At 33.6% G+C, this 144,179-nt stretch overlaps 6 protein-coding genes across 8 annotated transcripts in view; 3 read left to right on the top strand and 3 right to left on the bottom strand.

Annotated features, from left to right (window-relative positions):
- Positions 1 to 47,907: 47,907 nt before the first annotated feature.
- LOC138338886 (uncharacterized) lies at positions 47,908 to 51,359 on the bottom strand. The gene is made up of 5 exons (XM_069289970.1): positions 50,075 to 51,359; positions 49,418 to 49,494; positions 48,646 to 49,293; positions 48,435 to 48,549; positions 47,908 to 48,281 (listed from the first exon to the last, which is right to left on the bottom strand). Exons 1-5 carry the CDS (start codon positions 51,357 to 51,359, stop codon positions 47,908 to 47,910), a joined length of 2,499 nt encoding a protein of 832 aa, XP_069146071.1.
- Positions 51,360 to 55,172: 3,813 nt separating this feature from the next.
- LOC138338885 (uncharacterized) lies at positions 55,173 to 56,027 on the bottom strand. Its single transcript, XM_069289969.1, has 2 exons — positions 55,958 to 56,027; positions 55,173 to 55,663 (listed from the first exon to the last, which is right to left on the bottom strand). The coding sequence occupies exons 1-2, from the start codon at positions 56,025 to 56,027 to the stop codon at positions 55,173 to 55,175; spliced, it is 561 nt and encodes a 186-aa protein (XP_069146070.1).
- A 34,458-nt stretch (positions 56,028 to 90,485) lies between these two features.
- Positions 90,486 to 92,658, top strand: LOC112940075 (uncharacterized). The gene is made up of 4 exons (XM_069289968.1): positions 90,486 to 90,573; positions 90,684 to 91,651; positions 91,742 to 91,820; positions 92,600 to 92,658. The coding sequence occupies exons 1-4, from the start codon at positions 90,486 to 90,488 to the stop codon at positions 92,656 to 92,658; spliced, it is 1,194 nt and encodes a 397-aa protein (XP_069146069.1).
- A 6,020-nt stretch (positions 92,659 to 98,678) lies between these two features.
- Positions 98,679 to 102,520, top strand: LOC101247671 (uncharacterized). The gene is made up of 6 exons (XM_004248690.5): positions 98,679 to 98,990; positions 99,727 to 99,959; positions 100,036 to 100,294; positions 101,537 to 101,716; positions 101,801 to 101,956; positions 102,042 to 102,520. Exons 1-6 carry the CDS (start codon positions 98,961 to 98,963, stop codon positions 102,213 to 102,215), a joined length of 1,032 nt encoding a protein of 343 aa, XP_004248738.1. The 5' UTR covers positions 98,679 to 98,960; the 3' UTR covers positions 102,216 to 102,520.
- A 1,733-nt stretch (positions 102,521 to 104,253) lies between these two features.
- On the bottom strand, positions 104,254 to 105,769 carry LOC138339182 (uncharacterized mitochondrial protein AtMg00810-like). Its single transcript, XM_069290665.1, has 3 exons — positions 105,586 to 105,769; positions 104,731 to 105,237; positions 104,254 to 104,592 (listed from the first exon to the last, which is right to left on the bottom strand). Exons 1-3 carry the CDS (start codon positions 105,767 to 105,769, stop codon positions 104,414 to 104,416), a joined length of 870 nt encoding a protein of 289 aa, XP_069146766.1. The 3' UTR covers positions 104,254 to 104,413.
- A 34,386-nt stretch (positions 105,770 to 140,155) lies between these two features.
- The window catches only part of LOC543919 (DNA-binding protein), a 7,949-nt gene continuing 3,925 nt past the window's right edge, over positions 140,156 to 144,179 (top strand). For 2 of the 3 annotated variants that reach the window (NM_001314012.1, NM_001247558.2), the window contains exons 1-2: positions 140,203 to 140,602; positions 144,098 to 144,179. The exon at positions 144,098 to 144,179 is cut by the window's right edge and continues 414 nt beyond it. In NM_001314012.1, the coding sequence (NP_001300941.1) occupies positions 140,291 to 140,602; positions 144,098 to 144,179 (394 nt within the window). In that variant the 5' untranslated portion in view covers positions 140,203 to 140,290. Of the gene's footprint in view, positions 140,603 to 144,097 lie in introns of all 3 variants that reach the window. The other variant, XM_010329088.4, reaches the window with a different exon arrangement.

Raw genomic sequence — 144,179 nt, 5'->3', positions numbered from 1 at the left:
ATTCACCCAAGCTCGATTCTTTTTCTTAAGTTACTTTTAGATACAGATACCCAAAAAGTGTATCTGAGAACCTAACCTGAAATGAAGATTGAACACGACGTAATAGATTCAAAACTTCCCAATTTAGGCTAATTCGATAACAACACATGAATTCAAGAATGGATATCAAGATATCAATATTCTAATGCTTTTAGGACGAATACAAACTGAAATTAACATCCTTGACACGTGGGAGAACGATTCCAACGTTAAGAGAGCCTCACATACTTGGTTGGGATCACCCCCGACGAAATCCATGACATGATCAAACTAGAACAAGCTTGGCAAATCTTTATTGTTCTCCTTTCCTCTTATTATTTTCACTTCTCTCAAAATCCTAACCTTTTTGGTAAAAGTGTAAACTAACTAAGATAGACCCCAATTAATTACCCAAAAATAAAATTAAACAGTTGGGTAAGAAAAAGACCAAACTACCCTTTCAAAATTCTGATTTTGGACATTTCCTTAATCCAATAGTCCAACTTCCAAAGATCATAAATTACTCATACGAACTCGAAATTGCACAAACTTGGCAGCGTTGCAACGATCGTTCCAAGAGATTTCTAACCATATCTGGAAGTACCTCTAACTCATTCTGAGCAAGAAGTTATGGTCATTCGAAAATAACCAAATACTCACATTCCTAACTTAAATAAATTTCCAAATTTCCTTACACTTTCCAAATTGACTATTTTAACTTCTAAGCTTCTTCCTAGCTATTTCGCTTTGCGAGATGTTACAATGCATTAATAGTACCATGAATTGTCATGTATTAGTAATACTCATCTGAATACACAATCAAGAACGAAACAACTATTTTAGTAACCTAAAGTCAAAAATAAATTATAGAACTTAAAGTTGTGTATTTTTTTAGAGTTTACTCCTTCAGTTTTTTTTTATAGATGCAGAGTTGTTAATATAATTGAATTATTTTTGACATACAATGTCCTTTTTTTTTAATGAAATGGTTTACTTTTCTATAAATAGTAGAACATTTGTATCAACCATTTGTCAAATTTTTTACTTAGACATGAAATTTAAAAAATAAAAAAATTCAAACCTTATATGATTTTAAAAGAATGTGTAATACATCGATTTTTTTAAATGTTGTGATCGTAAATATATTATATAAAAAGTTAGAATTAAAAAGTTGGCAAAAAAAGAAAGAACTATTTTTTGACACAACCAAAAAAAAAAATAAAAACAAATGAAAATGATGTAGTCCTAACTTAAACAAATTTCCACATTTCCTTACACTTTCCAAATTGACTATTTTGACTTCTAAACTTCTTCCTAGCTATTTTGCTTTGCGAGATGTTACAATGCATTAATAATACCATGAATTGTCATGTATTAGTAATACTCATCTGAATACACAATCAAGAACGATTCAACTATATTAGTAACCTAAAGTCAAAAATAAATTATAAAACTTAAAGTTGTGTATTTTTTCAGAGTTTACTCCTTCAATTTTTTTTTTATAGATGTAGAGTTGTTAATATAATTGAATTATTTTTGACATACAATGTCCTTTTTTTTTAATGAAATGATTTACTTTTCTATAAATATTACAACATTTGTTTCAATCATTTGTCAAATTTTTTACTTATACATGAAATTTAAAAAATAAAAAAATTCAAACCTTATGATTTTAAAAGAATGTGTAATACATCGATTTTTTTAAATCTTGAGATCGTGAATATATTATATAAAAAGTTAAAATTAAAAAGTTGGCGAAAAAAGAAAGAATTATTTTTTGACACAACAAAAAAAAAATACAAACAAATGAAAATGATGTAGTACTACATTTTTTCCCCTTAAAAACCTATATAATTCTATTATTATTAAAACATGGAAAGGGGAAGGGGAGCTCAAATTTGGGCCTTAAACGGATTCGCGTATCAGAGCCTCTACAATTTTGTCAGAAAATTATATAGCTTTTGTTGATGACGACGAAGCTAACCAATGTGTGTTTCCCTTTTGACAAATGATATATTAACATAAAAATTAATTATGTTAAGAAAATGGTAGGTGATAAATGTTGCAATTTAAATAGGAAATAAAAGAAAAATTTTCTATAGAAATTGAAATAAAAAAAGTGGGGAAAATATTTGAAAATTAATTATAAGTGAATCAACGAAATTGAAGGTTGACAAAGTGTATCAATAAGATTGAAATGTTGGACAGTAAGTGCTTCAATAATTTTTATAAATCAAAGACATCAAATTTATAAGTGCTGACTGAAAAGGAATACCAGACTTAGAAAGTATCGTTGATGTTTCTTGGATGACAGAATAGAAAGTGACTCACATTTGTGAGGTGTTTATAAGAAGTCTATCCCCGTGAAGATTTGGTACCAATAGTTGTCGATTTATTAGTTAACAACTTTAGCGTTGCTTCAAGAGAAAGAGAAGAATCAAAAGATTAATCTAAAAGTTTTAGAATCAGCTTGTGGCTTTACTCAACACAATTAATTGGACATTTCTTTTTTTTTTTTAAGAATAGAGGGATTTTATTTATTTAATAAAAAGGTTTATCCATATAAAAGTGAAACTAGCCTATGAACATCTCTTTCGAGAGCATTTGTTACAAGAGAAGGAAATGTTGCAAAACTAAAAGGCTGATTGTATATCATATGTGGATATATCCTTCATTCTCCTTCCACATTTAGCTAGCAAGTCTGTTATTGCATTTGCCTTCCTCAGAATGAGCTTCAAAGATGATCCTTCCAGGTGTAGTAGCAGATCCGCGTATAAATGTGAGTACATGAGGCAGTTGGTATTAAAAGTGTTAAGTAGTACCTGAGAATCCGTTTCCACCAACAAATTTTAAAAGTCAATATTCTTTTTGCTATATTTAGTCCATGTAATAATGTCAATACTTTTGCATGAAGGGCATTTTGTGCTTTGATTTTTCTAGCAAATTAAAACCACAATGCATGTGCTTATTAGTTGATTTCTAATGACTCCTCCAGTTTCGCGATTTGTGGTTTTAAGTTCAAAAGAACTATCAATATTCAATTTAAATTTATCTTCAGGAGGTTTATGCCAAAATATGGGAACCATATGTCTAGATAATTTTTTTATAGTTGTTTGAGCAATGTAGCAGTATTTGGTGGCTTGGAAAGAGATATTATATGTCGTGCTAGGATCTTTACTAATATTCATTTTTTAAAGACTTCGTTATTCCATTGGAGTTGGAATAGCGATGAACACCAAATGGTGATTGTGGTGTTGACGAAAGACGTTGGATGTGCGCAATTGTTTAATGCTAGCTTGAATATCAATGGAGATATTATATTTCCCCATATATATTTAGCATCTTGGCAGTCAAAGAAAATATTCTCAATGTTTTCTTCTATGTTAGGACAAGAGGGGCAATTTTTAAAGCTAGTAATAAATCTATTTATTGAGACTGGTATACCTTAAGCATGTATCAAATAGTTAATTAGAATGTTAATTGTTAGTTAGTTAACAACTTGATTAAGTCAATTAGATGAGCTAACAATTAGTTAGCAATTATATTCCTTTTGTACTCAATTGTGTAAAGTGTATATAAATGATAGTGAGAAGTATATTTGTAACACAATTTTTCATCTTCCTCAATACAACAGTAAATTTCACAATCTCTTTTCCATGTTTACTTAGATTTCATGAGAGTTATCCATGGCCTCCATAGCTTAGCTTCATGATTTTATCATGGTATCAGAGCCATTAGTCTTTTAGTTTAGTCTCGGTCCTATTTGGACATTCAATCAAGGATTTATAGTGATTTAGGAATGGCGCTTGACAATGAGTTGCCAAAGAAGTTGATGAGTCACAATCATCATCTTTTTCTGCATTCAACTGATAATTTTAGTGTAATCTTGATTTCCCTATAATTAACGGGATCCGAGAATTGCTTTGTCTGGAGTAGTAGTATAAGAATTACAGTTTTAGGTTGGAATAAATTGAGATTTATAGATGGATCATGTAAGGAAGCTAGTTTTGGTACTAATCTAGAAGATCTATGGGAACGTTGAATGTCATTGTTTTATCATGGCATATGAATTGTGTGTCCAAGGATTTGCTTAACGGAATCGTATATGCCTCTAATGTAGTAGTTGTGTGGAGTGATCTGAAAGAGTGTTTTGACAAGGTTGATTGCTCTAGGATTTTCCAAATCCACAGAGAAATAGAAACTGCAACTCAAGGTACTAATTCCATTACTGCTTATTTTTCAAAATTGCGAGTTCATTGGTCTGGGTTTGATTCTCTGGCACCTGTTCCTGAATGTTCTTGTGTGAAATCTCGAAATTTCGTTGAATTTATGCAAACGCCAAAAGCTTTTACAATTTTTGATTGGATTTAATGAAACTTACTAGAAAGCACGAGCTCGCTCAAATTATGATGATGACTCCTGTTCAAGGCATATTCGATGCTAGTTGAAAGAGAAAGTCAGCGATCACTTGCTACTCCTGCTATTTCTACTGAGATTACTAGCATGACTGCCTTCATGAATGATGCAGCTACATCATCTTCAAAGCCTGAAAAGAATTGGAATTTGCAGTGTGATTTTTTAAGAAGAAAGGACATTCCAAGGCAGAGTGCTATAAAATTGTAGGTTATCCTGCTAACTTCAATTTCAAGTTCAAAAGGAAGGTAGATCCAGCAGTTACTCACAATGTTGGTGCTTCCATGACTGGTGATTAGATGCTAGAGTAAGGTGATATGGCTCGTGAACAAGGGATAAACAAAGATATAGGTTCATCTGCAGGTGTACCTGCATAGATGCCTCACTTCACTCGCTCATTATGATAGACTCCTGAAGTTGTTGGAGAAGGATTCAACACCTGAATGCTCATCCAATATAACAAGTATTGTACATGATTTTTCTCAAAATGTTGGTGCTTCCATGTCTGGTGATTGGATGCTAGAGTTAGGTGATATGGCTCGTGAACAAGGGATAAAAAATGATACAGGTTCATCTGCAGGTCTACCGGCACATATATTATGATAGACTACTGAAGTTGTTGGAGAAGGATTCAACACATGAATGCTCAGCCAATATAGAAGGTATTGTACATGATTGTTCAGTTCATGGTAATGCTCATGAATGGATTGTGGATACAAGGGCTACAAACCACATGTTTTCTGATCTGAGTTTAGTAGAAAATCAAATTGCATTACCAAACAATTTGCCTAGAATAGTTCATCTTCCAAATGGGAACATGACAGAGGTATCACATATTGACACTTATGAAATTGCACTTGATGGTGTCATAAAAATGTTCTCTGTATTGCAGATTTCAACTGCAATTTGTTATTAGTTTCTAATCTCACCACGCAGTTGCATTGCTCTGTGCAATTCCTGCCTAATTTTTGTGTATTCCAGGACCTGTAAACTGAATAGGTCAAGGGAATTGGTAGATAAAACGATGATTTGTACATGATGTATTATGGCTCTTCTACAGAATCATTATCCTCAAGCAAATGGTTACATACAAAAACTAATAATGTAGATGTTAGCCTATGGCATAGAAGGATAGGTTATGCACCTGAAAGAAGAATCAGACAGTTGTTTGGGTTATCTCCACTTGATAATTTGCATATGCTTGATAATTGTTCTATTTGCCCCTTGGATAAGCATATTAGGTTGCCTTTTTCCTAAGAGTACTACTAGTGCTACAACTATTTTTAATTTACTACATCTTGATGTATGGGGTCCCTATCATGTACCAACCTTTGATGGCAATAAAATATTTCTTACTGTTGTTGATGATCATTCCAGAATCACTTGGTTATTTCTGCTCAAGTTGAAATCTGATAATGTAGTTGTATTGAGGCAGTTTTTCACAACGGTTCGTATTCAACTTAATACTAAAGTCAAGCTGATCAGGTAAGATAATTGGGAGTGAATTTGTTAAAGTTGAGTGTTCCAGTCTCTTTCATTCTTTTGGTATTATTCACCAAAGAACATGCGTCTTCACTCCTCAACAGAATGATATAGCTGAGAGGAAGTATAGACACAATCTAGAAATACTAGAGGTTTGAGATATCAAGGAAGCATTACAATCAATATTGGGGTCATTGTGTTCTTGGTGTTGTATACCTTATTAATTGACTGCCTTCTGTGATATTAAATGGTAAAAGTCCCTATGATTTGTTCTATGGGAGGAAGCCCACCCTAGATCATATCAGGACCACATGTTGTCTTTGTTATGCGAAGAAGATGTCAGTCCATGATAAGTTTGATGCTAGAGCCATTGAAGCTGTGATGATGGGTTATTTTGACACTTATAAAGGTCACATATTGTTGAACCTTACTACATCTACCTTTTTTTGTCAACAGGGATATGCTTTTCAAAGAATCCATAATTCCTTTTCAAACACACTCTACTACAAGAGAACCTCTTTTTCAGCATATTGCTACACCTAATTCTTTTAAGTTGGCTTCCCCTTCAGTTCAACCACCTCCCATCCTTCCTAATGTTCCACCATCACTTCCTCCACCACTTGTTGTGGAGTTAAGGCACTCAACTAGAGTTAGGACTCAACCAGCCTTGATGACAGACTTCATCACTGCATCTTCCTCTCTTTCTCCTTCCACTCCTCATCCTATTAGTTCTTCTTTAACATGTTCCTCTTTGCATGCATCCTACAGATCATCCATTGCTTCTTTACCTCTATAGTAGAACCTAAGACATTTCAGGAGGCTTCAACTGATCCTCTTGGGATTAAGGCCATGCAATATGAGATCACAGTTCTTCAGGATAATTAGACTTGGAAAGTGGTTCCTTTGCCTGTAGGGAAGGTTCCCATTGGCTGAAAATGGGTTTTTAAAGTGAAGTATCATGCCAATGGTGAGGTAGAAAGGTATAATTCCAGGTTGGTGGCCAAGGGCTATACACAACTTGAAGGACTAGACTACCATGAGACATTTTCTCTAGTGGTTAAAATTGTGACTGTTAGAGTTGTTATGTCTATAGCTGCTACTGCAAGATGTTTCATTGAGCAAAAGGATGTCCATAATTCTTTTCTATAGGGTGATCTCCATGATGAGGTCTACATGCACTTGCCTCAAGGCTTAGCAAGCCAGGGGAAGAAACCTAGTATGGTATGTAGGCTTACAAAATCCTTATATGGTCTGAAACAAGCAAGTAGACAATGGAATAAGAAGTTGACCCTTGAACTGGTTCAACTTGGTTTTACTTAGAGCTACTTGGGCTATTCTTATTCACAAAAAGGTAGAAGGTGACATTTTGTGATCTTAGTCTATATGGATGACATGCTGGTAACATGAAACAATAGGGCACTGCTTCAATCAACTAAAGAGAGTCTTTAACATATATTTAAGATGAAAGATCTTGGAGAATAGAAGTTTTTTTTGGGAATAGAATTCTCAAGGTCTCATAAAAGGAATTTTAATGAACCAAAGAAAATATGTCATGGAGATGATAGGAGACTTGGGCTTAAGTGGTTCAGAACCAGCCTGGACACCTTTGGAGTTCAACCAGAAATTCACAACAAACAAACTAAATGACCTCACAGGAATCGGTGATGATGAACTCTTAGAGGATAAGGGAAAATATCAGAAACTGATTGGGAAGCTCTTATACTTGACACCGACTAGGTTGGATATATCATTTGCAGTTTAGACTCTTAGCCAGTTCATGCAATGACAAAAAAGTCTTATTGGGAAGCAACCTTAAGGGTAGGCAGTAACCTGGAGTGAGAATATTTATAAGCAGCAATGGAGACAACACATTGACTGTATTCTTTGATGCTGATTGGGCATCATGCCCTAATATCAGAAACTATGTGACGGGTTTCTTGGTAAAATATAGTGTCACTTATTTCTTGGAAGTCAAAAAAATAAAATATTGTCTCAAGGAGTTCTGTTGAATTAGAGTACAGGAGCATGGCTTCAACATGTTCAGAGTTTGTGTGGCTGATTGGATTGTTTGAAGAATTGGGAGTAGATATAAAGAAGCCTATTGAATTGTATTGTGATAGTCAAGCAGCCTTGCAAATAGCAGCAAACCCAGTGTATCATAAAATGACAAAGCACATAGAAATAGACTGTCATTTCATAAGGAAAAAAATTCAACAGAGGTTGATAAAGACACAACATGTCAGCTCTAAGGAGCAACAGACAGACATCCTAACCAACGCATTAGTGAGGACACAACATGAATATCTTATTTCCAAATTGGGAGTGTTGAACATTTTTGCACCACTACCAGTTTGAGGGGGAGTATTGAGACTGGCATAACATGAGCATGTATCAAATAGTTAGTTAGGATGTTAACTCTTAGTTAGTTAACAACTTGATTAAGTCGGTTAGATGAGTTGACAGTTAGCTAGCAATTAGGTTCCTTTAGTACTCAATTATGTAAAGTGTATATAAATGATAGTGAGAAGTATATCTATAGTACAATTTTTCATCTTCATCAATACAACAGAAAATTCCACAATCTCTCTTCCATGTTTACTTAGAGTTCATGAGAGTTATCCATTGCCTCCATAGCTTAGCTTCATGATTTTATCACTATTATATAAGGCTCTTAAAGTTGACAGTTTATATGAGAGAAGAAGCCATAGAAAGAATTTTATCTTGTTAATAGTATTAGTTTTTCAAATTCAGACATTTTTGTAATTTGTATTTAGAGTAGGCTCGGAAATTGTTTGGACATTCCATATAATATTAAGATCGATACTATTTCCAAGTGAATAATCAGAAAATGTGATGTTCTTTGCATGCCCATGTGTGACATGACATGATGCAAATACTTGTACTTGTTTTCAAATGTACATCAAGGTTAGTGTCTTATTGATTTAACATATTTAAAACTTTGAACTTTGATCTTAATTTGAACATTCACTTTTTAAACCATTTAAGGTAAATTTTATATAACTAAAAACTGCATAAAAAGTTTAAGAAGTACTTGTACTGCTACTTATAAATTATAGTTTTGTAAGTTTCTAATATTTTTTTTGAAAAAAAGATACATAAGAGCTAATTTCAACCAGAACATATGCAAATAAATTGAAAATGGAGAACATAATAAACTATTCCTTTGTTGTTTGCCTTCATTTTTCATGTAATCGAAACAAAAATATATGTGAAAAACAAAGCACGTCTATTTTATTTTCATATTTGCTTTGCAATTTGGATGAAATGGTAGCAAGGTGTGGTATTGTTTTAGTTTCAAAATATAGATAATTCTCTCATCCTCAACAAATAAACAGCAAAGCTCTACAACTTTGAAGTTTTGATGATCTTAACAAACAATGGGTCCTAGTCCCCTGAATATTGCATGTTCCTGGACAAATGGTTGGTGCACGAGAAAAAGAGGATAGAGCTCTCAGCCGATGGGATCACACTAGGTTGTTTCATTCAAAGGATAATAGACTTTGTTGACAAGAAACTACCTATTTCTTACATCCAAGGTATTCAAGCAAAATGTGTCTTTTGTATCTTCTAAGAGAACAACAAGCTTTCTAAGGGACCTTATAGAGTTATCACGTGTGCCTTGGGTTGTTCATCAGAAAGTTTGTATCTTTAAGAGTGTGTTTAGTATGAAGGAAAACATTTTTTGGAAAATGTTTTTCAATTTTTCATATTTGGTTGGGCCAAAAGTTTTGGAAAATATTTTTCAAATCAACTCATTTTCCTCAAAATTAAGGAAAATGACTTCCCTTTACAAAATTAAGGAAAACATTTTTCAAAACTCTCCTCCAATTTCAAACTACATTTTTTTTCAAAAAAAATCAATTTTAAAAAAAATATTTTCGATTTTAAAATTTTAATTTTTTTACCCGATCCTCGACTCTCACCCACCCACCACCGGCCAGCCCCCCAAACCCTGCCCCTCCCTATAAACTTAATTTTACTTTTCAAAAATATTTTCAACTTCAAATTTTTATTTTAAACTCTTACACCCCCACCCCACCTGGTCAGCCCCCTTACCCACCCCAACCCCCCCAAAAATTAACTTCATTCATAAATCAAACACACGAAAAATATTTTCTACTCACCAATCAAAAATTAGAAAATAAGTATAAAATCTACTTGTTTTTTAGTAAACCATTTTCTTTCGTACCAAACACACCCTAGGTCTTAATTTGTAAGATCCATTCTTAATCGAGGAATAAATCATACGTGTCTTTATCATTTCAGCCGACAATGAGCATAGTTTCAGTAAACAGTGTAGTATGTGATTGAAGTCTATATTAATTAGATTTAGTAGATATAGTAGGCAATATAGCTATTGCTTTGACTCATTCTGTAATAGGGTTGTTACAGGTTGAAGGATTAAGAGTTTAAACCTTGTATAAACTATTGGAGTCTGCAATCACTTGTTGCTTGAAGTTAGCGAAGAACAATTGAAAGTCCTATAGAACAGGTCGTGGCTTTTCATTCCTTGAGTAAGGAGGTTTTCACGTAAATAAAAATATTTGACACTACCTTTTGTTTTCTATAAATTGAGGGATTTCCTCTCATTTTAATAAAGAATCAATTTTTGGACTTCTTCTACTACTACTAAATCTAGTATTCTAAGTGTACTTTACTGTCATTGAGTGACTCGCTGACACCAGTGTATTGGATATCAATGCACTGTGATTGAGATCATTCTATCCTGGGAGGACATATTTCAAGTCAAACCTCGGATACTAGAGGGGGATAATTGTTAGGATAAAAAATAAGCAGGTGTGATGCGGAAGCTAGCAAAGCAAATCTCGAAAAACCATGAGTAAGAGGACAAACGATATACCGAAAGACACAAAGATTTAACGTGGTTCGGTCAATCGACCTACGCTCACAAAGGAGATAAGAAATCCACTATAAATATGAGAGTACAAAATACAGAGAGAAACAACCTCTACCAATTCACTCGGAATACATGGGAGGTTCACACAAGTGATAACGTATCAAACTTGTGACCCACAATTTCTCCTCCTAACCAAAACTATCAAAGCTTTTAAGACTACATTGTGAATGTTGATTAAGTTAGAAGGAACATGCATCTATTTATAGAGTCTAAACTTTTTCCTACCAGAAAAAGAATTAGTCAATCTAAAACTTTTTCCTAAAAAGGAAAATATATTTATGGTAAGAAATCAGGGCAAATAAAACCCAACAAATCTCCCCCTTGGCCTGAGTTTCTGACAAAATAAATTTGTCCACCTTCTTCATTTAATATAATCTCCTTTGCAAAATTTTTTCTTAACACAGAGAATCTCTCTGAAACGATTTCTCCAACAAAATCTTCAATACTGTAAAAAAAGTTGCGGCTAGAATTACACTTGTCAAGATGATCACCTCCTTCTAACCTAGTTCAATCATCGTTTATCGAACCACTAAACCTGACTCCGTCATTGAACCTAGCTCTAATACAACTTGTTAGGATCGAAAATAAGCAGGTATGATGCGTAAGCTAGAAAACCAAACCTTGAAAGACCATGAGTAAGAAGACAAACGATATACTAAAAGACACAAAGATTTAACGTGGTTTGGTCAATCGACCTACGTCCACAAAGGAGATGAGCAATCCACTATAAATATGAGAGTATAAAATACAGAGAGAAACAACCTCTATCAATTCACTCGGAATACATGGGAGGTTCACACATGTGATAACGTATTAAACTTGTGACCCACAATTTCTCCCCCTAACCAAAACTCTCAAAGCTTTTAAGACTATATTGTGAATATTGATTAAGTTAGAAGGAACATGCCTCTATTTATAGTGTCCTAAACCTTTTCCTACCAGAAAAAGGATTAGTCAATCTAAAACCTTTTTCTAAAAAGAAAAACCTATTTATGGTAAGAAATCAGGGCAAATAAAACCCAACAATAATTTCCTTAAGGGGACACTGTGTATTCAGTGGGCTTGATCTTCTTTCTGTTTTTTCAGATTTTGCTATGTGTTACAAATTTTAGATTTGTGAATTAATTTCTTTTCTTCTATTCTTTACTGGTTCATTAAACTTTGGTTACTTCGTGTTTCTGTAAAGTTTATTGGAATCATTAAGATTCTTTAAATATAGATTGACAACAATTCTTCTTTAATAAAAATAATTCATATATTTTTTCTAATCTGTTTTTCATTCTAGTTTCTCTACTAGTTTTAATTTTCTAGTTGTGAAACTGTTCTTAAACTTTGTTGTGTCTTATCAAGTTCTTTAAAGTTTCATTCTAATTATCTTAGGAATACAAGATGAAAGAACAATTTGTAAGTCCATTAGGAACAATTTGCAGGATTTAATCTATGTGCAAAGGCTAGACTAATTAAGAATGAGATTTTTGATAGTGATTTGGTGAGTGGGAGGTTTGGACTTTCTAAAGAAACTCAAGACTCAGAATATTTAAATGATTTTTTTATAATGAAATGATATTTGTGCTTATAAGTCTCTAAGAAACATTTTAGAAGAGTGGATTAGCCCTTTCTTAAGCAAATCAACATAATCACATAAAGCAGTTATAGCACATAGCACACATACAATTATACTGTGTGTCCTATATCAATATGTGATTTTTTGTGTCAAGGATAGATGTAGCAATTTGAAAGACATATGTGTCATATTTACACCATTCCATTGCCCTAAAATACAAACTTCACATATCATAAGAGAAACCCATTCCAATCCATTGCCCTAAATTAAATTCTCATACAAACTTCATAATCATTCAAGAAACTCATTCCATTCCATTGCCCTAAATTAAATTCTCATACAAACTTCATAATCATTCAAGAAACTCATTCCATTCCATTGCCCTAAATTAAATTTTATTTATTTTACATTCTTCTTTATGTTTCTATGGTGAAAATCTTAAAAATGAAGTATTTTTTTAAAAAAAGTACAAGTTATTGAGTGAAATGGTGGAGAAGCGAACAATGTTCAACTTATACTGAAGATAAAAAAATTATTTAATAAGAATGACCAATTGAAAGTAGAGTTAGTTTTCATCTAGCCTCATATGTTAGAGTTTTAAATTCTATATAGTGATAAGTGAAAAATGTGTGTTACTTATTTTGTAATTAGGTCAAACACATAAATAGATTTTTAAATTCGTTGGATTTTTTCTTCAGGTATCTTAACTGTGATATTTTCTTATGAATAATTGAACCCTCCATAATTTGTTCCCTTTAAAACCGTTGACTGATGTAGAACCAAATTTTGTGAGGGGTATTGATAGAGGGATACATATGTTGTTCCAGAACTGATGAGTTTAATTGTAGTAAAACTATTCTAGAATAATTGTGTTTTACTTTAAGTCATTTGAACACATTAGAAAACAAATGAGACTGACGCACTGTTTGTCTTCATTCCTTCAATCAAAATCATTATCATACTAACACAATTGAAGGCATTTACAATAGAAAAGCCGATCAAAATCAGTCATCTGTGTTTAATGGGAACAAATTATGGGAGGTTCAATGATTTAATAGGAAAATAACATAGTTAAGGTACCTGAGGAAAAAAACTCAAACAAGTTTAGAAATCTGCTTATGTATTCAGCCTTATATTTAAACTAATATTCTCTATAAAAGAAAACGTGAATTGACAATCTAATAAAATGATAACTAACATACAAAAGCATAAAAAGTTATTTTCACTGTATAAGCAAGTCACATAAATTGTATAGATTATTGACTTTATTTTCACTGACTTTTTGTGGAATGAAAAGGTATTATTTGATTAATATTGAGAAATTACACCACGAAGAATAAAAAATTTAACCTAAAAATATTCAACTGTTTATTGTAGGAAGGAGATATAAGTTGGATATTTTTAAAATAAAAATGAATTAATTGTAACTTCTCTTGAGCGCAAATTTGGTTATTACACCTGATTATCTTGAAATCCAGCGATATTGAAATAATTATTATCAGATTTCTCTTATCTTGTCTTTATTGAAATCTATTATTGTTTTCTTTTATTTAGAAAATGTATTATAAAGTTACATAAAAGTATGAAATTTAAATAAATAAACAAAACTCTCACTTGAAATTTATTGCGGGCTTTAATAAACCAACAAAATGAAGATATTGAGTAAGAATATCTTCATTTACTTGTTCTGTTAACGCCAACAATAATTCAAGATGAAATTTTTGTTTATTCGATATTTCAAATATTTATATAACTACATAAGACATATTTTAAGTAAATAAACAAACTATATAAATTTCAACAAAGGCAAGGTAAGAAACACATGATAACAATTAAATTAGAAAAGAAGTATTTCAAAATCACTAAATTTCAAAATAGTCAGGCAACAATAAATAAAGGTGTTCCTCAAGAGAAAGAGAGTTACAAATCTATTTTATTTTTATTTTAGCAATATCTAACTTATTTTTCCTTCACTACAGCAAACTTGTGTGAAATCATAGAATGAGGAAAAGGCATGACCAGAAGAATTGTGTGAAATAAGTGAATTTATCCAGTTGAGGCATTCTTGATTGATTGAGACAAAAAGATAATGTTCTAGGTCAAACTTTACTCTTCTTTATATAATTTCTTACTAAAATTGAAAAAATTCAAGTATTTTTCATCCTACGGGAGAATTTTTTTATTTATGTTAATATTTGATTCTACAAATAATTTTATATGTTATAACATATTAGTAATCATTCTATTAAATTATCAATTCTTGATTTTCAAGAAATTTGGTTATGATTATAATTTAATAAATGACATGATTATATAAATATGTATATATATTTTTACATGCATTTGAATTTAAAACTTTAATATATGTGATCAAATGAAAATAAAAATTTTATTTCCATAGATCAACCTCCTTAGACAACTTTTGGAATTCAGTGAAAGTTGTTAGCAAGTAGAGTGCCTTGTTTTCTTTCAGGATTTCTCCAAGAATTTATAAGTAAAACATTGTAACAACCTGTTTAGTCGGTTAGAACAGTAGAACTATTTTTGATGAAAACTGATAGGGTTGACGGATCACGCGACGGACCGTGATGGACTCCGTCGTCCCATACTTGTGTAATTTCTTCTGCTGCTCTCCTCATTACCCTCGACGACAGGTAGGACGAACTGTCATAGGCACGACGGTCCTTCGAGGGTCTTCGTTCCAAAATACTTCAACTCTAAAATCTGGTTACTGGGATCGACTCTCTGAACTTCATAACGAAACTGCAGCACGGACCGTCGTAGATACGACGGACCGTCACAAGTTGCGTAACCTCACTAATGAATTTAACTCTCTGAACTTTGTGATGGACCTGCAGGACTGACCGTCATAGATACGACGAACCGTCACAAGCTGCGTAACTCCACCCTGGGTCGGATTTCCGCTAAAATTTAAATGGGTGTTTTGGACTATTCATGATTATAATTATGAAATTAGTGGGGTAAGTTCAATAATTTATTTACTTGGGGGTTAAAGAAGATAATAGGGAAATAAATAGTGGGTTACTTTTATCATAATGGATTATATGATAATTGGGGTAAAAGAAAAAGAATCTGCAGAAGAAAAATAAAAAGAACAGAAAGAGAGAACGAGCAAGAGAGAGAGAACGAAGAAGAAAGCAAGTGACTTAGACTTCAGATTGAAAAGGTTCAAAGGCATTGGGGAGGTAGCTTGCTTGATCACGATTCTTCGGTGGAGGTAGGTTATGGTTTATTTATATATGATAGATAAACTCTAATTAGCGATCGATATGCCTTGAATGATATTGTGAAGTTCTCTATGTACTTGACTGTGTGATTGTGTGATTTGGTTGTATGGTTTGTGATTGGTCTGAAATCCTGAGACCGTAGAATTTATATTCTCTAATCCTATCTATCGAAGTGATGCCTTGACATAAAGAAGACTTGATGAAATAAAATAATGAGATAAATGGATCGGAGTGTCACGTTCCGACACGGTAATATTGGATCGGAGTGTCACGTTTTGACATGTATTAGGGGATCGAAGTGTCACGTTCCGACACGGTATATGGGATCGGAGTGTCACGTTCTAACACGATAATAATAAAGAGAAGGAATCTTGAATTAGGTTAATATACTCAAATTTGAAGAACCTAATTCACAAATGAGTATGGTGTGGAGGCTTGAGTCCTTATAGGTGTGCTTGGTGTTGTTGCCAATGGTTCTTGTACTTGTTGCTTGTCACCTGTTAAGTATTGTGGTTGATTTTATATTATTATTCAGTATATATTGCTTTCTATTTTGAGTTGGCCGATGATACCTACTCAGTACGTGTTCCTTGTACTGACCCCTACTTGTATTTTCTTCTTGTTGTTTTGTGGAGTGCAGCAAGTGCACCATAACCTTCAACTCGCCCTCAACTCTACCCAGTCTCCAACGCATCAGATTTCAGGGTGAGCTATTATTCCTAGCTCGGACTGGATTCTCTCTCTCACGTCTTGATGTCTTTGAAGTTCGGACATGGACCATTTTTTTTTACTTATTTTAGCTTCTTAAATACTCTTAGATTTAGAAATTTGATGATAGATGTTCTTGATGTGATGACTTCCAGATTGTGGGATTAATAAATATTAAACTTTAGAAGTTTATTTAATTGATTACGTTAATAAGTTTTGGATCTTCCGCAGTATTTTTACTACTCATAATTGATTTACTGGTAAATGTTGGGGTTTAGATTTGTTGGTTCGCTCACCTAGGAGGATAAGTGTGGGTGCCACTTGCGGCTCGTTTTGGGTCGTGACAAACTTGGTATCAGAGCTTTAGGTTCGTTGGTCTCATCACACAAGAACGAGTCTAGTAGAGTCTTGAGGAACGGTAGGGGGGCACCCTTACTTTTCTTTGAAAGGCTATAGGACCTTAGGAAAACTCCATTCTTTCTTTCTTTCGTGCTATTACTTGGGTCCAATTGGTATCTAGGTGATACAAATTAGTATCTGACATCCTTACTCTATTTCGTAGATGGTTAGAACTAGAGCAACAACTATGCCAACACCAACACCGTCAAGACAGGGTGCGTCTGAGCCAACCATTGGGGCTGTAGCTAGAGGAGCAGTGGCAAGAGACCGTGGTAGAGGTCACAGGAGAACGCCCTCTAGGGGTAGAGGACAAACACCTGGTCTAGCTAGTAATATGACGGTGACTCCTCCGCCGACTGATGAGGCAGTGAGAGAGGGTGAAGAAGGGGAAAACGAGCAGGTTCAAGATGAGGAATTACCACCCCAGCCTACCCCAGAGATGATTAACCAAGTTCTTACTTATCTTAGCGGGTTATCTGATCAGGGCCAGACACCTCCAGTGTTTTCTGCACCAGCACCTTAGGTTCTGGGAGTACAACATGCAGCTGTTGTGGCTCCCCGCATGGATGCCTCATTGGAAGTAGGCACGTTTCCTCGATTGACTACAGGGTCTACAATGACGAGTGATCAGCATGAACTTTTCACTAAATTCTTAAAGTTGAAACCTCCAGTCTTCAAGGGTGTTGAATCTGAGGATGCCTATGATTTTCTGGTTGATTGTCATGAGCTGCTACATAAGATGGACATAGTAGAACGATTCGGTGTTGAGTTTCTGACCTACCAGTTTCAGGGTAATGCCAAAATGTGGTGGCTGTCGTATGTTGAGTGTCAACCAGCACAGACACCACCTATGACTTGGGAATCATTCTCTAGCTTATTTATGGAGAAGTATATACCCTGGACTTTGAGAGATAGGAGGAGAGATGAGTTCCTGAGCCTAGAGCAAGGAAGGATGTCTGTTGCTACTTATGAGGCTAAATTTTGTGCACTATCCAGGTATGCCACTCAGCTCTGCTTCAGTCCACAAGAGTGGATTCATCGCTTTGTGAAAGGATTGAGGTCGGATTTGCAGATTTCAGCCTTACAGGTAGCTGCTGCAGCAAAATCCTTTCAGGAAGTGGTTGATTTTGTGATAGAGGTAGAGGGGGTGAAGCCAAACGACTTCACCACAACATAGACATTTAAGAAGTTCCGTAAGGGAGGTGAGTTTAGTGGTTCTTACTCCAGAGGATAGAGTTCAAGAGGTTACCCAGCCCGTCCTATTCAGTCTTCAGTACAGGCAATAGCTGAGGGTCCATCGCAGACCAGTCAGTATTTTTCTGAGTTTGGAGGTTATCCCCAGACTTCGTCATTCTCACAGAGACCTATGCTTGACTCCAGAAATTGTTATGGATGTGGAGAGACTGGACATATTAGGAAATATTGTCCAAAACAGAGTTACAGACCCCCAATAGCTAGAGGTAGAGGTGGTCATAGTAGGGGCCGCCATTCTGGAGGACGTGGTGGCCAAGGTAATGGTGGTCATCAAATCAGTAGGGGTGGCGAGCAAGTTCGAACTACTGCAGCGCAACATGGTAGGGGCAACGGGCAGACAGGTGATAGGGCCCATTGTTATGCTTTCCCCGGGAGGTCTGAAGCAGAGACATCTGATGTTGTTATCACAGGTAATCTTTTGGTCTGTGATTGCATGGCTTCTGTATTATTTGATCCTGGATCCACATTTTCATATGTATCTTCCTCATTTGCTACTGGTCTTGATTTATATTGTGATTTGCTTGACATGCCTATTCGTGTCTCTACTCCTGTGGGTGAGTCTGTGATAGTTGAGAAGGTATATAGGTCTTGTCTTGTGATTTTTGTGGGGAGCAATACTCATGTAGATTTGATTATTCTAGAGACGGTTGATTTCGATATAATTTTGGGTATGACTTGGCTTTCTCCAAATTTTGCAATCTTAGATTGTAATGCTAAAACTGTGACATTGGCCAAGCCTGGGACAGATCTGCTAGTGTGGGAGGGTGACTATATTTCCACTCTAGTTCATATCATCTCTTTTCTTCGTGCTAAGAGAATGGTTACTAAGGGTTGTTTAGCTTTCTTGGCACATCTCAGGGATGATACTTCCCAAGTACCTTCGATAGAGTCTATCTCGATAGTCCGTGAGTTTCTGGATGTGTTTCCTGCAGACCTTCCTGGTATGCCACCAGATAGGGATATTGATTTTTGTATTGATCTGGAGCCGGGTACTCGCCCCATTTCCATACCCCCTTATAGAATGGCTCCAGCTGAGTTAAGGGAGTTAAAGGCCCAACTTCAGGAGTTGTTAGGTAAAGGTTTTATTAGACCAAGTGCATCCCCTTGGGGTGCTCCCTTTTTATTTGTGAAGAAGAAGGATGGAAGTTTTCGGATGTGTATAGACTACAGGCAACTGAATAAGGTAACTATTAAGAACAAGTATCCTATTCCTCGCATTGATGATTTGTTCGATCAGTTACAAGGTGCTTGTACCTTCTCAAAAATTGATTTGAGATCTGGTTATCATCAATTGAAAATACGGGCAGCAGATGTGCCAAAGACTGCTTTTCAAACCAGGTATGGGCATTATTAATTCTTAGTAATGTCTTTTGGGCTTACGAATGTCCTTGCTGCTTTCATGATCCTGATGAACGGGATTTTTAAGCCATATCTGGATCTCTTTGTTATTGTATTTATTGATGATATACTGATATACTCAAAGAGCAGGAAAGAACATGAGGAGCATTTGAAAATGGTATTGGAATTGTTGAGGGAGAAAAGGCTTTATGCCAAATTCTCCAAGTGTGAGTTTTGTCTAGATTCAGTGTCCTTCTTGGGGCACGTGGTTTCTAAGGATGGAGTGATGGTGGATCATTCTAAGATTGAAGCAGTGAAAAGTTGGGTAAGACCTACTAATGTTACAGAGGTAAAGAGCTTTGTTGGTTTAGCTAGCTACTACCGTCGATTTGTCAAGGGATTTTCTTCTGTTGCTTCCCAATTGAAAAATTTGACTAAGCAGAATGTTCCATTTGTATGGTCGTACGAATGTGAAGAAAGCTTCCAGAACCTCAAGACCTTGTTGACTACTGCACCAATTCTTACCTTGCCAGTGGAAGGTAAAAATTTCATTGTTTACTATGATGCATCTTATTCTGGTTTGGGTGCAGTGCTAATGCTGGAGAGGAATGTAATTGCTTATTCTTCGAGGCAATTAAAAGTGCATAAACGTAACTATCCGACCCATGATTTGGAGTTGGCTTCAATTGTGTTTGCATTAAAGCAATGGAGACATTATCTACATGGGGTTAAGTGTGAAGTCTATATAGATCATCGTAGTTTACAATATGTCTTTACTCAGAATGATTTGAACTTGAGACAGAGGAAGTGGATGGAACTACTGAAGGACTATGATATTACTATTTTGTATCACCCAGGAAAAGCTAATGTTGTGGCAAATGCTTTAAGTAGAAAAGCAGGGAGCATGGGAAGTCTAGCCCACTTACAGGTTTCTAGACGCCCATTGGCTAGAGAGGTTCAGTCTCTGGCTAATGACTTTATGAGGCTGGAAGTACTAAAGAAGGGAGGATTTTTGGCCTGTGTGGAGGCAAGATCTTCTTTTATTGACAAGATTAAGGGAAAACAGTTTACTGATGAGAAGCTGAGCCGAATTCGAGATATGATATTATGAGGAGAGGCTAAAGAGGCAATAATTGATGAGGAAAGCATTTTGAGAATTAAGGGAAGGGTATGTGTGCCCCGTGTTGATAATTTGATTCACAATATTCTTACAGAGGCTCATAGTTCAAGGTATTCTATACATCCTGGTGCAACCAAGATTTATCGTGACCTAAAGCAACATTTTTGGTGGAGTAGAATGAAGCGTGACATTGTTGATTTTGTTGCCCAATGCCCAAATGGTCTGCAGGTAAAGTATGAACACCAGAGGCCCGGAGGAACACTTCAAAAAATGCCCATTCCTGAATGGAAATGGGAAAGAATTGTAATGGATTTTGTGGTTGGTCTTCCAAAGACATTGGGTAAGTTTTGATTCTATTTGGGTAATTGTTGAAAGATTAACTAAGTCTGCTCACTTCATTCCGGTCAAGGTGACTTACAATGCAGAGAAGTTAGCCAAACTCTATATCTCAGAAATTGTTCGATTGCATGGAGTTCCACTTTCCATCATATCAGATAGAGGTACGCAATTTACTTCTAAGTTTTGGAGAACATTGCATGCTGAATTAGGTACTAGGTTGGATCTTGGTACTGCATTTCACCCTCAGACCGATGGTCAGTCTGAGCGAACAATTCAGGTGTTGGAGGATATGCTTCGTGCATGTGTGATAGAATTTGGTGGTCATTGGGATAACTTCTTACCCTTAGCAGAGTTTTCATACAATAATAGGTATCACTCAAGTATTGATATGACCCCATTTGAGGCACTGTATGGGAGGAGATGTAGGTCTCCCATTGGTTGGTTTGATGCATTTGAGGTGAGATCATGGGGTACCGATCTTTTGAGGGAATCGTTAGATAAAGTAAAATTCATTCAGGAGAAGCTTCTAGCAGCTCAGAAAAGGCAGAAAGAATATGCAGATCGAAAGGTTAGGGACTTGGATTTTACGGAAGGTGAACAAGTCTTGCTGAAGGTTTCACCCATGAAAGGGGTGATGCGGTTTGGGAAGCGAGGTAAGCTTAGTCCGAGGTATATTGGTCCATTTGAAGTTCTGAAGCGCGTGGGGGAGGTGGCTTATGAATTGTCATTGCCTCCAGGACTCTCAGGAGTGCACCCGGTATTTCATGTGTCTATGCTGAAAAAATACCATGGGGATGGAAACTACATTATTCGTTGGGATTCAGTTCTTCTTGATGAGAATTTGTCTTATGAGGAGGAGCCTGTTGCTATTTTAGATAGAGAGGTCCGCAAGTTGAGATCAAAGGAGATTGCATCTAAAAAGGTTCAGTGGAAGAATCGGTCAGTTGAAGAGTCCACTTGGGAGAATGAGGCTGATATGCAAGAAAGATATCCACATCTTTTTACAGATTCAGGTACTCTTTCTCGCCCTTGATTTTCTTCCTATGATCGTTCGAGGACGAACGATGGGTAAATTGGTATCTATTGTAATAACCTTTTTAGTCGGTTCGAGCAGTAGAACTATTTTTGATAAAAACTGACAGGGTTGATGGATCACGCGACGGACCGTCATGGTCACGACGGACCGTGATGGACTCCGTCGTCCCATACTTGTGTAATTTCTTCTGCTGCTCTCCTCATTACCCTCGACGACATGTAGGACGAACTGTCATAGGCACGACGGTCCTTCGAGGGTCTTCGTTCCAAAACACTTCAACTCTAAAATTTGGATACTGGGATCGACTCTCTGAACTTCATGACGAAACTGCAGCACGGACCGTTGTAGATACGACGGAGCGTCACAAGTTGCGTAACCTCACTAATGAATTTAATTCTCTGAACTTTGTGATGGACCTGCAGGACGGACCGTCATAGATACGACGGACTGTCACAAGCTGCGTAACTCCACCCTGGGTCGGATTTTCGTTAAAATTTAAATGGGTGTTTTGGACTATTCATGATTATAATTATGAAATTAGTGGGGTAAGTTCAATAATTTATTTACTTGGGGGTTAAAGAAGATAATAGGGAAATAAATAGTGGGTTACTTTTATCATAATGGATTATATGATAATTAGGGTAAATGAAAAAGAATCTGTATAAGAAAAATAAAAAGAACAAAAAGGGAGAACGAGCGAGAGAGAGAGAACGAAGAAGAAAGCAAGTGACTTAGACTTCAGATTGAAAAGGTTCAAAGGCATTGGGGAGGTAGTTTGCTTGATCACGATTCTTCGGTGGAGGTAGGTTATGGTTTATTTCTATATGATAGATAAACTCTAAATAGCGATCGATATGCCTTGAATGATATTGTGAAGTTCTCTATGTACTTGACTGTGTGATTGTGTGATTTGGTTGTGTGGTTTGTGATTGGTCTGAAATTCTGAGACCGTAGAATTTATATTCTCTAATCCTATCTATCGAAGTGATGCCTTGACATAAATAAGACTTGATGAAATAAAATAATGAGATAAATGGATCGGAGTGTCACGTTCCGACACGATAATATTGGATCGGAGTGTCACGTTCCGACATGTATTAGGAGATCAGAGTGTCACGTTTTGACACGGTATATGGGATCGGAGTGTCACATTCCGACACGATAATAATAAAGAGAAGGAATCTTGAATTAGGTTAATATACTCAAATTTGAAGAACCTAATCCCCAAATGAGTATGGTGTGGAGGCTTGAGTCCTCATAGGTGTGCTTGGTGCTGTTGCCAATGGTTCTTGTACTTGTTGCTTGTCACCTGTTAAGTATTGTGATTGATTTTATATTATTATTCAGTATATATTGCTTTCTATTTTGTGTTGGCCGATGATACCTACTCAGTACGTGTTCCTTGTACTGACCCCTACTTGTATTTTCTTCTTGTTGTTTTGTGGAGTGCAGCAAGTGCACCATCGACTTTGACTCGCCCTCAACTCTACCCAGTCTCCAACACATCAGATTTCAGGGTGAGCTATTATTCCTAGCTCGGACTGGATTCTCTCCCTCACGTCTTGATGTCTTTGAAGTTCGGACGTGGACCATTTTTTTTACTTATTTTAGCTTCTTAGATACTCTTAGATTTAAAAATTTGAGGATAGATGTTCTTGATGTGATGACTTCCAGATTTTGGGATTAATAAATATTAAACTTTAGAAGTTTATTTAATTGATTACGTTAATAAGTTTTGGATCTTCCGCAGTATTTTTACTACTCATAATTGATTTAGTGGTAAATATTGGGGTTTAGATTTGTTGGTTCGCTCACCTAGGAGGATAAGTGTGGATGCCACTCGCGGCTCATTTTGGGTCGTGACAAACATAATGAATGATATAAAAATAAATATATTTTAATTTTTATATACACCAAAAATATAATAAATACGTTACACTATCAAGTATCCAAATATATCTACAAATAGTCCTTCTTCAAAAGCGAAATTGATAATCAGGATATAAATCAAATTAAATATTATAACGAGTAAGGTTAATCTTCCAATGTAAAGTGTATTTACATTGTCAATCATACAAAAAAAAGAAAAAAAAAAGAAACTTACTTTATAAGTTTTTTGTTCGAACTAGAATCCTTTTCTCAGAATTCACTGATTTATCATAAAAAAGAGCAAAGTGAGAACAAAGACATTTTTAATTTAGTTTTCTATGTGACTTGCTTCTTCTAAGAGGATAATCTCTTTACCAAAAAATATATGGAAGTATAAGATATTGGTTAGATTTGGAGATTTAAAAATGGAAAGAAAATGATTTTAGTGCTCAATTTCATGAGAGTATTGTAATTACCCTCATAATTATTTGATCTTTTTGTGTGTTTTGTCTATTTTGACCCTTTTAGTAACTTTTGTATGTCATATATGACTTGGGTTGAGTGTCACGATTCCAAGGTTTTCAAGTCGTGGTATTCAGATTTTTATAAATTCAGTTATTGTTATTATTATTATTATCATTATTATTATTCCTACTTTTAGATAAATTGGTGAGATGATTTGTTTTTGTTTAAATCAATGTGATGCTCTTCTTTTATAAAGCTTCGCATAGGTTGTGCAATCAGTGTAGTAGTGATTACATGCGACGAGAACAATAGCAAATAATTAAAATAAAAAATTGGCAATCACAATCACAATTATTATCGCAATAATCTCTAGATTATATTTTATTTTTTTAGATAGTGCTAATCTAAAAAAGATCTACCGAATTACTAAATTATTGTTATTGTAAATTAAATCATTACGGTATGTATTGAATTGTATTTCATCTTTTATTTAAATTATTATCTTATTTGTATTGTACTTTTATCTTGTATGTAAATTATCATGTTATTTATTGCATTTTTAAGTTGAAATTTTCATCATGTCATTTTCATTTTGTATATGCTTTATAGTGAAAATTAATAATAAAATTAAATTATATTGTTGAAGAATTTTTTTTAAAAAAATTACTATTAATTCGGGATGAAAGTAAAATATATTAAATAATCTATCTTTAAAAAATATTATATTTCATTTAAAAGAATCATGAGTATTAGATATTTCATTAATGATATAATATGTAGAAAAACATGTTAATTAGAAAATAAAATAAATAATAATAAAATATTAAAAAGTGAAATAGAGAGTGTGAATGGTAGTTCTCCAAATTTGTAGAAGTACTATTCAAACTCTCTAAATATGAAGAATAAAGAAAAACATGAAAGAGAGTTGGAGCACCTGTTCTCTATTTTACTCTCTAAATATAGAAAATGGAAGAAAATAGAGGTGGGTCGAAGATGGTCTTAATATGTGTATTCCTCATACTTAATATATCAAAGTACTAAATGCATAGCTTCTACCTATATTGTTTGAAAATATATGTTTTGACGTTCATTATCCAGTCAACAGTTAGTAAAACTTCTATTAACATTGGAGCAACTTTGTTGAATTCTCATTTTCAATAAAGACATCTCTATCATTGATTTCGGTATTTCTATTTCAGTTTTCAGGCAATTAAAGTGATATAGGGGTTTATCTTAACTCCTAGTCACTCATGTTAGTAAAGGCTTTTCATAATACCTCGAAAAATGCTAGGTTAAACTAGAGTCTATATGTTTGTTTAAAAATCATCAAAATGACTCACTGAGTGTTAGTATATCTTTTAAGGTGAAACGAGTCTAAACCTAAGGGCAAGTGCCATGGCAAAGGGGCAAATCCAAGGATGTCCTTAGCCACAAGCACGATGTCCCTAGCCACAAGCACACTACCCACCTTCACGAGAGGGACCACGAGTCATGGTTCTCACCACGGTTCGTGAAAGGGGCGTGGTCTTGCCTTGGCCATGGCCAAATGACCAAGCTAGCTACTGCCTCCCTATTCATGGGCAGGATCACGATCAGTGATCTCCTTCATGGGCTGTGAAGGTGCCCGTGAAGATGACTTGGCCATGAAAATTGGAGCTCCAAGTTGGGGGCTCACTGCCTCAACTTCCATGGTAAGGACCACGGTCCGTGGTCCTCTCCATGGGCATGGAGTTGGGAATGGTCCCTCACAAGGGGCCATTTAAAAAGTGACTTTTTGGTCTTTAGTTTTTAGTCCAATTAAGTGAGGGGTGCTCTAGGTATTTTGGGGGTGAACTATATATTGATATTAAGTCATTTTTCACCCATTCCCATATCAAAAACACAAACACCTAATTATTCTACCAATTCCGTCAAATATTTTTCTCTACAAGGTTCCTTCATTGAAGAACACCAATCTCCAAGATAGGGTTCAAGCTTTAAGGTTTTCAGTCAATTTCGTGGCAAAGCTTCAATTATGTAGGGTTACTCTTCACTATTGGGATCTTTTCCCCAAGAAGCCCTTTCAAAGTTGGATTTCAAAGTTCCCTAAATTTCTAGGTTTTCAATCAAATACATGTGTCTCTTTCTAAAATCGTTTCTAATGATTTATAATGGTTATTTATGATTATACATGAAGGTTTCTGGATGAATTCATTTATTAATTATGTTTTTTGAACAATTTTCCACAAGACTCATGATTTACCCTTCTTTCTCAAATCTAAACCCTAGTATGCTTTGATTGATGAATGAAGGATTAGAATCCAGTATGTTTCTATTTAATTCATAATTCTATGTTGATGTTACCCTATATTATGTGTGAATATCAAGAAAATAGGGTTGATTCTTGAAAGAAACCTTGAAGGCTATGAATGAAAGTTTTCAATTTGACTATATCCTTATATTGAATTTTTGATCGACTTATGGTAGAGGTGGTTAATTAATTTATAGTCTTATATTAAATTGTTGATCCACTTATGGTGGAGGTGATTACTTGATTTATGATGTGGTGTTGAGTCATGATTCCTCTTTCCCACAACCCCAATTATGATCAAGTATGTTATGATATGAACATGTATGATACGCTATGATATAAGTATGAATGTTATTCTATGATTATGATAGTGTTGGTATGTTGAATGAATGGTAATTTTCATTAAAACTATATGACTATGATATGAAGGGCATGTTCACATGTTCTTGGTTCAAAGGCTAAAAGGCTCTTCTCACCTAATGAACCCTTGAGCTAATGCAATGTAGTTCGGAATGTATGCCTAAGTGTATTCTCCTATGAACACTAAACATAAAGTAAACGCTCAATGTTACTTAAAAGGAATTATGCATAGCATTAACTGAACATGAATATGAGATGGAAGCTTCACGTTTAGCAAGTTTGACTTTCTATACAGGTTCTTTTTACGTTTAGAAAGTTCGGGTTCCCAATAAAGTATGTTGTCTTATGAGATAAAAACCTTTTACGTTTAGCAAGTTCGGGTTTCTAGTAGCAATCTCCTTGTTCCTTAACTATGTACCAACATAGGTTTTAGCTAGTGGATCTTCTAGGTGGTAATATGACTAGTTTCACCTTAGGCAAGTGAAACACTTTCTTTTCAGTGTGGAGGTACAACACTGAATTTCATGTAGCTCATGTGGTCTATGTCGATTCGGTCGCATTACACGTCTAGATTCCATTTATGAATTACATTGCAATTTATTTAAATCCTTGCACCTAAATCTAGCAATTACCTCTCGCATAGTTCAAACATTTAGGCTAGCATGTTGCACATATCAAAATCTAGACAAGAGATACAATACACATAGTCATGTCATCGCCTTTAAGAAAACACACCTTTCACCCTTACACTTAATTCAGACAATAATAAACACACATTCACATTTAATTTATTAGTTAATTTGCTTCATGGGTGATCATCCATGCATTTGCACAATCCCTGGGGCCAGATACCAATTGAAACCTTCTCAATTCCAATTAATCTTGCTTTGGCCCCTCTTTAGCCGTGACCACGTTGTTCAGTTAATTATGTTGAGATACCAATTAGGATCGGAAGATACCAATTGGACTCAACCCATACCATAAGTGACAACTCGCATGAAATGAGAGCAGAGGAATACTTTCTAGAATGCTTCATATATTCCTGAAGACTAGTTGTGGACGTCAACACATTAATTCGCAAGAGTCTATTCTACATGTTTATTTTGTACTGAGATACTGATAACGTAGATTATGATACCAATTTATCACGACTCAACCCACCGTATTGTGCTAGCACCAACTTTCAACACCAAAGTAGGAGAACTCTCAAATCCCCAACGTTTTAGAAATGCAGAAAATTGAGACAACTAAGAATAATTTAAAAATCATAACATTTTCATAAAATAAGAGTTTTGACAACTACATGAGTAAAGACTTGTAAAGTAATTAACTCTCCGGGGATCTAGTCTAAATAAGGTACAAGAGCTAATAATTATACAAGGTATAACAAAATTGTAAATAGTGCAACTCCCACCATACGAAAAGAAGAGTAAAAGTTGTTAGAGATTATCTTCATCTTCGCCTATGAAACATCACTGACACTACAATCAGGCTATGCCAAAAGACATAGTAAGAGTAGTAATAGTACAATCACACGTACTGATAGGAATCATCAGTCAATCACACGTACTGATAGGAATCATCGGTCAACCAATGCCCATCATATAATATAAGAAATCTATTAGTAAGAATCATGCAATAAGACTATTAATTCCTCCAGCGTTATAATTCTCAAATGCTTTAAAGGTTCCAAACCTTACTCGCTCTCTTAGTGATCATGCTTGCTCATTCCATCCCTTAGAGGAAATTTCTGAAATAACCACTACAAATTTGGTCAATACTCACGACACTCCTTTACTCATTCCCTTACCAAGTGTAGCACCTAACTACTTAGCACTTACAACCTATCACTACTCCATATACTTAACAGTCACTAACACAGAACGTCTCCCTAAGTGATAGTCCCACTTACCATATCTTATTCAGTTTTGGGTCTAGTCATTCGTTTTCATTCAATAACAAGATATCCAACAAGCAGGCACACCACATTAGTACTGTTATACATAATCACGATTCAGTCAAACAGTTTTAGAAGTAATGTATGATTTTTACATTCTCAATATCATATAATTATGCATATACAAGTCAAAGGTCCTCGCATGGAATTCATACTCAAACTATTAGTGTATCGGAATATAGTATCCAATCCAAGTTAGTGTATAATACGTAACACCCAATCCTATATACGCGCTAGAAGTCTAGAACGTGGCACTCGATCCGATTTACTGTGTCAAAATGTGACACCTGATCAAAGTTAGTATGTCGAACATCGCACCCAATCACATATATGCACCGGAACATGGCACCTGATCCAAGTTAGTGTGTTGGAATATCACACCCAATTCAAATTAGTGTGCCGAACGTGACACCCGATCTCATATATAGTGTGTCGCAATGTGTGTTTTATTCATAAAAAATATTTTTATAAGTTTTTGAATTTTTTAAAGCCGCCTCTTAATTTTTAAAGAAATAAAAAGACTTGTTTTCAAAAGACTCAAAACAGAAAATCGATTGAAAACTTAAAGGGGGTTCGAAGATTCTTATTTATAAGATTTTTACGACACCTAAAATATTCGCTAACTCACAATTATCCAACAACTAACTTATTTGGCTTCAACAAAAATTCCGACTTAATCTTGAATTGATAGATTTATTTAGAATTCAAAATATTAACCTATTATCTACGTGAAAAATAATTAACTTTGTAAAAATTTATTATTTTAAAGTTTATATAAAAATGATCAATTTGGTTATATTGTTAAAACGAAATGAAGCGTCTTTCTGGGATTTGAAGTTTTCTGATCTTAAATCTAACAACAAATATCAATCAACAAATAGAAGGTAAAGTAAAAAGGAGAGATAGAGAGGAGGGTCCAAATCCGATTTCTGTCCGCCTATACTGGTAGTTGGACCCATTTTATCTTGGGTTTTTGGCCCATTTCCACATGTCCTAAAATTCTAACAATACAATAATGATGAAAGATACAAGAGCTATAAACAACATAAAATTTAAGAAAACAAAGAGTGTGCCTTTGGTCCATTCTTTCAATTCTCTGATCTTCTTCGATTCTTTCAACTTTGGAAATTGTTCGTCAATTTCGGAACTTATTCTTCGGTGAGAAGGCTAACTCGAATGATTGGAGCCTTCGCGGTCCATTCGAAATGCAAGGAGGGGTCCACAAAGACTTGAAATGAACCAGTTCATACCCAGAACGAAATAACAAAAAAAGAAAAATAAATAAATATCGAACCATGTTTTCAATCTTATATAATAAAACTAAAACACATAAGAGGAAATAGAACAAGGCAAACGTATGGCCAGTTCACATTTCCACAAGTATTGCAAGGTTGACATAAGAATGCACATAATACTTAAATAGTTTGCATTAAAATTTAAACTGCCTATCACATAACAGAACACTACATGGTGGCAGTAAATAAACAAATGGACTAGCAGTGACCAAATGAATTGGGACAAGGATAAACAAGCAACTACCAATAAAAAAAAAAAGCAAACTATTGAAGTTATCCTCTATTTAGTCATTAAAACAAATGAAACTGTAAGAAGGCAAAACACAACATATAATTAAGATCATTTAGGCTATTGTCTTAAAGTGAAACAAGTAGGCTACTATCCCTACTTTTTCATTAATTATTAAAAATTCTATTTTTTAGTGTTTTTTGGATATATAATATTGGAGACAGATATTTTAATTAATAACAATCTGATACTTAAGTTATTTAATTGTTGTAATCATTTCAAGCGTTAAATAAGTAATTAAAATAGAAATTAATTAATTTCCACAAATTACGCGTACATTTCTTCCTCCAGTCAATTAATCATAAACCTCTAATTGAATTATAATTTTAAATTTCAAATTGTGAAACTTTCTTCCTATTCTTCGAAAAATCAGTAAAAGTTTGATGCAAATAATTTTGGATCACAATTTCGTGAAGATTCGAAATAAATATTTCGATCTTGTTAAGGCATTATGAATCATGGGAAAGTAATGTTAGATACGAGCGACACAGAAATGATGTGCTTGTGATTGGAGAAAATATTTTATTCGTAAATCTTATTTCAGCAATTGCAGCTGAATTGGGTATTGATAAAATGAAAAAAAAAATCGAGATCAGGTTATTCGTTTCCATTGTGTATTCGGAATGATATGAGGGTGAAATTATGCATTGATATAAAGAAACATGAGGTAAGATTCGGTATGTATCCACTGTGCATTGATACATCGGATAAAAGTGATAAAATATAAAATTTTGATGCAACAACAGGTGCAATTGTGTGTGTTGAAGGTGAAAAATGGGACGCAAACATGTACTTTTTTCACGAAAGATTCTTGATGCTTGCTTTTAAGAAGTATTATGCTTCATATCTACTAATTCTCAAATTTGATACTTTATAAAGTACTTTTAGGTTACTATTTTATGCTGCAGTAAATGAGTTATGTTTTCAATACTGGTTACATTTTTTTATTCTTTATTTTTGATAAAAATTAGTTTGGTATACATTGTTTTGTGTCTATAACTTAATTGTTTGTAACTTTTGTATGGGATAGAATAGTAGTATCAATAGATGTGTGTCAAAGTTAAAAGAGAACATGTAAAATATGTATCATTTGAAGCAATTATATATCACATACATAATATCTTCTTCTAAATTTTGTATCTACTAATAATAGAGTATCAGATGTTGTATTTTATACCAATAATATATATTATATTCAGTTTTGATATTTGTGGACGCAATTGTGTTTGAAGCACATAATAATTTTCTTTAAATTTAAAAGCAGCTTAAAATTTTTATATAATTTTGGTATCAAAATTGTGCATTTGATACTTAATATATTTGTAACTTTGGCATGATTTTACTATATCGTTCAATTTGAGATGTTTGAAGCACCTCAGTATCTTATACATGATATTGATTTAATATCATCTTCTGATTTGTACCACTCTTATAAGATTTTTGTACCATGTTGTGTGAAAATAAAATTTATTATTTGTGAAAATAATATTGTATCATATACTTAATAATTTTGTAGAAATTTCGTATCAGTTTCACTGTAATATAAGCTGAAGTGATATGTATAGTATTTATAATATACAAAAATTAATAGCGTTTTAAAATGTGTTGAAAACGAATTTTAAAACGATACAATAATTATGGACATAAAAACTCTTCAAATTTAGAAGTATGAATTACTTAGAAATATAATGTTGAGCTGGGAAGGAATACTCCAAAACACTTAAGGTATCTTTAAAACAACAAAACTTATCTTCATTGAAATAAACTACTATTTTACATTAATCGGTTCATCATCTGCCAATAGAACGAAGACACCCTTAAGCCTTGACAGGATCCACATTTTCGCTAACGTATTTCACCTTGGCCTTGTCTGTACCATATTTCCATAACAGTGTTGCATATCTTGAGAGAAGATAGTCACTTTGGAAAGGGATCGATGAGACCTTCATTTCGTCGCTAAAACATTCAACAAAAACAGCTACATACATTCCGCAGTCAGTGCAAACAGAAAGAAGATTCACTATTACTGACATATAATAATGTTTTGCTTTAATTGCTACTAAATAACAAGAATAATGGTACACAAAATCAATTATACTGTATCAAAAGTGAAAAATATAATGTGACCTAAATATAAATTCTCATAACCCTTTTCATCTTATATGTATCATAGATAATTATCATTGAATATGATGCACTGTACCAAAACAAATGTACATGCCAAAATGAAACTTGAACATTTATCTTATATATATTAATGTTCATGTTATTTGATACTAAAATAATAACAAACATAAAAGTTACACAAATTTCAATATTCCTTATGTACGGTGAATAAGTTAATACTTTATAAGTTCTCTTCACTTTTGATATAATAACAGTAAATAAATAAATACACAATGTATCTTGGTAACACTTACAATACAAAATGATACTGAAACAAGAATATTAGATACCTTAAAGTTTATGTTATGTGATACAAAACAAAAGCAAAATATAAACGATACATAAATTACATTATTGCTTATGTACAATGAAATAGACGATACTTAAATGAAAAAAGAAGAATCACCAAACTAAAAAAAAAGATACATTAATGTTGATGTTATTTGATACAAAGCAACAACAAACATAAAAGGTACACACATTTCATTAGTCGTTATATGAAGTGACAAAAATAAAACATACCAAGATGATACTTAAACAAGTATTTTAGATACATTAATGTTCATGTTATTTCATACTAAATAAAAACAAAACATAAAAGATACACAAATTACATTATTGCTTATATACAGTGAAATAGACGATACTTAAATGAAAAAATAAGAATTATTAGACTAAAAAAAATTAAGATATGAATATGACAAAGATTGTTTACCATGGGTAGTGTTGGTCGAATAATGGGAGGGGTCATCTTTCTACCCCTCTTCTTTGGGGTTTTCTAATCTTTTGAAGTAGATGCATGTACATTCTTTATCGATTTTCTCTTGCTAGAAGTTTGATTTGTCATGACTATCGGATCATGCGACCTGTTAGAACTCAACGCTTTGATGTTTTCAATTTTGAAAAAAAAAGTTTGGATTAGTTAGATATTAGATGGATAGTGTAAGTCAAAACAATAAAGATAAAAAAAAAATAAGAATGCGAAAATCATAATGGAGAAATGAGAAAACATATTTTGGACTCTAAATTCGATTGAATGGAGATAAATTTCTTTTGAAATTCAAACTTACTTGAAATTGATAACTGAAATGTTAGGGGAATAAATTAAGGGCGAAATTTGGGGAATGAAAAAGGTCTTTTTCTAATTCCAAAGTAAAAATTAACCTTAAGTATCATTGGGAGAAAAAAAGGAATTTTTAAATTTCCATAAAAGAGTAGAGAAATATTAGGAATAGATAAAGTAATGTTGTGTAGTTAAGTAATTTTTCTGTTGGGTCTTCTTTTGGTATTGGGCTTGTATCGTTATTTTTTTGTTGCTGAAAATTAGGAGAATTGAACAAATTGGGCCGATTTTTGTGTTATGAGATGGGCTGGAATTTTTGTCAAATTGAAGTGACTAGTTGAATTGTCAAAATTAGAATAAGACAAACTCAATTAAATTAATTTATGAACTTTTTAATTCTAACGAAATAAAATAATTAACTTAAATATAAACTAAATAATTTAAAATATAACTATTATATAACTAAACTTATTAATCAAATATTTAGTTAAAACAAAATCTTTTTTAGGCGATTTTTGAATAATCATAAAATGTACTAATTATAAACATAATTATGTAAAACATGTATGTTATTTTGAAAATCCATAAGCGACATAATTACATAACTCTTTTTTTTTGAATATTTATAAAACTAATCATTTTAAATTGTTTGAAATAGAAGAAACTCGAAATGATTAATTTATATGGCGGAGGATCAAAATTGGGTGTCAACAATGTGACACTTGTCCCATATATGCATCGAAATGTGGCACTCGATCCAAATTAGTATGTCAGAACGTGACACCCGATCCTTTTAATAAGCCACAATCACAATCACAAGGTGCATTCTCATAAACATACAATCAATACAATCATTCATTCTTACTCATTTATAATTATTGTGATTGATAGTGCAACATTCGCATATTTACATGCATTAAAATCAAAATATTAACAACTTTATTTGACAAATGGAGAATTCAATCACCACGTAAGCCTAGTTCTCGGAATAGAGTTTCCTCCTACGGTACACATTTGATGGAACACTTAGGGATATATGTAAAATCATCGCTTTTTGGGTGCACGAAACGCTACACATGAATACTATCATCAATTATCAATATATTACACAGTGAGTCATGAATTATACTACTCAATTGAATAACCTAGCCTACCTGAGCGTCAAGCATTCATGGAGGGTCTGCAGTTTAAAATCTGATTTTCCCTGCGACAAGACAGTGAATTTGACCCAGAATCCACAATCTATCATCGCCCTTGCGCTAGAAATGTCTTCCTCCTTCTTTCCCAATCCTAGAGCATCCTTTTGAGGGTTTTTGGGGGTGTTTCACGCCTATTTTAGGTGTTATGGGAAAAAAGAGAAATTAGACTTCGCGTTATTTACATTCTATCTCGCTCATCTCATCCTAGCGGCAACTTATACGCTAGAGAGTCGTTGCCCTAGCGACAACAGACCCACTCAGGTGGGCTGGGGGGACCCAATTTCCTCAAAAAATTTCCTTCCCTAATTAACGATTGTTTTACTCAAAAGAAACAAATAATTTTATTGTTTTAAGACTTGTTTTAGGGTCGCCACTTAAATTTTAAATAAAAGTTAAGAAAACTTAGTTTTTCAAAAGATTTAAATAGAAAATCGATTGAAAGCGTTTAAAAGGGGGTTCAGGGATTCTTATTTATATTTTAGGAAGGTTTTTAAGGCACCTAAAATATCCGTTAATATGGTTTTCCAACAACTAACTTTGTTTGGCTAAAAATGTCTAATTTAATTTTTTAGATAAAAATTATTTAGAGTTGCTTTAAAATGAAGTATTAATTTTACTATCTAACTAAATTTTAATTTTTAAAATTTATTTTAAATTATTTACTTGATTTGATTAGGTCGTTAAAATAAAGTGGCGTCTTGCGGGAATTTGGATTCTACCCTAAAACTAGCGACAATTAATTAACAAGCAAATACGCAGTAAAGTAAAAGGGAGAAAGAGAGACAGAGAGTTGGCTCGAAATCCGGTTTCTGTCCACCTGGACTGGTATTTAGACCCATTTTTATTTTGTACCTGTCCTAGACTAGTTAGAATATTAATAAACAATAAAAGCAGAAAAGAAAAGAAAACAAGGGCTTAGGCCCAAAGGTAACAAAATACAACACTCTAAAAAAATAAATTTGGACTCTTTGGTCAAAATTCTTCAACTTCTTGATATGTTTGAATCCTTTCAACTCGAGACCCGTGCGTCATTTTATAGCTTGACTCGATAAAAAGTTTGAGCCTTAATGACTCTCTCTAAAATGCAAGGTAGAGTCCATGAGGATTTGGACGAATTTCACATGCGACAAAACAAGTAAACACATAAGTAAACTCATGATTGTTCATAAGAGAAAACGAAGTAATAAGACACTTTCGGAACAATAACCCAAAAGAAGAAAAAACAAAAGAAAAAAAAGATGTTGAACATACTACTTAACTAGACTATTACTGAGCCCAAAATGACAAAAGAACTATTAACATGTAACCATCCTTCTTCGAGTGATTTCGAAAGATATTTTAATCTCACAGTGAAGTGAAAATAGACTGATTTGACCAACCACCAAAACTTTCGAAACTTTGCACTATAAAAACAAATATCACTACATCAATCCCCACCATAAAGACTTGATAAGGGTCAATTCCTTTTCAATGGTTAGCAAAGCAACCCACGAGCACAACTTAACAAAGAAAATAAGCCTTTACCAATTTAGAGGATTACAGATAACAACCAGACTTAGAGTCTCACATTTTCTACAAGTGAACAAAGGCTTAATACCAAGAAATAATTTGAAACACATGGCTATTCTATTCAAATATGCAATTCCCACCAAGCTACATATGTAAACACAAAAAAAATCATATCATAAGGATATTTTTAGTGAACCACCAATACCTGATCGCACAATGCGACACAAACATACTATATTGATCCACTTAAGACTCTTACGCCAAAATAAAATCGAGAAATAACAAATCTATGACTAACCTGAACCAAAATTGCAAGTTAAACCCACATGAAACTATAGAAAATCACATACTACAGAGATGTTTCCTATCACATAATAAATACAGAGATGGTAACAAATATACAAGGAGGAGAATTGAACCAACACAACAGGAAAGACACGACTAGAAACATATACAACATATCAAAGTTATAAACTAGACAGAAACTGGCAGCCAACAAGCACAATAGGTAAACACCAAATCTTGAGGTGAAAGAAGGAAGGATAACACGTCTAGTATTAAACGTCAATACGGATTTAATTATATGTGTGAAAACATGCTCAAGAAGGAAGGATAACATTACAAATATGTCCAAACAGACCTCCTAACTCCAGCCGTAAGGCATGCCAACTCAATGAAACAACTAGAGACACACTAACATCACCGTCGAACTCACATTTAAAGGCGAGCCACCAGCAGTAGCAGATTTCTAATATCGAAAATATCAACTCGAAAAGGAATATAAAAAAAAAAGGATGTTATCGAGAAAGACAGGTTTAGGTAGCCATACTGGGGAGAAACAAGCGAAGGATGCCGAAACTTTGACCACCATAAGAGTTGCTTCGGAATATTTCAATAGACAAACAAAGAGAAATAAAAACCAAAAGGATCAAGAAAATGATCCTCCTTCTGTTTGATTACGTATCTATATGGTTATGTATGACTATTTCTCTCTATCCTTGTACAAATGGAAATTCTCCAAACTTTCTTTCTCTCTTTCTTTCACTCTATTCTTTTAAATTTTATATTTCATTCACTTTTTCATTTTTTATACAAAATTATAAATAAATACTAGAATAAAGAAATACAAATAAATACATATTTGAAATGAAATTTTTGAAGAATATATGAACACAAATATATTTCTTAAATGACTATATAGATAAATTCGGCATACGAATGAATACAAACTAATAAAAAACTATAATAAATGTAAATAGAATATATTGTGGAATAAATATAATTTTAAAAAGGTAAAAATTCTAGAGAAAAAAAAGAATAAAGTTTAAATTTTATTTGAAAATGTAACTGATGAGAAAAATTAAGTGATACTTACCTTTTTTTTTTTTTGAAATATTCTCTTCCTTGATTTTCTCCCTTTTGTTATTAAATAACTATATTCTTAAAATAAAAACAAATAATAAAAACATAAATAACATACATAACCAACTAAAATTTGAGATTTTTTACTAAATATTGAAAATGTTACTAATGAGCCCTCTTAAATGTTAAAGTATTAACATTTTGAAAAATTTCCCAGATTTTTTTTGGGGGAGGGGGGGAAGGAGTGCCTCGGTCGCTTAAAAATATATTACCAAATCAATATTATTAAATTAAGATAAGTATTAAAATTAATTTTTAAATTTAAAAAATATTACGTAACTTTAAAATTAATTATATTCGATCTCTAGACCTAATGTAGCCTCGACCCTAGTGAAAGATTTGCATTCCTCTTCTACTCTATCATAAATTGAATTTGAGTCGAATTTGAATAAAATAGGAATTTGGGTCTATTTTAGTTGGATTAGGTAGAGGTAAAATAATATTAGCTAGGTAACTTTTTAAAACCACGTGATTATTCTGGAATTAGAAATTAGTTTGAAGATTCTTTTAAAAATATAATTTGTTAATGAAAAAAGATAATATATTCATTTATTAAAAGGCAAGGTTATACGTGCATTATTTAACAAAAAAAAAACCTTTGTATGTGTCAATTGTTAGACGGAAAGAATAATTTTTTAAGGATATCAGTTTGTCTCATATTAATTGATTATTTTTTATTTTGAACAATATTGAAGAAATTATAAATAAAAAAATAACTTTACTACTTCAACGATCAAAAAACTTTGTGGAAATTTTACAAACAAATGTGACACTTTCAAAAGGAATTAATGGCAGGGGTAATTTAGAAAAATTTTAAATAATGTTTTATTGATTTAGTAAGATGAGCAACTAATATAAGACAACTATTTTTAGTATAATAGTCAATTAATTTGGGACGAAGGGAGTGCCACAGATTTTGAAAAGTTAGCCAAATTTTTATATGATTTAAAAAAGATTTTAGGTTATTAGTACTTTTTACATGATTTTAAAAATATTATATATTACTCGCTTTGTTTCAATTTACATGGCATATATTGAATTTTAAAAATTAATTATTTTTATATATCTTTTAAATATTTAACTTAATTTTCAGATCATATATGTTGCTTCTCCTGTCCCAATTTATGTAGCACTGATAAGATTTTTTTAGAGTCAAGTGATTTTTTATATGTATTTTTTTCTTTTTAAATTGTTAATTATTGTGATTTATATATTGATACCAATACAATTTCGAGAGTCAATTAAATTTTTTTTTTATATAATTTAAAATATTAAAGTTATTAGTTATTATGATTTATAATATTATTTATATTTATACAATTTTTAGATATATAACAAACTAAAAAAGACATAATTTTTCCATATTTAGTAAACGAATAATGTATTTAGCATTTTAAAAATGATTTTGCCATAAAAAATAAAATGAAAGAGGTTATGAGGTATAAATAAAGAAAAGGAAATAAGAAGTGAAACCTAATATTTATATTATACTATTATATGCATTAATTGAAGGAAAGTGGAGAAAAAGAATGACCCACATGCATGGTGAGTGCAAATTTTTATGTCCCAATTTTTAGAAGTGCAGCTACAAAAAAGTGAAGTGCAATATTATTCATTACAAAAGTATTATAAGTTTGGATCAAATTGCTCTTTAACTTTTCTTAAATATTAGTAGTCGTGTCCGCGTAATTAGATATCATATTTTTTAAATTAAATGTGACATAATTTATGTAAGATTCAAAATATATAATCTATTTAAATAGTTGGTGATAATGATAATGATTTACTTAAAATGGTAATAGTTGTAATTGATTTTATATTTAGATTAAAATATTAATTTTATTATTATAATGATTATTATCATTATTGCTAAAATAGTTATATCATGATAGTTTTAAGTAATTTTACAATAATTTGTTAAAAAATTTAGTGTCGATTCTAAAATGGTTGTTCCATTTTATTTTAATTATTACACAGATATTATATAAAACTTATATTTATTGATTATGATTGTTTTTAAAATATTTCAACGTAGGATAAATTCAATTTTTTCTTATTGTGAAGTTTCATATCTTTTAAGATTAGTTTCTTTTATTTGTGTGTAATCTAATTTAGTTAATTTATTATGTTTTCTTAATCAATTTTAAGTGCTTGTCTTTGTGTGAGAATGTAATGAGACTTGGACAGGTTTTGAAACTACCAATATACATTCCCATTTTATTTAAATAAAGAATGTACTGTTTTTTAGCTTTTTAGTTTTAAAATAAATATTTCAAATACTTAATTTTTAATATTTAACTATATAAATTTTATTTTTTAAAAATGATTATATCATTTTAGTTTTGAATAATTCCTTAACAAAATATAAAACAACTACTACATTAACAATTTGAATTTAAAATTTTAATTAAAAAAATTATAATTTAAAATTTTGAATGATCTTATTAAAATTAAAATTCTATTTATATTATCATATATTTTTTCTTGCAAAAAATAATCTTTTAATCACAATTAGAATTTAAAAATCCAATTTTAAAACTTTCCATTACATTTTCACTTATATACAAACTCTAAAAACTGATTAATAAATATAACAAAAATTATATTACTGTTATAAAACTATAGAATAAAAAGAAGAAACTAGAGAGAAAAGAAGAGAAGACTTGTTATTTCTCTTGATGAATCCATTTACAATAAAGAGGAGCACTCTATTTATAGGAGAAATCTAACTTGGTCCCCAAGTAGGACTCTCTAATCCCATCCTAAAAAGTACTCCACATGATAGACATTCACTATAATACAAATATTTTATAACACTCCCCCTGAATGTATAATTCATAGATGATGTGCCTCGTCAAAAACCTTACTAAAAAAAACTTTAAGAAAAGAAAAAATATAGTAAAAGAAAAGAGTACACATATCTATTAATACGCATCTAGGCATCCTCATTAAAAACCCTAGAAGGAAAACCCAGCGGGAAAAAACCTCATAAGGAAAAAAGAGTACAATGTGTATTAACTCCCCCCCAATGAGAACATCAATCCAGAGACTTGAATCTTCGCATTCCAAGCTTGTGCATCATCTTCTTGAAAGTTGTAGTTGGTAGAGACTTGGTGAATAGATCAACCACATTGTTACTTGAACGAATCTGTTGCACATTTATATCACCATTCTTTTGAAGTTCATGTGTATAGAAAAGCTTCGTTGAAATATGCTTTGTTCTATCTCCTTTTATGAATCCTTCCTTAAGTTGTGCTATGCATGCTCCATTATCTTCATATAAAGTGGTGGGTACTTTATGACATTCCAAACCACATTTCTCTCGAATGAGACGTATCATAGATGTTAACCACACACATTCTCTACTTGCTTCATGAATAACTATTATTTCAGCATGACTAGATGAAGTGGCTACGATGGAGTGCTTTGTAGATCTCCAAGATATGGTAGTCCCCCCACATATAAACATATAGCCTGTTTGGGATCGAGCTTTGTGTGGATCAGATAAATATCTTGCATCAGCATAACCAACAAGATTTGGGCTACAATTAACAGAATAAAATAAGACCATATCAGTTGTCCCTTTAGAATATCGCAAAATGTGTTTGATCCCATTTCAATATCTCCTACTATGAGCAGAACTATACCTTGCTAACAAGTTAACAACAAAAGCTATATCAGGCCTTGTAGTATTATCAAGATACATTAGTGCACCAATTGCACTAAGATATGGTACTTCAGAACCAAGAATTTCTTCATCCTTTTGTTGAGGTCTGAATGGATCCTTATTCACATCAAGTGAACGAACAACCATCGGAGTATTTAATGGATGCGCTTCATCCATACATAATCTTTTCAACACTTTTTCTGTGTATGGAGATTGATGAACAAAAATATCATTTGTCAAATGCTCAATTTGCAAACCAAGACATTATTTTGTCCTTCCCAGATCTTTCATCTCAAATTCATTCTTTAAATAATCAATTGTCTTTTGAAGATCTATTGGTTTTCCAATAAGATTTATGTCATCAACATATATAGCAAGTATAACAAATTCCGATATTGTTTCCTTTATAAAGACACATGGACAAATTGCATCATTTGTTTAAACTTCCTTAATTAAATACTCACTAAGACGGTTATACCACATGTTCCCAGATTGCTTCAAACCATATTATGATCTTTACAATTTAATTGAATGCATTTCTCGAGATTTTGAATTACATGATTTAGGCATCGCAAATCCTTCAGGAATTTTCATGTATATCTCATTATCAAGTGATCCATAAAGGTAGGCTGTAATCACATCCATCAAATGAATTTCAAGTTGCTCATGGACTGTGAAACTAACGAGATAACGCATTGCATCCATAACGGGTAAGTATGTCTCTTCATAGTCGACGTCAGGCCTTTGGGAAAATCCTTGTGCTACAAGGCTTGCTTTATACCTTTGTATTTCATTTTTCTCATTTATTTTTCGCACAAAAATCCATTTATAACCAATAGGTTTAATACCATTAGGTGTTTGAACTATAGGTCCAAAAACTTCACGCTTCGCAAGTGAATTCAATTCTGATTGAATTTCTTCTTGCCATTTTGGCCAATCATTTCAGTGTCGACATTCTATAACAGATTGAGGTTCATGATCCTTATTATCTTGCATGATATTTGTTGCAACATTATATGCAAAGACATATCAACTACTATTTCTGATCGATTCATATTAGTTTCAACATCTCTTAAATTTATGGATAGTTCATTATTTCTTTGAGTTTCAAGTTCATTGATTCTTTCATGAATATTAGACTTATTCAAATTTTGATTTTACATATGAGATTCTTTCATAGTGTCATCTTTACATTTAATCTTTCTTTTTCTAGGATTTTGATCCTTAGACCTCAATGGTCTACCACGCTTTAGGTGTGTTTTTGACTCATTAGCTATGACACTAGTGGATGGTCCTTTAGGGACATCAATTCGAATTGGGACATTCTCTGCAGGAATATGTGAATTAGTAATTCTTTTCAAATTTGTAAATACATCTGACATTTGATTTGTAATTTTCTGCAGATGAATAATCTTTTGTACTTCTTATTCGCAAGTAGAAGAATATGGATCAAGATGAGACAATGATAAATTTTTCCACAAAATTTCTCATTTTATTTCACTATTCTCTCCCCCTAATTTTGGGAAAATTGTCTCATCAAATCGACAATCTGCAAATCTAGCAGTAAACATGTCTCCAGTCAATGGTTCAAGATAGCGAATAATGGAGGGTGACTCAAACCTAACATATATTCCTAACCTTATTTGAGAGCCCATCTTAGATGCAGTTTGGTGGTGCCATAGGCACATGTACAACACTTCCAAAAATTCTTAGATGAGATATATTAGGTTCTTGGCCCATAACCAATTGCAATGTAGAAACCTTATGATAACTTGTCGGTCTGAAACGAATAAGTGTTGAAGCATGCAAAATTGCATGTCCCCACACAGAAGTGGGCAACTTAGTTTTCATAAGCAATGGTCTTGCTATTAATTGCAAACGTTTAATTAATGCCTCTGCGAGACCATTATGAGTATGAACATGAGCAACAGAGTGTTCAGATCTTATCCCAATTGCTAAACAATAATCATTAAATGATTGGGATGAAAACTCTGCAGCATTATCAAGACGAATGGACTTAATCTGATTATCAGAAAAGTGTGCCCCTAACCTTATTATTTGTGTCAATAATTTTGCAAATTCTAAGTTACGAGATGACAATAGGCAACATGAGACCATCTAGGAGATGCATCTATTAGAACCATAAAATATCTAAATGACCCACTAGGTGGGTGAATAGGTCCACAAATATCCCCATGTATATGTTCCAAAAACGCAGGGGACTCAATTTTAACTTTTATTGGTGATGGTCTCACAATTAACTTGCCTTGATAACAAGCAGTACAAAAAATTCACCATTTAAAAGAACTTTTAGGTCTTTTAGTGGATGTCCATTTGAATTTTTTATAATTCTTCTCATCATTATTGACCCAGGATGTCCTAGACGATCATGCCAAAGTACAAATGTATTGGAATCAGTAAACTTCTTATTTACTGTAAAATGTGTCTCAATTGCACTAATTTTTGTCCAATACAAGTCAGAAGATAAAACAGAGAACTTTTCTATAACACATGTCTGCCCAGAGATATTCTTAGTGATACTAAGATATTCAAGATTTATTTCATCCATTGATTGGATATAATAATCATTTTCACGGAAATCTTGAAAACTCAACAAGTTTCTCTTAGATTTTGGAGAAAATATAGCATTATTAATGATGAGTTTAGTTCCCTTGGGCAAAATTACAATGGCTCTTCCAAAACCCTCAATCATATTAGTACTACCAAAAATTGAAGTAACATTTATTTTACCCATACTTAAATGAGAAAAATATTTTTTATTTTTGAATATCGTATGTGTTGTACCAAAATCAATCAAACAAATATCTTATATTTCGATAATATGTTCGTAGAATTATCCATATCTTCACATGAAATGACATACACAAAATAAATATATATTAAATATTAGTGTTGTCAAAAGGGTACAATATATTCAAATGAAAAAATTAATAATTAAATATTAGAAATTAAGCCTTAATTTATTGTTTCGTCTAAGTCAAAAACGAGTTGTTAGAAAAATAAAATAAAATCATTATTGAATCCTATTTGATAACAGACTGCATGTTTTTAACATTAGATCAAATTAAAGACCTAATATAATACGAACACATGATAAATCCTAGTTAATCTCAGAATTTATATTTTTTTTTGTTTTTTTTAACATTAGACCAAGTTAAAGACCTAATATAATACAAACACGTGATAGAGTTTAGTATTTGACTAACTCTATCATATTAGAATCATATAAATAAATCAATGAAAAATACATATTATTTTATTAAGAATTAAGGAACAAGCTAATGAGCGACTAAACTAATTTAAAATACTAATACTCATGTAAACAACTATCATTACATAAAATTTATTAATAAATATGTCACGACCCAAATTTGCAAGTCGTGATGACACCTATGTTCCCAACCAATAGGTAAGCCAACCCAACATATTAACCCAACTAAACCAACAAATGAGTAAAAAGACTAACACATAGCAAGAACCTCCAACATTGGGTTCCTTATAAGTACGAAATGCGAAAGCTAAAATATATCACCCCAAGAATTGGTGTCTTAAGTACAAGAGCTTCTAAAAGTCGATGCAAGTCTGAAACTAAATGACAAATCTAACATAAGGGATATCCTATCTGAATACTAATAACAGAATAAATAAAAGATAGAGGGAGGTGTGGGCCAAGGAACAGCCAAGCAGCTCACCACAACTCCAAGAACTTCAAGCTCAGACTCAATTTTCTCCATGAGATATGCTCCTACTCGGAATAGAATCTGCACCACAAAGAGTGCAACAGGTGTAGTATGAGTACGAAACCATGTGTACCCAGTATGTCTCATTGACCGACAACGAAGAAGTAGTGACAGGAGTTTACATAAGAAAATAAATTCTTAAGTTATACAAGTGTATATATATGTATATGTATATATATATATATACATATATATATATATATTACACTTACTATTTAAGATTCATCAATAAAGGAAATCAACATCAAGTACTTTCCAAACACCAAACGAAACATATAATCATCAAGAATGAATGATGTGATGAAATGCAATGCAATATGATACCATGTAATGGTATGTCTCAGAATACCCAGTACTCACTCAACCGTATATGCATGATACTCCTCGAAAATACATCGAGAGTTCATGACCCATGGGGGACTCGCGAGGTCCATATACCAACACGGACGATCTCCACGTGTCTGTGCGGACGATCTCAACGCACCATCATAATATCAAACAATTTCCGCACGGACGGTCTCCACGTGCCCAAATTACAATCTTAACATCTTACCATCCCCAGCACGGACGATCTCCACATGCCCATCTTATACTCAATCTCATGTCCACGCATGTATACAATATTATTTCAAAAATAAGGGGATGATGATGCATCTCACTCAATCAATATCGACATAATACACAATCACCTCAATTATCACAACTACACGGGTGTAATAAATAAAACACAATCATACCAAAATTTCAAGTCAATAATGTATCAGCTAATGCACATATGCATTGGCAAATTTCAAATTACAATCCACATTCTATAGTAGTAACTTTCCGTTTTATAACACCGGTACTCGTACCAATGCCCGTCACACCATTGATATGAGACCCCCATCTTTCGCCCTTACCCCTTTGTCTATTTTCATTTTTAATCTTTAATTATGAAAACGTCCTTCAACAAGTCTAAAAGTCTTAACAGACCTTAAGAGCCGAACCTCGTGCCACGAATCTTCAAGATATTTCCTTCCCTTTTCGCAAAGTTTTGGAATATTCACAATCTACCAATTACGCAGTATTCGTAAGTAAGAGAGTTTGTAGACTTTCAAATTATTGTATGTCTATCATAGACCCAAAAACTCACTCATAATTCTAATCAACTTCCAAATCTTGATATAGTTTATATGCCAAAAATTATTATACTTGCTAAATTTTAAGTCAAGAATTGAACTTTCATCTCTCCAAATACCCTAAAATTCAATCTTAATATAATATACACCTAATAATTAATTACCTATCTCAATATACCAAAAATAGTATCTTAATGTGATAATAATAAGAAAATAAGCCAACTTAAAACCATTTACGAAGAACTAATTTGTTGCACCTCAAATTCTTATACATCTGCATCCTTGCATACAATTTCCCAATCCAAAAAAAGAAAGAGAACTATCGCTGGCAGCCATTTGAAAATCCTTGGGAACTAATTTAAGCTAAAACCTTGCCAAAAGTAATAAAAAAATATCCAAAAAAAATTTCAACCAAGTACTAGTAAGGACCCATAATATGGAACCATTATTTAATCGTCTCTTTCTACCTATTCTGACCATTGCATTCTTGAAACTCAAATCACAGGCGTAGAAAAATAATAATTTTATCTATAAGAGAAGAATTGGAAAGTCACAAAATTTTTCCACTAACCTTGCAGGTATACAAAGCAAAATTGGAAAATTGACATATAAATATAAAATAGAAAACAATAAAAGTTAAAACTCCTTCGCTCAATGACTAACACACACCTAACCCCACCAATTTTGCACTATATTATCCCATTAAATCTTTAAAAATCAGAATATTATATTATTATGAACATTCAATAACACAATTAGATTAAAAACTCACTTGCAATACACGAATCACGAGTAACTATTATGCCCACGCCGCCGGTAGTTTTTGAACCCTTTTGTTTTTTCTGCTTTTCTAATGTTAATTAATTACAACAAATAAACTAATCCCACTAACTTAAGTAAATTAATGGGTCAAGTTTAAGATATTGAATAAATTATGGATATGACCCATTAACTATTAACTATATTAATTCTTCACTAAAAAAATTTATCAACTAAATACTCTTAGTCTTCGAATAATTTAAAAGTACCCATTTAAATTTTCTAATGGAGTCAAACTAGTCCTAGTTCTCAAAACGACCTAGCGGGTCGTTACATCACCTACCACTTAAACAAATGTTCGTCCTCGAACAGGAAAAGAAAAGAGCTAACCTGAATGCTCAAAAAGATGAGGATATTTACTCCTCATGTCTAACTTTGTCTCCCATGTAGCCTCCTCCACTGGACGATGCTTCCACTGAACCTTTACTGAAGCAATTTCCTTGGACCTTAGCTTCCGAATTTTCCTATCCAAAATGGTGATCGGCTCTTCCTCAAAAGTCAAATTCTGATCAAGTAACACTGAATCCCATTGAATCACATGATCACCACTCTCATGATACTTCTTAAGCATTAAAATATGAAATACAGGATGAACACCTGACAAACCAGGTGGCAAAACCAACTAATACGACACCTCACCAATACGCTCAACAATCTCGAAAGGACCAATATACCTTGGGCTCAACTTGCCCTTCCTTCCAAACCTCATCACACCCTTCATGGGAGAAACCTTCAATAAAACCCTCTCTCCAACCATAAACTCTAAATCACGAATCTTTCGATTTGCATAACTCTTTTGCCTACTCTGAGCCAAGATAAAACTTGACCTTGTCCAAGGACTCCCTCAACAAATTTGTACTCCATGGTCTAACCTCAAATGCATCAAACCAACCAATTGGAGATCGACATCTCCTACCATACAGAGCCTCAAATGGTGCCATCTCGATGCTCGAATGATAACTATTATTGTAAGCAAATTCTGCTAATAGCAAGAACTGATCCCAGTGACCACCAAAGTCAATCACACATGCTCGCAATATGTCCTCAAGAACCTGAATAGTCCGCTCAGACTGACCATCAGTCTGAGGGTGAAAGGTTGTATTAAGATCCACCCGAGTGCCCAACTCTTTCTGCATAGACCGCCAGAAATGAGATGTAAATTGGGTGCCACAATCTGAAATAATAGATATAGGAATCCCATGCAACCGAACTATCTTCCGAATACAAATCTTGGCTAACCTTTCTGAGTTATAGGTAGTCTGAACTAGTACAAAGTGTGCAGACTTAGTCAGTCGATCCATAATGACCCATATAATGTCGAACTTACCCAAGGTGCGTGGAAATCCTACCACAAAGTCCATAGAAATACGCTCCCACTTCCACTCAGGTATAGGCATCCTTTGTGTCACACCTCCAGGCTTTTGGTGTTCATACTTCACTTGCTGACAATTTCAACAACGGAATACAAAATCTACTATGTCCTTTTTCATACGACACCACCAATAATGTTGTTTCAAGTCACGATACATCTTAGTAGCCCCGGGATGAATCGAGTACCGCGAACTATGGGCCTCCTCCATGATTAATCTAGTCAAATCACCTGTACGAGGAATACAGATATGACCATTAATCCTCAAAACTCCCTCACTATCAAGAATTGCAGCCTTGGCTTCCCCTTTTAACACCTTGTCTCTAATCTTACATAAATCACCATCATCAAACTGTTGAGCCCGAATCTGTTCCAACAAGGATGATCTAGCCTCCATATAAGCCAACACCTTATGAGGTTCTGAAATATCAAGTCTCACAAAGCTATTGGCCAAGGATTGGACATCCCTAGATAAAGGACGCTCGTCAACCTGTAACATGGCTAGACTACCCATACTTACCGCCTTTCGACTCAAGGCATCTGCTACAACATTTGTCTTTTCTGGATGATAAAGAATAGTCATGTCGTAGTCCTTGAGCAACTCCAACCATCTCCGCTGCCTAAAATTTAGATCTCTCTCATTGAATATATATTGAAGGCCACGATGATCTGTGAACACCTCACAATGCACACCATAAAGATAATGCCTCAAAATTTTCAATGAAAACACCACAGCCGCCAACTCTAAATCATGAATAGGATAATTCTTCTCGTGAACCTTCAACTGTCTCGAAGCGTAAGCTATAACTTTTCCCTTCTGCATTAATACACAACCAAGACCAATCGGAGAAGCATCACAATATACAACAAAACCCTCTCCCTCCACTGGTAGGGTCAAAATCGGAGCATTAGTTAATAGTCTTGAACTTTTGGAAACTAACCTCACACTCGTCAGACCACTGAAAAGTCACCTCTTTCTGTGTCAATCTAGTTAATGGAGATGCAATGGATGAGAAACCTTCAACAAATCGTCGATAATAACTTGCACTAAGAAACTCCAAATCTCAGTAATTGAAGCAGGTCTGACCCAATCTCTGACCGTCTCAATCTTCTTAGGATCCACCATGATACCCTCCTTAGACACTACATGTCCCAAGAATGCTACCGAACTAAGACAAAACTCACACTTTTAAAACTTTACATAAAACTTCTTCTCCTTTAGAATCCCAAGAACAATCTTCAAATGATGCTCATGTTCCTCCTTAGTGCGTGAGTATATCAATATATCATCTATGAAGACAATAACAAAGGAATCTAAATACGGTCTTAACACTCCATTCATCAAGTCCATAAAAGCTGCTGGGGCATTAGTCAATCCGAAAGACATCACCAAAAACTCGTAATGACCATGATGTGTTCGAAAAGACGTCTTAGGGATATCCTCCGCCCTAACCTTCAGCTGATGATAGCCAGATCTTAAGTCAATTTTGGAGAAATTGAAGCACCCTGCAACTGATCAAATAAATCATCAATACGAGGTATCGAATACTTATTTCTGATGGTTACCTTGTTCAACTGCCAATAGTCAATACACATACGCATAGATCCATCTTTCTTCTTCACAAATAACACTGGAGCACCCCAAGGAGATACACTTGGTCTAATAAAACCCTTGCTCAACAGATCCTGCAACTGCTCCTTCAACTCTTTCAATTCAGCCGGTGCCATACGATAAGGAGGAATGGAAATAGGCCGAGTGCCTGGCTCCACATCAATACAAAAATCAATATCACGATCTGGTGGAAGACCTGACAAATCGGTCGGAAATACTTCTGAAAATTCACTCACTACTGGAATAGACTCAAGCATAGGAGTCTCAATACTAGTATCTTGAATGTGGGCCAAGTATGCCAAGCATCCTCTTTGTACCAACTGACGAGCCTTAAGGAATGATATCACACCCTTAAAAGGGTGACTAAGAGAACTTCTCCATTCTACTATAGGAATTCCAGGAATAGCTAAAGTGATGGTCTTGGCATGGAAATTTAAAATTGCGTGGTAAGAATATAACCAATCCATACCAAGAATCACATCAAAATCTATCATATCTAAGACCTTTAAATCTGCATGAGTGTCAAACCCCATCAAGGTAACAGTACATAATCGATACACCCAATCTACAACTACAGAATCCCCGACATGAGTAGAAACACGTATCGACAAATCAAGAGACTCACATAATATATCTAGACTAGGAGCAAAATATGTGGACACGTAAGAATAAGTAGATCCTGGATCAAATAATATAGTAGTTGATCGATGACAAACCGGAATAATACTTGTGATAACAAAATCTAAAGCCTCAGCCTCTGGCCTATCTGGAAAAACATAACAGTGAGAACGACCTCCATTATATTGTGAACCTCCACGACCACCACCTCGACTAGAAGGAGAACCACCTCTACCATTCTGTGCACCACCCCTACCTGGAGGTTGTGCAACTCTCGAAGTCGAAGCCTGAGAACCCTGATGTAAGCCACCACGTCTGGTCCAAGGGCAGTCTCTCACAAAGTGTCCAATATCACCACACTCAAAACATCCCCTATGAGACGCAGGCTGATGAGAGGAACCTGAATGACCAGAATGCCCTCCACGAACTACAGGTCTAGAAGATGAACCCTGCGAAGTATGCATCGAGCTCGAAGAGTTATGCCTAGCGTAACCAGCCTCAAACGCTGGTATAGCAGCATGAATGGGTCTGCTGGGCTGAGGGTGACAACCTCTGCCCAAGTAACCCCGACTCCTAGGCGGAGCACCACCATAATCACCTGAATAACGAGTCCTCTTTCCCTCTCGCTGCTCAAATCCCTCATGCCGAATCATCTCCAACTCCTTAGCAGCATCTACCACTTTCTTGAATGGAACACCAGAAGCAGCAACCTGAGAAACTCCTAGACGGATCGGAATAATCAGCCCCTTAACAAACCTTCTCACTCTCTCAGCCTCTATGGGAAGTATCATTGAAGCATGCCTAGCCAAGGCAAGGCATGAAATTTACCCTCATAATCTGCAACTAACATACCATTTTGATGCAAACCCTCAAACTCGCCTCTCTTGCGCTCCCTCTCACTACGTGGAACAAATTTGGATAGAAATACTTGAGTAAACTGAGTCCAGGATAGTGGATGGGATCCAGCTGGCCTACCACTAATAAAATCCCTCCACCACTGCATTAGAGAGCCAGTCATCTAAAACGCTATATAGTCAACTCCATGAGACTCCACTAATCCAAGATTATGCAACCTCTCATGACAACTAACTATAAATTCATATGCATCCTCAGCTAAGTCACCAGTATAAGTAGGAGGATTCATTAGTCTGAACCTCCCAAACATCTTTTGCTCATTAATAGTCAAAGAAGGCCTGTTCACCAAATGTGATGTCATATCTGGAAAATCCATACTATCCAAACGAGGAGCTACAACGGCAGCTGGCTGAGTCTTGGGAGTCTGAGAATCTGGAGCAACTATCGGATCTGGAGTTTGACCTCCAACACGGGTCTGTGAGCCATCAGAAGTGACAGGCAAAGCTCCTGCCTGGGCCATCCCCTTTAGGATTCCTAACATACGAGCCAAGGTATCTTGAAGCACTGGGGGACAATAGTACTGGGTGGATCCTGAGCTGGCCCATCCCCCTCGACACGATCTTGCACATCCCCATGAATAACCTCATCAGGATATGCGGTCCTATCACGACCCTAGGTAGCTATTGGTACTTGATCATTCACAGGTGCAGCAATACGGATCCTACCCTGACCTCGAGCTCGTCCCCTACCTTTACCTCGGATAGTGTTCCCAGAAGCAGGCGCAGGAATAGGATCCTGACCACCACTTGCCGATGTACGATTCCTCGCCATCTGAGAGAGAATGAGATATCAAGATTAGAATTTCTACAAGGTCAAGTGTGCACGATAATGAAAAAAAGAACAGAATATTTCCTAAATGTCCTATAGCCTCTCGAAGATAGGTATGGACGTCTTCATACCGATCCGCAAGACTCTATTAGACTTTGCTCTTGTACTCTTGAGACCGATTAACCTAGGGCTCTGATACCAAATTTGTCACGACCCAAATTTTCAAGTCGTGATGGCACCTATGCTCCCAACCAATAGGTAAGCCAACCCAACACATTAACCCAACTAAACCAACAAATGAGTAAAAAAAACTAAGACTTAGCAAGAATCTCCAACATTGGGTTCCTTATAAGTACGAAATGCGGAAGCTAAAATATATCACCCCAAGAATTAGTGTCTTAAGTACAAGAGCTTCTAAAAGTCGATGCAAGTCTGAAACTAAATGACAAATCTAACATAATGGATATACTGTCTGAATACTAATAACAGAATAAATAAAAGATAGAGGGAGGTGTGGGCAATGGAAAAGCCAAGCAGCTCACCACTACTCCAAGAACTTCAATCTCAGACTCAATTTGCTCCACGAGATGTGCTCCTACTCGGAATCGAATCTGCACCACAAAGAGTGCAACAGGTGTAGTATGAGTACGAAACCACGTGTACCCATTATGTTTCATTGACCGACAACAAAGAAGTAGTGACGGGAGTTTACATAAGAAAATAAATTCTTAATTTATACAAGTATATATATATATATATATATATATATATATATATATATATATATTACACTTACTATTTAAGATTCATCAATAAAGGAAATCAACATCAAGTACTTTCCAAACACCAAACGAAACATATAATCATCAAGAATGAATGATGTGATGAAATGAAATGCTATATGATACCATGTAATGGTATGTCTAAGAATACCAAGTACTCACTCAACCGTATATACATGATACTGGGGGACTCGCGAGGTCCATATATCGACACAGACGATCTCCACGTTTCTATGTTGGACGATCTCAACACACCATCATAATATCAAACAATTTCCGCACGGACGGTCTCCACGTGCCCAAATTACAATCTTAACATCTTACCGTCCCCAGCACGGACGATCTCCACGTGCCCATCTTATACTCAATATCATGTCAACGCATGTATACAATATTATTTCAAAAATAACGGGATGATGATGCATCTCACTCAATCAATATCGACATAATACACAATCACCTCAATTATCACAACTACACGGGTGTAACAAATAAAACACAATCACAAAGAAATTTCAAGTCAATAATGTATAAGCTAATGCACATATGCTTTGGAAAATTTCAAATTACAATCCACATTCTATAGTAGTAACTTTTCGTTTTATAACACCGGTACTCGTACCAATGCCCGTCACACCATTAATACGAGACCCCCATCTTTCGCCCTTACCCCTTTGTCTATTTTCATTTTTAATCTTTAATTATGAAAACGTCCTTCAACAAGTCTAAAAGTCTTAACAGACCTTAAGAGCCGGACATCGTGCCACGAATCTTCAAGATATTTCCTTCCCTTTTCGCAAAGTTTCGGAATGTTCACAATCTATCAATTACGCAGTATTCGTAAGTAAGAGAGTTTGTAGACTTTCAAATTATTGTATGTCTATCATAGACCCAAAAACTCACTCATAATTCTAATCAACTTCCAAATCTTGATATAGTTTATATGCCAAAAATTATTATACTTGCTAAATTTTAAGTCAAGAATTGAACTTTCATCTCTCCAAATACCCTAAAATTCAATCTTAATATAATATACACCTAATAATTAATTACCTATCTCAATATACCAAAAACTAGTATCTTAATGTGATAATAATAAGAAAATAAGCCAACTTAAAACCATTTACGAAGAACTAATTTGTTGCACCTCAAATTCTTATACATCTGCATCCTTGCATACAATTTCTCAATCCAAAAAAGAAAGAGAACTATCGCTGGCAGCCATATTGAAAATCCTTGAGAACTAATTTAAGCTAAAACCTTGCCAAAAGTAATAAAAAAATATCCAAAAAAATTTTCAACCAAGTACTAGTAAGGACCCATAATATGGAACCATTATTTAATCGTCTCTTTCTACCTATTCTGACCATTGCATTCTTGAAACTCAAATCACAACCTTAGAAAAATAATAATTTTATCTATAAGAGAAGAATTGAAAAGTCACAAAATTTGTCCATTAACCTTGCAGGTATACAAAGCAAAATTGGAAAATTGACATATAAATATAAAACAGAAAACAATAAAGGTTAAAACTCCTTCGCTCAATGACTAACACACACCTAACCCTACAACTTTTGCACTATATTATCCCATTAAATCTTAAAAATCAGAATACTATATTATTATGAACATTCAATAACACAATTAGATTAAAAACTCACCTGCAATACACGAATCACGAGTAACCATTATGCCCACGCCGCCGGTAGTTTTTGAACCCTTTTATTTTTTCTGCTTTTCTAATGTTAATTAATTATAACAAAAAAACTAATCCCACTAATTTAAATAAATTAATGGGCCAAGTATAAGATATTGAATAAATTATGGATATGACCCATTAACTATTAACTATATTAATTCTTCACTAAAAAAATTTATCAACTAAATACTCTTAGTCTTCGAATAATTAAAAGTGCCCATTTAAATTTTCAAAAGGAGTCAAACTAGTCCTAGTTCTCAAAACGACCTAGCGGGTCGTTATAAAATACTACAAAAAAAACATCACTCTTCCATGTTCACAGAACCATCACCAATTAAGTGATCTATTTTTCCTTCTGGATGTGCGTAGAAATCTGCTACATCCAAGTGCGTGATGTCAACTTGATTTTCAGAGATAAAATTTGCCTCAGGATTTTTGTCTTTCTTCTTTAGTGATTCTTGATAAAGCTCAACCAAGTGTTTGGGAGTACGACAATCACGTGCATGATGACCTCTTTCACCACATCGAAAACAACCTTCCCTAGTTGTTTCACGTTTCTCGTCCTTTTTTTCCTTTTTATTTGATGAATGATTAATGTCAAGAATAGAATTACGTTCTTGATCATAATCACGACTACGATCACGTCCACGACCACGTCCACGACAACGATTAGGACCGCGACCTTTTCCACGCCTAGCATGGTGGGCGTATGCCTCGTTCACTTCAGGAAGTGGTTCAGATCCAGTAAGTCGATTCTCATGATTTTTCAATAATAAATCATTATTTTGCTCGGCTACAAGAAGATGAGAAATTAGTTCAGAATACTTTTTGAAACCTTTCTCTCGATATTGTTGCTGCAAGAGTACATTCGAGGCATGGAAAGTGGAGAACGTTTTTTCCATCATATCAATCTCACTAACTGTTTCTCCACATAATTTCAATTGAGAAGTGATTCTGAACATGGAAGAATTGTACTCATGTATAGACTTAAAGTCTTGTAGCCTTAGATGCATCCAATCATATCGTGTCTTTGGATGTATGACCATCTTCAAGTGGTCAAATCATTCTTTTAGGTTTTTCCACAAACCAAGTGGATCCTTAACTGTCAGATATTCGATTTTCAGAATCTCGTCAAGATGATGACGCAAGAATATCATTGCTCGTGCACAGTTTTGATTTGATGCCTTATTTCTTATTTTGTGGTGTCTCCAAGATCCATTGCATCATGTGGATTTCAGCATCCAACACCCATGAGAGGTAGTTCCTACCCGAACTTTGAAGGGCAGCGAACTTTAGTTTTGTAAGATTGACCATTAAAATTAAAAGAAAAAGAATAAATAATACCTTTCTTAATTCTTCAAATCTAATCTTCACTTTGAGAATTTAGAGTCTCGTGCTGATAACGTGTTATAAAACTATAGAATAAAAAGAAGAAATTAAAGAGAAAAGAAGAGAAGACTTGTTATTTCTCTTGATAAATCCATTTACAACGAAGAGGAGCACTCTATTTATAAGAAAAAATCTAACTTGGTCCCCAAGTAGGACTCTTTAATCCTTTCTAAAAAAGGACTCCACATGATAGACATTCACTATAATACAAATACTTTATAACAATTACGTAATAATAAAAATAAAAAATAAAAAATTATTGGCAAATTTTGGTTACTACAAAATAGTAAATGTTGTTTATTTTTACTCCTTTTTAATAACTATAAGATCAATTTTTGTCTTATATAGTGATTAAAGTAATTAATTTTCTCTAATTATTACAATCCTATTAGTTTGAAATCCTCATTAAATTTTTGAACTATTTAAAAGGATATAAATCACAATCAATGTATACAAATTATTTTTAAATAATAATCTAGTAATTTAAATTGTTGACAGATGCATTGTAACAAACTTTTTTTTATTTAATGTTACATTCTAAATTAATTAGTAATTATATTAAATATAATTCATTATAATTTTTAAAATAAAATAAAAACTTAAAATATTTATTGTAATCCACATGAAAGTGAAAGCAGTTTAACAATAAATATATATATATATATATATATATATATATATATATATATATATATATATATATATATATACACACAATCCAATTTTATACCATCAGAGCATCATTTGACATAACTAACGGCAATTTTTTTTTTTATAGATAACGAGATATGTTATTTTTCAATTACATAATTTAGTGTGTTTATTATCATTAAAAATCAAATGAATAAACGTAGACTGAGGAATTTGAATTCAAGCGTAGATACACTGATAAAAGAATATTAGTATTCAATATGATCATCACTTATCTACATATCAAAAGATTTGTATGTTAAAAAATTCAAAAATTAAAAACTTAAAATTCTTCAAAAGAACATATGAAGTACACCGTAAATAAAGAACCATATATTATTATACATCCAAAACAGTTTTGATTGAGAAAAAAAACATCAGATAAAAAATGAAAAATATATTATATGCTTGACATAGTTATAGAATATAGTCTTGATAGTTTCTCCTTCTTCAACTATACATATTCTTCACAGAAATCATTTGATCTCAACTTCATCAATCGATCATTAACATAACTGTGTTGAGAAAATCATCGGATCATCTTCAAGTTATAAAGCTTTCAAAACAAAGTACATGCATTAATAATTTAAGCCACATAAAACAGAAGAAAAAAATATAGAAAAAAAATGCAAACACTTACCTTCTCATGAAAATTGTAAGAATTATTATTGTTTTGAAGATGCCTTTTTTATTAAAAAATAAACTAATGAAATTATCTAATTATGTTGTTAAATATACTGAATTTTTTGGGAATAGAAAGTTAAGCAAGTGATTGAGTAATTTTAGAGATAATGATTTTTAGTTGAAGTTTATTTTTATTTTAAAACAGAAATAATAAATAAATAAATTATTGGATAGACTTAGAGATTGTGTAAAAAATGGGTATGTATTGGACAATTTTAAATTCCCAAATTCAAATTTAAATATTATTTAATAAAAAATGATTTTATAAATTAGATGGTTTAGGGATTCCTTAACGTGATAATTGTAAAGTAATTCTTCTGTAGGAAAATTAATATGACAAACATTTCAATTAATTTGCATCTATAAAAGTCATGTATAATAATTATCATTCCCATTTAATTAAAACAAAAACTTATTATTTAAAATAATAATATGTGATTAAAAGGATTTTAAAATTTAGTGAATCACGATAAAGTAGCCACATTTTCATCTGTTCTTATAATTGATCAAATACAATAAAAAATAAGGTAATGTTTTTTTTTAAAGTTGTTTTACATTGTAGTGTTGACACGTGTAGTTTTTCATCTCATAATATATACAGTTATTATTATTATTATTATTAACCTCAAGTCATCTACAGCTTTTTGAAATTGCATGTATTTGAACACTTAAATCATTCAAAATATATACCTATTAAGCATAAAATATTGATATGGCAAAAAAAATATTTTTTATTTTCCTTTGACACGTGAAGATTTCTAAAATCATATTTTTTTATTTTTTTATTTCAAGAAAACTTCACTTTTTCTTCTTCCTTGATTCTTAGCATTGTAAATGACTTAAAAGATTTTATTTTTTTAAAAATATTTTTGAAACCAATAATTGTATTAATTTTTGCACAAAGAAAAGCCCCCATCCCCGCTTACGGTCGTCTTCTTCACTTTAACAAGGTTTTCAAAGACTTGCATTTGATCTTCAAAAACGAAAGAAGAAAGAAGATTTTTGGACGTTGAAGTAAAAAATTTAGTTAATAGCTCCATTTCCGTCCACATCTTCAAATAAATATCACCATTCAAAATTAAAATGTAAACTCATTAACTTATAAAAATAATATAATAAAATTAATTTGAGTCCTTCATTTCTCTTTTGCAATTAATTTTGAAATGATTATTCGTCAACAAACGTCGCTTCTTCACACTCTTGTATGTATCTCTCTCTATATTTTTTTTCACGATTAGGTATGAATTTCTTTTTTTAAAAAAATTTAATCGGTAAATAATTTGATAAGATATGAGTGTTATGGTTTAGAAATGAAATGTTGCAGGGAGAAGATGAAAAAGAAACAGGGTGGGGAAGCGTGGGGTTGGGGTAGCATGGGGTTGGCTAGTATGTGTTTATATTTTCAATATTTTTATATATAAGAAAAAAAGATTGAAAATTGTTATAAAATGCATTAATGTGGATGTCATTTGTAACTCACTTGAAAGTTCATTCGTAACTCTCTTTGAAGTTCGTATACGAAATAAATGAACACTTTAATTCATGCAACTTTAAAGAGATATTTTATACTATAAATAGACGATGATTATTTTATTAAAGGCTCAATCGAAAAGTACAGAAGAAAGAAATAAGAAAACATTTTCATATATCTTGTCTATATATTTATTGTCTTAGATAATTTTATATTGCTGATATTTTACACCACATTATCAGCACGAGTCTCTAACCAATTGAGACATACTTAAGTCGAAATTAATTCTTAAGAGTTAATCAACTTTCTTTTGGAGTCAGGTATATATTTGTGTGTTTATAACATCTCTAACGGGACTTGCATAAATGCTTGATCTATAATTTAACTACTGCATATATAACTTGATTGAACTATTATTATGATACTTTATTTGGCGTAATAATCTGTAACGACCTGTTTAGTCATTTCGAGCAATAGAATCATTGTGATAAAAACTGACTGGGTCGACAGATCACGCGACGGACCGTCACGGTCATGACGGACCGTCATGGACTCCGTCATCCCACACTTGTGTAATTTTCCTGTGGGTTATGGGATCAACTCTCTGAACTTCGCGACGGAATTGCAGCACGAACCATCGTAGACACGACGGATTGTCACAAACATCCCTACTGAATCAACTCTCTAAACTTTGTGACGGACCTGCAGGACAGACCGTTGCAGGTACGACGGGCCGTCACGAGCAGTGTAACCTCGACTGGGCCGGATTTTTGCTAAAAGTTTTAAGGGGTGTTTTGGACTATTTATGACAAACTTTATGAAATTAGTGGGATAAGTTTAATAATTTAATTACTTGTGGGTTAAAGGAGATAACCTTGAAATAAATAATGGGTTACTTTTATCATAATGAATTATATGATAATTAGGGTAAAAGAAAAAGAATCTGTAGAAGAAAAATAAAATGAACAAGAAGAGGGGAGAATGAGCGAGAGAAGGGAGAAACGAAGAGGAAAAGCAAAAAGGCTTTGGGAAATAGCTTGCTTGATCACGATTCTTCGGTGGAGGTAGGTTATGGTTTATGCTATTTCATAGTAAACTCTAAATAGCAATTGATATGTATTGGCTAGTATTGTAAAGTCTTCTATATGCTTGATTGTGTGTTTGTATGTTGTGATTGTTGAATCCTAAATCTTATCCCTCTCTATTAAGATGATGCATTGACATAAAAGAGGCTTGATGAACTGAAGCAGTGAGATTAGGGGATCGGGTGTCAAGTTCCGACACGTAGTATTAGGGGATCGGGTGTCACGTTCCGACACGTAGTATTAGGAGATCGGGTGTCACGTTTCGACACATAGTATTAAGGGATCGGGTGTCACGTTTCGACACGTAGTATTAAGGGATCGGGTGTCATGTTCCGACACGTAGTATTAGGGGATCGGGTGTCACATTCCGATACGTAGTATTAGGGGATCGGATTGTCACGTTCCGACACGATAATAATTAAGAGGACGAATCATGAATTACGTAATATACTCAATTTCAAAGAACCTATTTCCCAAATGAGTACGGTAAGGAGGCTTGAGTCCTCATGGGTGTGTATGGTGTTGTTGTCAATGATTCTTATACTTGTTATTGTCACCAGTTAAGTGTTGTAGTGGATTTTATACTATCATTCGATATATATTTCTTTCTATGTTGAGTTGGCCGATGATACCTACTCAGTACTTGTTCCTTGTACTGACCCCTACTTGTATTTTCTTCTCTTTGTTATTTGTGGAGTGCAGCAAACGTGCCATCGACTTCGACTCGTCCGCAACTCTAGCCAGTCTCCAGCATATCAGAATTCAGAGTGAGCTATTGTTCCTAGCTCGTGTTGGATTCTCTCTTTCACGTCTTGATGTCTTGAAGCTCGGACATGGACCATCCTTTTACTTATTTTAGCTTCTTAATACTCTTAGATTTAGAAATTTGAGGATAGATGTTCTTGATATCTTCCAGGTTTTGGGAATAATAAGTATTGAGTTTTAGAAGTTATTTAAATTGATTTTCGTTAATGAGTTTTGAGTCTTCCGCTTTATATTTTGTTTATTATGGTTGAACTGTTGGGGTTTAGATTTGTTGGTTCGCTCTCATAGGAGGTTAAGTGTGGGTGCCACTCTCGGCTCGTTTGGGTCGTGACAAACTTGGTATCAGAGCATTAGGTTCGTTGGTCTCATCACACAAGAACGGGTCTAGTAGAGTCTTGAGGAACGGTAGGGGGACGCCCTTACTTTTCTTTGAGAAGCTATAGGACTTTAGGAAAAAATTCCATTCTTTCTTCCTTTCGTGCTATTACTTGGATCCAATTGGTATCTAGGTGATACAAATTGGTATCTGACATCCTCACTCTATTTCGCAGATGGCTAGAACTAGAGCAACAACTGTGCCAACACCAACACCGGCAAGACAGGGTGCGGAAGGACGCCCTCTAGAGGTAGAGGACAAACATCTAGTCCAGCTAGTACTAGGGCGGTAACTCCTCCACCGACTGATGAGGTAGTAAGAGAGGGTGAGGAAGGGGAAAATGAGCAAGTGCAGAATGAGGAATTACCACCCTAACCTACCCCAGAGATGATTAACCAGGTTCTTTCTTATCTTAGCGGGTTATCTGATCAAGGCCAGACACCTCTAGTGTTTTTCTGCACCAGCACCTCAGGTTCCGGGAGTACAACATGCAGCTGCTGTGGCTCCCCGCATGGATGCCTCATTGGGAGTAGGCACGTTTCCTCGATTGACTATAGGGCCGATAATGACGAATGATCAACATGAACTTTTCACTAAATTCTTGAAGTTGAAACCTCCAGTCCTCAAGGGTGCTGAATCTGAGGATGCCTATGATTTTCTGGTTGATTGTCATGAGCTGCTACATAAGATGGACATAATAGAACGATTCGAGGTTGAGTTTGTGACCTATCAGTTTCAGGGAAATGCCAAAATGTGGTGGCGGTCGTATGTTGAGTGTCAACCAGCACAGGCACCACCTATGACTTGGACATCATTCTCTAGCTTATTTATGGAAAAATATATACCCCGGACGTTGAGGGATAGGAGGAGAGATGAGTTCCTGAGCCTAGAGCAAGGCAGGATGTCGGTTACTACTTATGAGGCTAAGTTTCGTGCACTATCCTGATATGCCACCCAGCTTTGCTTCAGTCTACAAGAGCGGATTCACCGTTTTGTGAAAGGATTGAGGTCAGATTTGCAGATCTCAGCCTTACAGGTAGCTGCTGCAGCAAAATCCTTTCAGGAAGTAGTTGATTTTGTGATAGAGGTGGAGATAGTGAAGCCAGACGACTTCACCATGGCATCGACATCTAAGAAGTTTCGTAAGGGAGGTGAATTTAGTGGTTCTTACTCCAGAGGGCAGAGTTCAGGAGGTTACCCAGCCCGACCTATTCAGTCTTCACTACAAACTGTAGCTGGGGGTCCACCACAGACCGGTCAGCATTTCTCTAAGTTTGGAGGTTACCCCGACTTCATCGTTCTCACAGAGGCCTATGCTTGACTCCATAGAGTGTTACGGATGTGGAGAGACTGGACATATTAGGAGGTTTTGTCCAAAACAGAGTTACAGACCCCCAATAATTAGGGGTAGAGGTGGTCATGGGAAAGGCCGCCATTCTGGAGGATGCGTTGGTCAAGGTAATGGTGGTCACCAAATCAGTCGAGGTGGCGGACAAGTTGGAAGCACTGCAGCACAACATGGTAGGGGCAACGGACAGACAGGTGATAGGGCCCATTGTTATGCTTTCCCTGGGAGATCTGAAGCAGAGACATCTGATGCTGTTATCACAGGTAATCTTTTGGTCTGTGATTGCATGGCTTCTGTATTATTTGATCCTGGATCCACATTTTCATATGTATCTTCCTCATTTGCTACTGGTCTTGATTTACATTGTGATTTGCTTGACATGCCTATTCGTGTCTCTACTCCTGTGGGTGAGTCTGCGATAGTTGAGGTGTATAGGTCTTGTCTTGTGACTTTTGTGGGGAGCAATACTCATGTAGACTTGATTATCCTAGAAATGGTTGATTTCGATGTAATTCTGGGTATGACTTGGCTTTCTCCAAATTTTGCAATCTTAGATTGTAATGCTAAAACTGTGACATTGGCCAAGCCTGGGACAGATCCGCTAGTGTGGGAGGGTGACTATACTTCCACCTCAGTTTGTATCATCTCCTTTCTTCGTGCTAAGAGAATGGTTAGTAAGGGTTTTTTAGCTTTCTTGGCATATCTCAAGGATGATACTTCCCAAGTACCCTCGATTGAGTCTGTCTCGATAGTCCGAGATTTTCGGGTTGTGTTTCCCGCAGACTTTCCTGGTATGCCACCGGATAGGGATATTGATTTTTGCATTGATCTGGAACCGGATACTCATCCCATTTCCATACCCCCTTATAGAATGGCTCCAGCTGAGTTAAGGGAGTTAAAGGCCTAACTTCAAGAGTTGTTAGGTAAAGGCTTTATTAGACCCAGTGCATCCCTTGGGGTGCTCCTGTTTTGTTTGTGAAGAAGAGGGATGGAAGTTTTAGGATGTGCATCGACTACAGGCAACTGAATAAGGTAACTATTAAGAACAAATACCCTTTTCCTCGCATTGATGATTTGTTCGATCAGTTAAAAGGTGTTTGTACCTTCTCAAAAATCAATTTAAGATCTGGTTATCATCAATTGAAAAAACGGACAGCAGATGTGCCAAAGACTGCTTTTCGAACCAGGTATGGGCATTATGAATTCTTAGTAATGTCTTTTGGGCTTACGAATGCCCCTGCTGCTTTCATAAGCCTGATGGACGGGATTTTTAAGCCATATCTGGATCTCTTTGTCATTGTATTCATTGATGATATACTGATATACTCAAAGAGCAGGAAAGAACACGAGGAGCATTTGAGAATGGTATTGGAAGTGTTGAGGGAGAAGAAGCTTTATGCCAAATTCTCCAAGTGTGAGTTTTGGCTAGATTCAGTGTCCTTCTTGGGGCAAGTAGTTTCTAAGGATGGAGTGGTGGTGGATCCTTCTAAGATTGAAGCAGTGAAGAGTTGGGTAAGACCTACTAATGTTACAGAGGTAAGGATCTTTGTTGGTTTAGCTAGCTACTACCGTCGATTTGTCAAGAGATTTTCTTCGGTTGCTTCCAACTGACAAATTTGACTAAGCAGAGTGTTCCATTTGTATGGTCGGACGAACGTGAAGAAAGCTTTCAGAAAATCAAGACCTTGTTGACTACTGCACCAATTCTTACCTTGCCAGTGGAAGGTAAGAACTTCATTGTTTATTGTGATGCCTCCTATTCTGGTTTGGGTGCAGTTCTAATGCAGGAGAAGAATGTAATTGCTTATGCTTCGAGGCAACTAAAGGTGTATGAACCTAACTATCCGACCCATGATTTGGAGTTGGCTGCAGTCATGTTTGCATTAAAGCAATAGAGACATTATCTATATGGGGTTAAGTGTGAAGTCTATACAGATCATCGCAGTTTGCAGTATGTCGTTACTCAGAAAGATTTGAATTTGAGACAGAGGAGGTGGATGGAACTACTGAAGGACTATGATATTACTATCTTGTATCACCCAGGAAAAGCTAATGTTGTGGCAGATGCTTTAAGTAGAAAGGCAGGGAGCATGGGAAGTCTAGCTCACTTGCAGGTTTCTAGACGCCCATTGGCTAGAGAGGTTCAGACTCTGGCTAATGACTTTATGAGGTTGGAAGTACTGGAGGAGGGAGGATTTTTGGCCTGTGTGGAGGCAAGATCTTCCTTTTTTGACAAGATTAAGGGAAAGCAGTTTACTGATGAGAAATTGATCCGAATTCGAGATATGGTACTGAGAGGAGAGGCTAAAGAAGCAAAAATTGATGAAGAAGGCGTTTTGAGAATTAAATGAAGGGTATGTGTGTCCCGCGTCGATGATTTGATTCACACTATTCTTACAGAGGCTCATAGTTCAAGGTATTCTATACATCCTGGTGCAACCAAAATGTATCGTGACCTAAAGCAACATTTTTGGTGGAGTAGGATGAAGAGTGACATTGTTGACTTTGTTACCCAACGCCTGAATTGTCAGCAGGTAAAGTATGAACACCAAAGGCCTGGAGGGACACTTCAGAGAATGCCCATTCCTGAATGGAAGTGGGAGAGAATTGCAATAGACTTCGTAGTTGGTCTTCCAAAGACATTGGGTAAGTATGACTCTATTTGGGTAATTGTTGACAGATTAACTAAGTCTGCTCACTTCATTCCGGTCAAGGTGACTTACAATGCAGAGAAGTTAGCCAAACGTTATATCTCAGAAATTGTTCGATTGCATGGAGTTCCACTTTTCATCATATCAGACAGAGGTACGCAGTTTACTTCTAAGTTTTGAAAAACATTGCATGCTGAATTAGGTACTAGGTTAGATCTTAGTACTGCATTTCACCCTCAGACCGATGGTCAGTCTGAGCGAACGATTCAAGTGTTGAAGATATGCTTTGTGCATGTGTGATAGAATTTGGTGGTCATTGGGATAACTTCTTACCTTTAGCAGAGTTCTCATACAATAATAGCTATCAATCAAGTATCGATATGGCTCCATTTGAGGCACTATATGGGAGGAGATGTAGGTCTCCCATTGGTTGGTTTGATGCATTTGAGGTGAGGCCATGGGGTACCGATCTTTTGAGGGAGTCGTTAGATAAAGTGAAATTCATTCAGGAAAAGCTTCTAGCCGCTCAGAACAGGCAGAAAGAATATGCAGATCGAAAGGTTAGGGACTTGGATTTTATGGAGGGTGAGCAAGTCTTGCTGAAGGTTTCACCCATGAAAGGGGTGATGCGGTTTGGTAAGCGAGGTAAATTTTAGTCCAAGGTATATTGGTCCATTTGAAGTTCTGAAGCGAGTGGGGCAGGTGGCTTATGAATTGGCATTGCCTCCAGGACTATCAGGAGTGCACACGGTATTTCATGTGTCTATGCTGAAAAGATACCATGGGGATGGAAACTACATTATTCGTTGGGATTCAGTTCTTCTTGATGAGAATTTGTCTTATGAGGAGGAGCTTGTTGCCATTCGAGATAGATAAATCCGCAAGTTGAGATCAAGAGAGATTGCATCCATCAAGGTTCAATGGAAGAATCGGCCAGTTGAAGAGTCCACTTGGGAGAAGAAGATTGATATGCAAGAAAGATATCCACACTTTTTTACAAATTCAGGTACTCTTTCTCGCCCTTGTTTTTCTTCTTGTGATCGTTCGAGGACGAACGATGGGTAAATTGGTATCTATTGTAACAACCTGTTTAGTCGTTTCGAGCAATAGAATCATTGTGATAAAAACTGACTGGGTCGATGGATCACGCGACGGACCGTCATGGTCATGACGGACCGTCATGGACTCCGTCGTCCCACACTTGTGTAATTTTCCTGTGGGTTATGGGATCAAATCTCTGAACTTCGCGACGAAATTGCAGCACGAACCGTCGTAGACACGACGGATCGTCACAAACATTACTACTGAATCAACTCTCTGAACTTTGTGACGGACCTGCAGGACGGACCGTCGCAGGTACGACGGGCCGTCACGAGCGGCGTAACCTCGACTGGGTCGGATTTTTGCTAAAAGTTTTAAAGGGTGTTTTGGACTATTTATGACAAACTTTATGAAATTAGTGGGGTAAGTTTAATAATTTAATTACCTGGGGGTTAAAGGAGATAACCTTGAAATAAATAATGGGTTACTTTTATCATAATGAGTTATATGATAATTAGGGTAAAAGAAAAAGAATCTATAGAAGAAAAATAAAAAGAACAAGAAGAGGGGAGAACGAGCGAGATAAGGGAGAAACGAAGAGGAAAAGCAAAAAGGCTTTGGGAAGTAGCTTGCATGATCACGATTCTTCGGTGGAGGTAGGTTATGGTTTATGCTATTTCATAATAAACTCTAAATAGCGATTGATATGTATTGGATAATATTGTAAAGTCTTCTATATGCTTGATTGTGTGTTTGTATGTTGTGATTGTGGAATCCTAAATCTTATCCCTCTCTATTAAGATGATGCATTGACATAAAAGTGGCTTGATGAACTGAAGAAATGAGATTAGGGGATCGGGTGTCACATTCCGACACGTCATATTAGGGGATCGGGTGTCACATTCTGACATGTAGTATTAGGGGATCGGGTGTCACGTTCTGACATGTAGTATTAGGGGATCGGGTGTCACGTTCTGACACGTAGTATTAGGGGATCGGGTGTCACGTTCCGACACGTAGTATTAGGAGATCGGGTGTCACGTTCCGACACGTAGTATTAGGAGATCGGGTGTCACGTTCCGACACATAGTATTAGGGGATTGAGTGTCACGTTCCGACATGTAGTATTAGGGGATCGGAGTGTCACGTTCTAACACGATAATAATAAAGAGGATGAATCTTGAATTACGTAATATACTCAATTTCAAAGAACCTATTTCCCAAATGAGTATGGTGTGGAGGCTTGAGTCCTCATGGGTGTGTGTGGTGTTGTTGTCAATGATTCTTGTACTTGTTTTTGTCACCAGTTAAGTGTTGTAGTGGATTTTATACTATCATTCGATATATATTGCTTTCTATTTTTGAGTTGGCCGATGATACCTACTCAATACATGTTCCTTGTATTGACCCCTACTTTTCTTTTCTTCTCTTTGTTATTTGTGGAGTGCAGCAAACGTGCCATCGACTTCGACTCGTCCGCAACTCTAGCCAGTCTCCAGCATATCATAATTCAGGGTGAGCTATTATTCCTAGTTCGTGCTGGATTCTCTCTTTCACATCTTGATGTCTTGAAGTTCGGACATGGACCATCCTTTTACTTATTTTAGTTTCTTAATACTCTTAGATTTAGAAATTTGAGGATAGATGTTTTTGATGTGATGACTTCCAGGTTTTGGGAATAATAAGTATTGAGTTTTAGAAGTTATTTAAATTGATTTTCGTTAATGAGTTTTGAGTCTTTCGCTTTATATTTTGTTCATTATGGTTGAACTGTTGGGGTTTAGATTTGTTGGTTCGCTCTCATAGGAGGATAAGTGTGGGTGCCACTCGCGGCTCGTTTGGGTCGTGACATAATCAGTACGTTATAGATTTCTATTGTAATGTTATTTACCAACTTATAACTATAAATTAATTACTAAAGTAATATGATAGCATGTTAGTTAAAATAACTATTTTCATACACTATGATAATATATTGGTGTGTTTCATCAAAAAAATATTATTGTATTAAATATGACTTGAAACTCTTAAGAAAAAAATTGGCGTTAATATTGTATAACAATTAAAATTACATATTAAATCTACTATTTCAATACGTCATTAGTTCATATATTTTTAAAACATTCAATGTGCATGCTTGTAACATATAATTTATTATATAATCATATTATACTTTATCATTTGAACATTATTTACAATTTATTATAAAGAAACCAACATCATAATATTAACTTAATTATTTTATGGTAGTTTTCATCATGTCGAATTTGTCAAAATTTGAATTTGTGGCACTTGACATTTCTAGAAAGAATTATTTGTCATGGATACTTGACGTTGTAATTCACCTTACCGCTAAGGGTCTTGGTGATAGTATAATCGAAAAATATACGACATCAAGTCATGATAAATAGAAAGCTATGATTCTCCTTCGTCATCATCTTGATGAAAGCCTGAAGGTTAAATACCTAACGGTGAAAAATCCACTTGAATTGTGGATAGGTTTGGAAGGGAGGTATGACCACCTCAAGGCAACGATACTGCCAAGGGTTCGTTATGAGGGGATGCACTTACTCTTTCAAGATTATAAAATCGTAATTGAGTATAACTCTACTGTGTTTAGAATAACTTCCCAATTGAAATTATGTGGGAAAACAATAAAAGATGAGAACATGTTGGAAACGACATTAACTATTTTCCATGCCTCTAATATGATATCACAGCAGCAATATCGTGAAAAAGGTTTTCAGAAATACTCTGAACTGATATCATGCCTCCAGCGGTATGAACTTCGTGATTTTTCATCAAAAGGTCATTACCGGAGGCACACGCGGTTGAAGCACATGACCAGTCTGAAATAAGACAAAATAATTGGGGCCATGACAATGTGCGCGGGCGTGACAAAAGCAAAAGACGATATAATTATCGTCGAGGTGGTAGTCATAACAAAAGGGAGAACAATATAGGTTCTCGAAATAATCCTTCTAAAGGAAAAGACCATCACTGTCATCGTTGTGGCCTTAAAGGTCACTGAAAAAATGAATGTCGGGCACCTGAGCATTTTTTCAGGCTGTATCAAAATTCCTTTAAAAGAAAAGAAAATGAAGGTGTCGCCTCCTCCTCTTCTAAAGCCCGAGTAGAATCACATTTGACTCTCAAAGATGATATTCAGGCAGGATCTTCTCAAAAATATAATGAGAATGTTGAGTTAAACTTAACATTGAAAGATGATGCTTTTGATGGGTTCGATGATATTACTCATCTGGAAGCTGAGGACTTCTTTGGGGATCACAACTGAAATTTATAATTGAACTAGGAAATGAATAATGTTTTTATGTATTTTTAGTATCTTAATTAAAGTTTATGTACTTAAGATATGTTTTGCTAAATTTCGTACTTCTTATTATGTATTTTTTTATTCTTGTAAAGATAAATAAAAATTTTCACTCTTCAGTTGGATCCAAGATGAGTAGTGAAAATATGTGTCTTTTGGACAGTACCACAACTCATACTATACTAAGAGAAAAGAAATATTTCTCTCGTTTGATAATGAAAAAGACATATGTTAATACAATATCTGGTAGTACAGAATTGATTGAGGGCTCTAGAAGAGCGGCCTTATTACTACCTGGAGGAACATTATTGGTAATTGATAATGCATTGTATTGTAGTAAGTCTCATAGAAACTTGTTAAGTTTCAAGGTTATTCGCCAAAATGGCTATCATGTTGAGACTGCGAATGAAGGAAAGGTGGAATACCTTTATATTACTACGATAAATGCAAATAAGAAAACTGTGCATGAAAAATTGCTAGCACTTTCTTCAGGGTTGTACCGTACAAATATTGGTACAGTTGAATCACATGCCCTAGTAAACAAAAGGTTACTGATTCTAATGATTTTATCATTTAGCATGACCGGTTGGGTCATCCCGGTTATAATATGATGCGCAAAGTAATTGAGAATTCACATGTGCATACTTTGAAGAACGAAATGTTCTTCAATCAAAGAAATTCTCTTGTGCTTCTTGTTCACAAGGAAAATTGATTATCAAACTATCAGTGGCTAGGATTAGAGTGGAATCCCCTGCATTTCTGGAACAGATACAGAGTGATATATGTGGATCTATTCACCCTACACGTGAACCATTTAAATATTATATGATCTTGATAGATGCATCTGCAAGATGGTCGCATGTGTGTTTATTATCAACTCGCAATATGGATTTTGCGAGGTTGTTGGCTCAAATAATAAGGTTAACAACACAATTTTCAGATTATGCAATAAGAACAATTCATCTTAAAAATGCTGGTGAGTTAACATCTCAAGCATTTAATGATTATTGTTTGTCTACTGGAATAACAGTTGAACATCCTGTTGCACATGTTCATACTCAAAATGGTTTAGCAGAGTCATTGATTAAATGTCTTCAATTGATAGCTAGACCCTTGTTGATGAGAACAAAGTTGCCTGTTTTGATTTGGGGGCATGCTATTTTGCATGCAGCATCACTAGTGCGCATAAGGCCAACCAGTTATCATGACATCTCCATGTTACAATTGGTTTTTGGTCAGGAGCCAAATATTTCTCATCTTAGAATCTTTGGTTGTGCGGTATATATTCCAATTGCTCCATCATAACGCACAAAAATGGATCCCCAAAGAAGATTGAGAATATCTGTTGGGTATGAATCTCGCTCTATTGTAAAATATTTGAAACCTAGAACTGTAGATTTATTTACGGCAAGATTTGTTGATTGTCATTTTGATGAATCAGTTTAGCCAACATTAGGGGAAGAACAAAACTAGTCGGAAAATGAGATAGATTGAAATTCACTTTCACTGTCTCATTTAGATTCTCGAACAAATCAATGTGAGCAAGAAGTTCAAAAGATAATTTATTTGCAGAATATTGCAAATCAACTGCCGGATGCATTTACTAACCTTCTACGAATTACTAAATCATACATCCCAGCTGCTAATGCTCAAGTTCGAGTTGATGTCCCTATAGGACAAAATGTTAAGGAAAATGAGTCAGGACCACGTTTAAAACGTGGTAGACCAATTGATTCCAAGGATAAAAATCCTCAAAAAAGGAAAAGAATAAATGATCAAGATGAGGATCATAATATAGAGGCAATTGCTCATGAAGAGATCCGATACATAATAAATGATAACACCATAAAGGAGGTCCATGTACCTGAAATAATGAGAATAAGGAAATCTCTATAAATTATGTCTCGACGACAAAAAGGTGAAATCGAAATGATATTGTGGTAGATGATATTTTTTACTATAATGTTGCAGTTGAAATAATGCAACAAGATGAGGATTTGAAATCAAGATCTGTCAATGAGTGTAGACAGAGAAATGATTGGCAAAAATAAAAGGAAGCAATTCAAACAGAAATGACTTCACTTGAAAAACGTGAAATTTTTGGAACAATAGTCCGAACACCTGAAGGTGTCAAGTCAGTGGGGCATAAATGGATTTTTGTGCGAAAACGCAATGAAAACGGTAAAGTCGTAAGATATAAAGCACGACTTGTGGCACAAGAATTTTCACAAAGGTCTGACATTGATTATGAGGAGACTTATTCTCCTGTGGTAGATGCAATTACCTTCAGGTATCTAATAAATATGACAGTTGATGAAACGTTTGAAATGCATTTAATGGACTTGTCACAGCCTATTTGTATGGCTCGCTAGACTACAATATTTTTATGAAAATTCCTAAAGCACTCAAAGTTCCTGAAGCATATAAAAATTCAAAAGAAAGTTGTTCATTAAAACTTCAATCATTATATGGATTAAAACAATAAGGGTGAATATGATATAATCGTCTTAACGAATATTTGCTAAAATAAGGATACAAGAATGACCCTATTTGTTATTGTATTTTTATACTAAGGTCAAAATCTGAATTTGTAATAATATTTGTTTATGTTGAAATGAAAGATCTTGGTAAGACAAAATTTTGTCTTGGCTTTCAGATTTAATATTTGACAAATGAAATATTTATTCATCATTCAACATACACTGAAAAGGTTTTAAAGATATTTTACATGGATAAATCACACCCATTGAGTACCTCAATGGTTGTGAGATCTCTTAATATAAATAAAGATCCATCCCGACCTCAAGAAAGTGATTAAAAGATTCTTGGTGATGAAACACTATATCTTACTGCTATTGGGGCACTAATGTACCTTGCCAACATACCCGTCCAGGTATTTGTTTCGCAATAAGTTTATTGTCGAGATTCAGCTCATGTCCAACAAGAAGACACTGGAAAGGTGTTAAACATATATTCAGATCAGATATCTTCAAGAAACAATTGATATGTGATTGTTGTATTCTAATTCATCCAAGTCAGTGTTGATCGGTTATGCTGATGCAGGATATTTGTCTGACCAACATAAACCCCGATCTCAGATAGACTATTTATTCACATATGGAAGTACAACTATATCGTGGCGTTCGATGAAGCAAACAATAGTTGCTACGTCTTCAAATCATGCAGAGATAATAACTATTCATGAAGCCAGTCGGGTGTGTATGTGGTTGAGATCAATGACTCAACACATTTTTGCAATTATGCGGTTTTTCTGTGCAAACAAAGATTCCAACAACATTGTATAAAGATAATGTGGCTTGCATAGTACAATTAAAGGGAGGATATTTCAAAAGAGATCAAACAAACATATTTCACCTAAGTTCTTTTTCACACATGATCTTCCACAAAGTGGTGAGATAAATGTTCAACAGATTCGTTCGAGTGATAATTTTGCAGATCTATTCACTAATGCATTGCCAACGTTAATATTTGATAAGCTAAGATATAAGATTGGGATATGCCTTCTCCAAGATATCAAATAAGTTCTTCATCAGGGGGAATAAATACGCGTTGTACTATTTTTTCCTTAGCCAAGGTTTTGTCCCACTGGATTTTCCTGGTATGATTTTTAATGAGGCAGCACTCAAGGCGTATTATAAAATGTGTATACACTTTTTTCTTCACTAGGCTTTTTTCCACAGGATTTTTCCTAGTAAGGTTTTAACGAGACACGTTATTTATGGACATCCAAGGGAAAATGTTATAAATGCATTAATGTGGATGTCATTTGAAACTCACTTCAAAGCTCATCCGTAACTCTCTTTGAAGTTCATGTACGAAATAAATGAATACTTTAATTCATGTAACTTTGAAGATATATTTTGTACTATAAATAGGCAATGATTATTTTATAAAAGGATCAACCGAAAAGTACAAAAGAATGAAATAAAAAAGCATTCCCATATATTATATAGCTAATATTTTACAACAAAAATATATTTGTAATAAATTTTATTTCTTAAAGTTTAAAAATATTTTCTATAATTTTTAGTCCCACTTGCCACACGTCGTCTTTTCATTAAACATAAATGTCGCATCATTGTCACACACACTTTACATTTTTTGTTGGTTATTGGAATGCGTAATAGGAAGAAAGTTTAAATAGGTAAAACTGTTCAATAGATATTAGTCTCAATTAAGATATCTAAGTGAATTATATGAATAACTTTAAGAGACACATATGACTTAAGCCTTATTATTATTATATGCATAAAAAATATTTTGCTATAAATAAAGAGGTTGTTGGAAAAATAGTTTAAAATATTTTTTCACAAATAAAAAGAATCATAAACATTAGAAATTAAAATTAATTTAAAAATCATTAAAACTAAAAAATCGTCTTTACCCATTTTTCCTTTTATGTTGTAATTTTTAATTTTATTTTTGAATTTTTAAATTTAGATAAACGTGGGATGTTATACATGTTTAAAAAAGTTGAACTCAAAACCCTTTTCAGTTTTTTTTTTCTTTTTATGTTTGTAATTCTTTTTGGATTTTAATTAACTTTTTTTATTTATTTATTTTTATCATTATTACCACATTATATCATCCTAATTTCTAGTCCAATTTCTAAATTACTTATTAATTGTAAAAACTGCTTAAATAATCTAAAAATTCAGATAGTAATTTATAATTTAATTAATATAAAAATTATTCATTTTGTGGTGATATATATATATATATATATATATATATATATATATATATATATATATATATATATATATATATATATATATATCACCACATTATATAATCCTAACTTTTAGTCCGATTTCTAAATTATTTACTAATTGTAAAAACTGCTTAAATAATCTAAAAATTTAGATAGTAATTTATGATTTAAATAATTTAAAATTATTCATTTTGTGGTTAATGAAAAACAACTATATTGAAAGTTTGAAAAACTGTGACTATATAAGAGAACACTAATTATTTCTTTTATAGTGAAGATGATATTTTTCAAAGGTAAATGCAAGTTTTTTAATTTAAAGTATTATCATCAAATAACAAAACAATTGTCAGGATAGTATAATATGTTTAGCGAAGAAGGGTAAAAAATACCTTGGAACTATTCGAAATAGCTTAATTATATCCTTGAATTATATTTTGGTTCAAATATACTTTTTTTCCTCAAATTATAGAGGTCAAAATTACCCTTCTCATTAACAGGATATATTAAACGCCACTTGGATGGCATACCACATACGCGAATAGAGTTTCACTCATGCCACATAGAAAATAAACTTACCCCTAATTTCTCTCAATTTTTCTATTATCGTTAGAATTTAGAAACGATTTCACTGAAGAACATAGAATCACTTTCCCTTAGAACTTATGTACTTTGTGAAATCGTTCTAAGGAAATGGAGAAATGAGGAAAAGAGGTTCTATATTCTTTAGATAAATCGTTTTAAATTTTACAGAAAATGGAGAAAGTTAGGAAAATTAGGGATAAGTTTATTAGTCTATATGGCATGAGTGGAACTCTATTGGCTTATGTGGCATGCCATGTGACATCCACATGGCATCTAAGTGGCATTTAACCGATTCTGTTAATGAGAAATAGTATTTTTGACCTTATAGTTTGACAGTAAGAGTATATTTGAGCCGAATTTACTTCAAAGATATATTTAAGCTATTTCCGATAATTCAATCATATTTTTTACCCTTTTTCATATATTTAGTGAAAAAATAAAATGTAGGAAAAAGGAATTTCTTTTTTGTCAAAGCCAAATTAAAAGGAAAGAATAAGGTCAGACCCACAAGTCAGAAAAAGGTGAACTGTAACCATAACAGAAATGAAAAGGGACCCACATATTCTGAGAATGTGTTCAAGTATATATAGTGAAAATAATTGAAAGTGAAATGGTTTTTTGGTCCAAAAAGAAAAAAGACATGTCCACTAAACAACTAAGTACAATAAAATTGTAGCGTAAAATTCATATATTAGTAAGTAGAGACATGTAGCCAAAGCTGGAAAAATGTATGATTCAGTTCCATATACGAAGAAGCCGCAATGTAGAGTAAAACTAAAAATTATGCAAACGCATATTGTTAACAAAGGAAATCAACCCAATTACATAATCCTCATTGTATAATAATCAATTTTCTTTTGACTGTGAAATAACTTCTAGTTAGAATTTTGTTGTAGCTGTAAACATTCGATTTTTATGTGTCGGGTTCTTGTTTAGTTGGTGAGAACTATAGTATTGCATAATGAATCGTCTTGCGTTTTTTCTCTTCTGGGATTTTAAGGTATGCATAAACTTAACTATTCTCAAGTCTAATACACAAATATAAAGCATTAATATTGGTGATTAAAGTACGTCACATGACATGTGTCTATAGAATTTTGAACAACACAAGATGGTGTTATAGTTTTATAGGAAGTTGTGCATAACATGTAAATGAGTACATGACATGATATTGACTAAATGTTTATTAATAAGAGAGTCATAAATTTAAGTCAATGCCACAATTGTTATGCGACAAATTTACAATGACTAAAAGTGGAAACAAAGATTTATAAGACTCATCATCATACTATTAATTATACGTCGATGAAGCGGAGAAAACAGTCGTGTGAGCTGTACTTTCAAATAGGGAAGTGTAGTCCATCAAATAAAATGTGCAAGTGTCATGTAATATTGATTTAATAGTAGACCTAAATTTATAATAGGCATAGATTTTTGAGAAATAATATTTGAGGACGTAAATATGGAGGGCGCAATTTGATAATTGTTGATGTAAGTTAAATAAACCCAACACTTCAGTTGTTTTTTTGAGGAGTTGTTGGATTCAGTTTCTGTTTTCTATTGATTGTGTTGGGTGAAGGAAGAGAAGCAGTGAAACTTTTCATTTCAACACAAGAGTGGAAGTACAATTTCACTGATGTTGTGCGCGAAGCACGAGCAAATGCTTTCTTTGCTCGAACATGGAAGAGTTTCTTGGTAATAATAGCTTCCATAAATGGAAAGTTACCCTAGGAGGAACAACAATTTGTATTTATTAAGTGATAGTTATGCATATTATGATTTGATTAGAAGTAGTACCGGATCCGAAGCTCTTTTGTAAATTTCTTCAGCAGTAAGAGACAGACTACAATTATTCTTATTGTTGAGCCCGGGTCATTTTTCAGATCTACATGTAAAATATAATGATTTGATGTTTTGAATAAGAATGATGTGAAACAATTGTAAAGTACCTGGGTACTAACAGATTTTTCTGGTCATAGTTAATACAATCGATTCCTCTTATGGTTGGATAGCTTACATCTTGCCCACAGTTTGAACAGACTAAGACATATAATTTCTTTAGTGTTAGGATCGAATCCACACACACTTGATGAATGAAGAACACAAGAACTTTCAAAAGAAAGACACGAGAGAGAAAGAGAGAAACCAATATTTCGTGGTAACACCTCGTGAGTAAACTTCCACGGCGATGGGGTTTATATATTAATTATTCAGAGTATTTTTGGTTACAGAGAATAAATGAACAATAAATAGTATAGCCTAAAATTTGGGTCGGGCTGTTGCCCCGACCCCCCCCCCCTTTCGGAAGGGGGGCTCCCGCCCCCGCAACCTCACCGCGGAGATTGAACCGCGTAAATATTAATAGGAAAAAGGGTCTGATATACCCCTCAACTTTGTCATTTGGAGCTGATATACCCCTCATTATAAAAGTGGCTCATATATGTCCTTACCGTCATACAAACGGCTCACATATACCCCTACAGTTACAAAATGACACACATATATCTTTCATTTAACGAAAGTTAAAAAATTAGTTTTAAATTTATATTTGTTACTTCTAATTTTTAAAAAAAAATTATTTAGGAGTATATATGATTCTTCTATCAAAGTTTAAGGTATATTTTAATTTTTTTCATACATAAATTATTTTTTGACTTCTTTTATTATAATTATTTGAGTTTCATATTCTTATTTTGTTTTTTTCTTTCATTCCTTAGTTTAAAGAAAAAAAATTTAAACTATTTTTTTCTGTATATTGTAATTTAATTTCGTATTCGAAGAAAAAATTTGATCATCTACAATAAGTTTTACAAGAATATTAGTGAAACATAAATAAATTTGATTATCAAAATAATAATTATAAATTAGTCATTGAAATAAAAAAAAGTCAAAAAAAATATGTTTGACGAGGATTAAATTTACACATATGGGATTATATTTTTTAGAAAAAATAATAAGAATTTAGACTAAAATTATTATTTTTTTCATTTCCGTTAGAGGAAAAGGGTATATGTGAGCCATTTGTCTACAAGTAGGGGTATATATGAGCCACTTTTATAACAAGGGGTATATCAGCTCTAAATGACAAAGTTGAGGGGTATATCAGACCCTTTTCCCATATTAATATATGACAGTACATTAAATATTAATCAGGCTCCACAAACTAACATTAAGGTCGATGGGTAATGTTATTTTTGCCTCAATTAATTGTAAATGTGTGGCCCTATGTTAGGAGAAAGATAAAGAATGAAAATCATTACAATAGATTTTTGCGTAGAAATGTTGTTCTCACATCTTGTTGCGAGTCAATGTTTGTTATAGGTATTATTTCTTCACATGGGACAGAGATGAGAAATCCTGATGTGGATGTACTTTTGATAGTGAAGGGGTAAGTCTTTGACGGTTCTCAGTGACCCTCTATATATTGTGAATGTTAATAGTTCATAATATTTACTGATAGGAAAAACTAGTCAGAATACTTATGAAAGCAATGTAACACCATGCTTGTGGTGGATCAATCTGAATTGTTGTGTCGAATTTTGTTGTCAGCGACACACCTGTGTTAATTACGTTATAGTAACAAGTTAATAATGTTTGGTTTTAAAAAGGTGTAAATGGAAAATGAAGAGTTGGATTTTTATGAAGAGTTATAACTTTTATAAAAAAATTGCGATTTTTATGAAAATTTGTGACTTTTATGGAAAGTTGTGACTTTTATGAATGGTGACGACCTTTCTGAAATATTGTGATTTTTCCAAAGGTTTGTGACCTTTCCTATAAGCCACAATAAAAACCTTTTCGCACTACCCTTTGTTTTCTATAAATAACCTTTTCGCATTACCCTTTGTTTGATATAAATTAAGGGATTTTCTCTCATTTTAATATAGAATTCATGGACTTCTTCTTCAACTACTAAATCTATATTCTAAGTGTACTTTACTGTCGTTGAGTGGTTCGCTGACACCGGAGTTTTTGGTATCTATACTCTGGTGATTGAGATCATTTTACCCTGGGAGGTCATATTCCAAATCAAACCTCGGATACTAGATGAGAATAATTTCCTTAAGGGGATATTGTGAGTTTAGTGTACTTGATCTTTTTCCTATTAAAAAATTTTCAGATTCTGGTACGTGTTTTACAAATTTTAGATTTGTGAATTAATTTCAGTTCTTCTATTCTTTTTTTTTTCACTGGTTCATTAAACTTGGTAACTTCGTGTTTCTGCAAAGTTTGTTGGAATCAGTAAGATTCTTTAGACACATATTAACAACAATTTTTTTTAAGAAAAATATTTCGTATATTTTTTTTAAATCTGTTTCTGATTCTAGTTTCGCTACTTGCTTTAATTTTCTAGTTGTGAAAATGTTCTTAAACTTTGTTGTCTTACAAAGATGTTCAAAGTTTTGTTCTATGTATGTTTGAAATATAAGATTAACAACAATCTTAAGAAAATTATTATATTGTTAGTATTTTTTGTATTCTACTGATTGAGAGAATCTGATCATGGAAGTAGAAGATAAATGCATTACTTCTCCATAATTCGTTGTGAGAATGTAAACAGAAAATTTTTGTGGTATTCCGTTTAAAGATTACCAAGCAACCTTCCAATTAAATTATCTAAGGAGGAAAATAGTTTATAAGAGTTATCATCTTTGATTTTTTTTTTTTTTATGTGTATCTTTGGAAAAAGATCTACAAACTATATATTGTGGAATGAATTTTACTTCGCAAATATTGTTGCTTTTAAAAATCTTTAGTTTGCAAAAATGAGAGATGCATATTTTTGTTTGATAAAATAGTATGTCAAAATGTTATAGTTTGAAGACTATTTGATAAGAAAAATATTTTTTATGTGATAAAGAATATGTGTTATTCTGTTTGGAGAAAAAAAAGACTTTTGTAGTTTTGTACTTCATGAGTAATGTTAGTGTGTCTGATTTTTGTAAACTAAAAACTTCTGTGATTTTATACTCTGGATAAATTGGACTATGCAATTGAATTGAAAAATATGAAAACTTCACACAAAAAGTCAGTGTTGTACTTTTGTTTTTCTATAAACTTCAATGTAATATAGAAATAAATTTTACAATTTTTTTTGGTCCTCATTGTTAGTATTTAAAATACTAAGTGGTATGTCTATTTATGATAGAGGGAAAATACCAATGACTTAGAATTTGTGATTTTGTGTCTCTATGGAAAGAACTTTGACATTGTGTAAACATTGTCAAAGAGAATTGCAACACTATAATTCTTTCGTTGATGTTTCCAACATTAAAATATGTGGAAAAACTATTTTCAAATACTTGAAAAATATTTTTGAGATCACATTTGAAATGTGGGGGGTAAAATTAGACTTGAGTAGTCTATAGAAGGGTTTAAAAGGCCTAGGAAATTGAAAAGGATAATGTACTTAATAAATAGATTCAGAGGCTTAGTAAATGTTAAAGGACATTTACTTCCTTCGAATATGATTTTGTAACATTTCCTGTGTCTTCTGTAGACTCATTATTTGAAAAGATGGTGTCAATAAACAATATTGGAAGTTAATTGATCTTCTTCAAGAAAATAAATCTTTGGGTTCAAAGTAAATTTTTAGAATGAAAATAACAGTTTATGAAACTGTTCAAAAATATAAAGCAAGACTTTGTGTCAAAGACTTTAGAAAAAAAATCAAGGTTTTGATCTTGAATATATATATATATATATATATATATATATATATATATATATATATATATATATATATACATACTCATTAGTAATTAGAATTACATCCATTCGGATGCAAAAATTATTAGTGTGATATATGACCTCCAAATTCATTAAATGAATATGAAAAGAACTTTCTTAAATGTAGAATTGGACGAAGAAATTCACATGGAACAACCCGAGGGTTTTGTGGTTCCTGGTAAATAAAAGAAAGTGTATGAACTTGTTAAGTCACATTATGGAAGCACCCAAACAATGACATAATTTGATCACACCATGTCGGCAAATGGATTGAAAAATGATGCAAGTGATAAATGTGTTCACATTAAAATCATAAGGTCATTATTTGTTTGTATATTTGTGATATGTTAATCATCAATAGAGACACTAATGACATAAATGCTACTAAATGTATGCTATAAAGCAAGTGGAATGAAAATTATTGGAGTTGCTAATGCGATCTTAGATATAAGAATTTGTCGAACTCCGTAATATTTAGCATTTTCATGGTCTCATTGCATTGAAAAGGTACTTAACTAGTTCAAATATTTGGATGTCAATATTGTCAAATCTCCAATTTATGTGAGCTTTGCATTTCAAAAGAGTGAAAATAAAAGTGACTCACAATTGGATTGTGCTAGAGTTTTGGGAAGCATGACGTATATCATATAGTGTGTGCAATCAGATATAGCACTTGCTATTTTAAACTGAGTCGGTTCACAAGTGATCCCAAATAAATTCATTAGATGACAATAAATAGAGTTTTGGAGTATTTGAAATAATACTTAAAACTATTCTTGCATTATAACAGTATCCAAAAATATTGAAAGATATAGTGATGCAAATTGAATCATCGGACAAATGCTCGCAGAGCGAATTAACATAAATCTTTCCGAATATGAGGAGGAAAGTGAGATCGTTGTCCGATCTTTATAATGAAGTAAAATTCACGAGTGGATATGTATTTAATATTGGTAGAGGAGCAGTCTCTTAGAAATATATCAAAAGAGACATGTATCGCTAGCTCTACAATGATCTTTAAGCTAAGTGCTCTAGATAGTGAATAAGTTGAAAGACTCCAGAATTTCTTGATAGATATTCTATTTTGGCCCAAACTATTGGCATTAGTATGCATACACTTTCACAGTCAAAATGCAATAGGTAGGGCATGGAGCATGACGTATAACAGAAAGTCTCGTCATATACGACATAGACATGATACCGTTAGAAAACATCTCTCTAGTGGAATTATCAGAATTGACTATGTAAAGTCAAGGGATAATGTGTCGGATCCACTTACAAAAAGGCCTAACTAGAGAGGAAGTTAAAAGATCATCTAAGGGAATGAATTTACGGCTTAGGACAAGTCATCATGGCGGTAACTCTATCTAGTAGACTGGAGATCCCAAGAGCTAGATTCAAGGAGAAAAACAAAGTTGTGAATGACGGTTTGGCATTGTCAACAAACTCAATTCATTCTCATGATGAAGACAATGCTCAGGGACAAGGATACAACATTAAGGCTTGTTAATGAGTTAATAAATCTTAATTGTTTTAATGATTTGTTAAGTTTGGCAGAGTTGACCAAATAGTGTATCTACGCAATAACACGGTTAGGAATCACCTATGTGAGTGTGAAGTGTAAGCCGCTTCAAAGAAAATGATTGTCAAAAGCCCATCTCTCTATACACTCATAAAACTAGGAGGTGTTCATGGCTAGAACGAACACAATCGTAAGAACCATAAACAGTAAAAGGTTAATTGTGTGACATATGGTTGTCTAGGTATACACCAAAGTTCGATGGTTCAAAGATATCGCATCTACCGATTGACCGAGTATATCCGACATATGTTCACTACGGAAAGTCCAAGAGGAAACCTACTTATCCAGATGCAATTAATTCTTGCTTGTAAAGTACACATGCTTGTCTGTTTCTCTGTCTTCGAGTCATTCCCCATTCATGCGGGGGATTGTTGGGTTTTAAAAAGGTGTGAATGGAAAATGAAGAGTTGCGACTTTTATGAAGAGTTATAACTTTTATGAAATGTTGCGACTTTTGTGAAAAGTTGTGACTTTTATGAAAAGTTACGATTTTTAAGAAAAGTTACGACTTTTATGAAAAGTTGTGACTTTTATGAAAGGTGACGACCTTTCTGAAAGATTGTGACTTTTTCAAAGGTTTGTGACCTTTTCGGTAAGGCACAAGAACCTTTTCGCACTACCCTTTGTTTTCTATAAATAACTTTTTCGCACTACCCTTTGTTTGATATAAATTAAGGGATTTTCTCTCATTTTAATATAGAATTCATGGGCTTCTTCTTCAACTACTAAATCTAGTATTCTAAGTGTACTTTAATGTCGTTGAGTGGTTCACTGATACCGGAGTTTTTGGTATCTATACTCTGGTGATTGAGATCATTTTACCCTGGGAGGTCATATTCCAAATCAAACCTCGGATATTAGAGGGGAATAATTTCCTTAAGGGGATGCTGTGAGTTCAGTGGACTTGATCTTTTTCCTATTAAAATTTTTTCAGATTCTGGTACGTGTTTTACAAATTTTAGATTTGTGAATTAATTTCAGTTATTCTATTCTTTTGTTCTTCACTGGTTCATTAAACTTGATAACTTCATGTTTTTGCAAAGTTTGTTGGAATCAGTAAGATTCTTTAGACACATATTAACAATAATTTTTCTTTAAGAAAAATATTTCGTATATTTTTTAAAAAAATTTGTTTCTGATTCTAGTTTCGCTACTAGCTTTAATTTTCTAGTTGTGAAAATGTTCTTAAACTTTGTTGTCTTACAAAGATGTTCAAAGTTTTGTTCTATGTATGTTTGAAATACAAGATGCACATCAAATAAATGAGTAAATATTTTTGTTTTAATTGAATTAAAATTGTGGCTGATGTTTGGATTATATTGGAGCGAAAATCCTTCTCTGGTTCTTATAAGGGAAAACTCTCTATTTCCATTCCATTTTGAGGTACTCTACTTTCCACAATTACTTTCATTATCTTTGAGCATTAGCACCTATGCCACTCGTTGTAGGAAAAGATACAAAGATCAAAATCCAACTTCTCTAAAGAACTTAATCTTTTAACACATAATTTTAGCAAATTAGAGATCTCAACAAAAACATGAAAAATTCAATTCATAAAACATAAAAAATAACTAACAGAAAAATGATAAACTTCACCAATGTAAGAAGTTCATTGCATAATTTATTTAGGGGCGAAACAAAAAACATATTAAATTTTTAGCCAAATTTCATATTTTATATTAAAGTTGTGACTAAATTTAGATCAGACGGTGCATAATTTATTTAGGGGTGAAACTAAAATGAGTTGTAAGCAACGAGCAACTGATTCTTGTTCAAAATAAAAAGAGATTCTTATCTACCACTCAAAAGTTCAACAATTGTACAGGATAACCTGGAATTTCACTTCCATGAAAAATTCATAGCATAATTGAAATAGTAAATAGATGGTCCATGCGTTGTATTGCTAAACATACAAGATTTTCCTTTGCAGCTAGTAGTATAAACAGTGTTTCTTGGTTAGATATTGTTCATTTCTTTTTTCTGTTTAAAAGTAGCACAAGCACAAAAATTTTCCCATATGTTACTACAATCCAAAGTAAAAGTAGGTAAATTCTAATAAGTTGTAAAAGGAAAAATGTCCAAAAAATAATAGGTAATATTATTTATTGCAGTTTATTATCTTGACGCTCCAATACGCCGCGCAAGGATTACAGGATATTCTTGAAATTGGTGCAACCGTTTCTTACCTTCGTTCTCTATAATTCCCTCTTCCCATATATTGAAGGTAAGATTTTGGTTGCTTCAGGAACAACATTTTTATTTATATATAATACTGTTCAAATTTGTTAGCAAACAATAGGTCCAGAAGATTAAAGTTGAACAAATATGCTTACAAGATATCGACAACAATGAGTTCTTGTAATCTTTTTTCCACACTTGCAACAGAACAATTCACAACAATTGTGAGTATATCTATTGACAATAGTAAATGGAGTTAGTATATGTACATTTAAAGTGTTAAATTTCTTGGCTATATTACAACTGAGTTTAACGATGAAAGAAAATAATAGTCATATCAAATTCTTTTTTGCTGAGGTCAACTGTCATTGTGTGGGCAACGTCTTGTTTAATGTCGGCAAAGGATGTCACATTAAACTTGGTTGGCGGCAATAGCACATCGACATCATCCTTTTTAATTGGATCAATTATGCTCTTTTTATCGACAACCTAGTTAAATGTAGAGGGCGTGTCCTCCTGTTATGCAGAAAATGTGGTTAAGCTTAATCCGTTTTTGATGATTGGAAATGTCATCGACATAGACAATTACCTTTGTTTGATATGCGGAGATGGTAAACTGAAGGATTCATTTCATTAATAGGAAAGGCAAACAAACACCACATAACCTTAGGTGGTGAAACCCATCTAGCTAATCGATGGTGTTTTATTTTGTCAATTATTGTATCAGAATCATTACCATGTATGTGAAAAGCAATTTTATCATGTCCTTTACAAATATATATTTGTAAATATACTTGACAACTTTAATGTCCGAGAAAATTTCAACGTTTACGTGACAGTTAAATTTAGCTAAGAGATAGGGATTTTAAGGAACAACCCATGAGTTATCAAGACATTGATTTCTAATTTTGAAATATTTTCCTGTGTATCATCTTTTGTATATTGGATATGAATTTTCACCTTTGGATGTAGTGCAGGCATAATTTTTAGGATACCTAAATTTACATTGTCCCATATTTTTCATATATCAAATCTATATAGATCCTAATTGAACCACACGAAATAAAATTGTTGTGTAATTCAACTTTTATAAATTTGTTCACAGAATATTGTTGGAACAGTCTCTAGAATGTAACGTTCCATTTTCTTCGTCATCTCTAATTTGAAGTTTATAACAGTAATATTCGTGACATTAGACAGTATTTTTTTTTTGCCTTTGATTTTGTAAGAATTGTTGTTCAACATTAAGAAGTCCATCTATTGAGGAAGACCAGTTAGATACTTGAAGAAGTTGTTTATTTTTAGACGTACAATGATTGGCTAAAGAAATGGGCTGTCCGAAGTAATTTTTGAATGCCACCCATTTTCTTCACGAGGAAACAACAGAGGATATTGTAATGAATCGTAACAATCATAGTAATAATATCTAATTGAATATGATCCCAATGAGTGTAAATGCGAATGTGAGGCGTAGAGATAACATTATTTGAGTCGTTATCAACCAATATAGTAGCAAGCTCAGAGACACTGGGTAAATTATGTGTTCGTTGGTCCAATGTAGAATCACATTTAAGTGCAATGTAGAAGTTAGCTAAGTTTGGAATGCATGTTAAGAATTTCAGAAACATGGAATATGGATTAATCTTTAGGATATCTAGTAACTTCACAACAATTGTTTGTTCAAGATTTTTGGGGAACATCATTTTGTTAATTATATCGTCTTCATTATCATAGAAGTAAACTTGTAAGTTTTTCACCTGATTATCATTGGAGAAGAGATTATTTATGAAATGATACATTTGTCCTTGAACTTTAAAGGTATATATACCTTGATTCCTTTTTGCTAATTCCTTATCATATTTTACTCAAAGTGAACATGTTATTGTATGTTGTGATGTAAGTTTGAAAATAATTGGATTCGTTTCTGATGTAAGAGAAATTAATTTTACAGTGCTACTTCTACAGCAAAAATCAGGGGATTCATATTGAAATCTTCTGGCTTTGCAGAATTTGCAGTTTGAAACTTTCTTTAAAAAAGCAGGGCTACAAGGCAATGGGTTGTTATTCGAACAACCCATTTGTCTCGGTCTGCGTTCTGCAAAATGAGAATACAACTTAGCAAAAGTTAAGTTAGGTATATGAATAGACCTTTCAATGTTGGTTGTCACTGAAGTAAACTGGAACGGTCATTACATGTTGTGGATGTTGATCCTGTAGGATTATGTTCATTAACCTATAGTATAGAAAATAACTATCTAATGATAGTTTATAAGTAACAGAAAAATTTAAAATGCAGTTGTGGCAAACCTATTTCGTAGACATTGTTACACTGAATCGGTTGTTCTTCCACAGAAGTAGTTAATGAGGAATGAGGAGGAAGAAGAAGTTTTTGAGGAAGAACTCTTTTTTTTTCAGCAGACATTTGTTGATAGGCGATCCAGCGTTTAAGATTTTTTGCAATATTTTGTGAATTACTAGTTTGTTCAGTTTGAGTAGCATTCATTTAAATTTTTTATCAGCCATGATTAGAAGAGCGCTTAAATTTTTCTTGTCAAAGTTTGGAGAAAAACAATTTAGAATAGCATATAATGATAAGATGTAATATGACAAAGAGCAAAGAAGGATGTGTAACCACGTATGTGTGTTGATTCCCTCTTATTTGAGCAGACAAATTTGATCTCCGAAAGTCTGAAAAAGAGGGAATTACCAACCTGTCCTTTTGGTCGTCCAAACAAAACTAGCCGTATGTGATCTTTTTTTATTAGTTTGGTAGTATTTGAGGGACCACTACTTCTATAGAATGATCTAGTAGAAGTAGAAGTAGAATTATCTAGGTGCAAAATTCTTATTAAAAAACTTGTGGGGTCTACTTTTATTTTTATTCTAGTAATGAAGGGAAAAAAAATAAAATAGTTGATGAAAGATAAGATTTTGCGGGCAGTTTGCTAGGTACGAGCCATTCGATTGTATGCTAAATTAAAGAGCAAATTATTGATAGCTTTGATCGACAACAAATGAATCATTTAATCATAAAAATAATGCATGTATCAATAATCATTACTTTATAAGAAATGTATATTTTTTTATATCAATAAAAAAGAAACACAATAACTTTAATTACTAGTTCTAACTACTTAAGTTGATCAAAGTTACCTTTTTGGTCTCACTACTTACTAAGACTGGGCAACGGACTGTAAGGGGATCATCGGATCGGAATGAATCGGTACCTTATTGGAATTGAACGAGTTGATTGGTATCGAGATGAATCGAACTGAAATTATCGGGACGAATATTCGATTTCGTCCCATCCCACTATATACCAGTTTGGATCAAAATGGAATAGGATGACACATCTAGTTAATTCAAAAAATGATTTTTTTGAATTACGAAAATAAAAATATTTTTTTATTTTTCTAAGTTTAAATTATTAGTTATTAAATTTATAATGTAATTTTTTATTTAAGTTTATTTTAAAGATACTTTTTAAGAAAAATTTACTTATTAAGTTTGCAAGTTAAGTCTAATTAAATTTTTAAGATTTAAATCTTTTGGAGTTTATAAGTTATTACTTATTATTTAATGATATTTTATAATTTATAAGTTACATTTATAATTTGTAGTTTCAGTAACTTAAATTTGTAATTTTAAAAAATTAAATAAAAATAAGGATAAAATAATTACACATTATAAAATATGAATTATAATTTATAAATATATAATATAAATTAATTAATAAATATTAATTAATCAAAACCAAATCGGAATAAATCGGTACCAAAACTTGATTCCGTGCTGTTCCGTGCACCGATTCAAGATGTTCCGTTCCGTCCCGTAAATAATCAAAACGATACCAATACATCTCGTTCTGTTGCCTAGTCTTACTATTTACTGATAGCTATGAGGTGTATGCCAAAGTTTGTGCTAATTTTTTTAGAATATATATTTGATTTTAATATTCCAAATTAAATCTATTGTTGTGTTCATTGCTTTGATGTGTGGATAACAAACAATAAAATATTTGATTGATTAACTTTTCAATTTTCATCACTTTCTGCAATACTTGTCTTTTCCATAACCTAAGGGAGCTTTCTAGGTATACAATTTCTAATAATTGACTCACACGCAGAGGACATTGGGTATGAGCACGTTTATTGGAATTACTTTATACTTCTATAGGAATTTTCATCTTTTGTCCAAACAAAATGTAAGAAGATCCAAACAAACGCTACAATAAAGATAAATTTTTGCGGCATTAAATATTGACATTAATAAAGAGTACTAAAGTCTTTACCGATATTGGTTAAGTGTCATTAGAACCAATGTTGCTAAAGGCTCTAAGGACATATACAAAGAGTGTTAATTGCTGCTAAAAATACATATATGATCATTTTCTATGTAGTGAAAGGTCTTTTGGGGTGACTCAGTTGTTTTGGAGGATGCTTATCCACACGGATAACCCGGGATCAATTCCCCTCAATGCCTTCTAAGTCGAGTCTGTTGCGTAAGGCTTGCCTAGTGCGATTTACATTCCTGTATAGTTTGTAGGCTATTACACAGTAGGGGGTTTATCTAATGTGCACAAAGTGCTCACCCGAAGGACAGAAATTGTGGCAGAATTTATAGTAATTACGAATTATTTTGGGGTTCCAAAAAATAGACCAAACAAAATTCCGTCCCCTCTCCCAGGCCCTGCAATAAACCAAGCAATGTCGGCCAGCGCGTGTTTGTGTAAGAGAGTAATATTAATTCTGATCGTTTTTGTTGTTGTTTGTTCGTTCGTTAGAATTCATATTCTTGATAAGCATGTGTGAAGGAGTTTGGTATCAATATGTCAGAGTTTTGAAATACATTCATATCGGAGGGTATATTAGTCTTATTTGTTAATTTAGACCATGCTCATTCCACGTGGCTCTTATGCAGACACCACATATACTTCTACTCATTGTTCTCTAGAACTTTAAATAACCATTGTTGTGCTTCTTTTCTCTAGTTTTAATATGTCTTAAAGTTCTTTATTTACATGGACGTAATGTATGTTCATATATTCAAGATTTGAATTACTATGTATTTTCTAAGATTTAATTATTGAGTTCAATTAATATTGTACCATCACACATGAAGTCTTGTATCACCATATTGATAGAATATTATAGAATCGATAATTCATGTTTTGATGATAGACAAGAAGCACAAAGAACAGTAGCAAATGTATGCAGCAAAAGAAGTCAAGCTAGAGTCCAAGATCAAGTAAAATAGAGTTATTTGTCAAAGCCAAAAATAATATATTAAAGGTACAAGTTAATACAAATAAGGAAAACCTTAAATATATTATTAAGAAAGGAAGTTGTGTGTAATAAGGATTGTAATTTAAAAAAGAATCCTTGTTTAAACATAACTTCCTTACCTTATCAGTAAGGATTGTACAAGGCAAAAACTCTATAAGAAGAGCACGAGGCAGAAGAAAAAAAGACGACGACTTCACGCAGAGAACAAGGGAGAATTATTCATCAAATTGAAGTCTTCAAGGTTGATAGGATTACTACGTTTAAAACATTCTTGAGTAAGAAGGTTTTATCGTGTAGAACTATTTGTCTTGTTTTTGTTCTTAATTGTAGTTTACAGTTTATTGTACAAAGGGTGGGTTTGGCTCTTTGTAGGGTTGAGTGTTAGTAAGAGTTGTAACAAAAGGTGGGTTTGGCCTTTTGGAGAGATCGATTGGAGTCAATCGAGGGAGTAGTAGAGATTAGACTTTTGATTATTGAGTTGTAATCACAAAATCTTATAGTTGAATTAATAAAACGAGGTTTTTCCTTCCTTGAGTGAGGAAGGTTTTTAATTCAATAAGTGTTTGTGTCTTTACTCTGTCTTTACTTAAAAGCAACTTACACGAACCTGGTTCGTGTTCTGGGGTAAGGTTTCTTTAATTGGTATTAGAGCAGGTCTTTTCGTTAAAAGATTCACACCTTGAAAAGACTCAATGGCAGCACCACCTACCCCACAAGAGGGAGCTTCACAAACACGACCACCACTGTTCAATGGAAAATATTATGGATGGTGGAAAAATCGTATGATGGACCATCTTATTGGTGAAAACCCTGATCTATGGGGAGTAATTCTAGATGGCCCAACCATATCTATGAAAATCGCAACTGATGAAATCACCAAAATCCCAAAGGAAAGAAAAAAAGGAATGTTGAAGACAAGCTTGCAATCCAAAACAATGCCAAAGCCAAGAAAATTTTGATCTGTGGCATAGGAACAGACGAATACAATCGAATCTCGTCCTGTCAAGATGCCAAAGCCATATGGGAAACACTACAAACCGCTCATGAAGGAACAACTCAAGTCAAGAAGTCCAAAATTGATAACTTGAACAGGCAATATGAGCTGTTCAGGATGACAGAAGGGGAGACTATTCAAGACATGCACACCAGGTTCACCTCCATCATCAATGAGATGTACTCCTTGGGAGAGATAGTTCCCAATGGAAAGGCAGTAAGGAAACTCTTGAGTGTCCTTCCTGAAACTTGGGAAAGTAAAGTCGAGGCTATCACCGAAGCCCACGACCTAGACTCACTGGCCATGGATGAGTTGATTGGTAATCTCATCACATACGAACTCAAGAAAAACCAAGAAAAGGAAATTGGAGGAAAAAGGAAGGAAAGGAACCTGGTTCTAAAGGCTACTACATCAGATGATTTTGAAGATGAAAATATCGTCCTCATAACCAAAAGATTTACCAGAATGCTAAAGAGAGGGCAGGCCTTTCAAAAGAAAACTTCTCAAAAACCAGCTGAAAACACTAAAGACCAGGTTTGTCATAAGTGTGGGAGCCCAGATCACTTCATCAAATTCTGTCCACTTTGGGCTTTAGAGCAGAAAAAGGCAAACTTTGAGAAGGGAAAAGGCATCAAGAATGATAAGTACATTCCCACAAACAGAAGAATGACCAATCAAGAAGCGGATCTTTCAACGAGAAGAGCCTTTGCCACTATGGGGGACTTATCTGAAGAAGAATTTGAGGATGGAGGGTTCGAAAATCAGTCACTACTTGCAATAGAACAATCAAATAAATATGATTTTCTTGCACTCATTGCTGAAACACATTCTGAAGATGATGAAGAAGATGACAAACAAATCAAGGTAAGTTTTCATCACATCAAAGTAAATATTGAATCATATTCTAAAAAGGAACTATAGTCCTTATTGAGTAATGTTATAGATGTATATCAGTCTGTCAATTCTAAAAGAGAACAAGTGATGGAAAACTATGCATCTTTAAGAGAAGTCAATGACAATCTTGAGAAACACAGTCACTTTCTTCAAAATAAATTAAAAGAACAGATTAAAATCTCAGAGTTAAGTCACAAGGGCAAAAACTCTGCTAGTGAACTTCAATTAGCTCTAGAAGAAAAAATGAAATTGTTAACCATAAAATATCAAGCTTTAAGAGAAAGGAATAGGTTGCTACAATAAAATCTTGATCATACCAAACTGGATCTGGAAAGAAATCTTAGATGGACCAGGTCCTTTGAAATTTTAACCCAGATTCAGGAAAAGCAAACCACTAGTCGAAGTGGGATAGGTTTTAAAAAACAGAATAATCTTGTGTCACACACTATTCACATGTCTAAAAGTTTATGCACTCATTGTGGAAACTCAGGTCATTTAAAGAATCAATGTAAAGCTTTATTTGAGGCTTTTCAGAAAAATGTTAAGTTCACCAAAAAGGAAAAGACTGATACGGCTAAGAACCTGGTTCGAAATAAAAATGCTTCAAATAAAAGGTTTTCTTTGCTTTTATGGGCTAGAAGAAATCTTATTCATCCTTTTACTCACATAAAGGGGCCCAAGATAATCTGGGTTCCCAAGACTAATCTTTGACTAGTGTTTCAGGTGAAGGTGATAGGGAAAAGACCAACTTGATACATGAATAGTGCATGCTCCAAAATGGTGCTAAAATGGTAGAAAATTTCCTCTCGCTCTTTGATTTTCAAGGAGGCAGTTTATTCCTTGAAAAGGATGAGAAAAATGAATTTTTTTTTGAAGAAAGTGACATGATATCAAACATCTTTGATGATGCAAATTTAGGGAACACTGCATATGAACCTGGTTCACAGCTAACAATCATTGATGCACCTGCAACATGAATTACTACTTATCTATGGTTTTGGAGATTGGGGGAATATTAGAGCAATCGAGACAGTAAGAGTATGGCACACCTTTGGGGGAACTTTGTTGTGTGAACATGGTCCTTGTTGTTCATTGGAAGGTATTAAAAATTGACAAGGGTTGGTTCTCTGTGAATTAGCTTGAGATTCATTTGATCTGGGAGAATATGATGATGCGACATTCTTGTGAAGGCCTTGAATATAGAACTTGAGAAAAATCAGTCAAAGCATGGTGTTATCGAAACAAGTTGATGCATTATCATGATTTCCTTTAATAATTGGCAAGTAAAAGAATAATCTTACGCTTGAGTAATTATATAATAAATATCTGCTAACTCAACCTCGTACTGTAACAGGTACACACTCAAGTCACATCTCAAACAATGCTTAGAAAGTTTGCGGATGTTATCTCTACTCTTTGCTAACACCATTAAGTAAATCATGAAGAAACAAAAAAAAAAGGGAACCTGGTTTCTCTGTAATACTCAGGTATGTACCATCCTTTTTCAATGCATTAATTTCTTGAGTTTGGGTCAAACATAAGCACTAATGAACCTGGTCGATCATCAAAAATTCAACTTTCTTAAAGATCACCAGGAACCCTCTTTGACAATGAGCATCGTTCAATCTCAAACTGCTCTAATGATGAAAATCTCAGTATTGAAGTCACTCATGCTTTAATTTAGGGGGAACCTTGCTTTACCACCCACATCTGAACCAGGTTCACAAACTCCAAATTGATATTTCATCCATTCCAAATGTATAACTTGTCTATCTCTCAGGGGGAACAATTCTCACAGAAATAATTGTTGCTTGCTTTCATTATTGATAAACACATCTCTTTGTGCACCAAAATGTGATGAATCTCTTACTGGTAGTTGGTACTCCTTCAAAGTTGTCATCAAGAAAAAGGCTATAAAAAAAACAGGAAGAAAATTATGGAGGAATGAAAATGTTACGGAGTAGAGTTAAAAAAAAGGTGATGATGTATCTCATGATGAAATTTCACATTCTAAGAAAACTGATCAAAATAAAGAAGCTGGTGCACAATGGGCATACTGAAAAAAATTATCAATAGCAGTAAACATCCCTTTCTTCCTCACTTTAGTAATCTTTGTCCCAATCCTTATCCTCAAATTTAATACTCTTTTGACTCTTTGATGTGCTTATGTCTGTCTCATACTCATGATATTATATGTTTTTTATTAAAGGCATAAACTGGTACATATTTGTTTATTTCGTTTCTCATTGAATATATTAATTGCGTATGAGTTTAAGATGACTAATATCCTCAGATTAACTAACTATTGTGTTAGCAGAAGTGTACTTGAAAGTGTTGCCCAAGTGGCTATGAGTTAAAAAATGATATTGCACTCATTGAATGTTATTCGAGTTCTTTGGTTATTGGTTTTCAATGATGCCAAAAGGGGAAATTCTTGGGGAATGAGAAAACATGAAGTTTGTAGTTTTGATGGATGACAAAGAATTGAAGTTTTTAGAAGTGTTTGATGCATTTGAAGTACCATTGGGAGAAGGCAAGATTTTAACTCATGCAGATATGTTCAGTCAAACTATTCTTGCTGAGTGTGGAATTCCCATGGAGTCGGAGCAGGTTGCAAATGCTTCTCCACGTACATCTGGTCCTGTTGCTCAGTTACTTAGGGAACTCAAAGTAGCTGAAGAAAAATATGCAACTCTTGAGTCAGAAAACCAGAAGTTACGTGCTGAACTCCACACTTCAAATGCTGAAATTTACAGGTTGAAGGATCAGTTAGTGCAGCAACAACTTGCTAATAATGCAAGAGTTGACAGAGTTTTGGATATGTTGGCTTCTGCTCAACCAAGCCTGGACAACCTTCAAATTGAAAAAGCATCTTGTGTGAACCTGGTTCTCTTAGTTGTTTAAACTTATTATGCTCAACTGGCTGGGCTTATATTGTTGCTATGGATGTTGATTGGGTTTGTTTAGCCGCTGTTGGACTCTTTTTGATTTGTCAAAAGGGGGAAGAGTATTTGTGCATGCATCACACAGAAATATTTGTTTGTCTTCATAAAAAAGGGGGAATATGATAGAATCGATAATTCATGTTTTGATGATAGACAAGAAGCGCAAAGAACAGTAGCAAATGTACGCATCAAAAGAAGTCAATCTAGAGTCCAAGATCAAGTAAAATAGAGTTATTTGTCAAAGCCAAAAATAATATATTAAAGGTACAATTTAATACAAATAAGGAAAACCTTAAATATATTATTAAGAAAGGAAGTTGTGTGTAATAAGGATTGTAATTTAAAAAAGAATCCTTGTTTAAACATAACTTCCTTACCTTATCAGTAAGGATTGTACAAGGCAAAAACTCTATAAGAAGAGCACGAGGCAGAAGAAAAAAAGACGACGACTTCACGCAGAGAACAAGGGAGAATTATTCATCAAATTGAAGTCTTCAAGGTTGATAGGATTACTACGTTTAAAACATTCTTAAGTAAGAAGGTTTTATCGTGTAGAACTATTTGTCTTGTTTTTGTTCTTAATTGTAGTTTACAGTTTATTGTACAAAGGGTGGGTTTGGCTCTTTGTAGGGTTGAGTATTAGTAAGAGTTGTAACAAAAGGTGAATTTGGCCTTTTGGAGAGATCGATTGGAGTCAATCGAGGGAGTAGTAGAGATAAGACTTTTGATTATTGAGTTGTAATCACAAAATCTTATAGTTGAATTAATAAAATGAGGTTTTTCCTTCCTTGAGTGAGGAAGGTTTTTAATTCAATAAGTGTTTGTGTCTTTACTCTGTCTTTACTTAAAAGCAACTTACACGAACCTGGTTCGTGTTCTGGGGTAAGGTTTCTTCACATATATATTGAGTAAAATCATCAAGAAGACATAAGTATAATCACATACATAATCAAAATCATAAAAGGTGAAACCATCCTTACCATTATTCATAACATCGTACATGAAGGACTCTCACAAAAACTCCTCAAATAACCCAATTGTACAATGTATAGGTAAAATATCATGCCCTTACCTATACTAAGTAGTATGGGCTATATATGAGGTTACTTATGATCATGAATGTCTCCTTATCTTATAGTATGGATTGATTATGTCTTACTTGAATGTGCATTATGGCTTTTAACTTGAAATAACATGTTTTCTACTAAAAGTCCATTTTATGCATGTTTTAATGGTTTTAATTGCATGACTTCCATACTTGGTACAATTGATTGTGCTAACCTATATTTCTTCTATTTTTCTACGAAGTGTAGGTCCTAGCTAGTAGGTCCTTATTGTGGAGAATTGAAGGCTTCGATTGCATTCTTCAAGACTTATGTATGTCCTCAAGTTCCGAGGACAACATGATGTAACTATGTTCTTTCTTTGTAGTAGGTTACTTATGTACTCGTATTATGATACACTTTTATTGTAAAGGGCTAAGGTTCCTATTTGAAACTTCTATGTTGTTCTTGGATGGTTGATGAGATAACGTCTAGACGTTCTATTTTTCTATTGCAAAGAGTTTGACATTGATTGGTAAAAGTTTTAAATTTTCGCATTATTCAATGACTCATGCAATGACGTTTATGCTAAGAACTTGTATGAGACCCCTTCGGGATCAACTACGACGTCTTACAACTAAGGGTACTCTCGGATCGTGACACTTTTCAGTTAGAGAGTTAGAATCTAATAGGTTGTCTTTAATTCATATATTTCCTATTTCAATATTGGGTGTTATTCACATATTTCAGGTTTAGCTTCAATATGTGTATTTCAATTTTTTTTTGATTGATTTTGCAAATTCTAGTGTCATGACATGTCATGAGATTAGCTTGGGATTACTTGCGACTCTAAGCATCATGTCATGTTTAAGACATACACCAATGTTGTAGTTTGTCTCAAGATTGACCTTGTTCGACATAAGAATTTAAATTAAGTATGATTTATATTTTATTTTAAGCTAGAATATAGCGAAAATTAAATCTTATCTGACAGAATTTAATAGAAATAATTTATACATTGTAATTTCTATTTAATTAATCTCTACATAACTTAATTGTGCATAACAAGATATGGTACTACTAATACATATATAATTCTTATGAGCAACCAAACGACCTTGAGAGGCATGAGTCAACTTTATATTAAGGCACTAAAGAAATCGGGTAAGGCCTAACTATTTCCATTTTTTTTTCTAAAGATATATTTTGTATTATATTGTTGAAAAAGAATTTCATGTACTATTAAATTTTAAAAGAAAATTTTGGATTAAAAATATAATAACTTCTTATATTAGTTAATCTAGAAATTATTGTAATAATTGAGAAATGAAATAGTTTTTAGGTAAGTATAGTATCCTTCTTACGTGGTTATTTACTTTGTTGCCTCATTTGTGTATTGATAATTAACATGAACAATAATAAAAAAACTCAGTGAAATCACATTAAGTACAGTCTGTGAAGGACACAATGTACGCAGTCTTTATCATAACTTTGTAGAGATAGAGAGACTATTTTCGTAAAATCTTTATCTTAAGTGCATTAAACTCAAGTACAAAAAAAGAAAACAAGAACGGAGCATTATAGTTAATAAAATAAAGCAACATAAAATTTATAGAAAAGAACAGTAACATCAAGTAAAGTTTACATTATTTACATGATAAAGTTTACGAACACTTACGGTTCCGACAATTCACTTGTAAAATTACACTAAATATATTATTGTTCAATTTATTTAAAGAGAAAAGACATAAATTGACACCTGAAGTTGTCCCAAATTTTCAAAAAGACATCTTAACTATGTGGACATCCTATTACCGCCTAACCAATTTCGATAATATATTAATACATCATTTTTCGACCAATACCAGATTTTAAATAGCAAGTGGTTACCACACACCAATCATTATGTGACAAGTGTTAATTGAATTTGAAATATATATATATTTTTAATTTTAAGTTTTCTTTATTTCTCTCTCTTACTTTTTGATTAATTTTAATTTTATTACTTTAATTTTAATTTTCACTTTAAATTTTTTATCTTTCGCCCCTACTTTCAAGTTACCTCTCCTTTTTTTTCTTTTTTTTTTCTTCTTCACCTCTCACCCTCACCTACCCCACCCCTGCGTCAAGTTGTTCCATTTCTTCTTCTTCTTCTTCTTCAATCAAATTCCCTTTTTTCAAAATTATACTATTTTTAGTATTTGTAATATTGAAAACAAGACTAATTATTTTTTAAGAAAATTAAAATTTTGAAGGTATCATCAATTAATTTATCTCATTTCATATATCAAAACTAGAAATGATGATTTTGTAAAATCAGAATTCTCCGAAAATTGAAAAAATTTAAGTGAAATTTAGATTTTAAAAAATAAATAATACCTACTAATCATCTTGAAATTTTGTGGGTTATCAACTTGTTCGAAATGTAATAAAATATTTAAATATAATTTTAAAGTTGAAGAGAGTTAAACTAATAATAGTAAAAAAAGGAGTTGAAGTTGTGATAAAAATGATATTGAAAATGAAAAGTTACCATAATATTGACAATCAATTTTTGAGAAAGGAAAGAAGAAAAAAGAAAATTAATAAAGAAAAAAAATAAAACAATAAGAAAAAACAAAAACATATACTTTATAGCAAAATATTTATAAAAATAAAATTATATTTATTTTTTTAGTTTGTTCACGCTCTTTAAAAGAGTGCATACACTTTCCATGTCAGATGAATAAAAAATAATATAATAATACCAATTCAGGATTATTTAGAAGTGTAATAGAACATTTACATAGTTTAAATATTTTTATAAAAAATCGAGACAACTTCAAATGTCAATTTATACCTTTTCTCATATTTAAACGAAAGTTCCATTTCTTATGATTTGCATATTAAAAAACTAGTGTCAGATAATGAAAGGCGTGAGAATTCCTCGTAAGCTGCGTTCACTGCCGTTAAAGTAAACGGTAAGTTAGTAGAATTTTATAAAGATTAAAAAATTGTAAAAAAGGAATTAATTTGATTCCCTTGACGAAATCAACGCAGGCAGTACGAAACGACACCGTTTTAGTGGTCGTTTTCCCTTCCTAAGCACTTTTTCCAATGGCAAATTGTACGCAGAAGTGCAAATCTGAAGCAAAAATTCCAAAACAAAAAGTTGCATTATCCATATTTTACATATCGTAATGCATGAGTTTGGAAACTACAGAGATTGAATAAAAAATGAGGAAAAAATACATGAATTTGAGCTGCCCCCAATAGTGTTTCCTCTCTTAATCCCTTTTTTTAAGCACAAAAATGGCTGACGATTTTTGTTTTTTCAGCAAGGTTTGTTTTTTAATTTGTTTCCGCTTTATATTCACTATTGGGTTTGTTTATTTTGCGTTTTTAAATATTCGTTGGATGTAATTCGTGGTTTCTTGATTTGGGTGTACAAGAAATTTTGTTTATTATTCTTTGCTTAAAGTTTAAGCCTTTTTTTGTTGTTATTAGTATTCAAGAGGGAAGAAATCAGCTTCTATGTGTTAGTTTAGGCTTAAAAATTGTTTTAAGCTCAGCTTTGTACAATGAGAATCTGAGATTCTTATGCATTACAGAATTTTTTATTTTTTTTTAGTTGCTTAAAGTTTTAGGCCTTTTAATAGCAGTGGGGAGTAAGCTCAAGCATATTCTTTTGCAGTAATGATAGTAAACTGGCTCATTAAAAGAATGTATAATGGATATGGATTATCTAGGTTATGAAGTGCTTTGAGATAATTTAGACTGTAGAATTTACTTTGATTGAATGACCCCTTGAAGTGTTGTTTGATCTAGATTTTTTTTTGGTTATATTCTTATGAGGAGATCATGTTAGAAGTTGCAATTCTCGAGGGAAAAAAACTTGGAATAGGATGGGAATAAGTGGAGTGTGTACTTAGGATTGATGTAGCTTAGTGCAACTAGTTTGGGGTTGAAGTATACTTGCTTGATAACTGTTTTGAGAAAATTTATATTGAGACTGATGATAAAAAGGAGGTAAAAGAAGATTCATGTCCTAAGCAGTTTATCTTTTAATTCCATTCAGGAGTCCATCATTAAGCCACCAAAGGCTTCTCCAATGATGCTGAGGATGGTGGTCTTAATCTTTGCAATGGTATGTGGAGTTTATATATGTTCAATTGGCTTGAAACAAATTGGTGTGCATACCACTGGACGGATAGTAAGTGTTCATGTGGTTGAAAAGCCGTGTGAGGCAACTGATATTGAACCTTCAGAAAAACCTTATGTGCACTTCCCCAAACCAAAGACTTTTAGCCGGTGAGACTTTTATTATTCTGTTTTGGGTTTCTTTTTGTGGATAATATTACTGAGTTGCTGTCTTCCATGTATTAAGGGCGGAATGTGCTTGCAATCCTGTAAGGAATTTTGCAATATTGTCGACACAGAGATCTGGTAGTGGATGGTTTGAGACATTGCTAAACAGTCATATAAATATAAGCTCTAATGGAGAGATTTTTTCTGTTAAAGTCCGGAAAAGTAACGTGTCAACAATTTTGGACACTCTGGACAAACTTTATAACCTAGACTTTTTTACGAGTGCTTCCAAGAATGAATGTACTGCTGCAGTTGGACTCAAGTGGATGCTTAATCAGGTAAGAGCTTCTTGAAAATTGTGATATAATTGCTATGAGATAGTGAAGGTGTACTTCTGAATGTATTTCTGTTGTATTGCTATCACAGAACCTTTGGTTATGTTGATCTTCCTAATTAACGACTGTTACAATAGTTTGCACTCTGTGATAGTGTGTTTTCCAATGTTAAAATTAATTTGTCAAATATTCGAGCTTGTATCACTTGTGTAATGCTGAGATATTTATCTAGCAATTTTGTTTTGGTTGGGTATTATCTATCAAGTTCTAACTTGTTTATTCATATGCTTAAAGTGGGGACTATTAATGGATACAGTTGATGCTTAAAACAAGGGGAGGCTATAGATGAACATCCTTTCCAGTTCTGTCAGCTTTGGTCTGAAGTGTGCTTTTAAATGTGCTATCCCCGTTATGTGCTGTTTTAAAGTGAAACATGCCAGGAGAACTACGATTGAGAATCCAGCCAAATGCTGATTACTTTGTATTCTGTTTTCATATGCTGTAAGAATTGTATAGAGCTCAACTAGTTCGGGTTGAAGCATATCAAGACTTACATTTGGAACTAGCAGAATCATTTAGTTCTTTAAAGTTGCTCATCTCTTGGCTGCTGAATTTGAATCGCTACAAAGTTGACGAATAATGCCTTGGACTATCTGAGATTCTTAGTGCTGCACGGATATTGGGTGATTAATGAAATGTTTTGCTTATTGATCAAAAAGATGTTATATAGAGTTTATGGGAGGCTAAATGCTTGAATAATGAGTAAGATGGATCTAAAAGAATCATTAGTATTTTGCTATTGAAATTAATTTTTCTTGACATATACAGTTACCAGATATTAAATGCTTTGCTCCTTCTCTCCCAACCTTACCTTGGCCCCCAACCTTTGTGTGATAGGTGAAGATGGTCTTTAAAACTATAACTACTTTGCTAATGGAGTGTTGGCTTCACCAGTCCCTTACTGCTGCAGAAAATCTAAAATTAGACTGAACACATTCTTTGAAAAAACTCTGTTTTCATCTTTTGCATTCTTTTCTTTCTTGACTGTCTTGAATTTGAAGAAACGGTTACTTTTAAGAAGATGCAAGAAAATTAAAAGTTAGAAACGGCATACATGATATGTCCACCATGTGTAAGAATGAAATGATGTGAATTCTGAAAAAGCTAGTTCCTTGATAACTGCTTTCTCTTTTCATGGTTATGGAAAATGATGTTGATTGCAATTCTGTTTGAATATCATTACAGGGTCTGATGCAGAATCATGAGCAAATTGTTGATTATTTCAAAACCAGAGGAGTTTCTGCTATTTTTCTCTTCAGAAGAAATCTGTTGCGCAGAATGATTTCGATGCTAGCAAATTCCTATGATCAGAGTGCTAAGCTGGTAAATGGAACCCACAAGTCTCATGTGCATTCTCCCAAGGAGGTCAGTTATGCGCTGTATTTCTTTCTTATGTAGATGCCAATACTTTGTCTCTATGGTGTCTTAAGAGATATAATTGTTGTTCAGGCTGAGATGCTTGCAAGTTACAAACCCACGATAAACACAACTTTGCTGATCCGCAACCTGAAGCAAGTAGACAACATGGCTATAAAAGCTGTGCAGTACTTCAATAGCACACGACATATTATATTGTTCTACGAGGACATAATAAAGAATCAAACAGTAAGAGTTATGCATATTCTACCATGCTTACTTTATTCGTCTTGTTCATCATACTTACTTTTCTAGTTTGCCATTTTCCTCACAGATACTGAACGATGTTCAAGATTTTCTGAAAGTTCCTAAAAGGGACCTTCACAGTCGTCAGGTGAAGATACACAAAGGGACATTGTCTTCACAAGTTGAAAATTGGGTTGATGTTGAAAAGACACTCAAGGGAACGCCATATGAAAGCTTCCTACATGCAGATTACAAAATATAGAATTGCAGTCATCGTGTACAGATGTAGCTTGTTGTTCAACTCAATTAATTCTTTCATTGTTTACTGTTAGGAGACACACTTGATCTTAGCCAAAAGGTCGAGAAAGATATACTTGTTAGCAGAAGCTAACAGGGGAGAGAAGATTTTGGTAGCAGCAGATAATCTTCTAGTTTTGAGTAGCAGGTAATGAGTACTGTCTTGATTTTCACTATAACTAGAAATTTGTTTGCAAATGCTTTGCATTTTCACAAGTTAGGAACTTGTAACTGATATGATTAAAAAAAAATTGCTAAGTTTGTCATCAATGTTTCTTTCTGTTTCCATACTTAAGTGTTGCCTTGCACTTCTCCTGCGTAGCACATAAGGTGTAATCTCAGATGATTCTTCTGTGTCATGTTACTAGCTAAAGGTAAAATACTTGAGCACTCTTGTGTTTAACCCAAAAAAAAAAAAGGTATAGTTGATGAGAAATAATTTTCTTGATTCTAAGAAGAGAACCTATTAATACCTGAAAGATAAATTAGATAATGAATCGAATGTGATAAGTAAATTAAAGATTAACATAGTTTGTGTTAAACAACAAAAATGGAAAAGGAAGAAAATGATAGTATTCTGTAAAGTATGATTTTGTTTTCCTTTACAAAGTGATGATTCTATAACTTGTATACGGATCATTTTCTGGGCTTGCGTGTTTTCATACATTTTTGGTAAATAATCCTTGGGTTGAGTATTTTGTGAACTTTTCATAAGAATAAGTTCTCAAAACAATTAAAATATATATAAATTTGTATAATCATTTTATAATAAAAATATTGTGTTAAATAATATAATTAATAACAATCAATAATAACAACATAGGCAACACGTTTATTCAAACTTATCACTAATTCAATTACAACTATATCACATTAAGCACAAATTGTTCTTTTTTTTTTTCAATTTTGTCACTCTAATTAGAAACTAAACTTTTTTGGAGGAGATAATAACAAATATTGGTTAGAATTAATTAATAATAAGTGTTTTTTTGTAAAACATAAAAATTTGAGATATTTTTTAAATTTTCTACAATTTTCAAATATTAAAACTTGATCTAAATACTATTTTTTTTCTAATACTTGAGTTTCCCAAGTCATATAATCAAACTAACACTTACCAAAGTTTTCTCCATATTTTCCCCAAGTATTCTAACGGTTCTAAAAATTGATTGACTATGATTAATTCTCATAACTCGTGATAAACAACATAATTAATGTTATTAAATAGCAACGAGTAATGTATGACCTTATAATTCATGATAAATTACATAATTAATGACATTAAATAACAGAGTAACCTATGACTTCACTTGTCGGCTGTCTCGATGCAATACTTTTGTCTTGGTCTATTTCTATGTCTGTATGACTTGTCACACATTTTTTTATCAAAAAATCTGGTTAGAATTTAATTAAAAAGATATTTTTATATTTTAAATTTTAATATACTTTTTCTTTAAAAAAAGGCAAAAAAACACAATTATAATTTTTTAACAAAATTTTCTATTCATTAGCACTAGCCATCTTAGGATGATTCGATTGAACCATGTGCCGTGATTATTTTTATTTACCTTTATACTATATATTTACGCTAACAAATAATTAAACCTAAAGAACTATAATTTAAGTGAGGATACATATTATTTTTTCGTGCTTTAATATTAACATATTCAATATAGTTCTACAAGCATGATTTGAAAAAAGTAATATGTATGAAGATCTTACATCTATTTATGAAGGTATAAAAATTATTTTTTGATAAATTTTCAACTCTATTATTTTTTTCATGCTTAAGAATATTTTGGACTGATTTAAAAGTTATCTAAACCTATTTTTAAGTTAATTTTTGATTTATAGAAGTGATTGACATATATAAAATATAACTTAAAATAAATTTAAAATAATTTAAAATAAGTTAAAAAGTGTTTAACAGGATCAAAAATAACTTCAAATAAGTAAAAGATATGAAGATGTTGAAGATTTGTAATCAGCAACATGTACAATGTGAGAGAGGAAGAAAATATCTTTTCATTATTGTTGAGAAGAAAGAAGAATGAGTACACTGCACATGTATTTATACACACTACTAACTGTGCTAACTAACTCTAACTAACTATCAAACAAACTTAATTAATGATTTAACTAATCAACTAATCACCCAACTAACTAAGGCACACTAACACATTTATTGAGTTCCTTTACACTCCCCCTCAAGCTAGATGATATGAAAATATTTTTCATTCCTAGCTTGGATATCAAATAAGAATGTAACTGTCTACCAAGTCCTTTTGTAAACAAGTCAGCAGTCTGTTCTTCAAAGGGCAGATGAGCAGTGATAATAAGACCTGCTTGGATTTTTTCTCTTGTGAAATGACAATCGATGTCTATATGTTTAGTTCGTTCGTGAAAGATTGGATTAACAGCAATTTGAAGAGCTGATTTACTATCTGAAAATAAGGTAATTGGAACCTTAATATCTACACCTAATTCTTTGAACAGGCTAGTCATCCATACCACTTCTGCGACTGCAGATGCCATAGCCCTGTACTCAGCTTCTGCTGAACTACGAGACACAGTAGCTTGTTTCTTCGACTTCCAGGAAATAGGTGAATTCCCATACTGCAATACATAGCCTGTAATAGACTTTCTGCTATTAACACAGGCTCCCCAATCAGCATCACAATATACCTTCATTAGATTATCACCACCAGATGACATTAATATCCCAAGACCTGGAGCATTCTTCACATATCTCACCAATCTCATGGCTGCCTCCATATGAGATGTTTTAGGAGAATACATAAACTGACTTAGAGTTTGCACAGCAAATGCAATGTCTGGTCTTGTTGTTGTAAGATATAACAGTCTTCCAATAAGTTTTTGATAACTTGTATGGTCTGTTAGTCCTGGATCCTCATGTGATGATGGGACATATTGATCAAATTCAGTTGTCGTAAGTTTCTGATTTTGGTCCATGGGAGTTGTAACAGGTTTAGCTCCAGCAAGTCCCATATCTGCCACTAGTTCTAATGCATATTTTCTCTGATGCATCAATATTCCTGCTTCACTTCTAGCAAATTCAATTCCTAGAAAGTACTTCAACTCTCCCAAGACCTTAATCTTGAAAGTTGTTTGTAGCACATCTTTAGTGTGTTGTATCATAAATCCATCATTGCCTGTCAGTAGTAAATCATCCACATATACTAGAATTATGACTATCTTCTCACCTTCTTTCTTTGTAAATAAAGAATAATCACCAGTACTTTGTTGAAAGCCAGCTGAAGTTAAAGCAGTAGAGAGCTTAATATTCCATTGTCTCGATGCTTGTTTCAATCCATATAAAGATTTCAGAAGTTTACACACTTGACCAGCCTTTCTTCTTGGCTTAGAAAAGCCTTCTGGGATGGTCATATACACTTCTTCATATAGATCTCCCTGCAGGAAGGCATTGTAAACATCCATCTGATATAACTTCCATCCTTTAATTGCTGCTATTGAGATTACAGCTCTCATTGTGGTCATCTTGACCACAGGTGAAAAGGTCTCTTGATAATCTAATCCCTTTTTTGGTTTTACCCTTTAGCCACCAATCGTGCCTTAAATCTTTCAACAGTCCCATCTGCCTTGTATTTGATTTTGTACACCCATCGACATCCTATTGCCTTCTTTCCTTTGGGAAGCATAACTATTTCCCAAGTCTTATTGTCTTCTAGTGCTTGGATTTCAGCTTTCATAGCATTTACCCATCTATCATCAGTTGCAGCATAAGTGTAATTATGAGGTTCAGTGTCAGCTGAAAAATGTGAGAGGAAACTTTGATATCTTGGAGAAACACCAGTATAATCTATATTATCACCAATAGAATAAGTACAAGAACTAGATCCTGTCTTGATCACATAATCCTTGTGCCATATAGGAGGTTTGGAACCCCTTGTAGATTTCCTCACTTCACCAGTATCTACTGGAACTGCAACAGCTGAAGGTAATACTTCAATATGTTCATTAGGTACTACTACATTATCAGAGGGCAAGGCTTCAACATTGTCAGAAGGACATATGATCAGGTCATTATAAGAGAAATGATGATGATTCATATTGTGAGTGTGTGAATCTTCTTCACTGCCCTTAAATGGAAATATAGATTCCATGAACACCACATCTCTACTAACAAAGAATGTCTTACTGTCTAGATCATATAGCTTGTATCCTTTTTGAAGAGCACTGTAACCAATCAACACAGCTTTCACTTCTATTGGACTAAACTTGTCCTTTTGAGTAAGATTTGTTGCAAAACATAAACACCCTATGACCCTTAGGTGTGTTAAAGATGGAGATTTGTTATACATCAACTCAAAAGATGACTTTCCACTCAATACAGTAGAGGGTATTCTATTCAACACATACACAGCTGATTCTATACATAATCCCCAAAAACCATTTGGCAAATTAGCTTGGAACTTTATAGCCCTTGCAGTTTCAAGAAAATGTCTATGCTTCCTCTCAACAACACCATTCTGTTGTGGTGTGTAAGGACAAGAACTCTCATGCAGTATACCATAACTTTGTAGTAACTTGCTGCAATCATGACTAAAGAACTCACCACCATTATCTGACCTTATCCTTTGAACCTTCTTTCCAAACTGTGTTCCTACCTCAATCAAGAAGTTTTTAAGTAGCATGAAAACATCTGATTTGAGTCTCATCAAAAACACCCATGTCCATCTTGAATAATCATCAACAATGGTTAAGAAAAATCTCATTCCATCAAAAGTATTACATTTATATGGTCCCCAAACATCAACATGTAACAATTGAAATATAGCAGTAAACCTGCTTATACTTTGTGGAAAGGGTAATCGAGATTGTCTAGCAAGTGGACATATTTCACAGTTACTCAAAGTAAAAGGTTTTGTCTTACTAATATCATGAAACATAGGTATCCTCTTAAGAACATTTATTGGGACATGACACATTCTTTGATGCCAAGTAAGTGTATCTACTTCTTTACTTGATGAAAAACACTTGTCACCATATCTGTCACCATCAGTTTGTTTATCTTCTATCAATGAATACAAAGTGTAGAGGCCATCCTCTTCCTTACCAGTCGCCCTCACCCTCCCAGATGAGAGATCCTGTAACACACAATAGGTTGGATAAAATGTAGCACAACAATTCAAGTCTCTTGTCATTTTTGAGACTGACATGAGATTGATCTTGAAAGTTGGCACACATAAAACATTAGTAAGAATATCACCTCCTCCCAAGTTGCAATTTCCAACATGTGAAACTCTTGTTGAGTCTCCTGTGGGTAATTGTACTTACCCTCCATTTACTTGTCCTGCATATTCTAACAATCCTCCACTCAAAAATGTCTATGATCACCTATCATGTGGTTAGTGGCACCAGTGTCTACTATCCACTTCACATGATTACTTTCATGAGAAAATAAATGGTTTGTACCTGTCAAATTCACACTGTTATTGGCAACACCATTTCTGCCAGCACAAGCATCTATATGACTGGATGATACAAATTGTTGTGGTAGCAGATGTGACTGATGCTGTACACAACAATGAGGATCATATCTAGACTGGACAGCATTGTGGCAACACTGAGGCATCATTTGTTGACTTGAGTGTTGCATCCTTTGAGAACCTGCAAAATTAGGATCAGCCAAACCAGTACTACTACCTGTCAAAGAACCAGCAACAACCATATTAGCTTGTCTCTTCCCTTTATAATCAGCAGGATACCCAATGAGCTGAAAACATTTTTCCTTCATGTGTCCTGTTTTGTGACAATATTCACATTTCTTCAGTTTGTTGCATTCTCCTCTAGTATGTCCCTTCATATTACAATAATCACAGAAGATGTGTCCTCTTTTCTGTCTAGTTGTGTCATCCCCGTCTTAGAGTACATAGCTATGGGTGTGGGATAATCCAGCATCATCTTACTAGTTCCTGCTACAATCCTTTGACATTCATCTTGATTCACCATTGCATACACTTGATTAACATTAGGAACTTGAGGCATCATCAGAATTTGACTTCTAGCTTGGCTATAATTGTCACTTAGACCCATCAAAAATTGCAAAACCCTCTGATATTGTAAATGTTCACTAAATTCTCTAGATTTAGGACAATCACATGAAGGTGGTGGCATGATTGAATCATACTCATCCCATAAATCCTTCAACTTAGAATAATAGACAGACACAGATGAAGTACCCTGAACTAGAGTGAAGATTTCTTTGTGCAATTGAAAAGTTCTTGAGCTGTTTATTTTATCAAATCTTTCTCTCAAATCCTCCCAGATCGAGTAACTGTTTGAACAAAACAAAACACCACTCAAGAGATCTTTACTTACATTGCAATGATCCACGAAACAACAATTGCGTTACATCGATCCCACAAACGAGCCAAATCTCCAATGAACTGACCTCGATTTACTGATCCATCAATGAAACCGAGTTTATTTCTACCTAGTAAAGCAATCTTCATAGCTCTGCTCCACAAGGTATAGTTATCAGATCCACTTAACATAATCCTAACAGACAATGAACCAGGAGCATCGGAGGGATATAGAAACAGGGGATGATGATAATCGATAGATGGTGTGATAACAGTAATATTTGTAGAAGTATTCTCTGAAGCATTTTGTGCCAGATTTCCTAAATTCTCCATAAAATCAAGCAGCAAGAAGAAAAAGAAAAAAAAATCTACGAAAGAGATGGATAAAATTGCTTGAATTCCTCACTTCATGTGGAATAAATCCTCTCGATCTGCATTGTTAAGGCTCTGATACCATGTGAAGATGTTGAAGATTTGTAATCAGCAACATGTACAATGTGAGAGAGGAAGAAAATATCTTTTCATTATTGTTGAGAAGAAAGAAGAATGAGTACACTGCACATGTATTTATACACACTACTAACTGTGATAACTAACTCTAACTAACTATCTAACAAACTTAATTAATGATTTAACTAATCAACTAATCACCCAACTAACTAAGGCACACTAACACATTTATTGAGTTCCTTTACAAAAGAAACCCTTCCCCCCACACACCCTTTTTATTATTATGTTGACTTAAAAATTATTTAATTTAATTTTTAATTTTTAATTTAATTTATTAGTATTATTATTATTATTTAGATCAATCAAAACGGGCTCTTTTAAGTGCTAAATATAATTTATAAAGACAACAAATCTAGTATTCATTGTTTTATAAAGAGGGGTGGGTGGTGAAATCATCATAATGGACTAGGAAAAGCAGTAGGACAGCACAACCAAATTTTTAAGCATTCGTTGAATTCATAGGACGTACGTAAAATGGATGGAGAAGACAAATAAAAAGAGTCAAAAAAAAACTTTATACAAAACTATTTTAAAATAAATAATTTTATAACAATTGACCAAACAAGAATCCATTATTTTTTTTATATGTTAGACGTGGGTAACTAGTGTGAAAAGATGAACAAAATTTTCAAAATTCATTTGCCTCATTTACTAATAAATCTAATCAAGAAAGATTCCATCCAATCTTGCCCAATTGGCCTACAAAATTACAAGGACTAATCATATTTGTTGGCATATTATTTTATTAATATGGTTTATAATGTTAGTATTATTATAAGTATTACTATTGTACCAACTAAATATAAGTCATCCCAAAATGAAAGCACATGTTGGCCATGTTACGAAGAAATTGTGTGGAACCTCGTTTTGAGTTGACCGCCGCCAGCTTCACCTTAACCAACTTGTTTTATTTTTTTATTGTAAGAAAAGTAAGTATGAAAATTATTATAATTCTTGATGTGAAAGTTATTAACTCATTTAATTTGAATGCCCTCTGAGAAAATAATCACTATTCCATGGAAATTATGTGTATAAGCGATATTAAATATTAATTAACATAGCTGCAATTTGTTTTTGTTACAATTTGCAATCAACTTTTAACTACAATAATGAATTAGTTTTGTATAGTTTACACATTTATATAATTTAGAATTTATATAATTTTTATATAATATAATTTGTATAACTATTTAAATTTAGATGTTTATTTTTATTTATTATTTTGAGTTCATATAAAATAATTAAATTATACCGATGTACTTGTAAATTATACAAATTATGCAATTTAAACTGTAGTCAAAATCTGTGAACACATAAACCATAACCACGATACATACTTAAATTTATTATCATAACTATTTACAAAAATTTCCCCAAAAACAATCTGACAAAAAGACTCCAACTGTAATGTTTAATTTGTTTGATTCATATATTATAATGTTATACAAATATTATAATGCAAAATTATTTATATAACGATTAATACCATTAATTATATGCTAGTAATGTGATGATTTTTATTTTATTTCATTTTATTTTATTTGATCAATGAAACACAATATTATCTTGCATTTTAAATTATTATTTTTTTAAATGTATTGGAGGCGAATTGGAGGAGCCACAAATATCAAGGACGTGTGTCCAACCCTTGGGGCATTAAATTGAGCATAATTATAAGTGCAATCTTTCGAGTGTTTATTTAGGTAGTAAACTTAAAAAACTCTTCCAAATTAAAATTAAAATTATTTAAACAATTCCTTTTTAATATTTAAATACTAGAATATCAGCTCATTATGAATTCTCAAATGAAAATAAATAAATAAAAAGTTAGTGGACTTTTATAGCCAGTTTAAGTTGATTTTTAGTTTTTGAGTTATAAATTACAAGTTAGAAATCTTAATTATGATCTTTGATTTATTTTTAGGGAAAATTGTATACGATAGCAAATTAATAACCTAAATTAAATGAAATAGCTAGAGTTTGATTTAATTGTGCTCCATAGCAAACATTAGCTAAAATTTGTCAGCGTCTCTCTCCCAAAAATCTCGCTCGCCACTCTCCATTTTCGCTCGCCTCTCTCGCTTTATACACAGAAGTGTATAATTCTGTTTCTGTTTGTCACGACTCAAATCGGGTCGCGACTGGAACCCACACTTACCCTCCTATGTGAGCGAACCAACCAATCTAAAACTTAACATTTCAATATAATATCAACAGAAAGTAATGCGGAAGACTTAAACTCATTAATAAAATCAATAACTATTATTATCCCCAAAATCTGGAAGTCATCATCACAAGAACATCTATGATCAAATTACTAAACTAAGAGTATTCTAAAAAGCTAAAACAAGTAAAAGCTAGTCCATGCCGGAACTTCAAGGCATCAAGACATGAAGATGAAGACCCAGTCCAAGCTAGAAGCATTAGCTCACCCTGAAATTCGGTGTGATTGAAGACTGGCTAGAGTTACTGTTGAGTCGAAGATGACGACACATTTGCTGCACTCCACAATAAACAAGAAGAAAACATAAAAGTAGGGGTCAGTACAAAACACGGGTACTGAGTAGATATCATCGGCCAACTCAAAATAGAAATCAATATATACCAAGTAATATCATAAAATCAACTATGATACTCAACGTGTAGCAACAACAAGTACTATATCATTAACAATTACCGTCAAGTTCACACATGAGGACTCAAGCCTCAATACCATACTCATTTGGGAATTATGTTCATTAGATTGAGTATATTAACATCTTTCAAGATTCATTATCTTTATTTCTCTTGTGTCGGTACGTGACACTCCGATCCCCTACTACTATGTGTCGGAACGTGACACTCCGATCCCCTAAATCTACGTGTCGGTTCGTGACACCCGATCCCCTAAATCTATGTGTCGGTTCGTGACACCCGATCCCCTAAATCTACGTGTCGGTTCGTGACACCGGATCCCCTAAATCTACATGTCGGTTCGTGACACCTGATCTCCTAAATCTACGTGTCGGTTCATGACACCCGATCCCCTAATCTCCTTCTATCAATTCATCAAGCCTTCTTTCTTACCAAGGCATCATCATTAACAAAGAGATTAGGGTTTTGCAAGATTTGGGATTCAATAACTTCATCATGCTTATATAATCACAATTATATAATTACATTCATGCAAGCATACAATTAAGCACATAGCAGGGTTTACAATATTATCAATACATATCATTCACTATTAAGAGTTTACTACGAATATCGTAAGAGAAACCATAACCTACCTCCACCGAAGACTAGTGATCAAGCACGAATTTCCCAAAGCCTTGTGTTTTCCTCTTCTCGTTCGATTCTCCCTCTTTCTCTTTGTTCTTTCTATTTTCTTATTCAAACCCTCTTTCTTTTACCCTAATTAGTATATAATTAAGAATGAAAGATGGCAATAATAACCCACTAATTAACTTAAGGTTGCCTCTTTTAACCCCCAAGTAATTAGACTTATCAACCTTAACCCTCTAACTTTATAATTAAAGTAGGAATAGTCCAAAACGTCCCTTAAAACGTGTAAAGAAATCCGACCCATACTGGGATTACACAACCTGTGATGGCCCGTCGTGCCTGCGACGGTCCGTCCTGCAGGTCGTCGCAAGGTTCAGAGACTCAATTTCCACCAAAGAGTCTGTGACGGTCTGTCACGCCTGTGACGGTCCGTCCTGCCATTCCGTCACGAAGTTCAGAGAGTCGATTTTCAGTACCCAATTTCAGAATTTCTAAGTGTTTTGAAATAAGACCCCGCGACGGTCCGTTGTTACCATGACAGTCCGTCGTGGGGTCCGTCGTCTCAGCCAGTTTTCCAGAAATAAAATCTGCTGCTCAAAACGACTAAACAAGTCGTTACACTGTTTTGTATAAAGCGAGAGAAAATTTTATATTCATGCAAAAATGTATATCTTCGTGTTATACACTTAATTATACAATTTACAAACATTTTACTTCAAATATTGCAGAGAAAAAGGCCAACGAATCATACAATTGCAGTGAAATACAATTTTCTCTAGCTTTATACAACAGAAGTGTATATATTGTGTTTCTGTTTTTGTATAAAGCGAGAAAAACATATATCTTCTTGCTATACACTTATAATTATGCAATATACATACATTTTAATTCGATTCAACTGTATGCAAAACAAATTATACAATTGCAGCAAAATAGGCCAGCGAATTATACAATTTAGGCCAGCGAATTATACAATTGTATATGTATAGCAAATTATACAGTTTTATGTTTGCTAGGGAGCGCAATTATGCAAAGTTTGCTATAGAATACAAATATGAATTTTTTGTTTGCTATATGTGAAAGTTGCCCTTATTTTTATCATTTTACCTCAAAATCCAATACTTACAAACATTTTTTAAATTTACTAGCTAATTTGAGGCCTGTAATCTAATTTCATATATTTTGTTGGAAAAATTACATAAATTTACAACTTAAAATATTATAATCCACTCTCGAACATATTTTTATCCCCTTTTAGATACATTCCTCCCATGAAGTAATATATATCATTAATAATGTATCAGATAACCAAGGAATGTATTCGAGAGTAACAAAAAAATTGAGATTTTTGTAATTAAGAAAACTTCTACAAAAGGATGTAATTAGCCTCTAAATATATGATATTTCTATACCTTAAACCTTTCTTTTTAACAATAAACAACTTAAATATATTACTTAATAATCTTTTTCAAATATTCATACGATATAAATGCATTATTTACAACCCAAATCGAGAAAGTAAAATTTTAAAAAATTCTATGCAGCAAGGAAATAGAGAATTGTATTAGATTATGAGTTAAAACATTTCACATTCGAGGAACATAAAATGTTGATATCTTTGAAAAAATTTATCGATCTTCTATACATTTTCGCAAGTGGTATCTATTTTCTACAATGTTATCATCTTTTTTTTTGTAATATTTGCACCATAAATTTTGCATTTGATAATATACTAATCATTGATCAACCAACTTGTAAAGAAAGGTTCATTTACAGGTTCAATATTACATCATTATATATATTTGTAATAGTAATTGAATTAGTTTTGAATAAAAAATTATTTTGACAATTTCAAATAAATATAATAAGAGATAATAATAATATATTAGATTCTTCAATGATTAATATCATGTCAAAAATATATAGTTGAATTAAATAATTAATTTAATGAAATTCTTTTTCTATTTTATTTAAAAATCACTCAAGAAAATAGATTATAATTATGAGCCTGTTTGGATTGGCTTAGAAAAGTAGCTTTTAAAAAGTATTTTTGAAAGTGCTGAAACTTATTTTTAAAATAAATAGTTATGTGTTTGGATAAAAGTGCTGAAGTTAAAAAAAATTGTTGATATGTTTGCAAATAAGTGCTGGTAAACACATTTTTTTATCACGAAGCACGTCTCCCTATAGCTTTGACTGCCAGAGGTCGGGAAGAAGGGGGGTGACTGGGCCCTATCACAAAATGAGCAAGTTAGCGACTTGTCAAAGCTTGGTGGCATCCGAAATACCCTTAAAAGTTGTTAACCTGATAAAAATTGATTAATTTAAGATTTTTATACTTGCAAAAATGAAACAAAATTAATTTATATTTTACATCCATAAGTAATTATATTTTGCTATCATTCACATATTACTTTATTATCACAAATTGTTTATGAATAATAATAATAATAATATATAATAATAAACAATAATAATAATATAATAATATTAAAATATTAATAATAGTAATAATAATAATAATATAATAATAATAATAACAACTATATAATAATAATAATAATGATAATACATAACAATAATAATAATAATAATAAATAATAAAAATAATAAAAAATAAAATATTAATAATAATAATATATATAAAATAATAATAACAATAATAAAATAATAAAAATATTAACAACAACAACAACAACAACAACAATAATAATAATATAATAATAATAATAATAATAATAATGATAATACATAACAACAACAACAACAACAATAATAATAATAATAATAATAATAAAAATAATAAAAAATAAAATATTAATAATAATAATATATAATAAATAATAATAACAATAATAAAATAATAAAAATATTAACAACAACAACAATAATAATAACAATATAATAATGATAATAATAAGAAGAAGAATAAGAATAATAATAAAATAAATAGTAATAATAATAATAAAATATTAATAATATTAATAATTATTATAATAATATAACAACAACAATAATAATAAAATAAAATAAAATAAAAATAAAAATAATAATAATAATAAAATTAAGGGTAAAAAGGTAATATACATAGTCAACAGAAAATGACTTTTAAGTTAAAAAAAAAAGCACCCCTCACCTAGCTTTTAACTTTTGACTTAAAAAAAGTTATTTTTGACTTAAAATAAGTTACTTTGATAATTGTCAAATACTTCAATAAGTCAAAAACTGACTTTTAAGTCAGTTTGACCAGCTTTTAAGTCTATCAAAACAGGCTCTTAATATATTAACAATTTTTGTACTAATCCCATCTATAGATTAGTTTTGAGTAAACTTATAAAAAAATTTATAGGTGTTTAATAAACAAAAATTATGACTTATTTAACAAAATATTAGAATAAAACATCTCATTCTTTACGAAATGATAAAAAGATAAAAAAAAATCGACTTTATATTTTGTCTTTATATTCATTAAAATTAGGAGAACAATTTAAGATGGTAAGGAAAAAACTTTCTTCTAAAGTAACACTGAGAAATAGTGAATTTTACTTTTGTCTTACAATTGTTTTACAAAAGTAAGACCATTATTTAGGGAATTAACCAAAAGTGAAGTTCTTAATGTTTAAAAAAAAGTTGCATTATTGATCTTCCTAATAAGAGATCTATATCGAAATGTGTATTATTTTAGGATGCAAATTAGAAATAAATGGCGAGGAATTTATTGGTATAAAACATGAGAGGGGAGAGATTTGTGGACTGAATCAAATGAAGAATGTGTTAGTGTCTATTTACTTGTATCATAGACTTACTTCTAAAAAAATCTTATAACTTATAGTTTCTAGAATAATCATGTAACTTATGATAAAATTTAGCTACTTGAAGAAATATTTTGACAAATTTAAAAATAGAATTTTAAAATGAAATATATATATATATATATATATATATATATATATATATATATATATATATATATATATATATATATGAAAATGACCATATTATCCGTAATCGTCCTCAACTTCATATTTCTACATAATAAAAAAATATCTTCATTTTAACCTGTCAACTTTGAATTTAAATCAAACTTACATTAATTCACTATTCAGATTACTATTTTTGAAATCGAATAAAATTAAAAAAATCATTATATATTTTAATGAAAAATTACCTTTTTATAATCTAATAAACATTTTTAGCTTACTTTGAATGCAAATATATCATCCTATTCATTTTGTTTGTAAAGTTACTTTTTGACATCTTTAAAATATTATTTTTCAATATTAAAACTATTTTTATTTATTCTTTTATTTCAATCTAATATATATTATTAATTTATCACACTTATTTCTTTTCAGGGATATTAATTAGAACAAAAGTAAAAGTAATTAGTTATATTTTTTAAATAATAAATTTTATATTAAAGTAGGCATTTTTAGTATATAATGAATAGAAAAAAATATTAAGAATTAAATTAAAGTAATAGTAAAATAGAGTAGTGAGTAGATATCTAGTAACTTATAAAAAAGTAAAGTAATAACAAACTGAGTTGAAGGTAATAATAATAACTAAAAATACTTCTAGAACTATTTAGTTTTCTTTTGGGATAATGCCCAAGTACCCCCTCAATCTATGCCTGAAATTTCAGAGACACACTTATACTATACTAAGGTTCTATTACCCCCCTGAACTTATTTTATTAATAATTTTTTGCCCCTTCTCGGCGTACGTGACACTATCTTGTGGGCCCAACAATGGTTGACTTTTTGTTCCAAACCAGTGCCACGTAGACTAAAAAGGGGTAGAAAATTACTTATAAAATAAGTTCAGGGGGTAATAGGACCTTAGTATAGTATAAGTGTGTCTCTGGGATTTCGGGTATAGGTTGAGGGGGTACTTGTGCATTATCCCTTTTCTTTTTATCATTTTTGATAGATTTTTGTTTGCGTGAAATTATATTTTTACATTTGATCACCACTCACTTCATATATAGAAAGATGTTTCTAGAATTAATTATTTTTCTTGCTATTTTTCTTAATAGATTTTTGTTAGAATGAAATTTTATTTCAATTCTTGATCGTCTTAAATGTAAATATATCATCCTATTCATTTTTATTTGTAAAATTACTTCTTAACATCTTTTTCTTTATTTCAATCTAATACATGTTATTAATTTTATCGCACTTATTTCTTTTCAAGTATATTAATTAGAGTCAGGTGAAATAAATAATTCATAATGTATATTTATATTAAAGTAGGTATTTTTTATAAGCATAATAGTTTGATGAATAAATATTACAATGACTCATAAAAAAAGTGAAGTAATAACAAAATAAGTTAATAATAATAAAAATATCTAAAGTTGTTTCTAGAAATATTTAATTTTCTTGTTATCATTTTTGGTAGAGTGAAATTACATTTTTACCCCTGATCATTATTCACTTTATATATATATCTTTCTAGATTATTTACATTATCGTTCTTAATAAATTTTTGTTAGAATGAAATTATAATTTTATCCTTGCTTGTCCTACCACTTCACTCTTCTATTTATTATTAGAAATACCAATACTTAAAATATGCCAAATCAAATTGACTTAGTCCTGATTTCATATGGGATAAAATATCTAATTGAGCACCTTATATCGTACACTTTTTTTTTTTTTTACCACGGTCAAAACTCTTATATTTTTTCTCCCTTGAATCAAATTCACAACTTAAAAATTAAAAGTGAACGGTTCGTACCATCTGAGCAACTTCATCTTGGCTCAGCCTATATAATGATTATCAATTATCAAATATTGTTCTTACTTTGAATTTCAATTTAGATCCCTAAAAATTAATCCTAAAGTTTTTTCTCACCTTTTCTCTTTCATCTAGTTCCCTTCCCCACCTCGAGACTCTCTACACCTAAATCCTCCCTTGTTGACAATCTTGGCATAAAAATACAGTTGGTTAGGATGATTTCTCTATACTGATACTATTTTAGAAATTGGATTTGACATTGAAAATATTGAATTATATCTTGTGACTTACAAAGTAATAATTGGATGGCAGATTTTTTGTATTTGAAATGTTTTTTAATCGTATCTAGGAATTTATTTCCAAATCGAAGTTGTAGATAAATTGTATTTGAGAAGTTTTTTATTTTATACTCAAAAAATTTTAAAAATACGTTTACACTCTGATATATAGTGTATTGTTATATTATTTGATATATAACGTATTTTAGAAAGTTATATCACTGGCACAACAAATTTTAGAAAGTTGTAAAATTGCTGACGACATAAATTATAGAATTGTTGATATGCTTGATAATTAGCCAAATTATCGGTATGTTGGTAAAAAAGACATCAAAGTGTTGCTATTTGTAAATTTTCTCATTTCATGACCCTCCGTCCTTGTTGTTGGCATTTAAATATGTGATTTTATCTCGTGATTTGAAATCAACATTTGAATATGCGATTTTATTTTTTGATTTTGAGTCATGCATGTAATGGAATTCCGAATTCTTCAAAAGCTTGATTTGAAAATTTTATATAATGATTTTCACATTTTTTAATATAAAAATTTACCCAAAAATTATATTTTATATTAAAATCTCCACCATTTATATCTACATATTTTTTTCGAAAATATCAAATGAGTAATGAAATATTTACGAAATATGTAAATGATAACATAGTTACTAATGATATTGACTAAGAAATAACTCAATAAATATAGTGCCCTACAATTCATTCAATTTGTATCTTATTTTAAACTAAATTTCAATTAATAAATGTTATATACCCTTTAATTAGAATAATCTGTGATAGTACATTTTTTTTAAAAAAATTGGGTCACATATTGCGCTTTTATTAAAGAATAATTTATGATAGAATATTATCCTTTTGTATAAGGGGGTAATTTTGATAATTTTCATACACCTTATGAGATTTATTTGTGTGAACAAAAAATTCATTTTAAAATTCTAATTGTATGTCCAAACAATGGTTTAACCTTATCTCATGTGATTTCATATCACCAAACTAATTCTACACTTGCAAAGTCATGCCACAAATAAGAGTTTTCACCTCCAACGGTTCAAACATTTATAGGATCGTTTGGTAGGGTGTATAAAAGTAATGTTAAATAGAATGTACTAATAATGATTGTATTGATAATGCTTGTATTAGTGATGTTTGTCTTAATTATATATAGACTATTGTTTATGCATTGTTTGGTTTGGTGTATTAAATAACATGCATTGCATATTAATATGTTGTTTATGAAGATACCTTTTTTCAATTATGGCAGAAAATATATAAAATCATTATGAGGGGCAATGAGGTTTTTGGCCATGCTAATGCATGCATTAAAACCCCTTACATTATTAATATCTAGAAATTCATGGTATTAATAATACACACTTTAATACATCATAAAATGCATATCTAACGCATTAGTTATACATAGAGCTGTCAAAAATATGGACAAAATAATATGTTGCTAAGTTTGTGAGATTATAATAATTTTGATACTTGATATATAATATATTTATTAACTAAATCATGGTTAGAGGTTTACTTTGAAAAATTAAATCTTAACCATTTATTTTAACTTATGTATGTGTTATTAATCCAAATAGAAACTTGAAAAAAATGAAGAAAAGAGAAATGAAAAGGAGCCGGATCCATCTAAATTTATGATCTTTAACACCTTTATATTTGTTGATGAAAATAATTGATATATGTCACTTAACTCCTAAAATTATTGGGTTATATCAATAGTAACATATTTTTCATGTGTAAAGAGAAAAAATATATACAATTCAAAATTATATTAAGTGGATAGTATAATTGTTAGGTACGAAATTGTAACGACCTATTAGTCGTTTTGAACAGTAGAGTTTATTTCTGGTAATTACAGTCTGAGTCGACGGATCCCACGATGGACCGTCATGGGCACGGCGTACCGTCGAGGGTGTGTCGTTCCAAAACACTTAGAATTCTGCAAAAATTAGGTGCTGAGAACAACTCTCTGAACTTCGCGACGACATGGCAGGACGGACCGTTTTGGGCACGACGGACCGTCACAGACCCTTTAGTAAAATTCAGTCTCTGAACTCTGTGACGACTCAGCAGGACGGACCGTCGCAGGCACAACGGCCCGTCACAGACTGCGTAACCCTGATTGTGTCGGATTTCTGTTAAAAGTTTTAAGGGGCGTTTTGGACTATTCCTGCTTATAATTATAAAGTTAGTGGGTGAATGTTAATAATTCAATTACTTGGGGGTTAAAGGAGATAACCTTGAATTAATTAGTGGGTTACTTTGGTTATCTTTTATACTTAATTATATTGTAATTAGGGTAAAAGAAAAAGGGTTTGGAATAAAAAAAAATAGAAAGAACAGAGAGAGAAAGGGGAGAAACGATCGATCGATCGAGAGAGGAACGAAGAGGACAACAGAGCTTTGGGGAATTAGCTTGTTTGATCGCAATTCTTCGGTGGAGGTAGGTTATGGTTTTTATGCTATTCGTAGTAAACTCTTAATAGCGAATGGTATGTATTGGGTAGTGTTGTAAACCCTTCTATATGCTTAATTGTATGCTTGCATGAATGTGATTATATAATTGTGATAAAATAAGCATGATGAAGTTATTGAATCCTAAATCTTGAAAATCCCTAATCTACTTTGTTAATGATGATGCCTTGGTATAAAAGAAGGCTTGATGAACGAAAGTAGTGAGATTAGGGGATCGGGTGCCACGTTCCGGTGCCAGGAAAGTATATGAGGATCGGAATGTCACGTTCCAACACCAGGATAGTATATGGATCGGGTGCCACGTTCCGGTACCAGGATAGTATATGGATCGGGTGCCACGTTCCGGTACCAGGATAGTATATGAGGATCGGAGTGTCACGTTCCGACACCAGGATAGTATATGGATCGGGTGCCACGTTCCGGTACCAAGATAGTATATGAGGATCGGAGTGTCACGTTCCGACACCAGGATAGAATATGGATCGGGTGTCACATTCCGGCACCAAGATTAGTAAAGAGAATGAATCTTGAAATATGTTAATATACTCAATTTAATGAACCTAATTCCCAAATGAGTATGATGGGGAGGCGTGAGTCCTCATTGATGTGCTTAGTGTTGTGACCAAGGGTTACGGTAATTGTAAATGCCGCATGTTGAGTATTGTAGTTGATTTTATGATATTATTTGATATATACTGTTTTCTATTTTGAGTGGGCCGATGATATCTACTCAGTACCTGTGTTTTGTACTGACCCCTACTTGTATGTTTTTCTCATTTTATTTGTGGAGTGCAGCAAACGTGCCGTCGTCTTCAACTCAACAACAACTTTATCCAGTCTTCACCGCGTCAGATTTCAGGGTGAGCTATTGTTCCTAGCTCGGACTGGATTCTCTCTCATTCATGTCTTGATGTCCTTGAAGTTCGGACATGGACTATCTCTTGTATTTGTTTTAGTTTCCTAGACATTCTTAGATTTAGTAATTTGAGGATAGATGTTCTTGTGATGATGACTTCCAGATTTTGGGAATAATAAGTTTTGATTTTCATAAATGAGTTTAAGTCTTCCGCATTATATTATGTTAATTATGATTGAAATGTTGGGGTTTAGATTGGTTGGTTCGTTCACATAGTAGGATAAGTGTGGGTGCTACTCGCGATCCACTTTGGGTTGTGACAAACTTGGTATCAGAGCATTAGGTTCGTTGGTCTCATTACACAAGAACTAGTCTAGTAGAGTCTTAAGGAACGGTAGGGGGACGCCTTTACTTTTCTTTGAGAGGCTATAAGACTTTAGGAAAATTCCATTCTTTCTTTCTTTCGTCCTTTACTTTTCTTTGAGAGGCTATAAGACTTTAGGAAAATTCCATTCTTTCTTTCTTTCGTGCTATTACTTGGATCCAATTGGTATCTAGGTGATACAAATTGGTATTTGACCATCTTAACTCTATTTCGCAGATGGTTAGAACTAGAGCAACAACTACGCCAACACCAGCACCGGCAGGACAGGGTGCGTCTGAGCTAGCCACTGGGCTGTACTTCGAAGAGGAGCAGTGACAAGGGATCGTGGTAGAGGTCGTAGGAGGACATGGAAGAGGACAAACACCTGACCCATCTAGTACGAGGGCGGTGACTCCTCCACTGACTGAGGGAGTAGTAAGAGAGGGTGAGGAAGGGGAGAATGAACAAGTACAAAATGAGGGATTGCCACTCCAACCTACCCCAGAGATGATCAATCAGGTTCTTGCTTATCTTAGCGGCTTATCTGATCAGGGTCAGACACCTCCAGTGTTTTCTGCACCAGCACCTCAGGTTCCGGAGGTACAACATGCAGCTACTGTGGCTCCCCGCATGGATGCCTCATTGGAAATAGGCACGTTTCCTTGTCTGACTACAGGGCCTATAATGACAAATGATCAGCATGAACTTTTCAGTAAGTTCTTGAAATTGAAACCTCCAGTCTTCAAGGGTGCTGAATCTGAGGATGCCTATGATTTTTTGGTTGATTGTCATGAGCTACTACACAATATGGGTATAGTAGAACGATTTGGCGTTGAGTTTGTGACTTATCAATTTCAAGGGAACGCCAAAATGTGGCGGAGGTCACATGTTGAGTGTCAACTAACAGAGACACCACCTATGACTTGGGCATCATTCTCTAGCTTATTTATGGAGAAGTATATCCCCCGGACCTTGAGGGATAGGAGGAGAGATGAGTTCTTGAGCCTAGAGCAAGGCAAGATGTCGGTGACTGCGTATGAGGCTAAGTTCCGTGCATTATCCAGGTATTCCACCCAGCTTTGCTTCAGTCCACAAGAGCGGATTCGCCGTTTTGTGAAGGGGTTGAGGTTAGATTTGCGGATTTCAGCCTTACAGGTAGCGGCTACGGCAAAATCCTTTCAAGAAGTGGTAGACTTCGTGATACAGGTGGAGGGAGTGAAGCCAGATGACTTCACCATGGCATCGACATCTAAAAGTTTTCATAAGGGAGGGGAGTTTAATGGTTCTTACTCTAGAGGACAGGGTTCAGGAGGTTACTCAGTCCGACCAATTCAGTCTTCACTACAGACTGTAGTTGGGGGTCCACCTCAGACCGGTCAACACTTCTCTGAGAGACCTATGCTTGAATCCAGAGAATGTTATGGATGTGGGGAGACTGGACACATTAAGAGGTATTGTCCAAAACAGAGTTACAGACCTCAAATAGTCAGAGGTAGAGGTGGTCATGGAAGAGGCCGTCATTCTAGAGGGCGTGGTGGCCGAGGTAATGGTGGTCACCAAAATGGCCAGGGTGACGGACAAATGGGAACTACTGCAGCGCAACCTGGTAGAGGCAACAGACAAACAGGTGATAGGGTCCATTGTTACGCTTTCCCCGGGCGGTCAGAAGCGGAGACATCAAATGCTGTTATCACAGGTAATCTTTTGGTTTGTGATTGTATGGCTTCTGTATTATTTGACCATGGCTCTACATTTTCATATGTATCTTCCTCATTTGCTAATGGTCTTAATTTACATTGTGAATTGCTTGACATGCCTATTTGTGTTTCTACTCCGGTGGGCGAGTCTGTGATAGTTGAAAAGGTGTATAGGTCTTGTCTTGTGACTTTTGTGGGGAGCAATACTTATGTAGACTTGGTTATCTTAGAAATGGTTGACTTTGATGTAGTTCTGGGTATGACTTGGCTTTCCCCAAATTTTGCAATCTTGGATTGTAATGCTAAAACTGTGACGTTATCCAAGCCTGGGACAGATCCGTTAGTGTGGGAGGGTGACTACACTTCCAATCCGGTTCGTATCATCTCCTTTCTTCGTGCTAAGAGAATGGTTAGTAAAGGGTGTTTAGCTTTCTTGGCACACCTCAGGGATGACACTACCCAAGTACCTTCAATTGAGTTGGTTTCGGTAGTCCGTGAGTTTCTGGATGTGTTCCCTGCAGATCTTCCTGGTATGCCACCAGATAGGGATATTGACTTCTGCATTGATCTTGAACCGGGTACTCGCCCCATTTATATACCCCCTTATAGAATGGCTCCCGCGGAGTTAAGAGAGTTAAAGGCCCAACTGCAAGAGTTGTTGAGCAAAGGCTTCATTAGACCAAGTGCATCCCCCTGGGGTGCTCCGGTTTTGTTTGTGAAGAAGAAGGATGGAAGTTTTAGGATGTGCATAGATTACAGACAACTAAATAAGGTAACGGTTAAGAGCAAGTATCCTTTTCCTCGCATTGATGATTTGTTCGATCAGTTACAAGGTGCTTGTACCTTCTCAAAAATCAACTTGAGATCTAGTTATCATCAATTGAAAATACGGGTAGCAGATGTGCCCAAGACTGCTTTTCGCACCAGGTATGGGCATTATGAGTTCTTAGTAATGTCTTTTGGGCTTACGAATGCCCCTGCTGCTTTCATGAGCTTGATGAATGGGATTTTTAAGCCATATCTGGACCTCTTTGTGATCGTAATTTATTGATGATATATTGGTATACTCAAAGAGCAAGAAGGAACATGAGGAGCACTTGAGAATGGTATTGGAAATGTTGAGGGAGAAAAAGCTTTATGCCAAATTCTCTAAGTGTGAGTTTTGGCTAGATTCAGTGTCCTTCTTGGGGCACGTAGTTTCTAAGGACGGAGTGATGGTGGATCCTTCCAAGATTGAAGCAGTGAAGAATTGGGTAAGGCCTACTAATGTTACAGAGGTAAGGAGCTTCGTTGGTTTATCTAGCTACTACCGTCGATTTGTCAAGGGATTTTCTTCTATTGCTTCCCAATTGATGAACTTGACTAAGCAGAATGTTCCATTTGTATGGTCGGATGAATGTGAAGAAAGCTTTCAGAAACATAAGACTTTGTTGACTACTGCACCAATTCTCACCTTGCCAGTGGAAGGAAAGAACTTCGTTGTTTATTGTGATGCATCCTATTCTGGTTTGGGTGCAGTGCTAATGCAAGAGAAGAGTGTAATTGATTATGCTTCGAGGCAATTAAAGGTGCATGAACGTAATTATCCTACCCATGATTTGGAGTTGGCTGCGGTAGTGTTTTCATTAAAGCAATGGAGACATTATCTATATGGGGTGAAGTGTGAAGTCAATACAGATCATTGTAGTTTACAGTATGTCTTTACTCAGAAAGATTTGAACTTGAGACAGAGGAGATGGATGGAACTACTGAAGGATTATGATGTTACCATTTTGTTTCACCCAGGAAAGGCTAATGTTGTGGCAGACGCCTTAAGTAGAAAAGCAGGGAGCATGGGTAGTTTAGCCCACATACAAGCTTCTAGACGCCCATTGGCTAGAGAGGTTCAGACTCTGGCTAACGACTTTATTAGGTTAGAAGTAAATGAGAATGGAGGATTTTTGGCCAGTGTGGAGGCGAGATCTTCTTTTCTTGACAAGATCAAGAGAAAACAGTTTGATGATGAAAAACTAAGCCGAATTCGGGATATGGTGTTGCGAGGAGAGGCTAAAGAAGCAATAATGGATAAGGAAGGTGTTTTGAGAATTAAGGGAAGGGTATGTGTGCCCCGTGTTGATGATTTGATCCACACTATTCTTATAGAGGCTCATAGTTCTAGATATTCTATACATCCTGGTGCAACCAAGATGTACCGTGACCTAAAGCAACACTTTTGGTGGAGTAGAATGAAGCGCGACATTGTTGATTTTGTTGCCAAATGTCCAAATAGTCAGCAAGTAAAGTATGAACACCAGAGGCCCGGAGGAATATTTCAGAGAATGCCCATTCATGAATGGAAGTGGGAGAGAATTGCAATGGACTTCGTGGTTGGTCTTCCAAAGACATTGGGGAAATTTGACTCTATTTGGGTAATTGTGGACAGATTAACTAAGTCTCTCACTTCATCCCGGTCAAGGTGACCTACAATGTAGAGAAGTTAGCCAGACTCTACATCTCACAAATTGTTCGATTGCATGGAGTTCCACTTTCCATCATATCAGATAGAGGTACGCAGTTTACTTCTAAGTTTTGGAGAACATTGCATGCTGAATTAGGTACTAGGTTGGACCTTAGTACTGCATTCCACCCTCAAACCGATGGCCAGTCTGAGCGAACAATTCAGGTGTTGGAAGATATGCTTCGTGCATGCGTGATAGAATTTGGGGGTCATTGGGATAACTTCTTACCCTTACCGGAGTTTTCATACAATAATAGCTATCACTCAAGTATTGATATGACTCCTTTCGAAGCATTGTATGGGAGGAGATGTAGGTCTCCCATTGGTTGGTTTGATGCATTTGAGGTTAGACCGTGGGGTACTGATCTTTTGAGGGATTCATTAGAGAAGGTGAAATCTATTCAAGAAAAGCTTTTAGCGGCTCAAAGCAGGCAAAAGGAATATGCAGATCGAAAGGTTAGAGACTTGGAGTTCATGGAGGGTGAGCAAGTCTTGCTGAAGGTTTCGCCCATGAAAGGGGTGATGCGGTTTGGAAAAAGAGGTAAGCTAAGCCCAAGGTATATTGGACCATTTGAAGTACTTAAGCGAGTAGGGGAGGTGGCTTATGAATTAGCCTTGCCCCCAGGACTGCCAGGAGTGCATCCGATATTTCATGTGTCTATGTTGAAAAGATACCATGGGGATGGAAACTACATCATTCGTTGGGATTCGGTTCTTCTTGATGAGAATTTGACTTATGAGGAGGAGCCTGTTGCCATTCTAGATAGAGAAATTCACAAGTTGAGATCAAGGGAGATTGCATCCATCAAAGTTCAATGGAAGAATCGACTAGTTGAAGAGTCCACTTGGGAGAAGGAGGCTGATATGCAAGAAAGATACCCACACCTGTTTACAAATTCAGGTACTCCTTTTCGCCCTTGTTTTTCTTCTTGTGATTGTTCGGGGATGAACGATGGGTAAATTGGTATCTATTGTAACGACCTGTTAGTCGTTTTGAACGGTAGAGTTTATTTCTGGTAATTACAGTCTGAGTCGACGGATCCCACGATGGACCGTCATGGGCACGGCGTACCGTCGAGGGTGTGTCGTTCCAAAACACTTAGAATTCTGAAAAAATTGGGTGTTGAGAACAATTCTCTGAACTTCGCAACGACATGGCAGGACGGACCGTTGTGGGCACGACGGACCGTCACAGGCCCTTTAGTAAAATTCAATCTCTGAACTCTGTGACGACTCAGCAGGACGGACCGTCGCAGGCACGACAGCCCGTCACAGACTGCGTAACCCTTATTGGGTTAGATTTCTGTTAAAAGTTTTAAGGGGCGTTTTGGACTATTCCTGCTTATAATTATAAAGTTAGTGGGTGAATGTTAATAATTCAATTACTTGGGGGTTAAAGGAGATAACCTTGAATTAATTAGTGGGTTACTTTTGTTATCTTTTATACTTAATTATATGGTAATTAGGGTAAAATAAAAAGGGTTTGGAATAAAAAAAATAGAAAGAACAGAGAGAGAAAGGGGAGAAACGATCGATCGATCGAGAGAGGAACGAAGAGGACAACAGAGCTTTGGGGAATTAGCTTGTTTGATCGCAATTCTTCGGTGGAGGTAGGTTATGGTTTTTATGCTATTCGTAGTAAACTCTTAATAGCGAATGATATGTATTGGGTAGTGTTGTAAACCCTTCTATATGCTTAATTGTATGCTTGCATGAATGTGATTATATAATTGTGATAAAATAAGCATGATGAAGCTATTGAATCCTAAATCTTGAAAATCCCTAATCTACTTTGTTAATGATGATGCCTTGGTATAAAAGAAGGCTTGATGAATGAAAGTAGTGAGATTAGGGGATCGGGTGCCACGTTCCGGTACCAGGAAAGTATATGAGGATCGGAGTGTCACGTTCCGACACCAGGATAGTATATGGATCAGGTGCCACGTTTTGGTACTAGGATAGTATATGGATCGGGTGCCACGTTCCGGTACCAGGATAGTATATGAGGATCGGAGTGTCACGTTCCGACACCAGGATAGTATATGGATCGGGTGCCACGTTCCGGTACCAAGATAGTATATGAGGATCGGAGTGTCACGTTCCGACACCAGGATAGAATATGGATCGGGTGTCACATTCCGGCACCAGGATTAGTAAAGAGAATGAATCTTGAAATATGTTAATATACTCAATTTAATGAACCTAATTCCCAAATGAGTATGATGGGGAGGCGTGAGTCCTCATTGATGTGCTTGGTGTTGTGACCAAGGGTTACGGCAAATGTAAATGCCGCATGTTGAGTATTGTAGTTGATTTTATGATATTATCTGATATATACTTTTTCTATTTTGAGTTGGCCGATGATATCTACTCAGTACCTGTGTTTTGTACTGACCCCTACTTGTATGTTTTTCTCTTGTTATTTGTGGAGTGCAGCAAACGTGCCGTCGTCTTCAACTCAACAGCAACTCTAGCCAGACTTCACCGCGTCAGATTTAAGGGTGAGCTATTGTTCCTAGCTCGGACTAGATTCTTTCTCATTCATGTCTTGATGTCCTTGAAGTTCGGACATGGACTATCTCTTGTATTTGTTTTAGTTTCTTAGATATTCTTAGATTTAGTAATTTGAGGATAGATGTTCTTGTGATGATGACTTCCAGATTTTGGAAATAATAAGTTTTGATTTTCATTAATGAGTTTAAGTCTTCTGCATTATATTATGTTAATTATGGTTGAAATGTTGGGGTTTAGATTGGTTTGTTCGCTCACATATTAAGATAAGTATGGGTGCCACTCGCGGTCCGCTTTGGGTCGTGACAGAAATTGAAGCATAATACATGATCATGAATTACATAATAACAAATAATATAAAATAAGAAAAAAAATAGGTATAATTTACTAACGTGTTGAATGTTTTATGGAACTCATTTAAGTTTGATGAATCCAAAACTTTGATCTTCTACTATTTTCTCATTAATTCTTCTTTCACCAGAATCTGAGCAGTCTGAACTGTGGAAATGACTTCAATACATGTCAATCCACTGAGTAAAATTAGTACCCACTAGAGTGTCTGCACATTCATATGGGGAACACTTGCTACCATAGGCGAACTCACGATTTGAAACTCCGAATGCATTAGTATTAAGCTAAAAAAAATTCATATCACTCGTACTTTGTACCAGCTATACAGAGTACCATTACATGTTTTCTATGGGAATGCTATTAATTATACTTAGTTTCTACCAACTTTTCTCTTTCTCTCTCTCAATATATATATATATATATATACTGACACACACTAAAGGATATAGCCTGTGCTCAGTACAGGCCCAACATCTTTTACATTTTTAAAGTGATAAATGCTTGAAAAGACAACTGTAAATTCCATTGGCTCATATAAAAATATGTCTCTGCATGTGTTATCTTAACCACGCCATTTTCCTATTGAATCATTGAATCAATCATAATTTGTTCCTTTAGAACACTATTAATTGATTTTGATTAGCTTCTTTATTGTAAATGTCTTCAATTGTATTCAAATTATAATGATTTTGACTGAAGGAATAAAGACAAACCGTGTTAGTCTTATTTATTTTCTATTGTATTCAAATGACTTATGTAAAATACAATTATTCTCGAACATTTTCACTATCAATTGGACTAATGAGTTCTGGAACAACATATGTATCTTCTATTAATACCCCTCAGAAAACTGGTTCCACATCAGACAACGGTGTTTGTTTAAATGGAACAAATTATGAGTTGTTCAATGATTCAGTAGGAAAATAATGTAGTTGAGGTACCTAAGTGAAAAACCCAACAAGTTTAGGAATCTGTTTATGTATTTGGCCAGCAAAAAAACATTATCAATGCCTAAAAAGTGGCTCATCTAACCCTCAGATCTTAAAAAACTCACTAATATTAGCGAAAACTTAAATCCTTCAGTATCATTTTTTGTTTTACTCAGAAGCATCATGACGTAGGATTCTGAGATCAAGTTCAACCGAGTAGTAAAACTCCCTCCCAAATTCTCTAACTAAACTGCTTGAGATAAAGTCTTACTTCTACATGCACAAGAATTGAAAAATGATTTTCAGATTAAACAGAGTTTATTTTTTTGCCCATGTCTCGCACAAATTGATTCTTGACATCAAATTTTACAAAGAATTCCAACGCTATATTCATGTAGTCCATCTCTACGTATGTTATACTTCATTCCTCCCATAGTCTCATTGCACTCCCAACAATTAACTTCCTTCCTGTTCTCTACATAGTATACTTACTTCAGTATGAAATTTAATAGTTTAAAGAGTAAAACAACGATAATAAGGCATAATGTGTAGACAAACATTTAATATAGCCTCGACTAATAAGTAAGCATTCCAACTTTGAGAGTGCATATTAAAGCATCTCGACTTGAGAAGTCATGACCCTCTATACTCAAATTTTTGACATTCCCTACATGATCCAAAGATAACTTACTAAATAAATAAATATGACACAATATGTTTTTAAAACTATTTCATACAATCTATAGTAGCTTTACGACAACATATTCCTCAATGCACGAGTCCAATATCTTGCCATACAAAAAAACTACATTTTTCTGTCGAAACACAAATTTCACAACCCCTTTTAATTATACATCAATGTCTTGCACATATTCCCCACATAGGCATAATCATAGTAAAAGAAAGAACATAAAAATTGACAATGGATGAGAATGTAGAGAGTTAACTTTATTAAACATTATTGATAGGCTCATGAGTCTACTATCATAATTTAAGCTTTATATAACCCTATAAGCTAGTAATAAGGTCGTGCTAGCTTCCGATTCTAAAAGCATAACAACTAAGTTTTGCTACATGGATGATGACAAATTCAACAATCAAAAATTAATTAGTGAATGTGCTTCTTGACACAAAAAAAGTGATGTAACACAAACACAAAAGATGACCGGATGTTATGCTGTATATACCAAGGGGCATTGGCGTATTAAATGGAACATACCCTACATTTCTCAATATGAGCATAAAACTCGATATTGACTCATAGATTAGTTAATTTTATATAGAAAATGAGAGTTGAAATGGACTATGACAGATACATACACGGATGCTCCTGCTTAAATAAATGAGTGTTTGAAGATCATTATTTTCGAAATATGCAGCACTCATTCGTCTTGTCGAAGCCATGGTTCAATAATCTCGTAGAGTATCATGCCCTCATACTTCACTTGAGAGGGATATGGATTGTAGCTACATGTGCTCAACTTTAAGTGAGAGATCCATTGACATTTAACAGCAATCCATTGACGACAATGACATTCTCTGCATGTGTTACCCATGAGAATCAATAGCCCCATAAATTATCTAATAGAGCAAATTTTGTTTAGCTACTGAAATTCTCCGAACTAACCCCCTACTGCTAACTACATAATTAAATTTTAGAAAAAAATTATGCGAGAAACTAAGAACGTATATCTGTTTTAAATCATAAATTCTAGTCACCTGTCATTTTGGTTCAAGTTGATAAGCATGACATAGCAACCTCCAAGCTAGCTATTGTATGACTTATATTTTCATCTGAGTTTGGAGACAGAATATATGATATATCTTGGACAGGTAGACATCTCATGAGAAACTTTAGTAAAAAACGACAGGCAACTATTACAATTTTTCATGTTCAAACTCACGCCATTGGAACAATTGTTATTGTATTGTTATTTTTCAGGGTTTTACCTTGAATAATATCAATAGAATATCCACATTGTTTAGAGATATCCCCACAAGCTCACATGCATTGATAATAAAAGAATTAGATGCAAACTGAAACAAACAAACTTTAGAAAGGCAAAAAAGCACAAGTTCTTCTTATTTCTATCTTGGAGAAATTGCTTGAGAGATTTTCCTGACAAAAATGAAAATTGCAGAGAACATGTAGATAACATTACCAAATGAATGAAGAAAGTTTACCCAAAAAATAAAAAAAAAGCATGTTAATAATAAACACAACCTCTACTCACGTCGCATATTTGGAATCGAACAATTAGATACTACGTTCTAGAAATGTATGACAACAATGGATAAAAATAACCTTGACCTACATTCATGAGGAAAACACAGTTGCTACTCTCACGGGTGAAAATGTGGAAAACAGTATATGATAAACTCCATTTTTGTACTTTTGTATTAAGTTATCCCCTAACAATATAACTAATTATATTTTCAAATAAACTCTCTTTCTAGTTTCAGAATTCGAAACCAAAATACTCGAAATATTAAAAAAGAATCAGTATTTATTGGAGATAGTGTAATGCAGGCTTAAAGGAATAATTATGTATGTTCAATTAGTTAGCTAATCTGTTAATTAGTTAGTTAGGAGTTTCAATTAGTTAGCTAATTTGTTAATTAGTTAGTTAGGAGTTTCAATTAGTTAGCTAATCTGTTAATTAGTTAGTTGGGAGTCAGTCAGTACATTCCACGTGTATATATATAGTACCATACTTCATCTTTGTAATTTAGTTTTCAGATAATACAAATCAGAAATTTCCCAAAATTGATTCTCTCTACTTTGTTCATGTTTGTTCATGGTATTAGAGCATATAAATATGAGATTCAGGTTCACAACTATTCAATCTTGAGTTTTATTTCAGAGTTTAAGCCATTATCACAGTTTGAAGAATATGGTGGAAACAACATCAGAAGGAAGTGCAACTGGGATTTCAGTTACTATTGATGGAATTGAAAAAAATCGAAATCATCCCCCTGTATCTTCATCCATCTGATACTCCAGGTAGTGTATTGACTTCAGTTCAGCTCACAGGAACTGAGAACTACTCAATATGGAGCAGATCCTTAATGATCAATCTTAGGGCAAAAAGTAAGCTTGGTTTTGTTCTAGGAACATGTCGAAAAATAGATTATAATTCAGCATTGGAAGAGCAGTGGGAGAAATGTAATGCCTTTGTGTTAGCATGGATCATGAACACAGTATCCAAGGAGCTATTGAGCGGAATTGTGTATGCATCAGACACAACTATGGTCAGGGCAGATCTGAATGAACGATTCAACAAAGTTGATGGATCTAGAAGCTATCAACTCCATCGCGAAATCTGCACACTTAATCAAGGTAATATGACAATATCAGGGTATTTCACAATATTACGCCTCTTATAGGATGAATTTGATGCGTTGGTTCCTCCACCTACTTGTAACTGTGATAAATCTAGGACGTATGTTGATCATTTACAGTTTCTACGATCGTTTGCTTTTTTATGGGATTAAGTGAGGTATACATTCATGCTCGTAGTCAAATTTTAATGATGAATCCCATGCCTAGTGTAAGTAAAGCTTATGCCATGATAGTAGCGATGAAAGCCAACGAGTAAATGCAGGATCTAGGATTGGTGGTGATCTAAATGAATCAATGACTTTGTATGCTAGCAGAGGACGAGGTACTCATAATTCAAATGAATACATGACATTGTATAATGATAGAAGAAGAGGTAATCAGTTGCCGAATGATTCAATGGCTATGTACACTAGGAGAGGTGGATACACAAATAATGGATCTGGAAGTAATACAAATAATGGATCTGGAAGTAATGGTGGATATTATGGATTTGAAAGTAATAGTGGAAGTAAAGGTGGATATTATAATCCCAGGTAGAAGAAAAATTGGCATTTCTTTTGTGATTATTGCAAGTTACATGGACATACTAATGATATATGTTTTAAGCTCATTGATATCCAGCTGATTGGAAGTTCAAGAAAAATCCTGGATCAGGGGAATAAACAGGCGCATGAAATACTGGGAGAGACATTGTTAGTCATGCTTATGTTGACAGGGATCCTAGAGATGCATTTGGATTAATGCATCATAGTTCAACATTTCCATGCCAAGGTTCAATTAACAAATCATCAACCAGTACTTCTGGAGGAAATAATGACCATATTGATAAAAAGGAGCAGCATGTAGCAAACACTCCTATGGCTAATACTGCTCGTGCTCATATGGTAGGTATTTCTACTAATGTTTTTCCAGCAACAAATAGTAGTGACTTGCCAAATGCTAATGTAGAATGGATAGTGGATTCTGGTGCGACTTGCCACATGACTCATAGTGTTAGAAGTTTAACTGAACTATCACACTCTAATGCATGTAAAAATAAGAAAGTGCACTCCCAAATGGTCAATCTACCTTAGTTTCGAATATTGGTAATTGCAGGCTATCAACTGGTGATGTTTTGAAAAATGTGTTGGTTGTACCTGAATTTAAATTTGATCTACTTTCGGTATCTCAATTGACCAAGCAACTGAATTGTTCTGTAACCTTTTTTCCTAAGCACTATGTGTTTCTGGACCTCTTCGATGGGAAGGTGAAGGGGACTGGTGAAGAGAGGGAAGGCCTTTATTACTTTTCAAGTCATTTTTCATCCCAAGTCAGACATGAACAGCAAGGTTTAATGGAACAAATAGAGAAATCATAAGGTATTGTATGGCATAATAGACTTGGCCATCCTCCAATGAGAGTGTTGAAGCAATTTTCCTTTTTTCCCAAGTTCACTGATGAAGAAACATGTAATAATTGTCCAGTATGTCCATTAGCTAAACAAACTAGATTGTCCTTTCCTACAAGCTTGTCAAGATCATATGCTGTTTTTGATTTACTTCATGTAGATGTTTGGGGGCCATATAGAACTCCTACACATGTTTGTTTTGGGTTCTTTCTTACTATTGTTGATGATCATTCAAGAATGACTTGGGTATTTTTAATGAAATTGAAGAGTGATATTTTTGTTACACTCAAATGTTTTCTTACTTTGGTTCATAATCAATTTAATAAGTCTGTCAAGAAGAGTAGATCAAACAATGGGACTGAATTCTTCAACAGGGATTGTAAAACTTTGTTTAAATCAATGGGGATAATACATGAGAGCAGCTGCCCACATACTTTTCAACAGAATGGGGTGGTTGAGAGGAAACATAGACACATCTTAGAGGTGGCCAGGGCCATTAGATTTACAGGATCTATACCAATCATATTTTGGAGAGAATGTGTGTTATCTGCTGTCTATTTGATAAATAGAATGCCAACAACAACATTGAAGGGTTAATCACCATATGTTATTTTTAATGGTCATCAACCTAGTTTTACTCATATAAGAACCATTGGTTGTTTATGCTATGTCACCAAGGAACTTAGAGCTGATAAATTTTCACCTAGAGCTGAGGCATGTGTATTGTTGGGCTATTCAGCAACCCCAAAAGGTTACATTGTTTAGAGTTTGAGTGCAAAAATATTATTAGTCAGTAGATATGTTATTTTCAAAGAAGGTATATTTCCTTTTGCTGCACAGAAGAAGAAATCTCATCGACCTATATTTCTTGCAAATGATCTAATTCTGATGAAGAAAGGGTTCACTTGGAGAAAAATGATAATGCACACGATGATAATGCTAACGCAGATTTAGAAGAGGCACAAGGTGGTGCTGATGTACAAAATATAAATGATGATGTTGTTGATGTACAGAATATAAATGATAATGTTGTTGATGTAATTCCTAATGAATTGGTAGTTGAGCAAAGGCCAAGATATTCTACTAGATCTTCAAAGCGTTCTGTTTGGCTAAATGATTTTGTGACTAATGCAATTGATTCTGATCATCCTTATTCCATAGCCAATTACATATCTTACTAGCACTTATCTTCTAAATATCAAGTATTCCTTGGTAAGTTTTCTGCAGAAGTGGAACTTAGATGTTATGAGGAAGCTGTTCAAGATCCTAGATGTGTACTGGCTATGCAACAAGAGATTAAATCATTGGAAGAAAATGACACTTGGGAGATAGTAAAGTTGCCAGCCATGAAGTCAGCAATAGGTGTTCGAAATCAAATACAAGGAAAATGGTACTATTGATAGGTTTAAAGCAAGGCTTGTGGCTAAGGGATATAGTCAGACTGAAGGTATTGACTATCAAGAAAGTTTTGCTCCAGTAGTTAAAATGGTAACTGTGAGATCAATCATTGCCTTAGTTGAAAACTGGAAGATATTCCAAATGGATGTCTTCAATGCCTTCTTACAAGGTGATCTATTTGAAGAAGTATAGATGGAACTACCTAAGGGGTTTGTCAGTACAGATAAACATCTCATGTAAGCTTATAAAGTCATTGTATGGACTTAAACAAGCATCTAGGCAATGGGATACTAAGCTTACTGAAGCCCTTTGACAATCAGGATTCACTCAAAGTCATTTAGACTATTTATTGTTCACCAAGAAGAGCACTGTTGGACATGTTATTGTTTTAGTTTATGTCGATAATTTATTAATAACGGGAAGTGATCCTTTACTGATTCAGGACACTAAGCAGGTGCAACACAATCACTTTAAAATAAATGATTTGGGTGAATTGAGATACTTTCTGGGCATAGAGTTATGTAGGTCATCATCTGGTATTGTCATGAGCCGAAGAAAGTATGCATTAGAGTTGATTTCGAAGGCTGGGCTAACAGGTGCACAACCAGTATCAACACCATTGGAAGTAATCTCAAGCTAACTCTAGCTGAATATGGTGGTAGCAGTGATGGTCAATTATTGCATGATGTTAGTAGTTATCAACGATTAGTTGGAAAATTACTGTACTTGACCAACACAAGACCTGACATTGCCTTCACTATTCAGACTTTAAGTCAATATATGCAACAACCTAAAATCTCACATTGGAATGCAACTATGAGAGTGATTAGATACATTAAAGGTAATCCAGGGTTAGGTTTGCTTATGAGTTTTCATAGGGAATTTAAGTGGACTGGATTTTGTGATGCCGACTGAGTTGCTTGTCTCAGTACCAGGAAGTCAGTTAGTGGATATTTGCTCAAATTTGGTGATTCATTGATCTCTTGGAAATCCAAGAAACAGAATATTGTATCCAGGAGTTCTCCAGAGGCAGAATATAGGAGTTTAGATACACTCACAGCAGAGGTCGTATGGGTGGCAAATTTGTTTAAAGAACTTCAAGTACCACTGCATACTCCTTCATCAATATATTGTGACAGCAAGGCTGTAATACAAATTGCTGCAAATCCTGTTTTTCATGAAAGGACAAAACATATTTAAATTGATTGTCATTTTATACGTGAAAGGATTCAATAGGGACTCATTCAGACCATATACATCAACACTAAGGATCAGCAGGAAGATTTACTTACTAAAGCACTTGGTCGTTCACAACATGATTTTCTATTGGCCAAGCTTGGTGTTCTGAATATTTTCAGTACATCCAGCTTGACGGAGGGTATTGGAGATAGTGTAATGCAGGCTTAAAGGAATAATTATGTATGTTCAATTAGTTAGCTAATCTGTTAATTAGTTAGCTAGGAGTTTCAATTAGTTAGCTATATATGTTAATTAGTTAGTTAGGAGTCAGTCAGTACATTCCACGTGTGTGTGTGTGTGTGTGTGTGTATATATATATATATATATATATATATATATATATATATATATATATATATATATATATCGTACCATACTTCATCTTTGTAATTCAGTTTTTCAGATAATACAAATCAGAAATTTCCCAAAATTGAATCTCTCTACTTTGTTCATGTTTGTTCAGTATTAAAACGTAAAATACTCAAAAATCGAAATCAAAATTCATGATATGAGGAAACTTGCAAAACCTAATCATTTTCCCCTATTAGCTATGTACAAACCTATCAAAAACATGATTGTGTGTGAGATTAAACATGAAAAAATTTATCAAAGTTGACAACTAAAAACAACAAATTTAAGATAACTTTTACAAAATCACGGATAAAAGTCACATCTTGATGAAAGAAGAATTGATTATGCTTTGAAGACTAGATAAAGCAACCATGGTTGCAAGAGTTTGACGCAATTGATGATTCTCTAAATGGAGGTAGAGTGGGAAAGATGGATCTGAAACAAACAGGGGACATAGAGACTTGATTACTGTTTTTTTGCATATGAACTAGTATACGTTGCTTGCTTAAAATTAATGACAATACACGTGTTAAGATGGTAATTCAATACCCAGTTAAATAAGTCCCAAGTCAGTTGTACAAATAACATAACCTTTTGTAATTGATTATTGTTGTGATAGTCCAACCTTGTTGGCTTATAACATAGGTAATATAAATATATATATATATATATATATATATATATATATATATAGACAGACATGATTTCTTCAGAAGTTAATGTGTACACGTGCACTCCCACATATAATGTGAGTACTTTTGTCTTTTACCACGATTAGTAATGCAGGTATAAATACTACATAAATAATAGTATCATGTTTGATAGTTGGCTAAGAAGTAAGAAGTCTTACGAGAACTCATTCTCACTTAGGGCCCGTTTGGATGGGTTTAATAAAAGCAGCTTTAAAAAAGTACTTTTGAAAGTGCTGAAACTTATTTTTAAAATAAGCAATTATGCGTTTGGATAAAAGTGCTGAAGTTGTTATGCCAAACGTGAAAAAGGAAAAATAGAAGAAAGAGATGTTAGGGTTATATGGGTAATTTGGAGATTGTATAAAAATATTAAGGGAAAAAACATAAAAATGTGGTCAACTTAAAACAGTTTATAAGCTAAAAAAAAAGCACCCTACCCCAGCTTTTAACTTTTGGCTTAAAATAAGTTTTTTTAACTTAAAATAAGCTATTTTGAGTATTGCCAAACAATTAAATAAGTCAAAAACCAGCTTTTAAGTCAGTTTGACTAGCTTTTAAGCTGAGCCAAACAGGTTCTTAATAGAGTCATTCCTTCGTTACTAGGTTATGAGTACCTACCGTTCAGAGATGCTATCAAAGTATAAGAAAGTTAACTAAATTCTCCTGTGTAGTTTAGATAAAGCATCCCTTATTACCTTACAACATCTAATTGGACACAATTTATTCTATTTTTAAAATAGCGGATTAACCATATTCTTTTGTCAAATTAAATAAAACACCCTTATTGCCCCACACCATCTAATTAGGACACAACTTATTCTATTATATTCCCAAAGTAGCAAATTAACTAAGTTCTCTTGTCTAGTCAGATAAAACACGCTCATCGCTCCACGTCATTTGATTACGACACAACTTATTCTATTTCTAAAATAGTGGATTAGCCACCCTGATCGCCCCGCGTCATCTAATCAGGCCATAACTTATTCCATTTTATTTTATTCCTAAAACAGAAGATTAACCTAGTTCTCCTGTCTAGTTCAGATAAAGCGCTCCTGATCACCCCACGTCATCTGATTACGACACATTAGCGAATTAGTCAAGTTCTTTTTGCCTAGTTTAGGTAAAAACACCTTTATCACCCCACATCATCATTTGACCAGGAGACAAAACTTATTCAATTCCTAAAATAGCTGATTCTGTAACAATGTTCTTTATTTTTCCAAAAAAGAGCACCCATAACACATTGATGCATAAAATAAATATAATGTTTAACTTATAATTTAAAAATTCTCATAACGAATACATATATAAATTATAAAAAAAAACCTATATATTATCTTTTACCAAATAGAAAATTGAATAATTATACATAAATTATTAAACTTTTCATAACTAGTATTCATATAAAATAATACATACTAATATACGTATTATTAATACTTACATAATTCTTATTATATCTATGTTTGACTTCAAAGTTAAGTTATGGTGAGACAAAGGCCGGACCCACCCCCATACACTGCTCACCTGGTCTAACTTGGATCAAACTCCTTATCAACGCCTACGGTAAAACTAAAACCCTTGAATTTCAATCTAACGGTGTATATTTCAGCATCGTTACGCACGAAGACTGACCCTAGATTCCCTCTATTATGTATCTCTCTCTATTAGCTCATAAGCCGACTTTCTCTCTGTTTCTCCTGCCTCATTTTCTCTCTCTCTAAAACAAAACCCATACCCTCCTGATACTAAGAGAGAGAAAGAGGGAAGTGTGGAAAGATGAATGGGGACATGAATCAACAACAACAACAACAGCAGTTGCAGCAGCAACAACAGCAACAGTGGATGGCGATGCAGCAGTATCAGCAGCAATGGATGGCGATGCAGCAGTATCCACCAGCGGCGGCAATGGTAATGCAGCAACAGATGATGTATGGTCAGCAGTACATGCCCTACTATCATCAACAACACCAGCAGATGATTCAGATTCAGCAAAACGCAAGCGAAGATAACAGGACGATCTGGATTGGCGATCTTCAACAGTGGATGGATGAAGGTTATCTCCATACATGCTTCGCTCAAGCTGGAGAGGTTTTTTCTTTTTTTCTCTCTCTTTCGCTTGCATTTGTTTATTTAGAGTTTCTTTTCCAATGAAATTTATCTGAATAGAGCCGAATTCATAAACTGGATCGATTCCAAATAGCTTGACATTGAGATATAGTTTCTTTCTCTTACATTTGCTTATTTAGAGTTTCTTTTGCCTGAATTGAGTGGAATTGATAAAGCGGATCCTGAATAACTTGGGATTGATATATAGTTTCCCTCATAGCTCTAGGGAATGAAAAGAACATTCATAAGGTGGATGCTGATGAGTGATGAGATGCCGATTAGTTTAAGATTGATGTATAGTTACTTGTATATTTCAAATGGACTAAAATAGGGTGGAATGAACAATGGATTCATGAAGTTGATCCTGGTTTGTTTGAGATTGACAATTGAGATGTAGCTTCGACCATATTTGTGTGTTATGAAATGGGATTGAATAAAGAAGAGTGGATAAGGTTACAAACGTGGATTCTGAAAGTTTTAGATTGAGGTATAGTGGATTGAAAATTTAGGAAGTGAACCTCTAAAAGCTGCATGATTTCCCATTTAATGTGCCATTGACCGTGACCAAGACGTTACCAGAAACGAGATTCCATTTGATGGGATAATAAACGACTGAGATTTAATGAATGATTCGTTGGATTATATGGTATTCCCGCCCCCAACCTCCCTTTTGGCCATCTGTTTGAATGGAGACTCAGAAGTTGAACATGTTATTCGTATCGGTAAAACTAAGAATGTCTTGCTGCTTCTACGATAATTAGGATTTGGAAGAAGTAAATACATTTTACTACCTTCAATTTCATTATAGTTTTGTGTATTAACTTAGTATCCAGTTTATGACAATAATTCACACCTGATTATAATTGGGGATGCAAATTGGTAAAAATGATGAGAAAGTGTTCATGTGGGGTTTAATAGCATAGAACTAGTTTATCGTACTCCGAGCTGCATGTGCCGCCACCTTACCTTGCACTGTAAGGTACAAATCAGATTTGGTGTATGCTTTTTGCCCATACTCGGCTTGAGGCTTGAGCAGGCCCAAGCCCGGCTAGAGGGTGAAGCCGCTAAAGTGAAGCTTCAGGCCCAAAAATTTTGGGGGCCTCATTTATTATTTTTCTTTAGGTGTTCGGTAATGGTATGGGTAGCCCCCTCAATTAATCCGAAGTTGTGTCAGGTAAGGCCCATTAAATGGAGAAGCACTTTCTAGAATTTTTTTTTCTATTTCAAGGCTCGACCCAATCTGATACCTCTGGTTATGGAAAGAGGGATCTTGTCCATCCCGCCACAATCATTTATACTGGGGCCCTACTTTTTTACTGAAGTAATTAATTTATAGGTTAGTTTTCCTTTTAAAGATATTTAATGTTTCAAAGTAGAAAGGTAAAATATATTACAAAACTAGAAGATAAATTTTAGTTTTATAGTTAATGTAATTGTTTGAACAAAAATTGGAGCCTCTAAACCGTTTTCATGAATGCACAATTTGGGGTTATTTACATTCTACAATTGCTGTTTTCTGAAATTTCATGCATTGGCTTCAGTTGGCCCATACTTGGCTTGAGCAGGCCCAAGGCCGGCTATAGGGTGTAGCCGCTAAAGAGAAGCTTTAGGCCCCAAAATTTTGGGGGCCTCATTTTTTATTTTTCATTAGGTGTTCAGTATTAGTATAGAGACCCCTCAAATAGTCCAAAGTCATGTCAGGTAAGGCCCATTAAATGGAGAATCACTTAGTAAAAGTTCTTTTTTTTTTCTATTTCAAGGCTCAACCTTGATACCTCTGTTATGGAAACAAGGATCTTGTCCACCCCGCCACAATCATTTATAGTGGGGCCCTATTCTTTTTAGTGAAGTAATGAATTTAGAGGTTAGTTTTTCTTTTAAAAGATATTTAATATTTCAAAGTAGAAAGGTAAAATATTTTACAGAACTAGAAGATAAATTTTAGTTTTGTGATTGATGTAATCGTTTGAACAAGAATTGTAGAAGGAGAATAACTTCCCCTAAAACCTTATCATGAATGCAAAATTTGGTGTTATATACATTCTACAATTGTTTTTTTTTTCTAAAATTTCATATGTTGGCTTGAGTAAGCGCATACTTGGCTTGAGCAAGTCCAGGGCCCGCTAGAGAGTGAAGCCGCTCAAGCAAAGCTTTAGGCCCCAAAATTTATTGGGCCTCATTTTTTATTTTTCATTAGGTAATTGGTATTAGTATTGAGACCCCTCTATTAATCCGAAGTCGTGTCAGGTAACGCCCATTACACGGAGAAACGCTTTCTAGAAAGATCTTTCTATATCAAGGTTCGGTTCTGATACCTCTGCTTAAGGGAAGAGGATCTTGTTCATCCACCACAATCATTTATAGTGGAACTCTATTTTTTTATTACTATTAATAAATTTGTATGTTAGTTTTTCTTTTGAAAGATATTCAATATTTCAAAGTAGAAAGGTAAAATATTTTACAAACCTAGAAGATAAATTTTAGTTTTGTGTAGTTGTTTGAAAAAAATTTGGAGAAGGAGAATAAATTCCCCTAAACCATTACCATGAATGCAAATTTGGGGTTATTTACATTCTACATTTACTTTTTTCTGAAGTTTCATGTGTTGCAACAAGTTAATTGAAGCATCAAAAAATTATTGATAACTTCTTGAATTAATTTCTATTACCCAAGATCAACAATGTGTCGGGAAAGATTAAATGGTTTCTAAGAAAATTATTAACAGCTTAACATCTCAAAAACTAAAAATATATATCTCAAATAAAAATAATAATAAGGCCTTTCATTGAAGTTTGGCTTTAGGCCACCAATCTTATTGAGCCGACCCTGAGCTGGCCTTACCATGCTCTCCTGTAGACATATTGCTTGGATGGGGAAAACAGGGGCCCAATGAGAATTTCCAGAAGATTTGGAATACTATCCCACGAGCAATTAGTGGACTGTATGTCTTGGGTTAAAACAACAATTTTTTTGAATACATAAGTAGAAGCATACTTAGTCTTAACAAATACATTGCATTGCTAGCTTTTTGGTGCAATGTGTCCCTCACAGATGATGTACATGCTATGCTTGGTACATGTTATGTGTTTTTTTGTAGCACAGTGTTATGTATATCAGGAAAGTGAGGGTTTATTATTCTACTTGTATATGATGGGTAAAATGAGGGGATTGATTGGAATTTTTTTGAGTGTATAGCCACGTAAGGATCTGTCACATCATGCAATAGAATGGGTGGTAGATATGCTAAGAGAATGAAAACCACTGTGGGAGGCAATTTCATATAGTAATTTGTTTTGATTGGCAATTTAAGAGATCTTGTACAAATAAAAAAGTTACAGTAGAAAATTCCTCCTGAATACCACTTCTGGACTAGGTCCTATGTCAAAATAAGCATGGCTTATGGTGTTTAATCAGCTAGTGTAATAACAATGGTCTGCATAAGTTCTCTTGGTTGATCACTTATCATAAAACATGCAGGTTATTTCTGTGAAGGTCATTCGAAATAAGCAGACTGGTCAATCAGAGCGTTATGGGTTTATTGAGTTCAATACCCACGAAG

This window comes from Solanum lycopersicum, chromosome 10 (genome assembly GCF_036512215.1).
Source record: "Solanum lycopersicum chromosome 10, SLM_r2.1".
Classification (NCBI taxonomy): domain Eukaryota; kingdom Viridiplantae; phylum Streptophyta; class Magnoliopsida; order Solanales; family Solanaceae; genus Solanum; species Solanum lycopersicum.
Note: the sequence above shows the minus strand (reverse complement) of the source record. Positions and strands in the feature narration are given on the sequence as shown.

Bases quoted from the DNA above. Each gene is read 5' to 3' on its own strand.
- LOC138338886 (XM_069289970.1), bottom strand. From the start codon at position 51,359: ATGATTCGGCATGAGGGATTTGAGCAGCGAGAGGGAAAGAGGACTCGT. The intron at 49,495-50,074 runs GTATGTGTATTG...GATTTGTTGAAG, and splicing joins GAAGAAAGATGGATCTATGC to GTTTCTCATCCATTGCATCT. The intron at 48,282-48,434 runs GTAAGTTCGACA...CTATTATTTCAG, and splicing joins AGGATTTCCACGCACCTTGG to ATTGTGGCACCCAATTTACA.
- LOC138338885 (XM_069289969.1), bottom strand. From the start codon at position 56,027: ATGATATTCTTGCGTCATCATCTTGACGAGATTCTGAAAATCGAATAT. The intron at 55,664-55,957 runs GTTTGTGGAAAA...ATCTTCTTGTAG, and splicing joins GACAGTTAAGGATCCACTTG to CCGAGCAAAATAATGATTTA.
- LOC112940075 (XM_069289968.1), top strand. From the start codon at position 90,486: ATGGCAGCACCACCTACCCCACAAGAGGGAGCTTCACAAACACGACCA. The intron at 90,574-90,683 runs GTATGATGGACC...AAAATCCCAAAG, and splicing joins TTATGGATGGTGGAAAAATC to GAAAGAAAAAAAGGAATGTT. The intron at 91,821-92,599 runs GTCACTTTCTTC...ATGCAAATTTAG, and splicing joins TGACAATCTTGAGAAACACA to GGAACACTGCATATGAACCT.
- LOC101247671 (XM_004248690.5), top strand. From the start codon at position 98,961: ATGGCTGACGATTTTTGTTTTTTCAGCAAG. The intron at 98,991-99,726 runs GTTTGTTTTTTA...AATTCCATTCAG, and splicing joins ATTTTTGTTTTTTCAGCAAG to GAGTCCATCATTAAGCCACC. The intron at 101,717-101,800 runs GTCAGTTATGCG...ATTGTTGTTCAG, and splicing joins ATGTGCATTCTCCCAAGGAG to GCTGAGATGCTTGCAAGTTA.
- LOC138339182 (XM_069290665.1), bottom strand. From the start codon at position 105,769: ATGACCACAATGAGAGCTGTAATCTCAATAGCAGCAATTAAAGGATGG. The intron at 105,238-105,585 runs ATGGATTGAAAC...CTGGAGCTAAAC, and splicing joins TAAACTTCTGAAATCTTTAT to CTGTTACAACTCCCATGGAC. The intron at 104,593-104,730 runs GTGTAGATATTA...AAATCCAAGCAG, and splicing joins TAGCCTGTTCAAAGAATTAG to GTCTTATTATCACTGCTCAT.